Raw genomic sequence first — 144,179 nt, forward strand, 5'->3', positions numbered from 1 at the left:
GTTATAGTTGTTTAGATATTGCAGCTTTCTCAATAGCAAAAAATGTCAATTAATTCCCTTTTTTTAGTTAGGAACTGATATTTTCCCGAAACTTCTATTGGTGATTACTAAAGAATGGTAAAAAAGCTAGAAACAAACTTTTTTTTTCTGGTGAAAGGAGTGTAATCTTTTTTTTTTTTTTTGGTAGGGTCCATGTTTACAGCCACAGAACACATTATTCCGTGTGCCTTGAAAGATCAGTCAAAATACTTCATGGTAAATTAATTATTTGGATGTAAAACGCCTTTTTGGGTTGTAGTTGCTTAGATATTGCAGCTGTCACAAAAGCAAAAAATGTCAATTAATTCCCTTTTTTAGTTAGGAACTGATATTTTCCCGAAACTTCGACTGCTGATTACTAAAGAATGGAAAAAGAAGCATTTTTTTTTGTCCTGTGAAAGGAGTGTAATCTTTCTTTTAGTAGGCTCCATGTTTATAGCCACAGAACACATTATTCCGTGGGCCTTGAAAGATCAGTCAATATACTTCATGGTAAATTAATTATTTGGATGTAAAACCCCTTTTTGTGGAAAAAAAGAAAGACCAGTCAAAATACTTCATGGTAAATTAATTATTTGGATGTAAAAACCCTTTTTGTGTTATAGTTGTTTAGATATTGCAGCTTTCTCAATAGCAAAAAATGTCAGTTAATTCCCTTTTTTTAGTTAGGAACTGATATTTTCCCGAAACTTCTATTGGTGATTACTGAAGAATGGAAAAAGATAAAAATAAACTTTTTTTTTCTGGCGAAAGGAGCGTAATCTTTTTTTTGGTAGGCTCCATGTTTATAGCCACAGAACACATTATTCCGTGTGACTTGAAAGATCAGTCAAAATACTTCATGGTAAATTAATTATTTGGATATAAAAACCCTTTTTGGGTTATAGTTGTTTAGATATTGCAGCTGTCACAAAAGCAAAAAAATTCAATTAATTCCCTTTTTTAGTTAGGAACTGATATTTTCCCGAAACTTCTATTGGTGATTACTAAAGAATGGAAAAAGATGGAAACAAATTTTTTTTGTCCTGGTGAAAGGAGTGTAATCTTTCTTTTGGTAGGCTCCATGTTTATAGCCACAGAACACATTATTCCGTGTGCCTTGAAAGATCAGTCAAAATACTTCATGGTAAATTAATTATTTGGATGTAAAACCCCTTTTTGGGTTGTAGTTGTTTAGATTTTGCAGCTGTCACAAAAGCAAAAAAACCATTTAATTCCCTTTTTTAGTTAGGAACTGAGATTTTCCTGAAACTTCGACTGCCGATTCCTAAAGAATGGAAAAAGATAGAAACAAACTTTTTTTCTGGTGAAAGGAGTGTAATCCTTTTTTTTGGTAGGCTCCATGTTTATAACCACAGAACACATTATTCCAAGTGCCTTGAAAGATCAGTCAAAATATTTCATGGTAAATTAATTATTTGGATGTAAAACCTCTTTTTGGGTTATAGTTGTTTAGATATTGCAGCTGTCTCAAAAGCAAAAAATGTCAAATAATCCCCCCCCTCCTTTTTTTTTAGTTAGGAACTGATATTTTCCCGAAACTTCGACTGCTGATTACTAAAGAATGGAAAAAATTGAAAAAAAAACTTTTTTTCCTGTCTCAAACTTCTACCCATGACACACCAGCTCCGAATAAAGACAAAGAACATGCAGTAACAAACATAATAAAAACCAGCTGACATAAATGGTTTGATTAAATGTGTATTTCACAAACCCAAAAACATAGGACACATACAGGAACAATTTTCACATTTTATTTTTTTCTTAACATTATTGCTTTACAGTAAAATGCATTGGTTGGATATGTCCAGTATAGCAAGACAATACATTCATATAAGTTATACAATAATGTTTTTTTTAATAGTAACTAACTTTACATTAAATATATTTTTTTAATTTCTTATTCTTGACAACAACTCCCACATCACATTGAGCTCACAGTGCATCAGGTCGCATTCAATCAAAGAAAAAAAAAACACACGGCTCCTCCTTGGGGGTCATTTCACGTGTGCGTGATAGTTTTGTACACTTCTCCCGTTCCTGTGTCCTCTCCAGGAAAAAAAAAAAGCAAGCTCAAGTGGAGGACAAAATTCCAACCTGGCAACCGAGAGGAGGCGCAAACAGTAACGTGTATCTACAGACGTGGTCACTGCTTGACCCACAGAGAAGCATCTTAAGGGGGTCCGACTTTCTTTATCCTTAAGTGCTCTCATGCAGGTCCTCTTAAAGTGACAGAGTCCAAAAAAAAACAAACATGTAGGAACTTCCTGCATGTTCCGCTGGAGTGGAAACCCACCCCTTTCAATTAAAAAAAAAAACATCAACAGACTTCCTGCGAGGCCACTCTTCCAGAAAAGTCCATCCTTTGGCTCAGTTCAACAGCAATCCCCCCCAAAAAACAACCCCTGTGAGCTCACACAGTAGTACTAGACGGACAACATCGTCATGGCGGCCTGGTAAGGCCCTCGTGTCTCTCACGCACGCACGCGCACACACACACTACATTGAGATTGCATATACAAGTGCCTGCCGCCATTTGTGGCACAGGAATATATTCCCCCCCCCCCCCGACCACCCTGTACCTCGTCTCATTCTCGCATTTTTGCAACAATTACAGTGTAGCTGCCGATTTCTTTCCGATTTTTTTTTTGTGTGTAAAACTGGGCCGGGCAGTTGCCATGGAGATGCACCGGGACCGGGAGCAATCAGCCTTTTTTTTTGCTGTGCTTCAGAGGAAAGGAAGTCTAGGGGGGGGACTGCATTTGATGTCCCAGCATGCACTGCAGACAGACAGACAAGAGGCGGGTGTGCTCATGGTATGGTATTCACCAGTCCGTATCGACACAAGCGTGGGGGGGGGGACGCCCCCACACACACATACAAACACACCCACACCCACACGCAAGGAAGCACTAGTTGATTGAGAATGAGAGAATGGCTGTTAAAGTGCAGTATCTACATACAACTCAAAAAAATCAAGACCATAGCTCCTCCCCCCTTAGGAGCTGTCCCTGATCACTAACGGCTGTGTTTGGCGACCCCCGGTGGCCGGAGGGAGCAATAGCAGACAGTCATCATTGAGAGTTCCTTTTCAAGCGTCTCAACGTGGAAAATGAGCAACTGATCTGTTGTGCGTTGAGTTGAAACCAATCTCCTTCCGGTCCGAGAAACAAGCGTATCATGTAGAAAAGTTCCAGTGAAAGACTTTGGAAAAAATAAATAAATTAAAAAAAAAAGTGTACAGCTTAATTTTTTTTTTTTTTTACAAACAAAATGAAAAATGATTGAATGATTGAAGGTCAGAGAGCATCTACTTCCTGGTTAAGTCCATGCTGGAGCTGCCTTCCTCCATAAATAAAAAAACTGACACCCCCCGCCTCCCCCCCACCACAAAAAAAAAGTGTGCTTGTCTCTTTAGGTCCTGGAGTTCTTCGGTAAACCTTTTTTTGAGGATTCTTTCAACGTGTGATTTGTCCACACTTTTGTAATTTGTGACGTGAAAAAGTGATGACACAGCAACAATCACGGCGGGGAAGGTGGGGGGAGGGGCTTAAGACTCTGAAGGTCCCGCCCCCTCACAGCTAAAGGCATGCTTAATGGACAGACGATTGACAGATCAGAAACAGGCGATGCTCCATAAAATGAGCATTACTGGCAGAGTGCGATTCCATGACACGACTCAAGTGTGCCGCCCAGTGGATAAACTTGGGACTACACATTACAGGTGATTTAAAAAGAGATAGGTCCAAAAACAGGGGTGGACGAGGTGGGACTTTGTGGACTTTTTTGGTGTCCCCCTGCTGCTGCATGTTGGGTGTTACTCCTCAAAGCACATGGGCAGGTTGACAAACGTGAAGACGTTGTATTCGATCATGACCGAGAAGCAGAGGAAGATGGCGTACAGGACCAGCACGTAGACGCCCAGCTTCAGATCCAGTCGCCACTTATTCAGGTGAATCCCAAGGACCTGAGTGGGGCAGAAAAATACAACATTTTTGTTTTTTCATTTACATTTTTTAAAGTTTTTTGGAGGGGGTAAAGATGTCCCAGTTCATTTGGCAGTCCTCGAACTCACCATAGTTTAAACCCATCTAAATGTATTATTAGAGCCCTCTAGGCGTGAAATAACAGCCCTATAGTCACACTTACACTACCAAAAATAGTAAACATAAGAGAAAATAAGACATTTCAATGAGTCTTTTGAATGTCTTATATTTGTAGAAGGCATTTTAGGCTTAAAAATGCTAAATTTATAAATTTATAATATACATATTCTTTGACTAATAATTGGCTGCAGTCAACCAGGAATCAGCGATGTTAATATACACAACTTATGATCAAATCAAGTAGATTTGACAGAAAGTGAAATTACAATATATAATGTACATAATATGCATTACTACTGCAGTAATATCGTCATAATACAGTTAAACCGTACAGTAACACAGTATCCACGATTTTTACACTTCTGTTATGCTTTACTTCATTATATTTCGTGAAACGTTGAAACGTCCTAGTTCATTTGGCAGTCCTTGAACTCAACATAGTTTACACCAATCTAAATGTATGATTAGAGCCCTCTCTGTGTGAAATAACACCCCTATATTCACACTTACACTACCAAAAACAGTAAACATAAGAGAAAATAAGACATTTCAATGAGTCTTTTGAATGCCTTATATTTGTAGAAGGCATTTTAGGCTTGAAAATGCCTATATATATATATATATATATATATGTACAGTAACAGTATCCACAATTTTTACATGTCTGTCGTTATGCTTTACTTCATATATTTCGTGGGTCAAACATTGAGATGTCCCAGTTCATTTGGCAGTCCTAGAACTCACCATAGTTTACACCCATCTAAATGTATTATTAGAGCCCTCTCTGTGTGAAATAACACCCCTATAGTCACACTTACACTACCAAAAATAGTAAACATAAGAGAAAATAAGACATTTCAATGAGTCTTTTGAATGCCTTATATTTGTAGAAGGCATTTTAGGCTTGAAAATACTACATTTATAAGTTTATAATATACATATTCTTTGACTAATAATTGGCTGTCGTCAACCAGTGAATGGCTAAATGCTAAATACCGACCGTGAGAGCCACAGAGCCCAGCAGAAGCACCACCGAATACAAAAGTCCTCGACTGTTGATCATCACCTGCAACAGAAACAACAACAAAGCCGCCCATGTTATTCAAATAAACTACCCACACAGGGGTGGAAGGGATGAATAACAAACCTCTGATCCATAGTCGACACACGTGGTTTGGAGAGCCCAGGGGACCCCCAGTCCAACCAGAATGTCAAAGACGTTACTTCCAATTGTGTTGGACACGGCCATGTCTCCCAAACCTGGAACACAAGACACTTTTAAGTGCAAACAGCCCAGCATCCATGCGTCAGATTGCAATTGAATGCATCCCATAATCAGTTCACAGTTCCACATGTCCAAAAGGAGTAGGAAGAAGCAAAGCTTATTAAATCCTACCCCTCCATCTGGTACTTTTACAATCAGTAACTGTTATATTTGTTCACTTCCTGCTTTCCTATTTTAATTTTAATTTAAGGATGTCCATATTATGGTTCGAAAGAGGAGTGAGGGAAACCTTTTAAATTAACCTTTTAAAATTAAAATTTTAATTTTAAGTTTTTTAATTTAAAAAATTTAAAATAAAATTTTATTTTAAATTTAAAATAAAATTAAAAATTTAAATTTAAAATAAAATAATGCATTTTAATAATCCATTATGTCATTGACGGTCATATCACCTCGTACTTTGGTACGTGACTTAAAATTAAAATTATTAAAAAAATTAAAATGAAAAATTTTTTTGTAATTTTTTTTTATCTTATTTTATTTTAGCTGTTTGAAGATGAACTATATCAGCAAGTTGAAGTATTTGTGATTTTAGAAATAAGGAGTTAGTATGTTCTCTGTAGGTGGCATTATGAATTATCCTTACTGACCTTTTTTTGCAGTACATTTAGCGAGTGAAGATTGTTTTTATTATTATTAGCCCATATTTCTCACACAATAAATAACATACGGTAGAACCATTAGTAACAAGGTTTTGTGTGACCTAAGCAGAGATGTATTATTAAACAGGATGACCTTGGCGAGCCACAATCAGACTGGCTATGCAGTCTGGGACGCTGGTGCCCGCTGCCAGGAAGGTGATACCCATGATGACGTCAGGGATTCCCAGAGTGTAGCCAATTATAGTAACCTGCAAGAACACACACGGGGCTCTCTTCATCCTACTTCCTACATATTATACAGGGCTGGGTTCTATTCATTTATTACCATGTAAACCAAGTAAATGAAACACATTTACGACAATTACGACGTCTCGCTCACCATCCAGACCATCAGGTAGGAGAAGACGGCGATCCAGACAGTGGAGAGGATGAAGGAGAGCATGAAGCATCTCTCCCAGCGAGGTTTCCCACAGTTTGGGACGGTGAGGAATAATAAAAGCAGCAGAGGCCACGAAATCAACCACTTGAACGTGTTGCCGACTCCCTCTATCGAACACAAAACACACGTCTTCATTGCATGGACTTCTTCAGTGGAGAAAATGAGTAAAATGTCAATGTCATTATTATTTCTATTTTATTACATTATTATTACATTATTATTATATTTGCATTTCCAAGCAATCCAGCCGTGCCTAATTGGCCAACACGGGTCAACATACTGGGAATATGAAACGGCGAGATGCCATTTTCCTCCGCTTCGGTGGGTTTTTCCTCTGGCACGTTCCCGTTCTCGATGTCAGCCTTGCCGTCAATCACTTGTGTCTCCACGCCGTTGGCAGCCTGGACCAACTTCTGGCGCTTTCAGAAAAGAGACACTAAGCCACAGAGCAGGCGCTCGCCTCCAGATGCCCCGCCCCCACCGTGCGTACCTCTGTGATGATGAGACGGCTCGCCATGCGTAAGCGGGTCTTGGGTCCGAAGTGGTTGGTCACCATGACTCGCAGGCCCGCTTCGGGGAAGCGGAACTTGGAAGGGCTGGCGTTCATGATCTCGTCCACCATCACGACGGAGCCACGGCTGTAAGCCTTGGTGGGCTTCACTGGAGCGGCGAGTCCACACGGTACACAAATTAAAACAGTGATGGGCATTGAACTCACCACCTTTGAAAATCTCAGACAAAATTAATTTTCTTGAGGTATCTTTGTGTGTTTTTTTCAGAGAATTTAGGTCTGGGCTCAGGTTGGCTGGCCCATTCCATTAATTATATTCTAGCTACGTCATTATCTGTTGTTAGCTTGAGCTAATTGTCATTGGGTAGGGTTTATTTTTGCACTTAAAACAGCACATACTAACTTCTTCTATGTACGGTACAAAAATAAAACCTCTCATTCACCTTTCTATATTATTAGTGTGCATTATCCAAACCTCTTTAGCATAAAAGGCCGGCTGGTGTGGTGCACCGCGGAGCCTTGAACTCAATTTTACTTCCTGAAAATTGCTTCATGCAGCTTTGAAGTTTGTTGCCAGTCGGGAATATTACTGGACCGGCTTAAGATTGATTTTAAAGTTCATCTCTCAGCACACAGACCGTCTCCCTGGAAAGTTAGGATTCCCTGGAGAGGAAGTAAGCTTTAGTGTTTCGCCGAGAAAGACGAAATGCAGGGAGAATTTTGGAGAAATAAGTTATACAGCCAATTTAAAAAAAAAAAAAAAAAAAAGCCTGGATTTGAATCTATGCATGCATGACAGAGGAGGCGCATAAATTAAGTGTGTAAATAGGGTCGGGGTAAACACTGGTGAGGAAATTCATTACCACTTGAGAAGGGAGAGCATCTTTGGCCCTCATGAGAGCAGCAGCAGTAAAAGCAGAATGCAACACAAACAGCAGCAAACACTGTTGGCAAGCAAGAGCAGGTTTAGTAAGGCTAAACAGACAGGTTGAGTTACATCCATCCGAGGAGAAAGAGAAAGAGAGTTGAGATTAAATAAGTTTGAGACAAGAGATCGTTAGTATTGTTATCATGTGCAGTGGAACCTCTAAAGTTGAAAACTGGTTCACGAAGAATCTGTTCCAGGGTCAAACTATCACCATCATAAGCATGATGTTCCAGCAGGATGCCGCTTTGACAAGACATGATGTGTAGTTCATGTTTTGTTTATTACCATTTCATTCATTCATTTTCTACGGCTTATCCTCACGAGTCAGCTGTCTTCGGGGGAAAGAGGCGGGGTACACCCTGGACTGGTGGCCAGCCAATCACAAGGGCACATAAAGTATTCCCGTAAAGTGGGATTTCTTTTTCATAAATGTAGTAAGAGCATAGAAAACCTGGTTACGACCTTCTAAATATGGCTTTTAACACTATTAGAGCCCTCTAGACATAAAATAACAGCCCTATAGTCACCTCATATAGTAAACATTCATTCATTTTCTACCGCTTATCCTCATGAGGGTTGTGGGGGTGCTGGAGCCTATCCCAGCTGTCTTCTGGCAAAAGGCGGGCTACACCCTGGACTGGTGGCCAGCCAATCACAGGGCACATATAGACAAACAACCATTCACACTCACATTCATACCTATGGACAATTTGGAGTCGCCAATTAACCTAGCATGCACGAGGTGAACATGCGCACAAACCACTCGTCCACCGTGCAGCCCTTTATTACTGTTTATTTAACTGTATATTGAATGTAAGGACCAATTTTACACACTAAAAGTTTTTCTGTCTAATGTCTTAACTTCCAGGGTTCAATTCCACCCTCGGCCATCTCTGTGTGGAGTAGGTATGAATGTGAGTGTGAATGGTTGTTTGTCTATATGTGCCCTGTGATTGGCTGGCGACCAGTCCAGCATGTACCCCGCCTCTTGCCCGAAGACAGCTGGGATAGGCTCCAGCACCCTCCGTGACCCTCTTGAGGATAAGCGGTAGAAAATGAATGAATGTTTACTATATCAGGTGACTATTAAGGTGACTATAGGGGTGTTATTTCATGTCTAGAGGGCTCTAATAGTGTTAAAAGCCATATTTAGAAGGTCGTAACCAGGTTTTCTATGCTAGAAAATAAATGGATGTTTACTTAAGGGCCGTATGAGTGCCACACAGTCAGGAGATCGGGAAGACCTGGGTTCGAATCCCCATTTCTCGAGTGACTTGGTCACATACATAAATGGCCAGTCGACAATGTGCAGGAACAAAGATACGCGAGGTGTGATTGTTTCCAGCAGGCATTACTCTTTGGAACGAATATTGTTCCGAGAAGCCAAACCCGGTGACTACCTGGAACTACATTCGTCATCACCAAAACCCGGCTCGAACTGGACTTAGTGGATGATTGGGATGTGAAAAAAATCGGAACTATACCTTTAAGGGAACAACATTCACTTTTAGAGGTTCCACTGCAATTGAATTTGGATAAAAACAAAGCTTAGCTCAGGTTTGGAAATGTTAAGCTTCTTTTGAGAGGAGTGAAGATCAGATGAAGCAAATTGATCAGAAAGAATGCGACAGATTCCCAGTTGTTTTTTTTTCCACATCCTGTCTGGTTAACCTTACCTTTTGTCAACAAGGGAAGTGACGGGTCGTCATCCCAATAACTTCCATAAGTTGCTTTACCGTCCTCCATCTCGCTGCTGGCCGCCGCGTTCCCGTTGGCCACGTTCTTCTTGGAGCTTCCCATGAAGAACGCCTGCATGCTGGAGTTGAACCTGGTGAGGCGAACGAGACGACCAGGCCTGGGTCAGCACATTCATTTGTGTCGAGATGAAAGACTCCATCTTGTTTGAAATTAATGAGCGCCTATCACGCTGTATAGCGCGAGGTGGCCTACTTTCTATAAAACATGCGCCGAAATGTACGCGGAGCGTCAAATTGGCTTCCCTGTGTCAGAAGGTCAAATGAGACAGACAATGTTCCCATGTGACGGCCATTAGATGGGAAGAGTGTGAAATGGGAACAGCACAGAGGCTGCTCTGTTGTCGTCCCGCCAGACAAAACAGAGGGAAATGTTCTCCCAACGTTCTTGCATGCTTTGGTCTCGCATTGTAATTTCAGCTAAAGAGTAAAAAGAGTCACGCTTCAAGGCTCATTTCCATTTGAACTACTACTTCATAAAGCCATTCATCAAATATGTAAAATAATACGGATTTAGCAGGGTATGCTATGAAGGTTTTTCAGGAGATTAGGCTAAAATTCTCTAGCAAAACGCTAGAGGGCAGTATTTCTCAGTCAGCAACCATCATTTTTGTTGACTCGCTCTGCATAGATCAGAAAATCCACTATTCGGTTACAGCACCACATTAAGACAAAGGTGTCCAAACTGTGGTCTGGGGGCCATTTGTGAACCGTGCGTTGTCTTTTTTTGGCCCTGGGCACATTCAAAAAAAAGAAGAGGAAATAGGTAAAATAAAGAATTTTTTAAAAGCTTTTTAAAACTTTTTTTTACAAAATTAAAATCACAAAAATTATTGAAGTACACATGAGGTGTTCAGGCGCACTGTGTAACCCTTAGTTTTTCCAGACACCACATACTCTCCATGACAATTTGGGCACCCCACTTTAGGAGGCTGAGTTCTCAGGCGTGGCCACTTGAGTTTGGTCTGAAGCACTGGCATGGAAACAGGAGTTCAGAACATTGCAAATTATGTAAATTATTCATATAATGACAATAGCCCCTTAGTAACATTGTACAACCTATGTTTTGTTTTTAATTAGATATCATTAGCTTCCTTGTGCACTGTAAAAACAAAGCATGCAGTAGTTATTTAGGAAAAATTGCACCCAAAACATTCCCCACTATGGAAACAGGAGTTCAGAACATTGAGAGATTCCTCCCATCCCTTTTAAAACAGTTAAACAAGAATCAATTGGTCCAGTGTATTCCCCGTAGTTCATCAAGGAAATCTAACTAACATTAAGTTGAATTGTCCATGGAAAACAGGTTCGAGTCTGACAGACTATTAAAAATGTATCGGTTCCTCAAATTAAGAGTGCAAATTATGTAAATTATTCATATAATGACAATAGCCCCTTAGTAACATTGTATAACCTATGTTTTGCTTTTAATTAGATATTATTGAGCTTCCTTGTGCACTGTAAAAACAAAGCATGCGGTAGTTATTTTGGAGAAATTGCACCCAAAACAACAAACGGGTAAGCAGTGTCCCGCAGTAAGTTGCATCTTCCCTGTGGAATGAGGAAGGCGTGAGAAGTGATCCCGTTAAGCCGGTGCTCTTTACCAACCGCATGTGGAGAAAGATTAAGCTGCTGGTGGCAGCGAGAGAGCAGGCTGTTGCTGCTGCTGCTGAGGGTGCAACACAGATTAGCAGCTGGACGTCGACGGCCGCTCAAACACACACACACACACACACACACACACACAATGATGTGTTGCTTGTTGTGCAAGGACAAGACATCTCAGGCCTTGTGGGTAGGTTCTATGTTATGACATAAGATGATGTAAACATCGACTAAATATTATTATTATAATATTATTATTATATTAAATTATTAAAATTCTTATATTATAATAACTATAATAACTATTATAATTATTATTTTAAGAATTAAGAATTAAGAATTTTAAGAATTTTAAGAATTTTATATTATAATAATAATAATAATATGTAGTCGATGTTTACAATTATTATAATTATTATAATTATTATTTTAAGAATTAATATAATAATAATAATATAATAATAATAATAATATTTGGTCAATGTTTACAATTATTATAATTATTATTTTAAGAATTTTAAGAATTTAATATAATAATAATAATAATAATAATATTTAGTTGATGTTTACAATTATATTATTATATTATTATATTATTATATTATTATATTATTATATTATTATATTATTATATTATTATATTATTATATTATTATATTATTATATTATTATATTATTATATTATTATATTATTATATTATTATATTATTATAATTATTATGGGTTTGTTGTGCTGCCCCTAAACAGTTTGCACATATTCTCCAAAACCCACTTACTTCATGACCAGGATGTATCCTGCATACATGACCACCAGGACTAAACTCTCCCACCTGGAAAACAGACACAAATCCCACATCAAGTTATGTATCATCATTTTATGACCTGCGATTATGATATTAAATAGAGATGCTCAAACACATACATTGTGCAAATACACCATTTGTGCAAAATAAGACAAATACTACAATTAGAGTATCGGAAAAAATGCCACAACGCCGAGAGTGACTCCGAGTGATTCTTCCCGAAGTGTGTTATTAGGTTAGAAGTAGATAGTAGTTAATGGAATTCCCCCTTTGCATATCCAGCGCTTCACAAGCGTTGCAAATTGCATATTTACTTGGAAATAATTCCAGACCGCAGATAGCGTTTGATGATTTATCAGCACAAAAAGCCATAAATATGATCCGATCTCTCAATTTTATGCCAATATTGTCCGATAGCAAACATCCCCAAGGCTTCAGTCTTAGAGTCAGGATAATAAATATAGAAAAACATAATAAAGTATTATAGAAATAATGTTTAATCAATAGATACATTTGAAAAGGTTAGGTAAAATTTTGTAATTTGCAACAACAAACCCCGCCAAAATACAAAAATACTAAATTTACCATAAACAAATGCATATTTTGGACATGTAAAAAATACTCACCACACAATCTTCTCATCGTAGATGAACTGGAATATCCAAAAAATGGAAAAGAATATCAGAGGCTTTCATCAATCATACATCACCCAGTCATGATGTGTCCAACTTACTGCGATAAGAGCGATGACGGACAGGATGTAGTAGAAGGAATCTCGGAATACTGCCCACCAAGTCAGCATGACCACCTATAGGAATACACAGCGATAACATATTGTGTTAATAAGTTAATTTTTTTGTTAAAAAATTAAACAGAAAACACACTTCATACTAATTATACCAATTTATAAACACATAGTAATCCAGATAAAATGTCAAGCATAAAATACTGATTTTTTTTTTTCGCAAGCATTGAGATTTTGCAGTTTGGCGGACTTTGAACGCACCATAAATGTAAAAATTTGGCTATGAAAAACATTAGCTTCAACGTCAAAACTGTGAACACAAGCTAATATACTGCAAAGTTGGGTACTCGACCGCCCCCAGAAGTACACCAATTGTAAAAAAAATGATTAGTGACTAACACTCACGATTGCGAGTGCACCCGAACACCTCGTGGCATGAGGAGCAGAATGAAATGTAATATTTAGAGTCACAAAGAGTTGCAAAATGTTGGTCCGAAATCAAATGAGAACATCAATGTCAGGCTAGCAGGAGCGTTTGGAGGTGGGGGAGCGAGTCAAGTACCCCCCCCATCCATAAGTTCTGGTTTGTAACCAAATGTTATGGACTTTATACTTTTATGTTATGTATCTCCATTTCTACCACACACACACACCTGTCCAGCAAAGATCCCACAGACTCCGATGATGCAAAGGATGTTGAAGACGGCCGAGCCAACAATGGTACCCACCCCCACGTCGCCATGGGTGATGAAGACACCTGCACACACACACACAAGTAGGCGGCAAATGCGAATCAAGTCGTGACGGCGACCATCTGTGTACAAGTGTGTGCGTGTTTACCGATGACAGAGGCAAAAAGCTCGGGCGCCGAGCTGCCAGCTGCCATAAAGGTGGCGCCGGCGACATCTTCACTCAGGTGAAGTTTCTGCACAAAGACAAAAAACTGGTGTCACACAAAAAACACCAACATACAAAAAAAAAAAAAAAAACATCAAGTACCTCGCAGATCTTCTCCAATGACGTCACAAAGTACTCGTCACATGTTATGGCGAGGGCAAGGAACATGTAGAGGGCCTGCAGGACAGAGGCAGCAGAAATCATAGAAAATAACATACCGTATTTTCTGGACTATAAGTCGCACTGGAGTATAAGTCGCACAAGGCCAAAAATGCGTAATTAGGTAGAAAAAAAACATACATAAGTCGCTCCGGAGTATAAGTCGCACAAAGCCAAAAATGCATAATTAGGTAGAAAAAAAACATACATAAGTCGCTCCGGAGTATAAGTCACACAAAGCCAAAAATGCATAATTAGGTAGAAAAAAAACATACATAAGTCGCTCCGGAGTATAAGTCGCACAAACCCAAAAACACACAAGGCCAAAAATGCATAATTAGGTAGAAAAAAAACATACATAAGTCACACTGGAGTACAAGTCGCACAAGGCCAAAAATGCATAATTAGGTAGAAAAAAAACATACATGAGTCGCTCCAGAGTACAAGTCACAAAAAGCCAAAAATGCATATTTAGGTAGAAAAAAAACATACACAAGTCGCTCTCCGGAGTACAAGTCACACAAGGCCAAAAATGCATAATTAGGTCGGAAAAAACATACATAAGTCGCACAAGGCCAAAAATGCATAATTAGGTAGAAAAAAAACATACTACATAAGTCGCACCGGAGTATAAGTCGCACAAGGACAAAAAATGCATAATTAGGTAGAAAAAAAAAAACATACATAAGTCACTCCGGAGTATAAGTCGCACAAAACCAAAAATGCGTAATTAGGTAGAAAAAAACATACATAAGTCGCTCAGGAGTACAAGTCGCACAAAGCCAAAAATGCATAATTTGGTAGAAAAAAAACATACATAAGTCGCACAAGGCCAAAAATGCATAATTAGGTAGAAAAAAAAAACATACATAAGTCGCACTGGAGTATAAATCTCACAAGGCCAAAAATGCATAATTAGGTAGAAAACCCATACATAAGTCGCACCGGAGTATAAGTCGCACAAGGCCAAAAATGCATAATTAGGTAGAAAAAAAACATACTACATAAGTCGCACCAGGCCAAAAATGTCTAATTAGGTAGAAAAAAAACATACATAAGCCGCTCCAGAGTACAAGTCGCACAAAGCCAAAAATGCATAATTAGGTAGAAAAAAAAAACATACATAAGTCGCATTGGAGTATAAATCTCACAAGGCCAAAAATGCATAATTAGGTAGAAAAAAACATGCATAAGTCGCTCTGGAGTATAGTCCAGAATACATGGTAATTTAGTGGCGCTAATTTCATCAAATATTCCATAAATCTGCATTCTCCTCCTTTTGGCTGACATGCTGGTATTTCCCTGACCATGCATCCTCTTTTTTTTTTTAGCTTTAACTAAGGGACAGCAGGGAAGACAATTAACTTCTTAAAGGGACGGCATCCTCTTCAAGATCTGCATCAACGTGTGATTCCTTTAACAAAAGTGAACGCCCGAAGGGGGAGCTTGCACGCTCACGCTCCCATGGGGGGGTGGGGGGGTTGGAAGTAGGCGGTCTATTTTGGTAGCTGAGGTAAGATCTCTAAATTATAGATCAGGTGTGAGATGGGGGCCCGGCTGCTGCTGATGCTGATGCTGCTGCTGTGCTCTATGCTAACCACAGGGGGCAGCGCAAGCCAAGCAGTCCATCCAGAAGTCAACAAAGTCAGGGGGAGGAAAGTCAAAGAAAAAGAAGAATATGTTGCACTGCACCTCATCGGATTCATCATTTAAACATTCCTACACGCACGCTCGATCGGGACGATATAACATGATGGTTCCTATAAATATTAAAAAAGTCAAATCACTATGAAGAGAGGGATTACGTGCAAGGCTTTTTGTTTTGGGCGGGGGGGGGGGGGGGGGTCTGAGCAAGAATTTTGAACAGCAAGCCACACAAGCAAGGATTACGTCTGCTTTTATTTGGACTTTATCCGAGCCCATGGCTGCTTTCACGGAGTTAAGAGGGGTCATTACTCCTCCTGCTCCTGTTGTTAAGTGCTCAAGCATGCAGGAAGAGCGACCTGCTGGAGCAGGAGCACACTATATTACACTTCGGCTTCAAACCTGCTCTTTTATTGATCGGGGCAGTCTCGTCCGAGAAGGTCAAAACACAGATTGGCCCGGGATTCAACTTATGTCATACACTTTCTTGATATTTAACCTTTGCTTTGAATCACTCTGTTTCAATGATTACGACTTTGGTGGAAAATGACGTTCTGTTTTCCTACTTCCCAACTCATCTGTATCAAGTACAGTAGAAAAGCGTTCCAAAAGGGTGGCACGTGATCATGTTATGCACGTGATCATGTGGTCATGTGCTCCTCAAAAAGCCTGCCAGGCAAACTATTCAACAGTATTTGTCTCTTCTGGGTGATGTAACAGCAGGCAGTATCCGGCACTCGAACTTGCTGTCAATGAGCGTCGTGTTCTGGGTATTGCCCAGAAGCCTCCCACTGGTTGGACATGGTCAGATACCCGAGCCACCTCATCTGGCTCTTCTCAATGTGGAATCGTAATCGTAACTGCTTTCCACACATCATACTCTGGTTTGCCAGAAAAGAAGAAGATGTAGCAGGAGGGATCAGTGTTGCCAGCTTATCAATTTTGTCGCTATATTTAGCGAGTATTTAGACCCCTCTAGACCAACTAGCAATAAATCTAGTGAGTCTGACATGGAAAAACCACTCTTCTCAACGAGCAGCAGCAGCAGCAGCAGCAGCAGCAGCAGCAGCAGCAGGTCCCCCCCCCCCCCCGCCTCCCGGGAGGCATCCTGACCAGATACCCGAGCCACCTCATCTGGCTCCTCTCAATGTGGAATCGTAATCATAATTAACTCTGCTTTCCACATATCATACTCTGGTTTGCCAGAGAAGAAGAAGATGTAGCAGGAGGGATCGGTGTTGCCAGCTTATCAATTATGTTGCTATATTTAGCAAGTATTCAGACCCTTTTAGACCAACTAGCGATAAATCTAGTGAGTCTGACATGGAAGAACCGCTCTTCTCAACGAGCAGCAGCAGCAGCAGCAGCAGGTCCCCCCTCCGCCGACTGGGAGGCATCCTGACCAGATACCCGAGCCACCTCATCTGGCTCCTCTCAATGTGGAATTGTAATCATAACTCTGCTTTCACACATCATACTCTGGTTTGCCAAAGAAGAAGATGTAGCAGGAGGGATCAGTGTTGCCAGCTTATCAATTGTGTTGCTATATTTAGCAAGTATTCAGACCCTTTTAGACCAACTAGCGATAAATCTAGTGAGTCTGACATGGAAGAACCGCTCTTCTCAACGAGCAGCGGGTCCCCCCTCCTCCTCCGTCTCCCGGGAGGCATCCTGACCAGATACCCGAGCCACCTCATCTGGCTCCTGTCAATGTGGAATCGTAATCGTAACTCTGCTTTCACATATTATACTCTGGTTTGCCAGAGAAGAAGAAGATGTAGCAGGAAGGATCGGTGTTGCCAGCTTATCAATTTTGTCGCTATATTTAGCGAGTATTTAGACCCCTCTAGACCAACTAGCGATAAATCTAGTGAGTCTGACATGGAAGAACCGCTCTTCTCAACGAGCAGCGGGTCCCCCCACCTCCTCCGCCTCCCGGGAGGAATCCTGACCAGATACCCGAGCCACCTCATCTGGCTCCTCTCAATGTGGAATCGTAATCATAACTCTGCTTTCACACATCATACTCTGGTTTGCCAAAGAAGATGATGTAGCAGGAGGGATCGGTGTTGCTAGCTTATCAATTTTGTTGCTATATTTAGCAAGTATTCAGACCCCTCTAGACCAACTAGCAATAGAAAAAGCGATAGAACGATAGAAAAAAAGCGTAAGGGGAACAAAATCAAGTCTGACATCACGAGTGACGGACTCAAGTGTGTGTGTTTTAAGTTCCATGCCTTATTTCACACCGGTTGAGTGGACCATGTCTATGATGTCAACTGTGATAAAACTTTAAAGTCCTGTCCTAGTGTGACATCCAAATGTGGTACGTGACATAAATCATACATGAAGGTGCCCACAAAAGTGACTCATCTTCATTTTCAGGCAACTTCATGACTCAAGCTAACGATGCTGGAATTACTTCGTATTTTATGGTCAGTCATAATAGTGTATATTTTCATTAGTAGATTTGATTGATTTTTTTTTTTTTTTGCAAGTATATTGCGCTGCTGAGGGATTCGTGTCCAAAAGCAGTACTCTTACCGCCGCAATGTGTAGCAGGATGGCGCCGCTCTTCCGCTCGTTGTTGGTGAAAAGGTCATCGGGGAACTCGTGTATTGCTGAGGAGAGAGGAAATGTCATGGTCAACGCACGACATTGGCAGCGTGACAGCAAGGCACATGTCCGCCACCCATTCACCCGCCACCCCCACACCCCCGCGCTGCACCCCGAGCCACTTGTATGACATTGTGAAGGGTGTCAGAAGCCTGTTGGGTCAGCAGGCCTCTATGGCCTCAGTACCCATGACCATGATAACCATACTTTGTACAGTACTACAGTACAGTAGGTCCAGTACACGCTTGGGGTATTTTTGTTTTTATCCAAGTAGTATAGATAGTAGTAGTAGATAGTATAGATGTCACTCTCGGAAGAACTCAAGATGCATTCACGGTCAATCTGAACATCACAAAAAGGGTTTGGGTGTGTAAACAAAACAGGACGATAAAGAAAAAGTGGATATTATTATTGCTCACTTTGTAACTCTTAATTTGCTATGTTGATGTATGCTGGAAAATACCCTGAAAACGGGTACATTTACCTTAAATTACGGGATTATGTTTTACTACTATTGAAGAGACATGTGTGGTATCTGTTAGCTTGATTGACATATATCAGTTCATTTGGAGCTCTTAAAGCCAATATACATCATCCTGTCCTGTCATTTATCTCATTAAATACAGTAAAAATGCATATATTTCAGACAGTGATGCTAATATGATTAATCATGAATAGAAAAGTGTTTTTAATCATTTGACAGTCCTATAAATAATATTTATCAACTATAACCACAAACAATTAATTCAATTCAAACTTAAATATTGTTTTTCTTGATAATTTTGTTAAACCTATGATAGAAATAATAGCCAAATGATGGATGATGGATATATGGGATGCCAAAATTGACAGTATTGCCCTGCAGGCTGGACAAAACAGGTTTTAAAAAAAAAAAAAAAAAAAAAAAAAAGCATCTTTTGGTATGATGCAACAACATGTAATGACATGCAATGCAAACGTCCATAGAGGAACAAAGATGGTGGCTTGCAGTGGCACAAAGCTTCAACTGGAACATTTTAAAAAAGGAGAAAAGAAAAAATTAAAATTGATGCACATTTAAAAAAAAAAAAATCGCAAAAGCCAAAGAAAAAGCAAAACACATTAAATTAATTTTTAAATTACAACATATTAAATAAATATTAAATTAATCCTGTCTGTTTTATTAAAAAATATAAATAAAAAAACAAAAAAAACAACTTAAACTATATTAGGAAAGCAGGAAGTGAACAAATGTAACAGTTACTGATTGTAAAAGTACCAGATGGAGGGGTAGGATTTAATAAGCTTTGCTTCTTCCTACTCCAGTGTTTATGTAACAAACAGTTTTTTCCTTTATAAGTCGCTCTGGAGTATAAGTCGCAGGAACAGCCAACCTATGAAAAAAAGTGCAACTTATACTCCGGAAAACACGGTATATCACTATATTGACGGTTGCTATGGTACCCATTATGTCACTGTATGGTCATCACCTCGTACTTTGGTATGTGACAAAAAAATACATAAAAATACAAAATAATAAAAAAAAAACTTAAATTATATTAGAACGCAGGAAGTGAACAAATGTAACAGTTACTGATTGTAAAAGTACCAGATGGAGGGGTAGGATTTAATAAGCTTTGCTTCTTCCTACTCCTTTTGGACATGTGGAACTGAGAACTGATTATGTGATGCATTCAATTGTAATCTGATGCATGTTCAAATGAAATTAAACCATTACCATTAGATGTTCGCCTAGGCGGTTTCGACTCTCCAAGTGTTGTACTTTTCCAATTACGAGTCGTTCAACTTGAACGACATTTGACTTTAAAGGGTAATCATTTATTTCCAGCTCGAAGCCAAAGAGTCGGCACACAAAGCTCCCACGTTGAGAAGTCATCCATCATTTTAGTGGAAAAGTTGACAGAAGTGGGTCACGGTCTTGTGGGACTCCTACAACATCTGCGGAGGGACAAGCCCGGCTGGACACGGTCCAGGATGACCTAGATGTATTGTCCTGCAGCTAACCGCAGTATGCTTTATCGTTAGCATCACAACGACACAAACAGAGGGCTTTGTTTTGTGCAAATGTGTTGTGTTTTTGGGTGTGCTGGTCACATATGGACTCATGAAGTGGAACAGAACTCACCTGAGACTTCCCGCTGCATCTGTCCTGTGTGTATTTTATATTCAGCCTTATGTGTGTGTGTGTGCACACATGAATGAACCAGCGGCATTGAAGGCAACAGAAAGTCTGATTCATCATTAATGTCATTTTCTTGTCTCTGTACATATGGCAAAGCTCATTTTCAGTCTTTGGGCCGTTTCGGTGATGAGGTTTCTAACAAAAGAACCACGATCCATCATGGCTATGACTGCACAACAGCGGCAATCTGCAGCTCCAGAGGACACCAGTAAACTAAAGTGCCGTGCCGTGACTTCTTATATGCCTAATTTATCCCAAAGCGAAGTACGAGTACTGATAGGACGCAGCCTGGTATGGGAATAACATTTAAAAAAAACAGCTTGACGCCATTATAGCGGCAAACACAAAAGACTTAAGTAATGCGTTTGAACGCCACATGAATAAATAAGTTCGCTGTGCATTATCTTGGTGTGACTAATTAGTGCATGGCATTTGTATTTAATTTTGATTGTTCTGTGTGTAAAACTAGAATTATTCTCTATAAAATTATTTGGTTCTCCGGAATAATTTATGGGAAAAATTGTTTAAATTTTTGTAATTTAAATTTTTGGGAGTGGTTGTTTCTCATTTTGGTTATTCATTCATTTTTTGATGATGGCAGAGTGTGGAATCGAACTCGGGTCAACTAGCTGTGTGGCCTGCACGCTAACCACTTAACCACCATGCAGGACTTGAGACTTTCATTCATTCATTTTCTACCGCTTATCCTCATAAGGCCCGCGGGGGTTGCTGGAGCCAATCCCAGCTGTGTTCGAGTGAGAGGCGGGGTTTACACCCTGGACTGGTGGCCAGCCAATCACAGGGCACATATAGACAAACAACCATTCACACTCACATTCATACCTATGGACAATTTGGAGTCACCAATTAACCTAGCATGTTTTTGGAATGTGGGAGGAAACCGGAGAAAACATGCAAATTCCACACAGAGACGGCAGAGGGTGGAATTGAACTCGGGTGTCCTAGCTGTGAGGCCTGCGCGCAAACCACTTGTCCACCTTGCACTAAATATATACTGTAAAAACTACAGTGGAGAAGAAAACATGTCCAGGTAGGACTATTTTTTTGTATTAATATAATATAAATATTAAGTTAAAATATTATTATATATTAAAATAATGCCTTTATACATCACAATGTATTTGGAATACAATTAACAAAAACAAACATGACCAATTCCTGAATCGGAAAGGCTAGAATCTTAAAGGTACAGCCGACTACGTTTATTTACAGTATACTTCACCTAACTGTATATTTTTGTTCCTGAGCAAATCAATAATTCAACAACACAAGCATCGACGGTATGTTCTTTAGTTACAGTACACGTGCCCCCCACCACCGCCCCCCCACCACCGCCAAGTGCACACAAATAACTCCAGCTGAGTGGCCGTTTACGAAGTGCAACCACAGAGGTGTTTTCAGGTCAGCGGTGTCGACCTTTCCCGGTCCTCAACGACACCTGACCAGACAGCGTCCGCCTCGCTGGGAACACAAACATGACTCCGCCCGTCCTTTTTTTTTTTCTACTCAAGGACGGACGAATATGAGAGGACAGGGACTACTTCAAGTGACGCATCTGGAATGATGGCTTTAAATAGACGCGCTCACGCTTACGTTCGTGTTTGGACAGCAAAAGTCACTTTGCTAACAGCGGGGGACTCGCGGATACATATACTTAAGAATATTTAAGTACAGACAATTATTATTATTGCTTTATAAACAATAATACTAATCCCTCGTTTATCACAGTTCATTTGTTCCACACCCAACCTTGATAAGTGAATTCCCATGAAGTAGGATTCCTTATTCATATATATTTGTAGTTAGAGCATAGAAATTAAATTAAATTAAATTAAATTAAATTAAATTAAATTAAATTAAATTAAATTAAATTAAATTAAATTAAATTAAATTAAATTAAATTAAATTAAATTAAATTTAATTTAATTTAATTTAATTTAATTTAATTTAATTTAATTTAATTTAATTTAATTTAATTTAATTTAATTTAATTTAATTTAATTTTTATTTATTACATGTCTAGAGGGCTATAATATTGTTAGAAGTCATATTTAGAAGGTCATAACTAGGTTTTCTCTAATTGATTTAATTCAATTTAATTCATTTTAATTTATTTTAATTTAATTTAAGAATTCAATGGTGGGCCAAGTTTGTCTGCCTTCAAAATGCCAGAAATTAATTTAATTTAATTAATTTAATTGTCCTTTGGAACAGTAATAATCATCTCTAATTCATGTCTTAAATGGCTTATTTTCTTTTGTCTACTCCTATTGGGTAATGAGTATTAATGTAATGTAATTAAATTTAATTAAAAAAATAATTAAATTAAGTTAATTTAATAATAAATAAATACTCATTACCCAATAGGAGTAGACAAAAAAAAACATTTAAGACATAAATTAGAGATGATTATTACTGTTCCAAAGCTGCAATAAAACCCTGTTGTTCTGGCGATCAAGTCTGGTGCTTGTGTGTCCTACCGAACATGACAATAATATTCCTGACGTCTTTTGAATGGTTTATATGTATTTCTATTTTACATGATTTCAAACCGCAATGTGGTGCGGGACGACTGTAGTGTTTACATTTTTTAATTATTGCAATTATTTAGTGGTACAAATTCATATTCAAGCGCCACAGATAAAAACTGTTAGGAATAAATAATAAAAGTATGCTTTGGCAGAGTGTCTGACATTTGCTGACGGAGGGGGGTTCATACCAGAACCCGCCAACGTTGTATTTCTATAGCACCCAAGAGACTCTCTCTGCTGAATGACGAGCCCTCTGGGTCTTTATTGGCCAATTAGATAATTAGCCTGCTACAGCCTTCGTCGCTGTGTCGCAGCTTGTACGTTAAACACGGTCTTGTGAACAAAAAACGCCACGAGAGGCTTTATTGGGAATTGTCACACGTGGAACATGTGATGAAAACGGCGGCAATAGCGTGCAAACACACGCCATTATCCCTCTTGGTGGGTCAATACATTCACATGCTCATAAGCACATGTGGAACGGTGCTCACATGTCCATGTAAACACTTAAATGCATGCTGTTTCGCCTCGACACACACACACACACACACACACACACATCAACGTTCACCGTCTGATCGGTGATCAGGGGTTGAGTCATTGGAGCAGAACGTTCACGGTTGTGAAATGGCATTCAGCTGTGTAGCAAAAAAGGTAAATATAAATGTGCAATAAAACTAAAATATTCAAAAGGCGCTTGTTGTTTTCTAGGCTATTTATGATGAAAAGTCTGCCATCCTCATATTGTATTGTTGACATGACAAAGTAGGCCTAAACACGCCTAAACTCCACCCTTTGGAGTCCACAACTAGCAAACCGGTATTCCAATACTTCATCATATGTTCATGTTGTGGCGTTCCATCAAAAGCTTTGACTTCCAAAAATAGCTCTCATCCTGGTAAAAGATCAACATCTCACGCTTAAAAAAAGACACTAAAAACTCTAAAAGATGTAATACAAGAGGTCAAAGAAAGCTAACAATTTCAATTTCACTGATAGTTGGTCCTTGAATGCACCAGTTATTTAGTTTACTCGCTTTGATGGTCAAATTGGACTCAAAATTTGCAAATTATTAAAATATTATATGTCGGGATTGTGTCACAAGCACACAATGGCAATTGAAGAGAAACATGGGTGGGTTAGGGAGCCAAATGTAATACAACTACAGGTGCTTTTATTGCAAATGTTGATCCAAAACTAGGAGGACAATGTCAACATAATGCTGACTTGTCAAAAATACATTTTGAGGGGCGCCTCAAATACGCATATTTCCTCGTCATTTGTTAGCGGTCCCAGAATGTGCTTTAATTAAAATTAATTAAAAGTCATTAAAATTCCAGGGATGGGCATTTGACTACATAATAAATATACTAAATAAACTTTATACTAAAAAAAATTAAAGAAATTGAAAAAAACCCAAGAAATTAAAAATAATGCTTTAATTAAAATGAATTAAAAGCCATTAAAATTCCAGGGATGGGCATTTGACTATATAATAAATATACTAAATCAACTTTATACTAAAATAAATAAATAAATAAAAATCTAAAAAATTAAAAATAAATTTTATACTAAATAAAAATACTAAATACTTTTTTTTATGTTTTTTTATTCCCATGCCAACATTGTATTAAATAGAATAACACTGCATAGCACGGTGCAATAGTGGAGATCAATGTGACTATAACTCCACTTCCCACTCATGAAGTACAATTCTAAAGTCACACAAACACACACGCAAATCCAGACGACCTCGTTTTGGAAAATCTGTCCAAACTTTCCGAAGACTATACCAGTGCCTCCAGCATTGACATCGGTCATTCTGGCGCCCACGCATCCCTTCTCCAATTTTGTATGCATTGCATTTTGCAGACTGTCCTACATGCTCCGTGTCCTCACCAAGAGGGTTCACATGCGCATCGCATCGCACAGCCTGGAACAGCCAACATCATCATCTAAGTGCTGGGGTCTCCCAAAAAAATTCAAGGCTTTAATGAAAAGTTAATGTAACATGTCTAAGTGGGGGGGTTATCCAATACTTCTCTACAAGAGAGGAGAAATATGATCTCAGGGAAGAACTACATTTGAAACACTTATATGCTAGGACTACGTTAAAAAGCCATAGCATTTCAGTATGTGGAATCAAACTATGGAATGGATTGAGTAAGGAAATCAAACAATGCACAATGATGAGCCAATTCAAGAAAATACAAGCAGTTGATGTTTGCTAAATACAAGGATGAAGAGTCTTGAACTAGTCATGATTTTAATTAAAATTAAAATTATGTGATTGGCTGGCCACCAGTCCAGGGTGTACCCTGCCTCTCGCCCAAAAACAGCTGGGATAGACTCCAGCACCCCCCGCGACCCTCGTGAGGAAAAAGCAGTAGAAAATGAATTAAAATTAAAATTAAAATTAAAATTAAAATTAAAATTAAAATTAAAATTAAAATTAAAATTAAAATTAAAATTAAAATTAAAATTAAAATTAAAATTAAAATTAAAATTAAAATTAAAATTAAAATTAAAATTAAAATCCTGTGATTGGCTGGCAACCAGTCCAGGGTGTACCCCACCTCTCGCCCAGATAGCTGGGATAGACTCCAGCACCCTCCGCGATCCTTGTGAGGAAAAAGCGGTAGAAAATTAAAATTTATTTCAAAATAAAAATATAATATAATAATAAAAACATACATTAAATAATATTAGGAAAGCAGGAAGTGAACAAATTTAACAGTTACTGATTGTAAAAGTACCAGATGGAGGGGTAGGATTTAATAAGCTTTGCTTCTTCCTACTCCTTTTGGACATGTGGAACTGTGAACTGATTATGTGATGCATTCAATTGTAATCTGATGCATGTTCAAATGAAATTAAACCATTACCATACTGTAATACTAACTGCTTCATGACAGCCAACTGATATTGCATGGACTTTGTGGATTACCACTTTGTGGCTGTCATTACTAGTGAGAGGATGATTGCATTAATTACTGGCACGCTAGGGTTTGACATTTGGATGATTTATTCCCATTATGGTCCATATCCACACCGCCTGAAAAAGGAGTTTGTGATTGATTGTGATGCTTGTTGCACAACAAACTAGTATACCAGAGGAATATATTGCATTCCAGCAGGAACATGGCCCGCCTCGCCGATAAAAAGGCACTTAAGATGAATAGCGAATAAACAGCATCAGCACCTTGGTGAGGCCTTTACCGCTCCCACAAATAACGGCCGGGGAAAGGGAAGGGAAGTCGAGTGTAATCTATGCAGCGCGGTTAAATGGAGCTTGCGAGGCTGCGCTCGCTCAGCATATAAACAAACGCCCACAGTGATCCTTCTCATCCCATCTCGACGTGTTCCATTTGCACCTAGCTTTATTGGCAGTACCGGCCCACTGTGGATTCTACACAGGTGATTACATGTTTAGTTGGGGTCCACTGGGATATGTTGGATTTATATTTGCTTGGAGCACAAAAAAAAATGATACCCACTTAGTGTGGATGCAGTGTGGAGTCGTTTTCTTCTTCCCTGGTATTACTCGAGTTGATGTTACTTTGTAGGCTGGCGCTCAGGCCTCAGAGCGAGGAGACCCGAGTTCAATTTCACTCTCGACTATCTCTGTGTGGAGTTTGCACGTTCTCCCCGTGAATGCGTGGGTTTTCTCCGGGTACTCCGGTTTCCTCCCACATTCCAAAAAAAACATGCTAGGTTAATTAGCGACTCCAAATTATCCATAGGTATGAATGTGAGTGTGAATGGTTGTTTGTCTATATGTGCCCTGTGATTGGCTGTCCAGGGTGGACCCCGAAGACAGCTGGGATAGGCTCCAGCACCACCGCGACGATAAGCGGTAGAAAATGAATGAATGAATGCATCGTTTCAAAACCCGTTTCCAGCCATTTAACATCATTAGAGCCCTCTAGACATTAAATAACACCCCTATAGTCACATTTACAGAGAAATAAGCAACTGAAGCTGTCAATTTCCATTATTTTGATTCATAAGTGATGAAAATGTAAATTTTAATGTATAAAAGGTGTACCCCGCCTCTTGCCTGAGGACAGCTGGGATAGGCTCCAGCACCCCCCGCGAGGATAAGCGGTAGAAAATGAATGTTACTTTGATATTCATATTCATAAGACACTTTATTGAACCTGATATATTGCCAACTAAGTCAAATGATAAGAAAGCTGATATTTTTAATTTTGGCCAAAACATATATACTTAGTTTTTTTTTTACTATAGGTTCCAAAGATGATTAAAATTGATAAAATCATTAACATTTCAGTATTTCCTCGTTACCTTTTGACTTGATTTCTACTCTGTGCTAGGGGCCAACTAAAACCAAGCTGTGTACCACAAATGGCCCCCGGGCCGCACTTTGGACACCCTTGATTTCTAGCAGGGGTGGGCAAATATTTTGACTCGTGGGCCGTATTGAGTTAACAAAATTGTCCGGGTGGGCCAGAATATATATTTAACACACACACACACACACACTATTTTATGCTTAAAATTTACCTTTAATTATTCGACTAATTTTTTCTGGAAAAGTGTTACTAATATTCGATCAGCTGTATGTTCTCATGTCCCTTTTTTCAGGACCACATCAAACTATGTAATTTAATTTTACAGTTTTGTTTTTTTTTTTTACTAAATAAGACATCTGACTTGCCAGTCATGTTGCCAGTTTGTATGTTAAAAGTTGAAATACTTAGAAAGCAACTGGCGGGCCAGATTCAAACGCTTGGTGGGCCACATGTGGCCCCTGGGCTGTAGTTTGCCCACCCCTGATTTAGAGTTACATGTTAGGTCGTCGTGGTGCGAGTACTTTACACAGGTTACGTCGTCGTGGTGCGAGTACTTTACACAGGTTACGTCGTCGTGGTGCGAGTACTTTACACAGGTTACGTCGTCGTGGTGCGAGTACTTTACACAGGTTACGTCGTCATGGTGCGAGTACTTTACACAGGTTACGTCGTCGTGGTGCGAGTACTTTGCACATGTTACGTCGTCGTGGTGCGAGTACTTTGCACATGTTACGTCGTCGTGGTGCGAGTACTTTGCACATGTTACGTCGTCGTGGTGCGAGTACTTTACACAGGTTACGTCGTCGTGGTGCGATTACTTTATACCTGTTATGTTGTCGTGGTGCGAGTACTTTATACATGTTTTGTCGTTGTGGTGCGAGTACTTTATACCTGTTATGTTATGTACCGGCAACTGGCGGGCCGGATTCAAACGCTTGGTGGACCGCATGTGGCCCCCGAACCGTAGTTTGCCCACCCTTGGTCTAGGGTCTAACCAGAAATAAAAGCAGCTATGTGTGTTTCTTCATAATTCATAGCACCGTGTATGACTTTTTTACTAGACGCTTATGTAAAATTGAGCCCTTTTAAAAGAAATATTCCACACCAAGGTGGCTTTTAACGGTGTGGAACCCACAAAGAACATAAAAGAGAAGTGTGTGTGTGTGGGGGGGGGGACGGGGGGGGGGTTAAAAAAGGGATGTAAAAAGACGTGACTTGTTGGAATTGTGTTACAAAGTGTGAAGAACGATCACAGTGGTGCTGTGGAACGATGAGCGCCGTTCCTGGGGCCCACATCTGGTCAGAACAAAGCGTTTTTTCCAATCCAATGCGTGTGTCCGCGACGGGATTATTCACGAGATGATACGAGTCATATGATGATTGGGGGTGGGGGGGGGGGGGTATAAGGAGGAAAAAAGGCGGAATGTAAAGTTCAGTCTGGTGCATTCGTAGGAGACTTTTGAAGTGGGGGGGTAATCTTTAAGGATTAGGCTTCTCTTGAAGAAAACTTCCAGGATTTTAATCCAGTCATTCATTCAATCAGCCCCTACTGTTACACGGCAACGAAGTAGTACGTTTATGGGGAGATTAAAAAAAAAAGGGTAGGTTTTGTTTAATAGTGGGTTACAACTCCGCTAATATCAGTAATTCCACAGGGGGGGGGAGCCGCCTGTTGTGACCAGAAATGAAGTAATAGCCCGTTTTTGGCGCCGCCGGGGCCGTTTGTGATGACACTTGAAATGACATCCAAATTGTCTGAGCCCCGCCGTCCTCCGTACTCAAACAAAACAAATCCAACAATCGAGTTGCGCCCCATTTGGTGAAATAATTACTTGTTGTTGACTTGATGGAGTCTGGAAGGAGGAACCCCCACCCCCCCTAACCCCCCCACAGGCCGCAATGAATCACCGGGATGGCTTCGAAAATAGCATTTAATTTCCACGCGACCCGGCGAGACAAAAAGGAGCGCTCTCCTTTTCAGTGCAGTCATTTGCATGTACAACACGATCCATTGCACATGCTCCAGTCAATGGGTAGCTATACCCCCCCCACAGCCCACCACCCCCACCCCCAATAAGTCATCACTTTAATCAATTTGTGACCCTTTTGGTGTTTATTGCCTTGTTAAAGATGTGCAGGGAATCACAAATGGACCCGATAATATCGTTGCGGGTTAAATGGCGTAATAGTCGCATTTGCATATGCAAAAAAAAAATGCTACCTTGGTTTTCAATATTAGTTCCAAAACATCTGGCGATAAACATCCAAGAACCGATTTCCAATTTCTCTCATCTGAATGAATGCAAATCCGATTAATCTGTTCCGGACACCCAAACATAAACAAAGAACATAAAACAAAATCGTAGAGGGAACAAGGCAGGATACGAACACACATGGGGGTTGGCAACGAGTTAGCATGATGTAATGGCGTAATAGTCGCATTTGCATATGCAAAAAAATGTTACCTTGGTTTTCAATATTAGTCATCATCGGAATGAATGCAAATCCGATTAATCTGTTCCGGACACCCAAATATAAATAAACACATCGTAGAGGGAACAAGGCAGGATACGAACACACATGGGGATTGGCAACGAGTTAGCATGATGTAATGGCGTAATAGTCTCATTTGCATATGCAAAAAAATGCTACCTAGGTTTTTGATATTAGTTCCAAAACATCTGACGATAAACATCCAAAAAACGATTTCCAATTTATCTCATCGGAATGAATGCAAATCTGATTAATCTGTTCCGGACACCCATATATAAATAAACACATCGTAGAGGGAACAAGGCAGGATATGAACACACATGGGGGTTGGCAACGAGTTAACATGATGTAATGGCGTAATAGTCGCATTTGCATATGCAAAAAAATGCTACCTTGGTTTTCAAAATTAGTTCCAAAACATCTGGCGATAAACATCCAAAAAACGATGCACTTTCTCTTATTGGAATGAACGCAAATCCGATTAATCTGTTCCGGACACCGAAACATAAATAAACACAAAGGGAACAAGGCAGGATACGGGTTCTGCGGGTACACCGGTTTCCTCCGACATTCCAAAAACATGCTAGGTTAATTAGCGACTCCAAATTGTCCATAGGTATGAATGTGAGTGTGAATGGTTGTTTGTCTATATGTGCCCTGTGATTGGCTTGGCCACCAGTCCAGGGTGTACCCCGCCTCTTGCCCGAAGACAGCTGGGATAGGCTCCAGCACCCCCCCCCCCCCCCCCCCCGCGACCCTCGTGAGGAAAAGCGGTAGAAAATGAATGTAAACAATACAGTGACATTGAAACAATAAGTGTAAACAAGTGCATGTTGTGTGGGGGCGTGTGGGGTCATCATACCTGGTGCTGAACAGTTTTTGGGCTCGGTATCATTTTCAGATGCTGTCGCCATTAGCCGCCTGCCCCAGCGCTCCAGGCTGGGGTCTTCCACTATCATCCCATGGCCTGCAAGGCAACACACAAACAGCATTGTTTATAAAATGACTGCTTTAATAAATATTTACATTAACAACACACCTGAGATAATACATAGGAAACCTCATTCATACAATTTTTTTTTTTTTTTTTTTTTAAATCCCATCGGAAATGAAGCTGCTTTGCCCTTATGCCTCCAAAATGAGGACAGGCAATAAAAAAATAAAAATAAAATAAAAAATAATAAAATCATACCAGCCAGTCCAGACGTGTTTGCCAACTCACTTTTATTTTGATCTAATTTGTTGCTGCACAAATGACAGACAGCTTCAGGCCAGATGAGAAAACGGTTTGCTCGGTTGCAAAAATGATGAGTGGATGTTGGTGACGCGAGGCCCTAATTACCGTTGCACAAGAGCGTGCAATATTGCAGACCACCCCGCCCGACTTTGCTTGTGAGGCCATGAAGAATGCTCGAAAAAAGACTTTCCTTAAGTCCGCTCACATGGCTTTTCTATAATCGTCTTTTTGGAGCATGTGAAGGCCCTCTGTGACCGTTGCCGTTCATTTTAAAAGACAACATTTTGGATTCATTGTGGTTTCATGAAAACAAAACAATAATCATAATGACAATCGTATTCATGTATGGACAATTAAAAAAAATCATGCAGAAGGAAGGGAAAAAAGGTCACAGGTCACTTATGGTAAACACCAGCAGTGGTTGAAGCCAAGCAAACAGCAGCGGCCACGTGGTTGTACCCAAGCAGAACTAAGATCAATGTAATTTTCCTCGGATGGACAACAAGCCTCCTGCAGGCCTTCCTTCCAGCTCATCCACATGTAATGTGTGTGGAATTGAAATTTCATTGAGTCATTTTTTATCATATACGACTGTTCAGTCTGACATTAGTAATGCATATAAGTGCTTTCTTGCAGTAGTTTGTATACATATTAGTATATTTACATATATATTTCCTAGTGAGTTTTACTGCGAGTTGGTTGAAAGCGTGTTATTGTGTGTAGCTGCTCTATACGAGTCTACAACTCAATGCAAAGCGTCGAAAATTAGCATAATAGGTCCCATTTAAGCATAAAATGACTAAATTAAGTAAAACACAAATATAAAGGTATTCAAAACACTCAGAAACGTAATGTATGTAGACGATTTCTGTGCAGGTTATTGTGTGTAGCTGCTCTATACGAGTCTACAACTCAATACAAAGTGTTGCAAATTAGCATAATAGGTCCATTTTAAGCATAAAAATGACTAAATTAAAGTAAAACACAAATATAAGGTATTCAGAAGACTCATTCTGAGACGTGATGATATGTAGATGATTTCTGTGCAGGTTATTGTGTGTAGCTGCTCCATACAAGTCTACAACTCAATACAAAAGCACAGAAAATTTGCATAATACGTCCCCTTTAATTTTGTCATTTTTATGCTTAAAGTAAAGCACAAATATAAGGTATTCAGAAGAATCATTCTGAGACGTGATGATATGTAGACGATTTCTGTGCAGGTTATTGTGTGTAGCTGCTCTATACGAGTCTACAACTCAATTCAAAGCGACAAAAATTACCATAGTAGGTCCCCTTTAACCATAAAAATTAAGTAAAACACAAATATAAGGGATTCAAAAGACTCATTCTGAGACACGATGATATGTAGACGATTTCTGTGCAGGTTATTGTGTGTAGCTGCTCTATACGAGTCTAGTAATGAGTAGTAGTGCATATCTAAAAGTGCTTTCTTGCAGTAGTTTGTATAGATATATGTATATATTAGTATATTTACATATATATTTCCTAGTGAGTTTTACTGCGAGTTGGTTGAAAGTTCATTTCTGTGCAGGATATTGTGTGTAGCTGCTCTATACGAGTCTACAACTCAATACAAAGCGTTGCAAATTAGCATAATAGGTCCCCTTTAAGCATAAAAATGGCTAAATTAAGTAAAACAAATATAAAGGTATTCAAAACACTCAGACGTGATGGTATGTAGACGATTTCTGTGCCGGTTATTGTGTGTAGCTGCTTTATACGAGTCTACAACTCAATTCAAAGCGCCAAAAATTAGCATAATAGGTCCCCTTTAATTTAGTAATTTTTATGCTTAAAGTAAAACACAAATATAAAGGTATTCAGAAGAATCATTCTGAGACGTGATATGTAGACGATTTCTGTGCAGGTTATTGTGTGTAGCTGCTCTATACGAGTATACAACTCAATACAAAGTGTTGCAAATTAGCGTAATAGAACCCTTTTAAGCATAAAAATAACTAAATTAAAGTAAAACACAAATATAAGGCATTCAGAAGACTCATTCTGAGATGTGATGATATGTAGTATTTCACACTGGTCACTAGGTGTGATGACACAAGCACCAGACTCAATAAAAACGCAAATGTGAACCCTCAAAATGCCACTTCCTGTCTACGGAACAACACCAATCAGGATGTCGACAAAAAAAAACACAATATTCTGTCTCATACATGCGAGTTGCTTATGCGGAAACAACATTACTCGTGTTTGGCTGGGGGTCAAAGCACCAATGGTCGCCGTGCATGGCTTTCTTCTTTCACACCGCAGAGGGCTTCAGAGACGGTGCTCGCACACAAAACACAACAGTAACAACAGAGTGCGGCCGCGTGGGTGTGTGTGGTCTACTGGTGAGGACATCCTCCAGTCCTGTTCAATGAGCCCAGCAGGGGGACACACCAAGGACAAACATCCATCAGTCCTGCTGGGCTACCACCGCATATTCTCTCCATCAATAGTCTGACAAAAATAAAAGACACGAGGAGACAAACGCTGCAAATGTAAGCTGCCTTGATTTTTTTTTTTTTTTAAACACCTGTCCATCCATCCATCCATCCATCCATCCATCCATCCACATCAGCATGCAAGGCAGCATGTCACGCCGCGGCCCGCTTTACGGCGGTATATGACCCAGGAGGTGCATCAAATCCCATCCATCTGGACCATTCAGCAAATCAACACAGCACTACTAGAAATCAGACGGGTGCAAACAGGTTTTTTTTCCCGCGACATGACACATGCTTGTTGCCCCCCCCCCACTCCCCCCACTCCCCCACTCCCCCCTCCTCCTCTCTTTTGTGATGCTCCGAAAGATCTATTCAATTAGACAGATCTGATTATGGTGGGTCTCGTGGCTTCAGAGGGGATTTCGGGCGTTCTCACATACGTGGCTGCCGTGCGGCTGCAGTTGAGCCGTTCACGAGGCTTCTGTGCAATAGTCCCGACATGGCGATGACCGCGTGGGTCAGGCAAACTTGATTAAGGCAAGCCATTAGCCACTTGTGTGTGTGGGTGTGTGTTTATATAGAGCCTATTAGATAGCAACAAAAGCCACCTTTTGGAAATAGATTTGCTCTCACGTATGATATTCCAGAATAATCATTTAAGCCTCTTGTTGTTTCAACGTAATTAATAAAACTCCTAATGGAGCCTGTTGGATATCTACGGTACCGGGAGGCAAAGTGGGTGTGGACTACGCCAAGGATACATTTAAGTACTCACACTACGACAACGCAACTTGTATAAAGTACTCACACCACGACGACGCAACTTGTATAAAGTACTCACACCACGACAACATAACATGTATAAAGTACTCGCACCACGACGACGTAACTTGTATAAAGTACTCGCACCACGACGACGTAACTTGTATAAAGTACTCGCACCACCACGACGTAACTTGTATAAAGTACTCACACTATGACAGCTTGTATAAAGTACTCCCACCACGACAACGTAACATGTATAAAGTACTCCCACCACGACAGCGCAACATGTATAAAGCACTCACACCACGACAGCGCAACATGTATAAAGTACTCACCCCACGACAACATAACTTGTATAAAGTACTCACACCACGACAACATAACATGTATAAAGTACTCACACTACGATGACGTAACATGTATAAAGTACTCTCACTACGATGACGTAACATGTATAAAGTACTCTCACTATGATGACGTAACATGTATAAAGTACTCACACTACGACAACGTAACATGTATAAAGTACTCGCACTACAACAACGTAACATGTATAAAGTACTCGCACTACAACAACGTAACATGTATAAAGTACTCGCACTACAATAACATAACATGTATAAAGTACTCGCACTACGACAACGTAACTTGTACAAAGTACTCGCACCACGACAAAACTTGTATAAAGTACTCGCACTACGACAACATAACATGTATAAAGTACTCACACCATGACCACGTAACATGTATAAAGTACTCACACTACAACGACCTAACATGTATAAAGTACTCGCACCACGACAACGTAACATGTAGAAAGTACTCACACCACAACAACGTAACATGTATAAAGTAATCGCAGTACAACAACATAACATGTATAAAGTACTCGCACTACAACAACATAACATATATAAAATACTTGCACTACAACTACACAACTTGTATAAAGTACTCGCACCATGACAACTTGTATAAAGTACTCGCACTACAACAACGCTACTTGTATAAAGTACTCGCACTATGACAATGTAACATGTATAAAGTACTCTCACTACGACAACGCAACATGTAACTCTAAATCAGGGGTGGGCAAACTACAGCCCAGGGGCCACATGTGGCCCACCAAGCGTTTGAATCCGGCCCTCCAGTTGCTTTCTAAGTATTTCACCTTTTAACATACAAACTGGCATGTCCAGGGTGTACCCCGCCTCTCACCTGAAGACAGCTGGGATAGGCTCCAGCACTCCCGCCCCCCCGCAACCCTTGTGAGGATAAGTGGTAGAAAATGAATGAATGAAATTCCATTTTTTCCATTACAAGTATTCAGCATCACAAGTATTTCCTATTTGTAGGAGCCCGCCACAAATAAAGTTGGACCGCCACAGAAGAATTTGGCATCCACACTGATTGAGAGTTAAATCCAGCAGCGCTATCCAGCGAGCCAAAAGCCAGAGGCTGTCCTGCACAAATCTTAAGTCATCGCAACGCGAGGCTAAAACAGGCAACGCCACAGATACATTACAGTTTTGAGCGTCGCCCTCTGCTGGATTCTTAGCTGTAGCACTTTTGTTTTTTTCCCCCCTGCAGATAGTAGCATAAAGGTACTTTCTATTGAAGTTAAATTGAATAAAAATTTATTATTTTAATTTTTGTCATTTTTGGCATTTTTTTGGCAGCTTAAGCAAACGACACCATCGACGGTTGACCTCTGAACCCGGCGGTTTGCCTGCTACTCTTTCAGCAACAAAAAATGTCCAAGGTTGGTGGTCGGATTACATAACTGCGTGTGAGGCGTTTGGGATGCTCTGCGTGTCAGTGTTTGCACAGGCCTAAAGGGAAGAGTTTTAACATGGGTGGGGAGGGCAGGAAGGGGGTGGGATTGGGGAGGGGGGGGCATGTTTGGAGAGTGTGCCTGCTTGCTTCCCTGCCCGTCTGCATGCATGCATGCATGCATGCGTGGATGCGTGGTTGGGAAATCTCACGCACCACACATGACCACCGCTCATCCTGTGCTCTCCGGACATCTGCGTGGATATTTGTCACTCCACGGCTCGTGTTTTTTTTATCCTAATCATTCAAACACGCTGATGACTGAGGTGTGTGTATGTGTGTGTGTGTGTGTGTGTGTGTGTGTGACACGACAATACAAAACCACAAAGTGGATCGTGCTGCAAAATCGACGAACGGATTCGGGTGTGCGCATGTACAGCGTGCGTGCGTGCGCCGTGATTACGCGCCTGTGCTCCTCTCCAAATTAAAATGTGCAGCTGCCACACTGCGGCAATAGGGAGCAACATTCTAAAACGCTACCCCCCCACCGACACCCCCCCAATAATAATAAAAAAAAATACTAAAATCATGATTTTTTTTAAAAAAGAGCACGCCAGAGAAAATGCAGCAGTGTTGCGTTCACGTACCCATGGCGATACATCCCCGTGCCGTTGCTACTGATAGACAAGATTGTGGTTGTGCGTGATTATACTGCAGATATCCGTGTATGTGTGTTTGTGTGTGTGTTCACGCACTCACCTGTTTTAGTCAACAGCGCCGACATGGTCCACGCCACGAAGAGGGCACTGCAGATGAAGCACACCTGGACAAAAAGCATCTCCCTCCTCTTGCGAACTTTGAAGATTTTCGCCATGATGCTCTTCTTGGACGCGTTCACGGTGTCGTCCTGTTCCATGTTGATTCCACTTTTATCTTCGTGTTATTATTATTGTTATTATGTTGGATTATTTTTGCCGTCCTTGAGAGCTGAAGAAACCGGCGCCCTGTTTGTCTGTTTTTTTTTTGGTCTTTTAAACGCAACACAACCGGGTCGTGGTCTTCATGTCAATGCGTAATCACTGAAGGGAAATAGTACTATAAATCAATGCAGCCATGGAAGAACATCCAGTAGGTTCCAGCTCCCATCCAACACGCATGTTGTCCCGTCAAGAGAAATGGGAGGGGAGGGAGAGTGTGTGTGTGTGGTGGTGGTGGGGGGGGGAGAAAAAGCCGCTGTCATCCGCTGCTAGATCCTCTCTCCTTGTTGTAGTTTGGCGGTTTGCCTCCAAAGGCGCCAATGTCCCGTCATCAAAGCTGCGTGGGGAGCAAGTCCACGCACCTGCGCCTGATCAGTGTCTTCGCTCCGCGGGTGTGCGTGGAGGTTAATTGTCACATTCAGGCGGAAGTCGTGCAGCAGCGGCGGCGGCAGCAGGAACGTCCTCCCCCACTACCGCCCCACCCCCCTCCCCCTCCACATGGATTCCTGCAGGAAAGAGAGAGGAGCTTTTACCCTGCGACCTTCACCCCCCCGCCCCCATCAATGAGACAGTAGGCTCATCCAACGTGCAAAAAAAAAAAAAAAACATTCTCCACACTCATTGATCACGTAATTTGCATCACGTGATCAAAACAGGATCATGTTTTTTTTCTGATTGATATACAGGAAATAACACGCAAATGATCAAATTATGGAAGTCATGACTTCAGAATGGAATGGACAGCAGACCGCCATCGATGAATGGCTTCTATGGTCATGTGTTGCTGGGCAAAGTTCACCTTAAACCACTGGGATATTAAAAAATAAATAAATGACACAAACATATCAATAAGAACGGTGGTCGAGTGGTTAGCGCACAGACCTCACAGCTAGAACACCAGGGTTCAATTCCACCCTCGGCCATCTCTGTGTGGAGTTTGCATGTTCTCCCCGTGCATGCGTGGGTTTTTTTCCGGGTACTCCGGTTTCCTCCCACATTCCAAAAACATGCTAGGTTAATTAGCGACTCCAAATTGTCCATAGGTATGAATGTGAGTGTGAATGGTTGTTTGTCTATATGTGCCCTGTGATTGGCTGGCCACCAGTCCAGGGTGTACCCCGCCTGTCGGCAGAAGACAGCTGGGATAGGCTCCAGCACCCCCCGCTACCCTCGTGAGGAAAAGCGGTACTCAATAAATTCATAAAAAACAAAATGGTGCCTTCAAGTTACCAATTAAAAAAAGTGACGTTCTGTTGGATTATGTACATTTGTTTTGTGCCTTTTTTAGTTACAATCACTCATTCATTCATTCATTCATTTTCTACCGCTTATCCTCACGAGGGTCTCGGGGGTGCTGGAGCCTATCCCAGCTGTCTTCTGCCAAGAAACGGGGTATACACCCTGGACTGGTGGCCAGCCAATCACAGGGCACATATAGACAAACAACCATTCACACTCACATTCATACCTATGGACAATTTGGAGTCGCTAATTAACCTAGCATGTTTTTGGACCGGAGTACCCGGAGAAAAAACATGCAAACTCCACACAGAGATGGCCGAGGGTGGGATTGAACTCGGGTGTCCTAGCTGTGAAGTCTGCAAGCTAACCACTCGAACACCGTTCAGCCGCAATATATAAATTAACAGTATATTAAATTAACAGGTAATTTGGGGGGGGGGGGGGGGGGCTCAACTTGGAGAATGGTCATTTCCAAACTTGAAGGTTGCGGGTTCGATCATGTGGAAGTATCCTTGGGCAAGATTACTCCTGGTGTTGCGTCATCAGTAGGTAAATGTAAACAGTGTCAAAGCGTTTTGAGCGCTATACAAGTTAAATTTAACATTTTTGCCATTTGCTGATGGTCCCTTAAGATTAATTTCCTACCTATTCTCCTGTTTAGGGGTCACAGGGAGCTGGAGCCTATCCCAGCTGATTTAGCGAGAGAGTGGGGTACACCTTAGACTGTTTACTTGTTCATCAGAGATCTGAAATCACATAAAAAAACATAATTTTGGTGTTTTTTTTCCTATAATATCAGTATTTTCTAGGGTTTTAAAGGCAGGACATTATTTAAAATGTCCTTTGGGATCTTTAAGGCTGGGTTGCAAATGACGGTCTACGTGCAAAAATGGCCAACGTGTGTCTTTCGTACATTTTTTTGCAGTCAGATTAGGGCAAAATACGTCATATCTGCAGACTCCTATGATTGTCAAGCACCCCCCCGTACGTAATTAGTGGTAGGTTCTCCACTCTAAAAAACACGACTTTTATACAGTTGAAATAACTGAACTCTAATTAAATATATTTTTAAACTACCGCAGCTTTTATTTCCGACGACTAGCCTGGCATGGATAACAGTGGTCCGCCTTATGAAACCCAAGCCAATAATTCCCAGGTCATGAGTTCGCCGATATCTTATAACTAATAAATGAACTTCAAGTCACCTGCCATCCATATTTTGATTTCCAGGTTCAAGATAGCGAGGTCAGAAACAGGCGGTAATTTCTTCTTCCAGTGGCGTTGAGGTGCAGCCTCGGGCAAGGGCAACCATTCCTTGGGTCCTTGTAAGGACGCCTTGCAATATCTGAGAAGACAGTAAAGAAAAACATTAAGTTGCCTGAGAACAAAATAAAATTGGGCATTAAAACAACGATAAAAAGTATTAGCTTACGATATGTCCAAGAAATCAACAATGTCGGTTGTCGGTCTCCGTACCCAGCTTCGACTTTAGTCGTATCTTGTAGTAGTAGTAGCAGTCAAGGCACTCTATCGGGGTACCCGGGGGACGGACGGTTGGAGGTTAAAGTGTCCATGGAGCCTACGAGTTTTGGGTATGGGTATCATTTGGTAATGGTAATGGTTTTATTTCATTTGAACATGCATCAGATTACAATTGAATGCATCACATAATCAGTTCACAGTTCCACATGTCCAAAAGGAGTAGCAAAGCTTATTAAATCCTACCCCTGCATCTGGTACTTTTACTATCAGTAACTGTTACATTTGTTCACTTCCTGCTTTCCTAATATAATTTATGTTTTTATTATTATATTATATAATTTTATTTTGAAATTAATTTTAATTTAAAAAATTTAATTTTAAGTTTAATTAAAAAAATTAATTTTAAGTTTAATTAAAAAAAATAATTTTAAGTTTAATTTAAAAAAATTAATTTTAAGTTTAATTTAAAAAAATAATTTTAAGTTTATTTAAAAATGTTAATTTTAATTTAAAAATGTTAATTTTAATTTTAATTTTAAAATCCTACCCCTCCATCTGGTACTTTTACTATCAGTAACTGTTACATTTGTTCACTTCCTGCTTTCTTAATATAATTTATGTTTTTATTATTATATTATATATTTTTTATTTTGAAATAGATTTTAATTTAAAAAAAATTATTTTAATTAAAAAAATTAATTTAAATTTTACTTTTAATTCAAAAATTTTAATTTTAATTTTAATTTTAAAATCCTACCCCTCCATCTGGTACTTTTACTATCAGTAACTGTTACATTTGTTCACTTCCTGCTTTCCTAATATAATTTATGTTTTTATTATTATATTATATATTTTTTATTTTGAAATTGATTTTAATTTAAAAATTTTAATTTTACTTTAATTTAAAAATTTTAATTTTAATTTAAAAATTTTAATTTTAATTTTAATTTTAATTTTAATTTTAATTTTAATTTTAATTTTAATTTTAATTTTAATTTTAATTTTAATTTTAATTTTAATTTTAATTTTAATTTTAATTTTAATTTTAAAATCCTACCCCTCCATCTGGTACTTTTACAATCAGTAACTGTTACATTTGCCTTTGTTCAATATTGAAATGTTTCCTGCCACCTCATGTCGTATATTTGTAATCTGAGGCGTCCCAGAAATGTATTTTCCTTAACCCTTTCAATGATTACACCGTCTATTTGTATTTGCTGGTACGTGTCCTTCCTGTTGCTGATTTTAGTTTTACTTAGGTTCAATTGGAAACTCTACAAGACTAAGTAAAGAGTGTCGGGACTGATGTACTTCAAGTCAGACATCCTGTCGATGGACGACAGCCAGCTTGATTTAATGTAAGTCTCCACCGATAGATTAGATATTCTCATAGTTCTCTAAGCTAATAGCTTCCTCGTTATACAGCGGACATTAAAGAGTATCAAGCCTGCCATAAATCTATGCGGCAAAAAGCATTAAAATCATTTACAAGCTCCAAAAGTGGAAAGCATCATCCCTCCGAATTGAATGAGGTTACCTTAAAGTGAGGTTACGTATTTGCCTAGATATGTTAAGCTAACCTTTTACAACATTTTTTAGAGGACTTGGCAAGCTGCCGCCGTGGACGGAGGTCACCTTAACTGCCAAGATAAGAAAATCTGTCTCGCCCTTGTAGGCAATCGCCGCCGTCAAGGCTGAAACAGCATGACAACATCGCCACCTCCACGGCGGCTGCACACTTAAGCAAAAAGACAGCAGCGTGGAAGGTAAAAAAAAAGGCCTTGCGCTGCAGTGCCATCTCCGGCAGACGAAAAGGTTATGTAAGATCGGGACTGTATCAGGCAGACCTCCAAGAAGGAAAAAAAAAAATAAAAAATCACGCATCATCTCCAAGAAGCATGCGAAACATTCTGTGAAGGCTGCTACTAAGCATGGCTTTTTGGATGTCTCAGCAAGTTTTGCCTTTATCCTTCTTGCCTGTGCACACACACACACACACACACACACACATATAAACGTCCATCAACATGTGTGACTCCATCCATGCCAGGGGATTAAGTCCCTTCCGGGGCCCTTGCCCACACAGCAGGCAGGCAATTGGGGAGCAGTGCCAGGTTCCTGCTTACAGAGATTTACCCCCGACTTTACACTCGCTGCCTTGGTCAAACATACACAGGCGGCCTCCTCTAACTTCAAACAGCACCTTGTCATTGGACACTAATTCGCTTCTTTCTGACTGCCTCGGTGGGGGTGGGTGGGTGTTTCAATGTGGGTTGATGCAAGCAAGGAGTAGTAAGTCGGTGTGTGAATGTGTTGTTTGGTATTAATGCCAAGCGTGAGTCATGTTTTCGCACCGCACGTCCAACTAATGGCTTGATGTCAACGGTGTTAAACAAAAGAGTTTTACACAACAATTGCCACTTGACTCTGACGTTGCTCATTTCTGAGTCCGACTGCAGCCATTCATCGGTTTTGTACTGCGGTCAAGCCTTTAAAAGGTGGTATTATATTCATATATAAAGATATTTTGCAGACATTTATTTACCCATTAAGCAAATAAAGTACTTATTTTAGCTCATACATCAAACACTTATATGCTAGGACTTCACTGGCTAAATGTACTGCAAAAAAAGGTCAGTAAGGATAATTCATAATGCCGCCTACAGAGAACATACTAATTCCTTATTTCTAAAATCACAAATACTTCAACTTGCTGATATAGTTCATCTTCAAACAGCTAAAATAATGCATAAAAAAAAATAAAATAAATAATAAATAAAATTTAAAAAAATGAATACAAAATAAAAAATAAAATAAAGCATAAGGCTAGAAATAACCAATTACCTAAAAATGTCATCCAATACTTCTCTACAAGAGAGGAGAAATATGATCTCAGGGAAGAACTACATTTGAAACACTTATATGCTAGGACTACGTTAAAAAGCCATAGCATTTCAGTATGTGGAATCAAACTATGGAATGGATTGAGTAAGGAAATCAAACAATGCATAACGATGAGCCAATTCAAGAAACAATACAAGCAGTTGATGTTTGCTAAATACAAGGATGAAGAGTCTTGAACCAGTCATGATGTGCTATATATATCACTATATTGACACTTACTATGGTACCCATTATGTCATTGGATGCTCATATCACCTTGTACTTTGGTACGGGACAAAAAATTAAAAATGTATTTTTTTAAATAAAAAAATAATTAAAAATTAAAAAAGAAAAAAATAATAAATACAAAAAAATATAAAAATTAAAAATAAATAAAAAAAAAAACAAAATGAAAAAAACCCCAAAAAGATATTAGGAAAGCAGGAAGTGAACAAATTTAACAGTTTTTTGATTGTAAAAGTACCAGATGGAGGGGTAGGATTTAATAAGCTTTGCTTCTTCATTAGGAATTTTTTTTGTAGTGTTCTGTCTATCAACTTTCATGAAATAATAAAATAAAATGCTTTCCAGTCTGCCAGTCCAGTCGGCAACATTTGGGCAACATAATTCTCCAAAATAAATTCTGGTGGAAAAGAAAAATCCATTATTTATCCCTAAAATACTGCTGGAATATTTTGGTCAGGGGGTGGTGCAAAGACCAGAATTATGATATTATTTTCAAATGCAAATGCTAATAATGCTTCACTGTAAAGCATCTTTGAGTATTTTCAAAAGCGCTATACAAATAAAATGCATTATTATTATTAATAGGTGTGGTGTTCAGTAATCTGTGGGCAAATTGTGCAAAAGAGGCATCTGTAGACGTGATGATGATTGGGCGTATGCTCGATATATAAAAAGGAAGTATGCCACCTTCCATTGCGCAGTGCTGGCATACTATTCAATACTTTCCTAATGAAGCTAGCAGACAGATGGAGATCCCTTTTTTTCTACCCAACCTGCCTACTTTTTACCCAAGCCCTCTTTGGCCAATGGCTGGTGCTAAGAGAAGAGTACAAGCTTTGCCGTCTCTGGAGAACTGCAGATTTTGCTCCTTGGAAAGGCTTCTCAGTTAACAGCAGAAAATAAAATAAAATATTCATCAGCAGCGTTGAGCATTCTGTGCTTGTCCCGCTGCTTTATTTGTATGCCTGCTCAGGTATGAAGCGTAAACGGGGGAAGAGAGAAGCAACCCCACTGACTATTCCGGAGGCGTATCCTGGACTGGCCTTGGCACAAACTTAGGTCTTCCTATATCAGAGCAAAAAAAAGATCTACATACGTCCATGTAATATCGTAGATGATCAGTAAGCAAACCAAAGCAAAGCATTCATTCATTTTCTACCGCTTTTTCCTCACGAGGGTCGCGTGGGGTGCTGGAGCCTATCCCAGCTGTCTTTGGGGAGGGAGGCGGGGTACACCCTGGACTGGTCGCCAGCCAATCACAGGGCACATATAGACAAACAACCATTCACACTCACATATACCTATGGACAATTTGGAGTCGCCAATTAACCTAGCATGTTTTTGGAATGTGGGAGGAAACCGGAATACCCTTATTAAATCCTACCCCTCCATCTGGTACTTTTACGATCTAAAAACTGTTAAATTTGTTCACTTCCTGCTTTCCCAATATCTTTTGGGTTTTTTTTTCATTTTGTTTTTTTTTTATTTATTTTATTATTTTTTGTATTTATTAATTTTTTTCTTTTTTAAATCTTATATATATATTTTTTTTCTTTTTAAATTTTTTGTGGGAGGAAACCGGAATACCCGGAGAAAACCCACACATGCACGGGGAGAACATGCAAACTCCACACAGAGATGGCCGAGGGTGGAATTGAACCCTGGTTTCCTAGCTGTGAGGTCTGCACACTAACCACTAGACCACCGTGCCCAATGCAAAGCATAATAATAATAATTAAGAATCCAAATAAAGTAGAAAGCGTTGGCCTGATTACGGCTGTCAGAGTGACTGTGCAAAAATGTAGGGCTCTTCCTTTGTGATGCTGCTATCGCGACCGCTTGCGACTACATCAAAAAAGTTGTCTCTACATGGGAAAGAGACTCCTTTTGTAGTGAGCTGCACATGAATAACGTGATTATTCTGAAAGCAGACTACAAAAGGATGAGCGGTGCAAAGAACAGGAGGTCGCGGGGGAACAAGTCGGCCATTCATTCTAGGAAGATAGCATGGAGATAGCAGGATAGACTGTGAAATCTATATTCATACAGTCAGCAGACATGTGAGGACAAGTCATTTTACGTCATTCATTTCGGAGGCGGGCGCTACACGCAAGTGAAGCCAATGAGTGTGGTGGTTTGAGAACCGTGCACTCCTCCATGTTAGCGTAGGAGTTGTTAATGTCATAATGTTACTATTACTCACTCGCAGGCAGCTTGTAATGAGTCTTTATTTTTATACTTTGGTAAATGGATGAAACATGTTTTCCAAACGGCGCTGGTAATATTTTGAAAGGGTCTTGTGATCTTTAATGGCAAGTTTGTGACGGTGTCTTTGTGTTCTTCATAAATGCTGAACCATGACACAAATAAAAGCTGCTGCTGTTTCTCCGTGTAGGATGTTTCAAAAGGAAGTCCATTTTGTGAAATAAACAGAGCTGAGACTAACCTATTACATACCAAATATCAGGATTAGTGGATTTATTTCTTGATAAAAACACATTGCATTTACCCTAAAGTCATAATTATACCCGCCACCCTAGTGAGGATAAGTGGCATATGAAAATGCTACATGGAATTATTCAAAATTTTAATCAGATTGATCACTCTTTCAGTTAATCAATTAATTAATCACCATTAGCAACTATGTCTGAAATAATAATAATCATAACCATAACAATAATAATAATTATTATTAATATACAATTATTTTATATAAATATATTATCATTACATTCATTTTTTACCATTTTTTTTCTCACAAGGGTCGCGAGAGGTGCTGGAGCCTATCCCAGCTGTCTTCGGGCGAGAGGCAGGGTACACCCTGGACTGGTGGCCAGCCAATCAAAGGGCACATATAGACAAACAACCATTCACACTCACATTCATACCTATGGACAATTTGGAGTCGCCAATTAACCTAGCATGTTTTTGGAATGTGGGAGGAAACCGGAGTACCCGGAGAAAACCCACGCATGCACGGGGAGAACATGCATTATATTATAATATTAATATTATAAAATAATATTAATATTATTATATTATAATAATTACAATTATAATAATTATTATGCTGTAATAATATTAATAACAATAACAATAATAATCATAATTGTTATTATGCTGTAATAATTAAAAAGTAAATGACTGTATACAGATATATATTTGAATCAATTAACAGCTCAGGCCTCACAGCTAGGAGCTAGTTCAATTCCACCCTCAGCCATCTCTGTTTGCATGTTCTCGCCGTGCATGCGTGGGTTTTCTCCGGGTACTCCGGTTTCCTCCCACATTCCAAAAACATGCTAGGTTAATTGGCGACTCCAAATTGTCCATAGGTATGAATGTGAGTGTGAATGGTTGTTTGTCTATATGTGCCCTGTGATTGGCTGGCCACCAGAAAGACGTAGAAGGCTCACACCCGGACACAACACACAGCACCATCTTGTGTAGCACAACTTGGCAGCAGTGTATATAGGCATATATAAGTAGTTTACAGCTGTACAGTAGGGCATTTTAATGCCTTAATTTCAGAAACCATCATTAAAAACGTCAAATGTCGCAAACAAACAAGGTTGTACTACACAAGACACACACACATATCTCTTAATTAACTCCCAGGTCACTTAAAACTGGACTCAGAACACGTGAAAAGTCATAAAAAGATGAAATAACAGAAGAATAAGACAACAAACAGCTACTTTTATATTGGAACCTCCCCGTGGCTCCCAGAACCCTTTTAAAACAGCGAAAAGAATCAATGACTCCCTTAGTTTTCATATTGATGGCCGAGGCAGTCAAGTGGTTGCATGGGACCAAAGGAGGGGCCAATATTGGTTGCCGTGTCTCCCCTCAATTATATTTTTATCATATTCATTTTCACGGTGGTGGCTTTCCTTTTCTTTGGCACACTGCCATTCAAGAGACATAAGTGAACTATATAATGCTATTCTTCCTGAGCTAATAGTGATTCAGTGGCCTCTTGACTGGCTTGTATGGATTCACACTCGTTTGTTTGGGCTCCTCTCATTCTCACACGGACATCATTCAGTGGCGATGATTCATCGCTACCGCCATGCCACAGTGGTCTGCAGGGGTAAACATACAAAGCTAATCCTTAATGTGTTTTGAATTAATCATCGACCGGGGTCTCCTCGCATCTCTCAAGGTTGCGTCAGTTGTCACATCACATACGTCGGCGGCTGAGTGATGTGCTGAGCGCGAGGAGGAGCATACCACGGCCCAGGTTGCGTTGTGCTGACCGTCTGGAAGCGGGCGGTGACCTCAGCAAAGTGCTTTCGGACAAACCAGCTGCTCAGGTTTGTTATGCACAGAGAGGAGAAGAATGTACTGTTTGTTCTGAAGCCAAGCAGTCTCATATGACCCGTCCTGAAAAATATCCACCACTCACACACACACTCATGATCGTGCACATGGCTCTGCCAGAGCGGCCGGCCAGCATGATGCTCTGCGATGAGTGGGCCAAAAGCATTGTTGTGACAAAAAAAAAAAAAAGGCGCCGTCACAGCTGCGGTATTGTGGACAATCTGGCGAGTGGCGCCATGAAATTGTGCTTGTGAGCTTTCCCGCTTTGTGGACGGGTGTGCGGAGCAGGTTGTGTAAAAGGATGGGCTAAAAACAGCCCTTTTTTTTGTACGTCTAAAGTGGCGACGTGTAGAAGTGGATCCTTAAAGGACTGCAGTACCACGGAGCCTCGGGAGGGACTGAGGAATGTGAAAAGTATGAAAATTGGATTCGTAATTTAATACTTAAATTGCACATTTTGGAGTGACCTTTTATTTTGGCCAGCCTAAGACAATTGGATGAATTATGAGTTTGGTGTTTCTTTTTTTTTTCCTTAGAAAATTCAGATTTATATATCTAATCTCGGGTGGTCGAGTGGTTAGCGCTCAGACCTCACAGGTAGGAAATTAATCTTAAGGGACCATCAGTAAATGGCAAAAATTGTAAATTTCACTTGTATAGTGCTCAAAGCGTTTTGACACTGTTTACATTTACCTACTGATGACGCAACATCAGGAGCCAATTGGGGGTTCGAACCCACAACCTTCAAGATGGGACACGACCACTCTCCCAGCTGAGCCACGATACCCCCAAATTACCTGTTAATTTATATATTGGGGCTGCACGGCGAATGAGTGGTTAGCGCGCAGACCTCACAGCTAGGACACCAGGGTTCAATTCCACCCTTGGCCATCTCTGTGTGGAGTTTGCATGTTCTCCCCGTGCATGCGTGGGTTTTCTCCCGGTACTCCGGTTTCCTCCCACATTCCAAAAACATGCTAGGTTAATTGGCGACTCCAAATTGGCCATAGGTATGAATGTGAGTGTGAATGGTTGTTTGTCTATATGTGCCCTGTGATTGGCTGGCCACCAGTCCAGGGTGTACCCTGCCTCTCGCCTGAAGACAGCTGGGATAGGCTCCAGCACCCCACGCGACCCTCGTGAGGAAAAGCGGTACAAAATGAATGAATATCTCATCTCACTCATCAGTCTGTAAAACTTGAGTCAAGCAGCCAATGAGTCATGAAAGTGAATCTTCGTAAAGTAATGCTTTTGATTGGATATCAATGCACGTCTTTTATTCGTATTCTGTCATTTGGTCATGTCCTTCCTTTTTTTTTATTGTGATGTTTTGTTTGAGATAAACACGATAATATCCCATTGTGCGGCTAAACTATATCGTTTTGTGGATTAGTGTGCTGGAGCATAAAAGAGGAATAACCAAACATGAGAACTTTCAGCACGATTAACATTTGGGCAGATTTACAAGCCAGAGTCCTATTTTTAGAGAGATATGTGGGATTTCTTTTTTTTTGTGTGTGCCTTATGTTATGTTAGAATATTTTGCGACTTCACAGAAATGCATCCACTTTCACATGATTACACTGATGTTAGAGGAATAAAGTGGTCTGCTTAGCAAAGAGAAAAGGGATTATATTTCAGCCATCCTACACACAAATGAATGCCAAGTCTCTGTCGAGGTCCTTCTTTCTTATGGAGTGTACTAAAAGGATAACATTTAAGGCAAAGGTGCAGAGATACTGTACAAATATGTGATTTCTATGACAGGTTGTGTGGTATGAGAGCAGATCTTGAGTCGGCCTCTAGGGGGCAGAAGATCCACAGAGCCCCCAAAGGCCTGCTTGCTGGGCTTAGCTGCTTGTTACATTAAAACAGGGGCTTCTGTGACAGAGTCAGCATTATGAAAGCTAAGAGGATTAGCTGATGGACATTTCTGGCGTTGCTGGTCAATTATCAAAATGAAAAGCAGTGACTGGGCAAAGGGCTGGCATGCTTTGTGGCACTGAAGCGCTGCTCTTTTTTTTTTTTTTTTTTCCCTCCTCGTGCTCAGCCCCTCACAGGTGGAGTGGGTGAAATAAATAAATATATGAAGTCATAATTGGTGCATTTCTGCGCACATGGAAGTTTTTTTTTGTCTGTGCGAGCCACGGATTAAAACAGAGCATTTAAATTTTAATGTGTCTAAAGTGCAAAACTGTATGTTATGCAACTGTGTAAAAACACGCTAGCACGACAGCCAGTCATCCGTGCTCAAGTCTAACTCCTCCAACCATGTGCATGATCAGCCCCCACCAACACACACACAAACACACACACACACTCCTTAACACTGCTCACTTTCCTTGTCCTATTTGTGTGTGAGAGAGAAGACTCACTTGTCCTCACACTCTGAGCACGTGCAAGGTTGGAGAGAAATGGTGGCAATAAAGAGAAGGAGGGGGGGGGTATTTTGGCATGTGTAAAAGTGGCATTCCACATCTGCCTTGTGTTACAGATCTATCCTGGGAATTCGCACGGTGCTGCAAACTTAATCAACCGAGTCAATGTACCACCACGGCTGCAGCTGACGCATCCGGTCCCGCTGTGGACGCCCCGCCATCGCCCTTCCGTCCTCACGCCACCCTCTTATCGCCCATCTTTCTAATACACTGCTACTATCCAGCGTGCCCAAAATAGATAAGGAAAACAAGCTGAAATCTGTTTGGCTGCGGCGGCCCTAAAATGATAAAAGAAACGGGTAATCCAAGCTCATGGCATGGCAAGGCCAAGGTCTTTTCAATCCCACTTATCACTTCAGGGACAATGTCATATCAGCACAGTGTGATACATGAACCTGCTGCATGAGCACGCTTGATACAGTAAGGCAGGGAGTGCAAGAAACAGCTGGAAATGTTGATCTGCTTTTACTGCAGCTGACATAGGACGCAGCATTGTAGTATTTCCAACTAACGGAAATGAGGGTGGAAGTCAGTAGTGGGCACCGGTGACGACATACTGTATATAATTCAGCAGTAGGATTAAGGCATACAGATACTCACTTGAATTAAATTTGACAGAGGTCGGAGCAGCCGCAGGGTAGTTGTGACAGTCTGATGTGCAACAGCGAAGTATTTGCTGCTATGCTCCACCCACCACCTGAAATTAAAAAAAAAAAAAAGAAAAACAATCAACATTGCAGTTTAATCATGTCCATGTGTCCAAGAAATATTTATTTGCAGTACCTGATTGGCAGTTACTTCTTATCAGTTGGAAGAAAAGCGGTAAGAAAACTGGTAACAACCCTAGTTGTGTATAAAGCATATCAAACCTTTGTTGTGGTTTATTACAAGGAAACGTGTCATGTTTGTGATATCAAAGACAACCCCAGGCGGTCAGATATGGAAAAAGAATTGTATATTTAATGTGAAAATAACATGGAGCAGTATCTCTCGTCACATACATGATCAGTCCGGGTATAAACAACAACAACAAAACAGCTGCTCCAAGCAGTAGAGAATGTTACCTGGAGAAAATATATAAAAAAAAAAAAGTGAAACTGTACAATGGATGCAGTAGGGACACAGCTGGAGGTACCCAAGGGCCAGAGGGAGCTCAAGTGTGGGACGGTCATCTCCTCTGGGTAAAGTCCTCATAAAAGATGTTCTCTGTGGTGTCTGCTGCTGCTGCTATACTACAGCGTATTGCTGATACAGCAGCTCCCGGATCTTAAAGTAGTCGTCGCACAGGCAGCCTTCCAAACCAATGCGTCCCGCCTCCGTCTGGACCCAGAGCACAGAGAATACAGGGGTGATTATTTCATTAAGATTCTTTTAAGACCTTATAATCACTGTGGGTGGCACAAAAAGTAAAGAAATGCTATGAAATATACACATGAAAAAGCTTGAGATGTTTTCTCACTTTGACTTGCACTGACGTCAACTTCCTCCAAGTGTCTCTGTGAGTTCATTTTCTGGGTTGTGTCTATTTTAAGTTCTTGTCAATTATACATTTTCTTGTTGATGTCCTGGTTTGCTCATACGCTTCCTTTTATTTGAGTTGTTAAGTTCTACTCGTGGTTCTTTTTTTTTTTCTCTCTCCCTGAGGTGGGACTCTTCGTAAGCCTGTCCTACTTTGGCAAGCTGTGTGTGTGTTTTCTTTGGGTTTAATGTTATGTCGCATTTTGTTAACAGCGACTATTATTTTTTTACCCTTGAACCACTGTCGTCTTTGATTTTTATCAGTAACAACATGGGCTTATCGTCAAGAGCATTGCTGCTGAAAAGATGACATTTTTAAACCTCATTCAGCTCCAAACTGGAAATATGGCAATCAATATTGACACTGGAATATGCAATCAATGGCAAAAGCATTCATGTGTCAAATTCGTGATTCAGCCCCTTGCACATGGCTGTATTACTGACATTTGCTTGACTTTGTGGATTATTTCAAGTAGTTTTGCTAATTTATACCATGCAAAGTGGTGGTTAGAATTAACATGCAGGAGCAGCATGAGATAAAAATAAATGACATCTTTGTTAAATACTGGAATGTACATGCAAGTGTGTGGTACACTTCAATATAAGATACTTAGTGTTTTTTCCTCTGACATTTACTTACAACAACAAAATAATATGGTCAGCTACTCACCCTGCGGACAGCCACCAGGTTGTTGCAGACCAGCACCCCTCCCACAAACTCTGCTTGGATGCCTTCTCTGAGCAAGACCTGCTTGAAGTCGGACAGGCGAGGCTCGTTGATGAACACTGACTGATGTCCTGGCATCTGGACGGAGTACAGCAGAGCATGGGGGGTGTTGGACACTAACTCCAAGGACAAGTTGGATTGGTTTCATGTCCTTGTGAAAATATTAATACTTTATACTTAACATTAATTACACACATCTCTAGTCAATACTCCTTATTTATACTATGTAGACCCTGAGGTTGAGGTTGAATTGTCCCTTTAATTGAGTTTTTACGCCAACATTACACTGATGTCGCATAAGAAATGAATGACATCACATTTGGTTCAATGTGCTTTTACCTGAGTAAGTACAGGTTAGTATTTTTAATGACATTGGATATATGTTTGATATCAATGTGGGTGTCATGAGAGTTCTCCGTCAGGAAAACTAGCATAAATACATAAATAATTACAATAAATGAAAATGAAGTTGATCATTTTGCTGGCCTTATATTGCCATGTGCATGTGTGTCTGATTTACTCGTTTCTTGCCATCAAACAGGCAGGAAGTGTTCACTCTGCATTGGTTCGGCACCTAGATGCCTAGATAGAGTAAGACCTCTGGGGGGGGGGGTGGGACTGCTAGCATAGACATAGCAAATGAGTGGTGCCTCATGAGGAGCAATGCAAGGTAATGTAGAAATTAGGGGAAAAAAATACTATAAAGCCATATGCCATAGCCCCCGTATGGGAATATTGATGAACAAGGTGAGCCCACCAACACAAATGAGCCAGTGTGCTGAACTTATTTAGAAGTGGCAGCAATATAAAAGGCAACAAAAGGGCTTTGTTTTTTTGTGACTCTGTTAAAATATGACTGGACATTTTTATTTATCATTGTACTTTTCATGTTTTCGTCTCACACACTGTGTGTGACATGACTAAATACCAAATACCATATACAAAATACCACATTGCAATTTATAGCACGCTATGAGATAGCACTGTTTGTATGGGATTTTGTCTTTAGTCATGAAAATGAGACCTTTTTGCAGGCAGACCTTAAAAAGTCATATGGTGCTTGGAGTTCCTCCTCAGGTCAAGGTAATTGCATAAAAGTGACATGAACTGAAATGAGGTCAGCCAGTCTGAGGGGCAAAGTAGATTCTGCTAAAGGCATAACCAACTTCCCAATGATGCTACTGATATATGCATGCAAAAAAAAACACCTTTGATCTATAAATCAAGAAAATAAGCCTAGATTTTTTTTCTCACCTCATATGTGGGCAGGGGCTCTAGTGTGGGAATGACATCACTCTCCTCAGAAGGTTCCTTCTCGTCCTCTCCAAACAGGTTCTTCATGGCCCGCTGAGCTGCAACCGCTACAGAACTGTGGTCGACATCAAGCTCTGGAGCGGTGTCCATGGCCAGCTCGCCGTCCTCTAGTTCCTCTTTCACCCCTTCCTCCAGCAGCACACCCGTGTCCACCTTCACCACGCGCATGTCCAGCACACCGTCGATCCACGCCAACTCTGTATCTTTGGCCTTGCAGAACTGCAGGGAGCTCACCAGGGAGTCTTTCAACCGCACCTTCAACACAGAAAATAAACGTTTTTTGTAATAAGTTATTAGAATTCATAGTATTTAAAAAAAATATTTCCATGTCAGAAAGTACTTCCAGTTATGCATCAAATGTTTGTGTACTTAAATTCTGTGTTTATGTTACATTTTACTGACTAATTAGTAAATTATGATTTATGCTGCAGCACATACAGGCAGCAATTGAATAACTTGCGCCCTCTGCTGGTTACTCCCATGTAGTAAAAACCATTAGGCTTCCCAAAGCTTCAGACTAACAATGATACAAATGTTCAATCAATGAACTCGGACATCAATTGTTAAATAATAATAATTACAATTTCATTATCATGCCCGCTCCCAGTTGGAAAACATGACAAGCTGTGTAAGGTGTCAGTTTTTAAAGGTTTGAACCTGTCTATTTGAATTAAAAGCAAATTGCTGGGAATTAACAGGAATAAAATTAACTTCTAATCCTAATGTATTGGTTGGTATAATGTATTGGTTCCACGCATACTACAAATTACTTGGGAATGCACACTGCATTCATCATAAATTGTCCAACCTGCCCAACGTCTTATCTTATGAATGAAAAGGCTGACCTGGTAGATGTGAGTCTCACTGGTGGCGTCCACAGTCTCTTGCAGTTTAGGTGTGTACACTTTAATGTCCTTGCTAAAAGCTTTGCAGGACTCAGCCAGGTCCAGACTGGCTTCAGGGGGTCCGTGAACAATCACCAGCTGCCTGGGCTTCATCTGATTTATGATCTTCTTGATGGAATCACCGTCGGAGCGACCTTCATAGTCTATGTATGTTATTCGGGCTCTACAGGAGACGAGAATCATTTGGCAAAGTGATTTAGTTCTCCTATGTGAATCTAAAAATAGCCACTATTCACTGATCACTGACCTGATTTCAAGATTTTCAATGCTAGAAACACATTTAGTGGGAACGACGGAGAGGTCCTGATCCATGGGCTCATTGCCGTTGGTCAACCCCGATTCCAGTTTGCTTTTCTCCTCCTCTGTAGCTTGCAGTTCAGGAACGAGAAAATCTTCAATCCTGAAATCAAACTGACCGTTTGCACGCAGTAGCTACATTTATCTGGCAGTTTCGGCATTGCCGTCTCTATTATTTGGGATACCTGATGATCTCGCCATACTCGTCCCATTTGATTCTTTCTTCGTGCGCCGGGAACATTGGGTAGGACTTTTTGGCTTGTTTGAAGAAACTGCCTTTGCGGTTCCCCTCGCCTTTCATCATCAAGTCGTGGTGTTTGGTTTTCACTACGGTTGGTTGATCCAGGTCGTCGTCCATGTCGCTCTCGTCGCTGGAGTCCACATCGACCCTGCAATGGTGAAGGTATACCTTGTTGCTAACAGATTTTCCTAGTCACTACTTAATTACACATCCTTATTAGTTTCAATTGAATTGACCATGAACTACAGTGGTACTTTGTTCTATAATTGCATATAAATGAATGAAACACATTGTGTCATTGGAAACAGTCACAACAAGAATCATGTCTTCCAAGAAGGTAAAAGTAACCTTAATCAATGAAAGAAGAACAGTAACAGTTCCACTGCATTTTTGACTTTTCAGTTCACTCTTGACTTACTCTTTTGCTTGTTCAAGTTTTTTCGCCGCTTCTTTCTTTATTTTGTCATTTTCAAGGTATTCTTCCAGTTCTTTGCCTTCGAGCTTCACTCTCTTTCTCACCTGTCGTGATGACACAAGGGGGACGCACACAGAACACGTTTCATCAGTTTGGTCTGAGCATGTGATATGATACTATGTATCCACTGCACCGTACCTACTTGGTTTAACACGGTTTAATTCTCTACTGATTGCTATTTGTAGTGTCTGTTTGGAAGTGTGCCAAGCTGATAGAATATGGGGGACTACAGCATCACTGTAACATTTTACTATACATGGCCAGAAAATGTAAATATGAAGACATTCGCTACTGTTAGATTACCCTGAGTTATACTCCCAAGTCTTGCGGCTGTCCATTCGGGACGCCCTCAATCTCTTCTTGAATGAAATTGTTACTGTTTTGTGATGTAATATTTTGAGAAAAGCTACTATTATGTGGTTCAAAGTAGCAATACAAACTCCTGGGGAAAATCTGAATCTGTAATAACATTTCTGGCTTTCCTTCTCACCTCCAGATCCAGCATCTTCTCTCCCGGGTGGTCAATGAGGTAGCGAGACAGTGTCCCAGGTGTGGTGCGATAAGTCAGTATGACGGAGTGTTTGCTGTCTTGGCACCACTTGATGAAGAGCTCTCGAGAAAATCCAGACTCAAGGTCCGGCTGGCTACAGAGCACCACCTTCGGGTTGGGCACACGAGCCAGGTCTGCTAGGCTGTGGCACAGGGTCAAGTGTCGGAACTGGAAGGGATTGTTTCTCTTGTCCTCAAAACACCTCATGAGCTTGTCGCTCATCCACTCCACCTGCGGACAACGTGTGGAAATGAGTGAAATGTACTATTGCAGGGAAGTAAAATGAAAATATCAGTGAACGATACCTGGGACTTTGAGAACTCCACAACATTGTAGCTGACATTGTTAAGTAGGGCAAGCGGGTAAGCTCCAAGCCCGGCGTCTTTTGTCCTCCAAATCTGGTCCAGGAGCTGAGCCAGCTCCAACACCCGCCCAGCTGTATCCACGGCGATAAGCACATTACCATCCCCACGGAGCGTCTCCATTACATTGGCTTTGCAGAGAGGTAATAAAAAGGACAGGGATGAGAAACACATTTTTCACATTACTGTGTACTTTTCTACATATTGGCCACTTCCCCACAAACTACAACCACAATAGTAAACATTTTGATCAATAAATTAGTACATTTCTTGACAGTACGTCTTGATAGAGCTCTTGTACTGAAACGGTATGTATTATAGAAGAGAATACACAACAATAGATACTCATAAAGATAACTTACTGAGTAGCTGTTCATCTCTTTGCTTGCGGCGTGGTTGCACGTATGCAGCATTGAAGGAGTCGGTGATAAGCAAGGAAGGACGACTGATGCTCTCCATGGTGCATCCATTCAGGTGGCTAGAACAGAAAAACAACCACAAACACTATGGCAGCCACACCATCATTTTTACATTTAATTTTTTTGCATGTATGGGTTCTCACATTTCTCTCTTGTGATTGAAGTCCACAGCATAAACAATCTCCTCCTCCCCATCCTTCACGATCTTCCAAATAGTCCCGCCAATCATGTGACCAGCTGGGAGTGGTGTAATCGAGAGACCATGTCCCTTACCTAGAAATTACACAAAAATGGTGTGATTTATACAGTCCATCCCTACATATACCTTTATGCTGATTTTTAAAATATATACATATTTGTTTTAATTTGTGGATAAACACACCTTTTTGCACTTTGTTTCCAAAAAATATTTTTTTTTCCACTGATAATCATGCAGAGCATGAAGCATATAATAACATTAAGTGTAAGATGGCGGCACCGTGTGGTTAAAGCAGCACAGTGTTATCCATACATTTATTTGCGGCGGCCAACCACAAAGATTTAACACTTTAACACTGTTCTTTTTCCACACCCTTAACCCTTCAGACACTGGAAATTAGAAAAATCATCAGTATGACCCGAAGTTTGTGATGGGAGTACATTCTGTTGTTAAATAAGGTTCACAATGAGATAATGTCACACATTAGTAATGACACAAACCAAACAGGAACATTTTGCCCGTTCACACAGAAAACAGAGTTGTGCATCATTGCCAATTAAACAAATGAAACATTTGCGAGGATCTCAGAACATGGCCCTACAATCTACTGAATATAAACACAAGTGATGGACAATGTTTTGTTAACAAAAAGCAAATTCAAACTCACCTTTCAGATTGACAATCTGTGAATACTTTAGCTGCTGAATTTTATCAAAAGCGCTGTCCACATCATCCAGGGTGAACAGAGTGAAATCTTCACTGTTGTTTCGTGACTACATGAGAAAAGGAACAGTTACCGAAGAGTTATGCTGTACAGTTATTACTGTACTTGCACCCATGGCCATTTCTTACCTGATAAAGATCATACATAAACATCTGGCCCATCTTATAAACTGGTATTGTTGCATATATGGTACAATTTAGACCCAGTTTTCCCACAGCATATGGCAAAGCTCCCAAGTGAATGGGATCAGGATGGGAAAGGAGCACAGCATCAATCTGGTGAACATGCCTGCAGGAGCAAAAATAAACATTACATTCACGTCTTCGCGTTAACTGATGTAATAATAAATACAAGTTGGAATATTGCAGTCACCGCTTTATGGCATCAATAATGTCCATTGAGAAGTTTTCATCCCAGCCACAATCCAAAAGGAAGCGGAATTCATCCACCTGGAGAAGGTAGCAGAGGGCAGACTCCTCCTGAACCCCTGACAAAGCTGTCAGCTTGATAATGGACGTCATTGCTGCTCATTCGCTGGTCTGAAAGAACGTTTGGATTACAAACTGTCCGACAAAACAAAACAACACGAGCTAGCTTAGCATCATTATGGCTCAAGTTAACTACCCGGCAAGTCTATTAGCTAATGCTCAAGCTTTTGGATACAATTAATCACTTAATGATGATAAACGTACCATTCCTTTGTATATTGTAGAATTGCGCGTTCAAACAAAAATAGTTTTTTGTGTAATTTCAATATTTAAACAGTTTGGCTAGCGTCGTATAACCGCGACAGACAGCCATGTTTGCCGCTGCATCATGTGTCAAAGGGCATTAGGAGGTACCAAGTTGGTATCAACCAAGAACTCAAATTCAAAACAATGGCAAATTGTTTCAGTAACATTTATTTATTTTACCATTACAAAAGTAAACATATACTAATTATTTGAAATGTATAGTTTCTTGAGTATACGTACAATTCGTACATTTTATGTATGTATGTGTATTAACTCCCCCCATTCTTCTTGGCACAGATGGTAGAGTCAAATGTCCTCTATCCGTTGAGTGTATAGCAAAGGCCACAGCTTGCTGCAAGCTTTAAGGTAAAACATTTAATAGGAAACGTGTGTTTTATCTATGGCTACGAACGTATTTTGAAAGAACATCTGCTGTGATTATTTTACCTTCTTTATAGTTAAACTAAAAAAAGTATATCCCGTACTGCTAATATAAACTAGCTAGGCTAGACGACTAGCTAGTGCGGTGGCTGTAGTATTGGTTGTAAATAAACAGATTTAATGGTCTATATAATTGGCGGTGCTTATTAAACCTTCGCAATTGTGTTAGAGTTCATTCTATTTGCACAAGTTATGAGGACGATAGTGTAATTTTGTTGGTGTCATTTTTAAAAGATAACGGAACGTCACTCAGTGTGCACTAGCTAAAATGGGCACATTTCTTGTCCCCTGGCTTGCAACATGCTAGTCACGTGATCAAGAGGCATAACAATTGTTTATCTCATTACAGCAATCATGGTCAACTTTGTAGCGTTTGCCCGTGAGCACTGGGTGAACATATTGGTGCCCATGGGTTTTGTCATCGGATGGTACTTGGACAAACAACAGGACCAGAAGCTGACAGCTTTCCGGAACAAAAGCGCTTTATACAGCAGGTACAGTATGAGTCCATCCTGATGATATGTTACGGTGTTGTGGAGCTAGTATCGAATATATTCATTCATATATTCATTTATTCCTCCTCTTGACAGGGAGCTGAAGCCTGGCGAGGAGGTCACTTGGAAGTAGACTCCCCAACCAACCCTGGTGTGCGTCTTCTGTGTCTGTAGTGTGAATGGATAATGGGTGCCCCTCAGATGAGACTATTTAATTATTCTCACATCATACATCTTTGAGTTGTATCAACCAACAATAAATGTACTTCACCACCAAAGATAAGGTTTGATTTTTATAAAACAGGAAACAGTAAATTGTTCTGTATGGGTATCTGCACAAAAGAGGTCAGTTAATATTTTGTATACAGGTCAATTTGAAGGTTGAGTGAAACTAACATATGACCTTGAAGTTATAAGTGGTTGAATTAACGCTACTGAGGTCTTGCAGTCTGAATAATCCCCTTCTCAAAAAGCAGCTCTGTCAAAGAAATCTGGTGGTGGAAAGAAGCACAATGTAAATTAGACTCGTATACAACAGTTAACGATTAAAAAAAAAAACACACCTTGTCCCGTGAAGCATCACATGGGAGATGTCCTACACTCACAAATTTGGGATAAGAATGGATCAGAAACTCTACGGCATCTGTGTGCTGCAAGGGAACAAACTTGAAGGACACTTGAAACAACAAAATCCACTTTTCGTATGCTCATATCGTATACCTCGAGTTTCATTTCTAAACTTTTCATCTCCTCTTTGTGATAAACTCTGCAGTTTTCCGTTGTGTAGTAAAGATGGACAGCATCGCCATCGCTGCACAACCTGAAGGAAAATAAATGTTAGGAATTAAAAGTCACTATTTTTTTTTTATGCCATGTGACATTATGAAATTATACCTGGCACACCCCGCACGAATGAGTCGAATCCGGGTCTGGCTTGTGAAATGTGTACCTGCATCGATGACTCTCCCATGCTCCCACCTGGCAGGTGCCCCATGCACACTGCAGGTAAGTTCCTCTGTTGGAGGGAGGCATGTGCGTTAGTTAAACAGCTGAAAAAAAAACTGCTTTACTCTGGACTAAAGTAGTCGCTGTCGGGTACCTGCGGTGAGCTTTGGAGGCAGGCAGTCGTGCAGGAAGTCTCTGGCTTTGAGATCCACGGCCGCATCGACTGGAGCAAAACTTTTCAGCTTGCTTATCAGGGTATCAATCTTGGAGAAGAATTTGGTCCTCCGTGGATCGTGCTATATGAGAGCATTATGAGGCCGTAAGAAAAAACAAACAAAAACATAGAATGTTGATACTTGTTGAAGAGGCACATACCTTGTCGGAATTTTGCACCCCCATATATGAAAGGTAATCCAAGGGTAAACCTTGTCTGAACTCCACATCCTCTTCCATGGCTACCTCAAGCGCAGCCGGGACGAGCTGCAAAATGATCATCAAAACAACGGCACTTACATACAGTAGCTTCTATATAGTCCTTTATATTCTTTGGTTCAGAAAAATACGTTTTTTAATTATGTTGAATTATTTAAAAAGAGCTGGAAATTGCTGGAAATCACAACTTTTTTGGGCCCCATGGTGGTTTATTTAGCGGTCACACGCAATAAAAAAATGCACAGACAGTGAGTCGGCATCATGTAGCGCCAGTTGGTGCCAGTTTGCGCCAATGCAATCTGCTGTGCCGCCTAGTGTCACCAATAAGGTGCCTAGTGGTGTGCATGGGCTCAAACTGCCTCCCAACTGGCTTTTGGCGGCCCGTAATGGCGGCAAGAAAATTTCAAAATGTTTAAAATCTTCGTCACGTGTCCACCAAGAGGAACCAAATGTCGACCGGAACCACTGGAATGTAATGGCGTTGCCCCAATGATGCTAGGAGTCCACTGGGCCGGTGCCAGTTCGCAACATTGCAATTTGCTGTGGCGCCGAGTGTCACCAATAAGGTGCCTAGTGGTGTGCATGGGCTCAAACTGCCTCCCAACTGGCTTTTGGCGGCCCGTAATGGCGGCAAGAAAATTTCAAAATGTTTAAAATCTTCGTCACGTGTCCACCAAGAGGAACCAAATGACAGTGAGTCGGCATCATGTAGCACCAGTTGGTGCCAGTTGGCGCCAATGCAATCTGCTGCGCCGCCTAGTGTCACCAATAAGGCGCCTAGTGGTGTGCATGGGCTCAAACTGCCTCCCAACTGGCACGTGGTGGCCCGGAATGGCGGCAAGAAAATTTCTAAATGTTTAAAATCTTCGTCACGTGTCCACCAAGAGGAACCAAATGAAGTGAGTCGGCATCATGTAGCGCCAGTTGGTGCCAGTTCGCGCCAATGCAATCTGCTGTGCCGCCTAGTGTCACCAATAAGGTGCCTAGTGGCGTGCGGTGGCTCAAGCTGCCTCCCAACTGGCTGTGGTGGCCCGTAATGGCGGCAAGAAAATTTCAAAATGTAAAAAAAATGTTGCCGAATTTTTGCCAAATTGACGGCAACATGCAGAGCGAACATTAAATTCGGCGCCACTACGCGCCAATCACATAATTTTGTATATGTGAATTCGCAATGGAATCCTTTGTTGATATGCAGCTCTTTCTACCTTGCATGTCTTGGTTGCGTAAGTTACCTTCTGCAGTAAATCTCCCCAGCTGTTCTTCTGGTAGGAAGAAACAGTGACGTGCAGGGAGTGTGCGTCTGACAGGCAGTTGCCCTGGTGGATGAATCCTCGAGGAAAGTAGAGCAGATCTCCCGCCTCCAGGACCACTTCCAGAATGGGCTTCCCGATCTCTGCCTGGTCAAAGTTAGCTGGAAAAGCAAACACAAAAACAGTCAAGTATTTGAAATACTGTTGGAAAGGATTTGTTATCATTTTTGTGTTTTGCACTTACGGCTTGAAAGCACAGGCAAGACCTCATCGTCTGACCTGAAAAAATATGATATTTTTTTAATAAGTCAAATATGTGGACTTTGCATGGGTTTTCTCAGGGTACTCCGAAAAACTTTCTGAAAACATGCTAGGTTAATTGGCAACTCTAAATTGTCCATAGGTATGAATGTGAGTGGGGATGGTTGTTTGTCTATACCAGGGGTCTCAAACATGTGGCCCGCGGGCCAAATGTGGCCCGCAGGACATGAGTTTGAGGCCCCCGCCTTGATATGAAAATTTAATGTTAGTGCGGCCCGCGCAAGTTTGATATGGATGCTGTATGGTATCATGTACCCAGAAAAAATTATTACGTTTGATTAATGTTCATGTTAAAGGTTAAATAACTGTTAATAGTTATCCTCCCTATCCGTGTGGAAGTGGTAAGTTTTTGGCTATTTAAGTTTAAAGGAAATAACTTGAAGGCTACCGTTTAGGTCGCTAGCTCTCTAGTTTGCGAGTTAGCATGTGTCTCAAGACCCTGCAGTTGCGTAATATGTTGTAAATAAAAAAAGTATAAATGTGACTATAGTCGTGTTTTGTCATGTCTACAGGGCTCTAATAATGCTTTGTTCATTTTAATATGAAAAAAAATAATTTGTCTACCCACCAACTATTTGTGGTTTCTTAAGTTTTTATTATTTGCCGTTTTATTATTATTATTATTATATTTATTTATTACTGATTGATTGATTTTCTTTATTCTTGATTTGTTTATTTATTTTCCATCTTATTTTGTGCAGAAAAATTAAAATTAAGATATTTGAGAACAGTTGAATGTTTTATCAGAGCTTTTATTGTAGAAAATCGGAACCAAAGCACTGAAAAAGTTTGTATATTTTTCTGTTTTTCATAAATGTGTTTTTTTTTTTTGGAAAACCTGATGCGGCCCAGCCTTGCCCAGACCCTAGCTCCAGTGGCCCCCAGGCAAATTGAGTTTGAGACCCCTGGTCTATACTGTATGTGCCCTGTATTTGCATATCTCACCTTGGGTTGTACACCCTCCAGTGCTTCTTTCCCTCCAGCTGAATCACAAACGCCTCAATGTCATCATAATGTGGAGCGAATCCTTGCGTTCCGGGCGGCGTCAGGTACCTGGATTCCGTAAAAAAACATGACTCCAATGCAAACCGCCATCAAATTGAGAAAAACTCCTACTCACACATTGGCTCCTGCCATGCTGCCAAAATATTCCTGCAGGATGGACAGCACATTCCAGACGGGGGAGGAGAAAGCCTGAGGATTCAGCATACGGAGGGAACAGCCATTCTGGAACACCCAAGTAAAGCCACAACTGTCAGAAGTGAATTTCAGCAAAGTAGGAATATTTAAAACCTGTTTGTGACTTTGTAATACGTTTTTTTTTACATTAGAGCCCTCTAGACATGAGCTAACACCCCTATAGTCACCTTATACTTGTATTACCCAATATCACAGACATAATAAAAGTAAATAAAACATATATAAGACTTATACTTGAGTGTGTGTTGCTATCAATGTGTTCCCAAGGGGAGATGAGTGAGTGGCGGACAGGAAGAAATGTCAGGGTTCAGTTTCAGCTTGCCATGGGTTCCAACCCCAACAGTAGCCTGTTTTTATATTATGGATTTGTATTATTGTGCTTATAATTCAATAAAGCTGTTCTGGTGATCAAGTCTGGTGCTTGTGTGTCTCCCAAAACATTACAACAGGGGTCTCAAACTCAATTTACCTGGGGGCCACTGGAGCTAGGGTCTGAGCAAGGCTGGGCCGCATCACGTTTAAAAAAAAAAAAAAAAACGCATTTATGAAAAACTGAAAAATATACAAACTTTTTCAGTGCTTTGGTTCCGATTTTCTGCAATAAAAGCTCTGATAAAACATTCCACTGTTCTCAAATATCTTAATTTTTATTTTTCTGCACAAAATAAGATGAAAAATAAATAAACAAATCAAAAATAAAGAAAATCAATCAATCAGTAATAAATAAATATAATAATAATAATAATAAAACGGCAAATAATAAAAACTTAAGAAACCACATTTAGTTGGTCGGTAGACAAATTATTTTTTTCAGATTAAAATGAACAAAGCATTATTAGAGCCCTGTAGACATGACAAAACACGACTATAGTCACATTTATACTTTTTTATTTACAACATATTGCGCAACTGCAGGGTCTTGAGACACATACTAACTCGCAAACTAGAGAGCTAGCGACCTAAACGGTAGCCTTCAAGTTATTTCCTTTAAACTTAAATAGCCATAAACTTACCACTTCCACACGGATATGGAGGATAACTATTAACAGTTATTTAACCTTTAACATGAACATTAATCAAACGTAATAATTTTTTCTGGGTACATGATACCATACAGCATCTATATCAAACTTGCGCGGGCCGCACTAACATTAAACTTTCATATCAAGGCGGGGGCCTCAAACTAGTGTCCTGCGGGCCACATTTGGCCTGCGGGCCGCGTGTTTGAGACCCCTGCATTACAGTATCATAACTGATTGAATACCACGTCAATGGCTTTGAATGCTTCATATTTGTATTTTTGTTCATTTAGCCATTCTTGTCTTTGAAAATATTTAATTTACGTAAAAATTGTGCAACATTTGCTTTAATACGGATATGTAATAGCTCATATTCAACCATGAAACAGCATAACTGATTAATATGTTCTTGAAATACCAGTAATAGGGTAAAACCACAAAATTCTAAGCAAAGTCAAAATGGACTGTTAAAAAGAAACACTATGACTGCACATATAATTCATCAAAGAACATGAGAATTGTTATGACCGCAATGATGCTAACGATACACATCTTTCAAAAAAATTGGCACTAATGACGATGATGGCGATGTAACCGATGTCATAACCATAATGCTTAAATGACATATATCTGATGGGTATGTGACATGCACGATGCGAATAAAGCTAGTTGTAGAGAGTACTTTATACCAGAAAACTGAAGACACGACTGAAATGATTCGGTACCAGAGAAGACCCGGAAGACCACAGGTATGCAAGGATAATTGCTGGTCCCAAGTTATTATTGGACTGAGTGGTGTTTTGACACTATTCCTCTTTTGATCTTAGGTAATCAACCTAACCTGACAAATAAATTCATTCTCTACGATCAGTCAAAGTCCAAAAGATCTTCGCGGTTCATAACCACGGATCATTAATTGGAAAGGGGAAGACACAAACAGCCTTAAAATTCCTAACTAGCACTGCTGTCACAAACTGAAAACCATAAAAAATGGAGGACAGAATAACAGAACTTCGAAAGCAAAGGTCTACCGCCAAAAGTTGCCTGGTAAAAAAAGCTTCCCTGATCGCTAAAAAGGCAGGCGGAATGAGCGAACAAGAATTACGAGAGGAATTCACTAAACTCAACCACTACCATAACAGATTTCTTGACCTTAGCGAAGACTACAAAATAGAACTTGGTGTATTCCAAACGTCGGATGACAAACAAGTCGCTCTTCAGGAGTATTTGGATAAGGACTCCAAAGAACTTTATGCAAAGTTTTCCGAAGCTGAGCAGATTATCCAGTTTAACCTATGGACAAAATTCTGTAATCTCGCATCGATAATCCAAAATGCTGAAATGAGTTGTGACGAGATTGAACACGTGTCCACTGACACCAATCCAGGTTACTTTAAAGCACTCCTGGGCATCCTTGAGAAACGAATCAAAGAAATAGTTTGGGCTCGGTCGATTTGGGAACAGTGGATACCAGCCGATCAATTGCAGGACTTCAATCGCAGGATCCGGAAAATTAAAAGCACAAAACAAAGAATGGAGTTTAAAGCGGTGCGGGTGATTGCCCCACAGATAAGAACTCTAACTAGAGGAAACTTAATGCAGCCACCAGCAACCCAATCAGGAAAGATGAACGCTACCGGTCTTCCCATCTTCAACGGCGGCAGCAGAGACTTTTACCGATGGAAACAAGACTGGGAATCTCTGCAAAGGCAAGGAAACCCATCCGGTTCGTCTGAAGCGGTGAAAGCACAGCTAATAGAGAGCATCGATGAAAAGATCATAAAAGATCTAAGTCTAAGGTCCTACAGTACGGACAAAGACATATTCAGAGCTTTGGAGAGCAAGTACGGCAATAAGTCAGCCATTAATCTTGATCTTCTGAAAAAACTGCAGGACTTACCTCCCGTCGAGGGAAACGATCCAAGACAAATCTCTGAACTTCTTACAAACATCGAAAAAGCTTTAATAGATTTAGCGGAAAATTCACTTACCATACGAACAGTGGAAAGTAAGTTACCCAAACCCATCCAAGAGGCTTGGCTCGTTTTTAAAGATGACCCGGAAAACAATGTCTCAACAGTCAACCACTTCAGCAAATTATTAGCATTTTTGAAATCTCCAGAAAGCATCCTCGACAGAACGGAACAATGGAATATTCATTACTCGGAGAAACCAGAAGACTCCGATGTCTGCGGGAAATTCGAAGGACTTGGACTACAAGAGAAAAGGGCGCCTGTGACCAAGTCAGGAGCTTGTGAATTGTGTCTAAGGTGCCATGATGGTGAAGAACCGTGCAATAACACGTACCTATGCGACAACAACGTCTGCATGAGAGATCACCATTACCTTCCAAGTCCGATAAAGGAAAAGGACCATGAACAAAAAACTGATGAAACCGGAATACTGTTGAAACACTTGTCCAATTTTCCACTTGAAGATGTAGAAGAAATCAAGAAAGCCCTTATGTGCTTGTCCAAATACTCACCCGCAGATGTAGACATCATCAAGAAGGCTCTTAAAACCAAACCAAGGCATGAAGACACCTCAAGGATGGGTGAACATGCAGCCACCAATGTCAACACTGAAGACAAACCAGCCGATTGTATGGCTCAAGGAGAAAACCCATCCTCTGACATAGTCCAAGAAGTGGTTGAAAAACAAGACCATCTTGAAAAAGATGCCCATGATATGCTGACCTCTCAAGAAGCTGAAGAACGCAGCTCCAACGATGGTCAAGAAAGACATGACCAAACCTCTCAAGATGTCGAAGAGACTATAAATACAGAAAACTTCTCCCCTGAACCGCAGCTTGGATCAGACCAAAGTGAGAAGGAAAAGTCTGACCTTGAAGATGAAGACAACAAAGCCGTAGAGGGAGTTTAACAGCTTGCGTCCAGTTAATGTCCATTCTAGATTTGATCAAAGTTACTTAAGATTTGTCAGATCAAAACACGCTGACTGCTTATGACGTGTGGTCGTCTTGTCTAATTTGGACCTACTAGGTAATTACTAATAAAATTAGCAATCAAGAAGTGGGCGATGTGATTTTTTTTTTCCTGTGAGGCCCAGAATTCCGTACGGTTAAACCCAAACAGATTCATATCTAGGCCCAAATTCAAATTAAATAGATTTGAATCTTTTCATGAAATGGATCACAAGTTCTAGAAGTAGAATTCAAAGAAACATTAGCATAGTAAAATTTTTTGCCATTTACATTAGCACACAATTACAGTTGTTATGCTTGGGTTAGCATGCCAACATTAGCATAGTAAAATTTTTATCCATTTACAATAGCAGACACTGGAGTTGTCATGCTAGGTTTAGAATGCCAACATTAGCATTAGCAACATTTTTAGCCATTTACATTAGCAGACAAACAAAGCCGTAGAGGGAGTTGAACAGCTTGCGTCCAGTTAATGTCCATTCTTACATTTGATCAAAGTTACTTAAGATTTGTCAGATCAAATCTCGCTGACTCCTTATGACGTATAGTCGTCTTGTCTAATTTGGACCTACTAGGTAATTACTAATAAAATTAGCAATCAAAAAGTGGGAGATGTGTTTTTTTTCCCCGTGAGGCCCAAAATTCCTTGCAATATGAAATATATATGAACATTTTTCATATATATTTTTCTATATATATGAAAAAGGAACCAGAAATCCGGTGTCTTCCACCACTAACAAGACTGGTCATCTGGTTTAGCTTAGCTTAGCCTTCTGGCTGTCCAACCCATATACAGGCCAGTGTTCTCCACATAGCTAGTACCCAAATAAACAGATAGACTATGATGTACTAGATAGATGGACTAGATCAGGGGTCTCAAACTCAATTTACTTGGGGGCCACTGGAGCTAGGGTCTGGGCGAGACTGGGCCACATCACGTTTTCCAAAAAAAAAAACGCATTTATGAAAAACAGAAAAATATACAAACTTTTTCAGTGCTTTGGTTCCGATTTTCTACAATAAAAGCTCTGATAAAACATTCCACTGTTCTCAAATATCGTAATTTTATTTTTCTGCACAAAATAAGATGAAAAATAAACAAATCAAGAATAAAGAAAATTAATCAATCAGTAATAAAGATAATAATAATAATAATAAAACGGCAAGTAATAAAAACTTAAGAAACCACATATAGTTGGTGGGTAGACAAATTATTTTTTCAGATTAAAATGAACAAAGCATTATTAGAGCCCTGTAGACATGACAAAACACGACTATAGTCACATTTATACTTTTTTTATTTACAACATATTGCGCAACTGCAGGGTCTTGAGACACATGCTAACTCGCAAACTAGAGAGCTAGCGACCTAAACGGTAGCCTCCAAGTTATTTCCTTTAAACTTAAATAGACAAAAACTTACCACTTCCACACGGATAGGGAGGATAACTATTAACAGTTATTTAACCTTTAACATGAACATTAATCAAACGTAATAATTTTTTCTGGGTACATGATACCATACAGCATCCATATCAAACTTGCGCGGGCCGCACTAACATTAAACTTTCATATCAAGACGGGGGCCTCAAACTAGTGTCCTGCGGGCCACATGTTTGAGACCCCTTGACTAGCAGTGAAATTGTCAACGAAATGTCGTTGCCTGGCTCCCGTATAATACCAGAGACAAAAGATAAATAATAAATAATAATGTGGAGAATAAATAGATGACATCAAATATGAACTATATTACCAATGTATAACCTATTTACCATACCTCATAGAAGTCCCACACAGTGAATGGCAAAGCTCTCCCAGGAGGATTGTGTGTTTCCCTCTTGCCGTCAGTGTAGCTTGTGACATCCAGATTTACTCCATACTGAACATCCTCCTTTATTAAAAAAAAACAAAAAAAAACAGAAAAATCAGTCCTGCAAAAATATGGAAGAAGGAAGATCCTTACCTGTCTAAGAATACGATCAAACTCTTGTGTTGAGAATAATCCCTTGTAGTAATCAGTATTTTTACGCTGGACAACAACGGGTTTCTTTTCCCATGTTTCCCTTAGAGAAGAAAAAAGTAACATTATTTTGATGTTAATTTGATGTTATTGTGTCTTGTAACAAATCCTGTACCTGAAGAAAGCCTTGGCGGGAATGGGGTCGATCAGCCACTGGAAGAGCTTGCTGGCACGGTCCCTGCTGTTGTTTATTTTTGCCAGCTCATCCAGTAACACATTTAAGGCCTGCCCTCCTGCTTTTACGCTCCCTTTCGCGGGCAATGGCTTCGCCTGCAGCGGCTTCGCCTGCAGCGGCTTCGCCTGCAGCGGCTTCGCCTGCAGCGGCTTCGCCTGCAACACCTTCAGACTTAACCACACAGTTCACTAACATTTAACTAATTCTATGACTACTCACATCAACGTTACTCCGTGTTGTTTTTTCCTCTGCTCCATGACTTCTGGCTCGCTTCCGTACTTTCTTCTTTTTCACCTTCAACGCAGGATCAGCGGCGTTAACATTAGCATGTGCAACCCCATTCTCCTTTTTCTTTTTCTCTGAGGACACCTAGAAAAGACAAGGAGGAACAAGAGGAAGCTTAGAACTATGTAAAACGGGGGTGTCCGTACTTTCCACTGAGGGCCACGTATGGAAAAATCACACTAAACTAGCATTAAAAAACATGTTCAGGTGAGAAATACGCGTTGCAATTTTACAAGCATAAACTAGTTACAGAAAAAAAATGCAATGGACCGTAAATAGCCCCCAGGTCGCACTTTGGACACCCCTGATGTAAAGAAATGCACATTCCCGGATGCAAGTCAATACAGTAGGATAATACTGCCTACATTACATTACTATAATGGGCAAGCATTGGATTGAGAAGCACTAGTGTTTTGTTTATTGTCCGTGCTGAAACAAGCACTGAAAGGCACTTAGCAGATAACTAGCAGTGGAGTATGAGCTACAAACAGCTACAAGTATACCATTAAATATACACATTACATAATTTATGTGTATTTTACCTGTATTGAACGTTTCTTAGCGGGGGGTGGCGAGTCTTCTGATAGTTTCAAATATTGATAAAAGGCAAAAGCCGACATGTGTTTTCGCTCCATGTTTTTTTACAATGACGTCATTAAACTGCGACTCCGTCTTCTTCGGGAAATATGTAAAAAAAAACTCTGTAGCGCCCCTACTGGTTTGTCGGCTCAACTGTGTAAAAAAAATAAATAAACATAAGGTAAACTGACCTTACTGACCCCCAATTATTCACATTGGGGCCTTCCAGGACTGTAAATAGGATCAATATTGCCAACTAGAGCGTACCATTACGTAGATAAAAAAAAACACTTCACTGCTCAAATAAAATGTTTCTCCTCAGCTGGTGATACAATTACACCCGTCTCCAGGAGCGCCGTGGTGGAAGGGTAAATTGCTGGAACACCTACTGTATAGGTTGGATCAATACACACAATGTGTTGGCCAAGTGATGCAAATTAATCTTGTGTGTCATCGCCTACGTCAATGTATAGGTCACGGTTATGCATTTGCAACAAGTGTTACATTAAATTACATCGCATATTTACGCTTGCACAAGTCGGGAATAGGGAGAAGCATAGCTTATTTAACAGTTTATTTATTTCCTGTATATAACATGACTGTTTTTCTGTGTTGGTTTAGTGAATAAAGGGCGTTTCTGTCATGACTTATATCCATAAACTCATTAAATGCATTTGCTAAACGTAGTTTGTTCAAGTTGGCTTTTCCTATGAATTTTTTATTCACCTCATAAAACGTGATGTAAAATGCTGCAATGTGGAGTTTCACCACAAGAGGATGCTGTAAATTCACATTTGTTGCTTTGTCTGTTATCGTAGTACAAATTGTTTTGTGTGTTTTTAAACAGTTTTTTGTTGCTTTATTGCAACCCTTTAATAAGTCATATGTGCTCTATTTGCTATATGTCATTTACTGATATATTTATATATTTATTTTACTTTTATTATATTCATATTATATTATATTAATACATATTAATATTTATTATAATATTAATAATAATATTAACAATAATATAATTATAAATATTATATTATAATATATTATATATATTATATATTATTATTATATTATATATTATTATAACATAATAAATAATAATTATTAATAATATTATATATTATTTATATTAATATTTATTATATTAATATTTAATATATTCTAATATTATATATTATTATTATATATTATTATAAAAAATATACATCGTAATTAATAATAATAATATTAATATTTATTATTAACATTAACATTTATTATATTAATATTATTTCAATATTTAATATATTCTAATATATTGTGTTATATTAATATTAATATTATATTAATATTTACTGTCATTTATTGTACATCAATTAATATGTACTGTGTGTTTTTAATGTATTTTTTTAAATTATTTTTTAATGACTTTTATGATAAAAAAAAGTTTCTAAACTAGAAAATTCCAGGTTTCAGATTATTATATTAATATTATATTAATATTTAATATATTATAATATTTTGTGTTATATTAATATTAATATTCTTTTAATATTTACTGTCATTTATTGTACATCAATTAATATGTACTGTGTGTTTTTAATGTATTTTTTAAATTAATTTTTTAAAATGACTTTTATGATTTTAAAAAAAGTTTCTAAACTAGCAAATTCCAGGTTTCAGATATGTGAGCCAGTCTTTTTTTGGGGGGGGGGGCGAAAAAAGTGTAGCCATAACCACACAAGAGGGAAAAGATTTCACAATAAAAGAGCAATTTCAGGAAGAACACAACCCAGAAAAGACATATACACACACAGAGTTTACACAATAGCGTACACCGCATCGCTTGTTTGTGTGCTCTGACGCAACCTTTTGTCCAAATGTGTTGTGTTTACTGACATTTTAGCCAAGCATGCTAACTTGATGCAACTAAACTGAAGCATAATGAAAACAAAACTCCAGACTAATTCTTAGCTTAAACCTGCAACTGCGATGCAAACAAAGCCTTTCACTGTGTGAAGCTGCTGAAGGAATTGGATAAATCCCAGCTCACATAATCCAGAAGATTTTAAACCCACTGGTATTTTTTTTTTTGGACAAAAAAGTAGCTATGGACACAAATACGCAATGTTTGCAAGCATTAATGCACCGTGTGTTTGGTTTGTTTGCAAGTAGTTTGCAGGCTGGGGGGAAGGGGGACGGGGGGTGTGGGGTGCAGGGGGGGTACTTTTTAACAGGGCCACGCTGTTTGCAGCCTGGTGGTACACCCAGAGGAAATCTCAAGTTGCTGCCAGCCACTAAAAGTAAACACATCTGTAGGCACCCAGCGGCCACCCTCTGCTTGCACTCAATCCTTTATTTATGTTCTGTGAAAAAAACACTTGCTATAAAAGTCATGCTAAATTGATTCTGGTCATTGTGGCGCCTGAAAAACCACCACACCAGCTCGGATGGCAGGGGGTGTCCAAAGTACGGCCCGGGGGCTACTTCCAGGCCACGGTTTATTTTTTATTGGCTTGAAAATGGTATAAAATTACACAAATATGTCCCCACCCACAAAAAAAATGGTGTGTTCAAGGAGTGTATGTCGCCGCTCGCACAAAGTCAGCTGGGATAGGCTCCAGCATACCCCCACTCGAGTGAGGATAAGCGGCATAGAAATTGGATGGATGGATGTTATTGTTACTTTGTATTCTTGCCTTTGCAGCACATATTGGGGATTTGTTCAAAAATATTTCTGTTTTATTGTGATTGTGAATATTATATATTATATTATATTTATTGTGAATCATGATCAACACATTAAAGGCAAAATCATTCAAGGAACTTGAATCATTTAGCCTAAAAGTTTCACATTTAAAGTATTGTCAATTTACTTTAGTAAAGTATTGGCAATTGACTTTAGTAAAGTATTGGCAACTTACTTTAGTAAATTAAATTAAATTAAATTAAATTAAATTAAATTAAATTAAATTAAATTAAATTAAATTAAATTAAATTAAATTAAATTAAATTAAATTAAATTAAATAATAAAAAAATAATGAAAAAAATTAATTAAATTAACTTACTTTAATAAAGTATTGCCAACTTACTTTAGTAAAGTATTGACAACTTAAATTAGTAAAGTATTGGCAACTTAAATTAGTAAAGTATTGCCAACTTACTTTAATAAAGTATTGCCAACTTACTTTAGTAAAGCATTGGTAACTTAAATTAGTAAGGTAAACTTACAACTTACTTTAGTAAAGTATTGCCAACTAAAATAAAATAAATTTTAATTAAAATAAATTAAATTAACTTACTTTAGTAAAGTATTGGCAACTGACTTTAGTAAAGTATTAGCAACTTACTTCATTAAAGTATTGCCAAATTTAGTAAAGTATTGCCAACTTACTTTAATAAAGTATTGGCAACTTAAATTAAATTAACTTAAATGAACTTAAATTAATAAAGTATTGGCAACTTAAATTAAATTAACTTGAATTAATGAAGTATTGGCAACTTAAATTAAATTAACTTAAATTAATAAAGTATTGGCAACTTTAATTTGTAAAATATGGCAACTTACTTTAGTAAAGTATTGGCAACTTAATTTTGTAAAGCATGAGTAACTTACTTTAGTAAAGTATTGGCAACTTAAATTAGTAAAGTATTGCCAACTTACTGTAATAAAGTATTGCCAACTCACTTTAGTAAAGTATTGCCAACTTAAATTAAATTAAATTAAATTAACTTACTTGAATAAAGTATTGTCAGCTTGCTTTATTAAAGTAATGGCAATTTTTTTTAGTAAAGTAATGGCAACTTAAATTAGTAAAGTATTGGCAACTGACTTTATTAAAGTATTGTCAACTTACTTAGTAAAAATGAGCATTAGCAGCAGTTTGAGTGTTTTTGCTTTTGTTGTAGTCATTGTTTCCAAGTTGTATTGCATGGTTGTAATGGTTCCAATGTAATGGCGGTTATTCCACTACAATCGTAGAGAGTCGTGTGCTTTTCCTGCCATGTGGTTGTTACGCCAACCTTTATTCATATAAAAGCCCAAATACCTCCGCCTTTACACATGTGCGGTTATTTTTGTGTGCACGCGGCGGCCGCAATGTGGTCAGCATGTGTTTGGCTCCCCTCCATGCCGAGATCATCCGCAGTCGAGTCAGGAAAACCACAGCAGACCTACTGCCTAAGCTTCTTCATCGCCCTGTGGCATCCCGCCTCTATGCTAATTGTACCTGATGTTCTACTTCTCTCTTGGGTCAGTGAGAGCAGGAGGGGGGGTCTGGTGGGGGGGTCATGAGGCCAGGAATTAGAGCAGGGGTGGGCAAATATTTGGACTCGAGGGCCGCATTGAGTTAACAAAATTGTCTGGGGGGCCAGAACATATATTTAACACACACACACTATTTTATGCTTATCATTTTCCTTGAATTATTTGTCTAATTTTATCTGTAAAAGTGTTATCCTATATCAGTTGTATGTTCTCATGTCCCTTTTTTAGGAGCACTTTAAACATCACACCACATCAAACTATGTCATTTAATTTTACAGTTTTTTTGTTTATTTTTTACTAAATCAGACATCCGACTTGCAAGTCATGTTGCCAGTTTGTATGTTAAAAGTTGAAGTTACTTAGAAAGCAACTGGCGGGCCGGATTCAAACGCTTGGTGGGCCAAATGTGGCCCCCGGGCCGTAGTTTGCCCACCCCTGAATTAGAGCATCAAGAGGACTAAGCTTATGGATTTCCATCACCGTGACCTTGGCGCTTTAAATCGCTTAAATTAAATTAAAATAAATTAGAAAAGTATTGGCAACTTACTTTAAGCTGGAATGGCAGGAACGGATCAATTTAAAGTATTAGAAACTAATAAGTTTGTAAAGTATTGGCAACTTACTTTAGTAAAGTATTGGCAACTTACTCACAAAAGTATGTTGCCAATACTTTACAAATTAAATTAAATTAAAATAAATTAAAATAAATTAAAATAAATTAAAATAAATTAAAATGAATTAAAATGAATTAAAATAAATTAAAATAGAAAGTATTGGCAACTTACTTTAATAAAGTATTGCCAACTTACTTTAGTAAAGTATTGGTAACTTACTTTAAGCTGGAACGGCAGGAACGGATCAATTTGGTGTCCGCCCATGCGGCGAGTGAAAGTTAACACAACACGCCCATTACTTCTCATCAAGGGCGACACTTACAAACAAACAAACCACAAGCGCAGCCACGCCCACCTCTTAAAGAATAACACCAAAAGGATAATGAATGCATTTTTATATCGATTTCTTCAGCGTGATGTCAACAACCAAAGCGATGCAGTACGGCAAAGAATACAACACAAAACACCAGCAAGGAAGTGAGTTCCCTTTTTTTTTTCTTTCTCAGTCCGACGTGTTTTTCAAAGCGAAAAAAAAAACCAAAACACACAAATAAATACTGTACAACCATATATGTATATCAAGATTTCATGCTTTTGTCAGCATTAACACTTCATAGGTCCATCTTCATTGTACAACACCCTTTCCCTTCACACTGTGGTACTTATATATATACATACATATACTTTATAGTACATATACCTTAAATAAAGTGCCTTCCATTCCATCGCTTATGAAGAAAAGGGACATTTGGAGCCAACATCCGGTTGATTAGATAGAAAGGACTGCTTCTCATTGCCACAAGTTATGCTGGGTATGCTTCCCAGCATACCTTGCGGGTATACATTGGAAAGAGCTGGTAAAGTTAACATTGTTGTTCATTACTCCCCCGAGTATAATAGCTGTGTTGGCGCCGTGATTGTAGTTAGTGATGTTTTCTTTTAAGCTAAAGTGCTACTGAGCATCTTTTTTTAGGGGTTCAAGATGGCCCCCGTGTATCAAATATAAATATAACTTTGATGTTTATTAATGAAGTTTGATGTCAAGGAGTGGTGGTAAAAAAATATGGGCCTTGAGTCTGGAGGATTGCGGACGGAAAGCTGTGTCGCTGGTGCAGAACCGGAGAACTGTCGGGCATGGAGAGTAGCGGCGAGTGTATTAAATGTTACCCAAACGACATCGGCCGAGGTGTGGATGTCTACCCGGCGACCATCTTTGATTGGCATGCATCTCACGGCTTCTCCCCAATTGAGGGTTGACAGGTATGCCATCCATTCATACATTTTCCTCCACTTATCCGGGTCCGGGTCGTGGGGGCAGCAGTCTCAGTAGGGAAGCCCAGACTTCCCGGCCCCTGGCTGCCTCCTCCAGCTCCACCGGGAGGACACCAAGGCGTTCCCAGGCCAGCTGTGAGACATAATCCCTCCTAGCATGTCCTAGGTCTGCTCCGGGGCCTTTTCCCGGCTTGGCATGCCCGGAACACCTCACCAGGGAGGCGTCCGGGAGGCATCCGGACTAGATCCCCGAGCCACATCAACTGACTCCTCTCGTTGTGAAGGAGAAGCGGCTCTACTCTGAGCCCCTCCCGGATGGATGGCTGAGCTCCTCAGCTGGGTGAGTTCAGCTACCCCTACGGAGGAAACTCATTTCAGCCACCTGGGTTCGCGATCTCATTCCTTCGGTCAAGACCCAAAGCTCAGGGTGGGAAATTGAGAGCTTTGCCTTCCAGCCCAGCTCTCTTTTCACCACGACGGTCCGGTATGGCGACCGCATTATTGCCGAGGATGCGCCGATCCGTCTGTCGACTTCGTGAACAAGACCCCGAGATACTTAAACTCCTCCACCTGGGGCAGGACCTCATTCTCAACCCACCCGGAGGGAGCACTCCACCCTTTTCCGACTGAGCTCTCTTTTCACCACGACGGTCCGGTACGGCGACCGCATTACTGCCGAGGCTGTGCCGATCCGTCTGTCGACCTCGTGAACAAGACCCCGAGATACTTAAACTCCTCCACCTGGGGCAGGACCTTATTCCCAACCCGGAGGGAGCGCTCCACCCTTTTCCGACTGAGCTCTCTTTTCACCACGACGGTCCGGTACGGCGACCGCATTACTGCCGAGGCTGCGCCGATCCGTCTGTCGACCTTGTGAACAAGACCCCGAGATACTTAAATTCCTCCACATGGGGCAGGACCTCATTCCTAACCCGGAGGGAGCACTCCACCCTTTTCCGACTGAGCTCTCTTTTCACCACGACGGTCCGGTACAGCGACCGCATTACTGCCGAAGCTGTGCCGATCCGTCTGTCGACCTCGTGAACAAGACCCCAAGATACTTAAACTCCTCCACATGGGGCAAGACCTCATTCCCAACCCACCCGGAGGGAGCACTCCACCCTTTTCCGACTGAGAACCATGGGCCTCTGATTTGGAGGTACCGAGTCTCATCCCAGATGCTTCACACTCAGATGCAAAACCGTCCCAGTTAAATGCTGAAGGCCATAAGAACCACATCATCTGCAAATAGCAGAGATGGGATTCTAAGGCCCCCCGAACCGGACTCCGTCAACACCTTAGCTGCGCCTAGAATTTCTGTCCATGACAGGTATGCGCCGTGGGTGAGTAAGAACATCCTTTTTTTCGAATCGCCACGAGTCAGCATCATCTGAATCTCTGCACACGGGGTCATATCGGCGAGGTTTTTTTTTCCAGTCCCCTTTGTGAGTCCCCCTGAGAATGTGTTCGAAACACATTGACTGACCATAGAACCTTGTTGTACTACATTTGCACCATAGAGACTAAAAGGATCACTGATCGTCAACTCTTTGGCATACCTGTCAACATTTGCATTCGAAAAGAAGGGAAATATTCCAAAAAATTAGAAAAAAATCTTTTTTTTAGTACGGGAAAGTATTAAAATGGGAAGTGTCCCCAGTTGACAGGTATGCTTGTTTTCTCCTGGTAATCAAACAACATGGCTGCCTGAATGCTATTTTAGCCATTCACACAATCACAACCTTTAGCTTATCGTTCTGGACCTGATTCCAAATCATTCATTCATTCATTCATTTTCTACCGCTTATCCTCACAAGGGTTGCGGGGGGTGCTGGAGCCTATCCCAGCTGTCTTCGGGGCGAGAGGCGGGGTACACCCAGGACTGGTCGCCAGCCAATCACAGGGCACATATAGACAAACAACCATTCACACTCACATTCATACCTATGGACAATTTGGAGTCGCTAATTAACCTAGCATGTTTTTGGAATGTGGGAGGAAACCGGAGTACCCGGAGAAAACCCACGTATGCACGGGGAGAACATGCAAACTCCACACAGAGATGGCCGAGGGTGGAATTGAACCCTGGTCTCCTAGCTGTGAGGTCTGCGCGCTAACCACTCGACCGCCGTGCCGCCAGATTCCAAATCATTTCATTCATAATTTTTTTTTTGTCACTGGAGTAGGTTTGTGCCATTGGGTCCATTCAGGTGCGCCTGATGTGAGGACATAGGGGAAGGTTTTCTCTTGGTAATGCATGAAAAATGGCTGCCGCATGCTTTAGACACATAGTACATGATTTCTAAAATGGCCGCGGTCCGTCAGTACTCTCTGGCCTCCTCCAGTTCGTTCATGAACACGTCCTCGTGGGGGTTCTGTGGACAGCTCAGGCCGTTATTGGGCGGTCGTACGGCGTGGAAGCGGCTCCAGTCCCCCCTGCACAGGATCCACGGCAGCACGTCCACTTTGAAGTGCAGCTCGGGTGAGAACTCGGTGCTGATCAGGTTGGGCATGCCGGCGCCTTTCCCCCGCGTGATGAGCCGGCCGCGGTCGTCGTAGCAACAGTGCTGCGCCGCCAGCGTGGACGAGTCGCCGGAGAGCGCCGAGCGGATGCAGCCGCGGGCCGACGGTTTGTAGATGTCGAGGCGCTCCTTTGGGCCGCTGGCGTCACGCCATCGGAAGGTACGTCCGTGAGTGTCGTCGTAGACGCTGACCACCGTGTACGCCACCTCCGACGGGAAGGAACAAGGGCAGCTGGGTAGCTCCAGGAACACCTGATGGAGGTATCGCTGCAGGAAATCGCTCTTGCAGTTGAGCCACTTTTCACAGCTGTCCACATCTGGAGGGAGGATGACATCATCAGCGTCACACTTGGTGGTCTGTTGAACACGTGCGCCTCAAACCACACCAACAGCTCGCTGCCTTAGACAATTATTTGTATGCAGTGGATCCCCACACATTCGCAAATTCGCTGATTTTGGGTAAGATCATACAATTCTTCAAAAATAGGATGTTTTTTTACCATAAAGTATGGAGGTCACATTGACAAAATAAGGGATTTTGTGAATAAAGTTGACAATTTTGTACAAAAAAAGGCATAAATTCACAAAAAAGTCATACATTTATGAAAAAAAATCATAATATTACAAGAATAAAATGTAAATTCATGAGAAAAAGATCGTAAATTTACAAGAATAAAATCATGAATTTACAAGAAAAATATAATAAATTTCCAACCCTCCCAAAAAATAATAAATTCACAAAAAAAGAAAAAAAGTGAAAATTTAGAACGTTATTGTCCTGAATTTACAAACAAAGAAGTCGTAAATGCACACAAAAAAGTCAAACATTTATGAGAAAAAAGTCATAATATTACAAGAATAAAATGTAAATTTATGAGAAAAAGATTGTAAATTTACAAGAATAAAATCATGAATTCACAAGAAAAATATAGTAAACTTCCAACCACCCCCCAAAAATCATAAATTCACATAAAAAGAAAAAAAAGTACAAATTTAGAACTTTATTCTCTTGAATTTACAAACAAAGAAGTCGTAAATTCACACAAAAAAGTCAAAAATTTATGAGAAAAATGTCCTAATATTACAAGAATACATTTTAAATTTATGAGAAAAAGGTTGTACATTTACAAGAATGAAATCATAAATTCACCAAAAAGTTGTGAATTTATGTTAAAAAAAGTTCAAAGTAATTTACAAGAATAAAGTCATAAATTTACAACAAAAATATAGTAAATTTCTGACCCCAAAATAATCATAAATTCACAAAAAATTATGAATTTATGCAAAAAAATGTGTACATTTAGGACTTTATTCGCTTCAATTTACAAAAAAAGTTGTGAATTCACAACAAAAAAGTAAAACATTTATGAGAAAATGTCACAATATTACTAATATTAAATGAGATTATATTAAAATATATATATATATATATATATATATATATATATATATATATATATATATATATATATATATATATATATATATATATATATATATATATATATATATATATATATATATTAGATTAAATTATAATACATTTAATATGAAATTAAAGTAGCACATTTTCTTGGAAAAAACGTGTAAATGTACAATTGTGTTTCCGTAAATTTACCAAAAAAGTACTCATACTCAAGTACTCAATATTCACAGTTGTACATTTCTGTGAAAAAAGTGAAAAAAGTCTTAATTTTACGGGCCATCGTGTCAGAGGGAAATTTTTTATTGATAAAGCATTCGATCACCAACAGATTAGCATGTCTGGAACCTTCTCACTTCCGCCTTCCTTACCCCGCCCCTACATATGCCGAGGCCCTTTTCATAGCTGTCTCAGGCAATGCCTGTAACATTAATTTACGAGTTTATCCTATTATTTGAATATTCATTATATACAGTACCCACATATACGTACTGTAAGTTGGCTGAAGTAGGTTAAGTCTTAGATATAACTCACCCGTTCCGAACGGTTCAGTGCCGTTCTCCATGTCAAAAGGAAACGGCTCAGCCACCGTGTTGACTTCCCCTGTCAAGAGAAAAGCAGCGTTGAAGCGTTTGCATCTCGGTCATCCGGTGTGGTGATCTCACCGGGACAAGGCTCCAGGTCACACTTTGTGGCTTCGGTCAGAGTGCACGAGTAGCCGCAAGACTTGGTCCTCTTCCTCTCGCCGGGTCCGCATGTGACTGAGCAGGGAGACCAGGCGGTCCACTCATCGGTGTCCTTCTCTGCGGGAATCAGTGAGACACACACACTCTCAGACAAAACGGTAGCCGTGCCGCTCCATTTGTAGTTTGATCTACAATATAATTTCCACGCTGACATGCAGCGCATACGAGAGAAGACATGAAGCGTGGACGGGGTTTACACAAACAGCCGCCGGCCAGTTTAAAAACAAGCGTCTTCAAAGGATTTATAGGGATCGTGAACTCGGAGAAGTTAGAATTTTGTGTTGCAATTGAACTCAGCGTGCACTTCAACATTGTAACCCGGGAATATGCGCTCAGACTTTCCAGGCTGTCTCATTCCATATAAGTGACCATTTTCCTCTTGATCTAACCTTAGCCAAATTCTTTTTAAGAGGCCTGCAGTGAAATTAGAGAGAGACGCTGCGTTGCGGCCGTCCACGTCTGCGCCACGTTTTCTTGTGGCGTTAATAACACTGAAAACAAGCCACTCTTGATTAAAGGCAAAAAGTGGGTGCAGAAATACCAGCTTGGGTGTAGCACGCACCCAATTTTGAGTACGCGGGCGTTGCCAGCTCGCCATGCGGCCATACGGGAATGAGGTCTCAGGAGCGTCTTAATTACAGAAGAAGCTATGGCAGACATCCTTGATTTATGTGCTCTAAGTCCTTAGAAGTGACCACTTAATGGGCATTGTTGCCTCTCGGGCTGGCACGTCTCCACGCGCAGCACTCGAACACATCGTCTTGTATGTCGTCACACCGAGGAAGATGTTTACAGCGAAAACATGTTTTCGAGTACCTGCTCCCACATGATGCCAACAACAACAATTTCCAAACTTTCTATTTGTGAGCTTTGCTCTCCGCAGATGGAGGCGGCCGGCGGCCAAGCCCATCAAACATGTTCTGTTTTTTAAGTGTATACACCTTTTTACTGACACCACATTTTCAGGCATGATGGGAGTGGTGCTGAACCCAGAACCCCCCCCCCTCGTTGGAAATTCTTGAACCGGCTCAAAAGGCTGAGCCGCAGAGGGCAGCGAGGACCGCTCAAATGCAGGGGGAGTCCATGGGGACCCGGGGGAAGGATGAAAGGGCCATCGGAATGGCCCCTGTCAGTCTGCGTTCCCAATGCGCCCTCTAATTGTCCACAAGCAGAGAGGGCTGTTTTGTCTCGAGGGGGGAACAGTGGCGGCCTCACGCTGCCATTAGCGAGAGCATCGAACCCATCTTCAAAAGGCCGCCGGCCTGTGCGGCTATCACGACCAGTGTCGACTTCAAAGTTCCCATAGCCCGCAATGTTTGGACGGTCGAGCGCTTGTCCTGCCTCGCACGCTGCCATTGTTTGCCTCTGTGGGACTGTTTGTCATGCAGCCTTCCCAAATCCCTTTGTTGTTGTCCATCGCTTGCCCCCGCGTCCAAATCCCACCTCCAAAATGTCCCCCCCTTGTACTGTTTGACTTGGATGAAGTCTTATCAAGAAAGAGTACTACTTACCGTAGTAGGTCTGGATTGGATCCCAGCCTTCGTTCCAGTGACTGTCCCAATCCCCGCCCACTCCGCTGAGTAAAGACTCCTCGCTGCCGTAATCCAGCGAATAATCTTCCTCCTCTTCTTCACCGGTTTCCTCCACGGTTGATCGGCTGCTGCTGTCTTCGCTTGAATCGGTGTAGCTCCAAAAAAGCGGCCAGAAAAGCTTCTTTCCTCCGAGCCAATCTACCGAGGACGAAGGGGAGGTGGAGGAGGCTGGTAGCCACTCATTGTCCTTGGCCAGGTCCATCTCCACCTCCATCTGGGGGTCATCCACAACCTCAATTGTGACCTGCATAGACAAGAAGACAGGAATATATAATGGTGTCATTGTGGCCTGGAAGCTGGATGTCAGTGTTTTGTTCAGGTAGCATAGCTACTGATGTCTCGGTGGTTAAAAATTTGGACACGTTTTGTCATGTTTTGGGTTTAGTTTAACCATACACCAGGGCCCCGTTCCCTCGATTCACCATGGCAACGAGTGATAAGAAAAGATCGTCATATTTCAGTCCTCTGGAACTGGGTATATTAATGCGGTCATACGGCGAATTTGAAAGCGTTTTTAAAAAGAAAAGCAACATTGAAAGCGTTTTTAAAAAGAAAAGCAACACGGCTGCAGCAGCGAAAGAACGCGAGTCGGCGTGGGAGAAGATTACTGCTCGAGTCAATGCGTAAGTTTAAATTTATTATATACATTTATGGGCGGCACAGTGGTCTAGGGGTTAGCGCACAGACCTCACAGCTAGGAGACCAGGGTTCAATTCCACCCTCGGGCATCTCTGTGTGGAGTTTGCATGTTCTCCCCGTGCATGCGTGGGTTTTCTCCGGGTACTCCGGTTTCCTCCCACATTCCAAAAACATGCTAGGTTAATTGGCGACTCCAAATTGTCCATAGGTATGAATGTGAGTGTGAATGGTTGTTTGTCTATGTGTGCCCTGTGATTGGCTGGCGACCAGTCTAGGTTGTACCCCGCCTTACGCCCGAAGACAGCTGGGATAGGCTCCAGCACCCCTCGTGAGGAAAAGCGGTAGAAAATGAATGAATGGTGTTACAGCTACAATTTAAGTCACTTAGATGTAATCCCACCGGCGAAAAAAGAACGTGGAAGCAGCTGAAGATGAAATATAAAAACATTGTTCAAACAGGTAAGCCCTCAGCATAACAGTCAGGGTGCCTCTTTTTAATCATGTTTACCACTAAATATAATTCAGCGGCTGTTTCAGTGTGCATTATCTCCAACATAATATTGTTTTCACACACATAAATGTCCTCGCCTGTATACAGTTAAATCAGACATATGAAAAGCAACATCTAACTTCTACTCAGCCAACAGAAAGCGGGCATCTGCCCGCAAAACTGGCAGAGGACCACCCCCACCACGTCTGACCGAGGCAGAGGAGCCGTGGACGTCCACGGTTGGTGATGTTTTGAATGTCCTGACGGATGAGATTATGGATGTAAGTGATGGATGGTGAAGTGAAGCGGTACCGTTCGAAAAGAAAATTATCTGGAAATGATAGCGTGTCCAATCTCGGCCTGTGGATAACTTCCCTACGAATGCGGAGCTCTCTTCTGAGTAGTAGTGCCTCTTCGTCTACAGGGTCTTCTACAAACGGACATGCCATGGTTCAAAAAACAATGCGACACACCTTGAAGAAAAACGACCAAACTGGCTTTAAACACACGCGACAATGAATGAATCACACCGTGTGTAGCGTAAGAGGGCGGAGACAGAAAGAAACTCGAGGTTCATTGAAGAAAACCCGGTCCCGACCAGGTTATGTTCACAGAGTCTGTTGCCATAGTAACACCGAGGTTAAGTTACCTCTCTCTGTGAAACAGGCTGGAGTTACTCTTCTGTCTCTGGTTTGACTTACCTCCCTTTGTGAAATGGAAAACTCAGAGTTTCCCCTCATTTCAGGGTTAACATACTCAGAGTTTTCACTAAACCTGCTTCGTGAAACGGGGCCCAGGATGCAAGGTCATGTCATAAAGCTCACACATAAAAATGCAAAGTATCCAAAAGGAAACAAGGAAAATTAATTCATTAATTTTCTACCGCTTATCCTCACGAGGGTCGCGGGGGTGCTGGAGCCTATCCCAGCTGTCTTCGAGCGAGAGGCGGGGTACACCCTGGACTGGTGGCCAGCCAATCACAGGGCACATATAGACAAACAACCATTCACACTCACATTCATACCTATGGACAATTTGGAGTCGCTAATTAACCTAGCATGTTTTTGGAATGTGGGAGGAAACCGGAGTACCCAAAGAAAACCCATGCTGGAGCCTATCCCAGCTGTCTTCGAACGAGAGGCGGGGTACACCCTGGACTGGTGGCCAGCCAATCACAGGGCACATATAGACAAACAACCATTCACACTCACATTCATACCTATGGACAATTTGGAGTCGCTAATTAACCTAGCATGTTTTTGGAACGTGGGAAGAAACCGGAGTACCCAAAGAAAACCCACGCTGGAGCCTATCCCAGCTGTCAGTTAATTTAGACAATGAGCTGTCCATGGTGTTTCATCTGAACGTCATGAAGAAAGCTAAAGCCCATCAGTGACGTTGTCCCACTTCAGTGCGTGAAGCATCTGAGATCCTCCTGTGATGACGATATCGGCAGGCATCCCCACTCACCGGATGTGAACAAGCCAGTCAGACGTGAGCATTTAGGGAGCCAAATAATCCTCTCAAGGAGAGAATGTGAGCATTTCTTCCAGGCAACTACTTCTCATTACGTCTATGAGTCATCTTGAAATGCTGCTGTGCTTCAGCGGACGTCGGGAGAAAGAAGGAACATTTTGGGTATTTTATTTTTTTTGCAGTTCACACTGAAATGTGATCATTTGGGATTTCTTCATGTTTTTTCATTCATTCATTTTTGCGGGGGGTGCTGGAGCCTATCCCAAGTGTTTTCTTAACCTTTCCTTACCTTACATATGAATCCACTGTGTGATATGGTTGTGATTACAGCTAACTTTAATGTCCACTTTAATTCATTCATTCATTCATTCATTTTCTACCGCTTTTCCTCACAAGGGGTGCTGGAGCCAATCCCAGCTGTCTTCGGGCGAGAGGCGGGGTACACCCTGGACTGGTGGCCAGCCAATCACAGGGCAAATATAGACAAACAACCATTCACACTCACATTCATACCTATGGACAATTTGGAGTCGCTAATTAACCTAGCATGTTTTTGGAATGTGGGAGGAAACCGGAGTACCCAAAGAAAACCCACGCTGGAGCCTATCCCAGTTGTCTTTGGGCGAGAGGCGGGGTACACCCTGGACTGGTCACCAGCCAATCACAGCGCACATATAGACAAACAACCATTCACACTCACATTCATACCTATGGACAATTTGGAGTCGCTAATTAACCTAGCATGTTTTTGGAATGTGGGAGGAAACCGGAGTACCCGGAGAAAACCCACGCATGCACTGGGAGAACATGCAAACTCCACACAGAAATGGCCAAGGGTGGAATTGAACCCGGGTCTACTTCGTGGAATAAGAAAAAAAATACATTTCAAGGAAAAAATGAGCATCGTAACACAGGCCTGCACAGTGATGTCTTGTCAAATGCACCGTACATTATGAGACAAGTTCACAGAGCATGAAGATTGAATATATAATGAGCATTTCCCTTAAACACGAATACTTATAGTACTTTTTTCATACTCATATCCTGCAAAAAACAGCATCCGGCTCATACATATGGACAATTTGGAATCGCCAATTAACCTAGCATGTTTTTGGAATGTGGGAGGAAACCGGAGTACCCGGAGAAAACCCATGCATGCACGGGGAGAACAAAATTCTAATGCTGGAAAGGTCATATCATTTTGAATATGACCAAAAAATTGGAGGATTTTGCAGCAGTCTTGACTTTTCTAGACTCTTGGGTCAGTGGTGTCCAAACTGCGGCCTTTTTTATTGGCCTGCAGTGCATTATAAAAATAAAATTTAACAACAAAATCAGCAGTAATTATACAATAATAACATCAAAATATCAATAATACCCCCCCCTTTTCAGCACTCACCTGTATATTGGGGTTTTGTGAGTTCACATCACCATTCGCCAGGTCTGGAAAGTTCTTCAAATCCAGGATAAAGGGTTTAGTCTCTTCCTCGGGTTCCGGCTGAGGAAGAACTCCCACAGAGTGGTGCTGAGGGTGGGACCACCGTCTCTGGTGGCTGTGGGGTTCTGGAATGCTTTGCACCTGGTTCTGCCTTTCCAAGTCGTCTGGGTCGTACTGGATCCCAACGCTCTGAACTGGGTGGCCGTGACCCTGATGGCAAACAGTACAAATCTTCACATTAATTTAAAACTGGGGATTTATTATTTGTGTTTAACATCTGCTGATATTTAGCTCATGTTTGGGATGACTCAACTGTAAAAAGTCCACCACGGCAGAATATTAAAATGGCAAAACAAATTGAAGAAAATTTGAAAAATGTCTCGCACTTTTGCAGATTGCTCAGTCGAGCCTCTGAGGCATCCGTCCCACCAGCCAAGTGACCAACCGGCATTTGTGTAGTTTTTTTTTTTTTCCCACAACAGTCATTGCATCCAGGCCTTGGACAAAGGGGGGCCTGTGCCAGAAAGATCCTTTTTAGCTTTAATGAGAGGGCCTGGGAGGCGTGAGACCCCTGTGTCATTCATGTGTGTGTATGCCTGAAGCTAGGGTCACGACGACCACCACTTATTTTAACCTTACAGCAAGAACGGCATGACAATAATAATAATTGATGGGAATAACAACAATTTTGTTTATCAACATGTCTGTGTCATTGTGAACACATCAACTGTCAATCATATGAGAGGATTGGAATTCAAAGATTGTACCAGTTTGTGGCCTACATACATATGCCAGTGGTAGCTGGGGAGGGGGTTGGGGGGGTGGGTTAGAGAGGAAATGTCTGCATTAATGACCAAACGGGTGATGATTTACAGTTATGGCATTTAGAACAGCACGTTCTTTCTACTCAGTGCCTGTGATTGCCCCATAAAGTAGTTATGCGGAGGGTCAAATGCAACCAAGTGAAACACAACAAGCTCGTTTAGAAAAGAAAGCATGTCAAGCATGATGACTGACACATGATGGGAAGCCGGTCCCCCTCTGAAAATGTACGCATCAAGAGGTGGTGATGATAATGTTTGGTGGTACCGGAATTGAAAAATCATTAATTCATTCATTTTCTACCGCTTTTTCCTCATGAGGGTCGCGGGGGTATCTGGAGCCTATCCCAGCTGTCTTCGGGCAAGAGGCGGGGTACACCCTGGACTGGTCGCCAGCCAATCACAGGGCACATATAGACAAACAACCATTCACACTCACATTCATACCAATGGCCAATTAGCCTAGCATGTTTTTGGAATGTGGGAGGAAACCGGATTACCCGGAGAAAACCCACGCATGCATGGGGAGAACATGCAAACTCCACACAGAGATGGCCCGTGGGTGGAATTGAACCCTGGTCTCCTAGCTGTGAGGTCTGCGTGCTTAACCACTAGATCGCCGTGTCGCCCCCCATTGAAAAATCAGTGAAGAAAAAAGACATAAACATGTAAAATTGCTGGCTTTCTAACACTGCTACATGTATGCTGTATAGTTTACCTGTATTATCAAGTATTTACAAATTATTTTAATTGAAAAATTATAAAACATTTAATTTAATAAAATTTAAAAAAATCATAAATTTGCATGCATTTGAATTACAAATCTGCTGTACCCTAATTTCATTTTCAAAACAATACAATGATGAAAATGAGGGGAACTAGAATGGAACCTTGAGGGACACCCTAGGACAGGGTAATTGCGGAAACAACATTTAAAAAAATGCTAATGTCAGCGAATGACACATTCCTTTCCCATTGTAACACAGCAGCGACAATTCTCCATCAACCAATCAGCTGACAGCAGTGTGTTTAGATGCACATTTACACAAGCGTATGTACAAATAAAAGCCTCCTCTCACACAAACACTCGGTACTGTTTGAAGGTGAGTAAATAACCCCCCCCCCCCGGCAACTATTTCTTGTCCCACTATCCACTCATAGATGGTCTAACACCGAAACAGACGCTACGACTAAGTAGTCACATGGACGTCTATATGCTTTTACATCCTCCTCATCTCATCCTGCAACACATCTGGATCCTGTGTTCTTTCGTTGCATATCCTCCTCTCTTCCTCCCCCCCTCGCCTTCTCTGATCCTCCGAAGAGGGGCTCTTCTGATCAAAGGCCGACGGCATGTGGTGTGTTTAACGGGAACGCTGTATGGATGCAGTCGAGGACGTGTGTCTGGCCTCAAGACGTCCTCTCCACTCACATAAGCGCTGTTGAGAGCGTTGAGGCTTTGGGTAAAGTTCATAGAAGATGACACAGGTAAGAGGCCCGTAAGGGTTGGGTCCTGATTTATGGGCATGCACATATCAAAGACTTGGCTGTTTCCAAACCATTACAGAAGAACAATAAACAACCCCCCCCCGATCACCCATCTTCTGCAAATGGGCACACAAATGCATGGCAGGATCGGGGTGAGGGTGTTGAGAAAGAGCCCGCCTCCTCTTGTGTTCCCCAAAACAGGAAATTCCACATTAACACAAAAAAAAGCCAATGTAAACAATCACATGAATGACACTTGACCCCGTGCTGCAGCGCAAGAATCAAGGATCGCCTTATTCCGGTTACATAAGCATATTGTTACTGTGCTTCCCTCCTTTTCTTCCTCTGGTAATCTCTCCGTCCAAAATTTAGGAATACACACCCAGTAGGTCACAGTGAAGGTAGAGTCATCCACTGCAGCCTTTTGTTTGTTCTCCTCCACCCGTCCCTCCTTTGTGTGCTTGCACATCAGTCAAACAGATGAGGAGAGTAAAAGGGGACCCAACGGAGCATCCATGGGAGGCCACACAAGAAGGACGTCAACTGAACCCTGACACAAACACCCTTTGATCCAAATATGTCCATGTGCAACCGAGAGGGACAGATGTATTTATGTAAATCATATTCCAACAAGAGAGATGAAGCAACACTCTTGTGGCAAAAGTAAATAGATCCAATTGTATATATACTGTACATACTCTACTACTACTCTGGTATCATTATTTTTATTGCTATTATTAAATGAGTGAAGTGTAAATCACTCACTATCAAGGTGTTCCTCAAGGCTCCGTTTTAGGTCCCCTCATTTTCACCATCATTGTATTGTTGATACGAATGTGGGTACAGTGAATACATGCACATTCGCGATTCAGCATTCACGTCCCCGCAGAATTGCAGATCTTTGGTCAAAAACATTTTTTGACCAAATAATAATTTTTCAAATAATAAAAAATAATAATAGTTAATCAAAATAATGTTTTGACCAAAAATAGGACATTTTTCCCACATGAAAACACTTCTTAATAACAATAAGTCAGAAAGAATTTAGACATGCATGATAAACAGTTCAGTAACGGTGTTCAATTGTTCAACTACTTTAAAAACCACAAATCACTCACTATCCCAAGGTGTTCCTCAAGGTTCCGTTTTAGGTCCCCTCATTTTCACCATCATTGTATTGTTGTTACAAAAGTGGGTACAATGGATACATGCATGTAATTCAGCATTCATGTCCCAGCAGATTTTTGGTCAAAAATATTTTTTGGCCATAAATAGGATATTTTTTCCCACATTAAAACACTTCTCAATCACAATAAGTCAGAAAGAATTTAGACATGCGTGATAAACAGTTCAGTAACGGTGTTCAATTGTTCAACTACTTTTCAAATCACTCACTATCCCAAGGTGTTCCTCAAGGTTCCATTTTAGGTCCCCTCATTTTAGGTCCCCCCCACATTTCATACATGACAACAGCATCACTGTTGCTAACAGTGAGATCAAATTATGTACTGATATCTATGTCAACAATCTGGATATCGCTGTTCCCCACTACACAGGAAGCTAAACAGCTAGTCAATGAGAGTCGAGGAACAGACTGCCCCCAAGTGTTTTGGCAGAGAATTGCAAGTCACAAGCTCAGCGGTTGGCCTTTAGCTAAAGTTAAATCTGAATTATTGTATATACCTATTGATTTTTAGTCCCTTTTTGGTAATGGACAATTATCCAAATGTGACGAAAATGATGTCACCACTCCCAGACCCCTACATAACACCCACCGCAGGTAGATCGTAGACCTGTGGGAGACACTACCGATGAATGGGCACTGCATGGCATGGTGGTATAGTGGTTTGCACGTCAGTCAGGAGAGTTTGAGTCTCAAATAATTCTTTTTGCTAATGGACAATTATCCAAATGTGACAAAAATGATGTCACCACTCCCAGACCCCTCCATAACACCCACCGCAGGTAGATCGCAGGCCTGTGGGAGACACTACTGATGAATGGGCACTGCATGGCATGGTGGTATAGTGGTTTGCACGTCAGTCAGGAGAGTTTCAGTCTCAAATAATTCATTTAGCAGGGGAAAAGGTGAATCGAGTACAAAATAACAAATGGGAGTAGAAATATTTGTTAAATGGGGATAAAAGAATTAAACATATTTTTAAAAATGGCGACCGAAATGATTATGATATGTGGGAACAAAACATCAACATTAAATAGATATTTACATAATATATTGAAATTTGCCGATTATAAACCATAATACATAGCAGAATACCATAATACTATAATTCAATAAAAGTGTTATCGTTATTTTGAAGATTAAATTCGGATAAGCTATGATAGCAAACCGTGGTTAGCTAATTAGCTGCTAATAGGAGGACTTAGAAGTTGACTTCTATTGTTTCAAATAACTTGAAAGGCGTGAAATAACGTGAAAAACGTACCTTGTGAGCAGCATTTCTGTGCCTGCTTGGAAATCCTGTCCCCAAACTAAAAAGAAGTATGGAGAACATCACCAGCTGCATCTGAAGCCTCCTCGACACCTCCTGACGCATCTTCCTGCTGGAGAAGCTTTCAAAACTTCAAATAAAAAAAGTGACTTGAAAACCTCTTTTGTCGATATTAGTGCCGTTTGTGGATGAAATGGACTCCGTTTGTTGAGTGGAGATGAATGGAGTTTCAGGGCAGGGTTCGTGAAGAGTGTGGTACTTTACGGAGATGCGCTGGTATCCATATGTGGCCAGCTGTGTGTCCTTGTGGCGGCTCCAGCTCAACGCCTCTCTTCCCCATAAAAACCACACTTGGCAGCTGCTTTAAGTAGCAGGAAGAAGCGGGGGTAACCCCACGCAGAAATCTCCCCGTCCGCACCGGCGACCGCTTATTCGACTACTTTAAAACCCGTGAGTCACTCCGTCGTGGGTGGGTGTGTTTTCTTCCAATGCACGGACATCTGGAGATGATAGCTTGCCGCTCGTTTTCACAAAGTGTCTGATGCGTGAATCCATCAAACACTTCAAGTTCATCCGCTGCCTCGGTGAATGTGCGCGCCGCCCAGCCATCCGGTGTCGGTAAATGCGCCTTTTTACGCACGCATGTTAGACGGTCGGAGCTGTGGGAGTTGGGGGTGGGATGCTCATTGCTAACAGCTGTGTGTGTGTGTGTGTGTGTGTGTGTGTGTGTGTGTGTGTGTGTGTGTGTGTGGAGGGGGGGTACTGGGGTCCCTAAGGAGGTTTAGGGTCACCAGTGGACACATACACAATCATACAAACGGAAAAGCCCTGCTAATAGCCTATTGGGTGTTTCCCATATCATCATTTGAAATGAATTCAACCCTCTCATCTGAACACACAAATTAAGGGAAATAGCTGTAAAGTCAATCCGGATCACTTTCTGTTCACATTACACAGGTTAAGTGAATCAAATTCAGATCCCCTCCGCTTCGGGTCTGATTGGGCTTTTATACAATGACACAAGTTAAAGTAAATAGAATTCACTTTCTGTTTGATTAGGACTCAATACAACACCAATACAAGGTTCTGTTCACATTGGATAGGTTAAGTGAATCAAATTCAGATCCAATCCACTTCTGGTCTGATTGGGCTTTTATACAATAACACAAGTTAAAGTAAATATAATTCACTTTCTATTTGATTAGGACTCAATACAATACAAGGTTCTGTTCACATTGGATAGGTTAAGTGAATCCAATTCAGATCCAGTCCACTTCTGGTCTGATTGGGCTTTTATACAATAACACAAGTTAAAGTAAATAGAATTCACTTTCTGTTTGATTAGGACTCAATACAATACCAATACAAGATTCTGTTCACATTGGACACGTTAAGTGTTTTAAATTCAGATCCAATCCGCTTCGGGTCTGATTGGGCTTTTATACAATGTCACAAGTTAAAGTAAATAGAATTCACTTTCTGTTTGATTAGGACTCAATACAATACCAATACAAGATTCTCTTCACATTGGACACGTTAAGTGAATTAAATTCAGATCCAATCCGCTTCGGGTCTGATTGGGCTTTTATACAATGTCACAAGTTAAAGTAAATAGAATTCACTTTCTGTTTGATTAGGACTCAATACAATACCAATACAAGATTCTGTTCACATTGGACAGGTTAAGTGAATCAAATTCAGATCCAATCCGCTTCGGGTCTGATTGGGCTTTTATACAATAACACAAGTTAAAGTAAATAGAATTCACTTCCTGTTTGATTAGGACTCAATACAATACCAATGCAAGGTTCTGTTCACATTTGGACAGGTTAAGTGAATCAAATTCAGATCCAGTCCACTTCTGGTCTGATTGGGCTTTTATACAATAACACAAGTTAAAGTAAATAGAATTCACTTTCTGTTCACATTGACCACATTGTCTTAAATTGAGATCTGGTCTCATTGGCTGTTAATACAATATCAAGGTTATGTCAATAAGGATTCATTTCTGTTCACAATGTACAGATTAGGAGAATCAAACTGAGATCTGGTTACAGTTCAGGTCTGGGGTACAGTCAATCCGGATCACCTTGTTCACACTGCAGAGCTTAAGTGAATCAAATTGAGATCTGGTTCATTTCAGGTCTAAATGGGCCTCAATCAATATATTAACAAAGTATGGTAAAAATCCATTTGGATTACATTCTGTTATCAAATTGAGATCTGGTTCATTTCAGGTTTGGTTTAAAATGCTTTGGTCTAAATAGAAATTCAAAGTAAACTCAGTCGGGTTCTGTTCACAATGCACAGATTAAACAACTCAAATTGAAATCATGATAAAACCATTTTGGATCACTTTGTTCACATTGTACAGGTAAAATGAATCAAACTGAGCTCCAGATGTTTCCCTGTTTGGAAGGTTCACATGCAAACATTAAAGTGAACCAGTTATTCTGCTTTTATATTCATATCGGACCTGATCTTGTTCTGCGTGTGAAAACACCCTTAATGAAACATTTTCATACAACAAAACATTTAGTAAAAGTGCTTCTAAATGTACTTTTTGGTGACACCAGAAAGTATTCTAGAATTTGATACAAAGAAAGCGTTTTAATCTGTTTAGAACAGCTGGAGCAACACGTACACATCATGGCTTTACAATCTGCAGTCTGAGAACACTTTAAAAGTGAACGGAAGTACAGTGGCATATGTAACCGATAAGTTCAGGTAACACGTAGGATAAGTGGAAAAACATCACAATGAAGCGGTTGTGTGTATTTTATCAGTAAGGTCATTTGTGTATTTGAGGGGAAACTTAACGTTTGAGCTGCAATGGCAGATTCCAGTAACATTCTTGGTACATGACTTGAAGGAAATGCATTACAGAGTGGTTATTCATGCCATTTTGCGGGTGACCAATCACGATATCACAATGAGACCAGTTGATTTACAGTCGAATAAGGACGCATTGCGGTAGTTGAAAAATCGAAACCTGTGTGACGAGCGACCGGAATGCTGACACTGGCAGATGAAGCCCTGCCTGCTAACTAGCTTGAGTGAACTCCAATTCTTATTAATAAATTAATGAGACATTAAAAAAAACACTAACAAACACACAAAAGCAGAATGTTCCACAAGTATTTTTTTTTTTTTTAACAGTGCAGCGAAAGCGATTTGGAATGCCATCCTAAAAAAAAAAAACAAAAAAAAAAATCACATTTGGTGGCGTATGGAAAAAAAACTGCATATTTCAGTGACTACATCATCTGTGCATTTACAATGCCTGTCAGTAGTGTGATGCACTGAAGTTACTATAAGACATATGAAACAAAGAATTAAAATTTTGCACGTCCAACCGGGAATGCGTGCAAAGCTGCCGTTGGGATAACCGTTCCATTATGCACACACACACACACACAGAGACAGTTTAAATAATAAATACAACTGTATATCGGATACGCCGTATCGTCATACATACAGTTCAAACGTACAAGACGGAAGCACGAGAAAATCGAGAGGACGATGGAGGGCAGGTGTAAACAGTAAATAAGGCTGCAAAATATCTCTAGAAAAGAAGCGGTAAAAAATATCCTGTAAGTCTTTCTCCCCCGATCCCGCCCCACACAACTCGGGGCTAATCTTTTTGGAACTTTACAATTGAAGAGAAAAAGTAGAAAATAGATCTATACATATATTTTTGCTTTGGTCAGGGGTAGTAATATTCTACACTGTTCAAGTACAAGTGATTCTCCAGGTGAGGGTAGTGTGGTAAATATATACGGATAACACGCGTAATGTTACTCCTGTGGGCGCTTATCTGTGAAAAATATTATTTACATATATCTGTTTTGACTTTTATGTAAGTGCACAACTAATGTCTTATGGCGTATTGGCTCTAGATTTTTATTTTATTTATTTATTTTTTGCTGCGACTATTGCACGGATAACATGTACAGTTGATGTGCTCACGGGAATAAAAAAGCTTAGGTCTGGTCGGAAAAGAAAGCGTCTAAACGTAAAAAATACAGGCACAAAAAGACGCATATTGTTGGTCTTCACCTCCTATCGGTGAGCGGGGTCGATTCCCAGAATGTTTTCAAGGTGAAGGTCACTGAGGTTTGAAGTGTGATATTTAAAAGAGGTATGGAGGAGTGGTGTGGTCTGTTACTAAGAGTATGCGGATGGATTTGGGAAGGGGCGGGGAATGGACATTTACACTCAAGGGCTTCAGTCCTGAAGTTGGCTTTCCTCAGATGTCCACCTGATGGAGGGAGGAGACTGCCTGGAGTACTTAAGCTGCAAAAGGTCGCCCACTTCATTCATGGCCTCTAATACCTGGCGAGACATCACAGGGAATGTTATCATTCCGACTGCAAGAGTCAGTAAAAAAATGCATGCTGATAAAAAAAAAAAAAAACGCCACATGGACGGTAAAATGACAAGAATAAACAAGAGCGAAGTGACAACCCTTAATCGCATTTGAGCATAAAAGCAAAAAGGTGACTAGAACAGAAAAACTCCTGCACTTCTTTCCACAGTGAATGCATCACAGCATTGCAACACCGCAAAGCACCTGGAAACAATTTTACCTTCCCCCTGACCTTTTTTCCCCCCACCGATTCCATGGCTCAAGGAACAGTGAGGGCTGGGTTTTCCAAAAAGGGAAAAAAGCGGCTCCTGGAAGTCCTCTACAAAGGCTTTCTGATGCCCTTTAAATGGACTTTTACAAATGGTGTTGACATGCTCTGCAGTGAGATGAATGAAGTGCCTTTGGAGAGACACAGCATCTCGTATAAAAGCCTCACTGTAATACCGACAGACAGCTTCCAAGCGCTATTAAAATATAAGGGCAAACTGGGAGTCCTTATTATTATTCAACACGCTCACTCCGACACACAGACGTCCATCAGCGTGAAGCAGGGAGATTTAGTTGATTAAAAACAACATTTCACTGTGTTGTAAGAAACTGCAGATGATAATAATAATAATAATAATAATAACGAAAGGCATTTGGATTTGAAGCCTGCTGCTGACAGTGGCTGACTTCGGTGAAGGACTTACTGTGTCGAGCATTTCCCGGGTGTGAGCAGCCGAAATGCAGAAACGTGCTCGGGATTCGATGATGGGAGTTGCCGGGAAGCCGACGACGACTGTGCCGATGTTTCGCCTCAACATCTCTCGACCAAACGCCCTAAAAAAAAAAAGCAACAACAATAGGGCATTAAGATCAGTTCAGCATCTCTTATCACTATCATAATTTCATATAATCATTTATTAAATATATCAAACCTCAGTTATCAATTGCATTTTCAATTAAACATAAACAATTATGGGTGTACCAACAAAACATGTTGTCAAAGCATCTTCCTGCTGGAAAATGTTGAGTGAATTGATGTGCGACATAGTTGTCAAAGCATCTTCCTGCTGGAAAGTATTGAGTGAAAATACTGAGTGAATTGATGTGCGACATGGCCCTCTGCTGGATTCATAACTCCAGCACCCTTTCCCCCTCCTGTAGATAGTGCCATCAAACCATTTTCTATTTAACATGTTGTCAGAACATCTTCCTGCTGGAAAATGTTGACTGAATTAACTCGGGACAGAACCCTCTGGTGGATAGTTCCAGCACCCTTTTCCTCTCATCCTATAGATAGTGCCATCAAACAATTTTCTACGTAACATGTTGTCAAAACATCTTCCTGCTGGAAAATGTTGAGTGAATTGATGTGCGACATAGTCTTCTGCTGGATTCATAACTCCAGCACCCTTGCCCCCCTCCTGTAAATAGTGCCATCAAACCATTTTCTATTTAACATGTTGTCAGAACATCTTCTTGCTGGAAAATGTTGACTGAATTAACTCGGGACAGAACCCTCTGGTGGATAGTTCCAGCACCCTTTTCCTCTCCTCCTGCAGATAGTGCCATCAAAAATGTTCTATGTGACATGTTGTCAAAACCTCTTCCTGCTGGAAAATGTTGAGTGAATTGATGTGCGACATAGCCTTCTGCTGGATTCATAACTCCAGCACCCTTGCCCCCCTCCTGTAGATAGTGCCATCAAACCATTTTCTATTTAACATGTTGTCAGAACATCTTCCTGCTGGAAAATGTTGACTGAATTAACTCGGGACAGAACCCTCTGGTGGATAGTTCCAGCACCCTTTTCCTCTCCTCCTATAGATAGTGCCATCAAACAATTTTCTACGTAACATGTTGTCAAAACATCTTCCTGCTGGAAAATGTTGAGTGAATTGATGTGCGACATAGCCTTCTGCTGGATTCATAACTCCAGCACCCTTGCCCCCCTCCTGTGGATAGTGCCATCAAACCATTTTCTATTTAACATGTTGTCAGAACATCTTCCTGCTGGAAAATGTTGACTGAATTAACTCGGGACAGAACCCTCTGGTGGATAGTTCCAGCACCCTTTTCCTCTCCTCCTGTAGATAGTGCCATCAAAAATTTTCCATGTGACATGTTGTCAAAACCTCTTCCTGCTGGAAAATGTTGACTGAATTAACTCGGGACGAAACCCTGGGGTGGAAAAACATTACAATTTAAAGAGAAGCACACATAGGTAGAGATCTACCGGGCAAACCCCAAATAATGATTAGAATTTACCACAAAAATTTATTTATGCGATGGATCACATCCTTAAAACTGAAAGAGCAAAACAATTTAAGCACCAGCTGATGCAGCTCCAACTACCTTGGAATCCAAGCATGCATCGGAACACATACACAACTATACCATTAAAATGAAATCACGCACCCAATTTTAGCAGGCATGTACAGCATCACGGGTACGACTGGCGAGTCCTTGTTGCCATAGATGATGACGCCCATTTCACGAAGTTTCCTGCGGAAATAGGTGGTGTTCTCTGATAGCTGCTGGAGGCGGTCTGCACCTGGAAAACACAAGACATCAAACACGGTCAGATTTATCATCTCATCTAATCTAACGGAGCAATCAAAGTGCAACTTTTGGCTGTTGATGACTAGCGGAAGTCATTTTTTAGTCAGCCTTCAAATGTATCTGACAATCACAAACCAGCCCGAGTGTCGTCCGTCTCACAGCCACTTGCCTTTGAAGACAGCCAGGATTCATTAAGTCTGAGGTCAGTGGGGGTGAAACTAAACAGGCATCAATCCTCTCATGTCTGCCTGATGAACAACTGTGTGGATTCACCCAGTATCCTGGGCCGGTGCCTCCTGAGATAGCATCTTAGCCAAACAAATAACCATGTGCTACAACGTGCCAGCAGCAACATACATCTGACTGCTGATGGGAAAAAAAAACACGCATAACACAACTTCAAAGCACCAGGAGAAACAACCAAGTCTCAAATTATACTTTTTTTTTAACCAACTAAAGAATACATCATTGTACACTGAACTCAAAGAACTACTGGTAAAAAAAATTGTGTTTAGCATTCTTTCCATATCAGAGCTTCAAGCTTTGCTGTCTTATGTTCCATTCTTAGATATGATTGAACGTTGTCCGTTTTGATGCAAAGGAAACGTTAGCAGGAATCTACCACAACGACCTTGCATCCTTCATTTGTACTTTTAGTTTTCATTTTGATTAATTTCATTTGTCATTTTTACTTTTTATGTTCAAAGATTTGAAACAGGTGACAGGGCTGCAATCAATCAAGCTGTCATTGATATTCTTCCATGAGGAAAACTAGAGCTGAGGTGTGTTCACGGTTCATCTCATCTGGGTAGCATCAGACCTGATCTTGTCACGTAAATGCAGAGTTCGGTTCTACACCGGGGAAAAGTTGTTCAGGTGTTCAAATTAGCGATAATATTAATGCAAATAGAGCTTTGGTGTTGGAATAGTATCTGAAACGGCAAATTCGGGTGGAAAAAATGTAAATCGGTGCATCTCTAGTTGAGGGTGGTACAATGTTTGGAGCAAAGCGCAACAAATTTTTGGTGAATTTTTGCGTTGTGGTGTGACCAACAAGATCCACCTGATGGGAGAAAAACCTCGAGTGGCTTTGTTGTCTGTTCAGTTATTCTGAGGTGTTTCCATTGGGGTACTGCAAATGTGACGTAATCAGTACCTTAAAAAAATCAATCAATAAGAGAGAGAGAAAGAAACCCCACATTTAGTGTTTTGTTTATGTCTGTAGATGTAATAAAATGTGTTCGAACTCCCCTGATCACCAGGCCCAAATGCACCATGCTGCTGCGAGCCCAGCTTTGAAGGCCCACATGAGGAAAAACGCACATGTGCAAACTATAAATAAGTCCAAGGTAGTATAGTAGCACATCACAGCATTACATCAGTTTCAAATGTTATTGCCAAGAACTGTGCACTTCCCACTTTTACAGTATAAAATCACACAAAGCTAAACAATGTGTTATGATTCTCTTGCGCTATAATAGTTAGTGGTTTCTTTATTTATAGTCATTTGTATGTAACATATTGTGAAAATATAACAAATATGAATGAAGAAACTGGGCCAATCCGACATTCACATCAAGTGGTTTGTAATGATGGCAGTGATACATGATGGTAATCCTGACATCTAGTGGTCAAACGCAACATTACATTTGAATTGCGAAACTGACTCCAAAGGGCCTCAGAAACTTGGGTTGTTTTACATTACTTATTATTATTATTTACGTCTCCAGTCACTTTAAAGCAGTTTAACACCTACCTCTTGTGGTCCCATCCTCTCCCATGATGATCTTCATCGAGGTGATGATTTGCTGGGCCACAGGGGGGGGCATCGAGGTGGCGTAAAGGGCGCTGTGGGAGTGCTGCCGCAGATAATCGATGAGCTCCTGACAGGGAAAGGACCAACACATAACAGTTGACATTTTTTTTTCCTTCCCTGTTATTTTTTTTGCAGATAACTGCCCCTCCCCCTCTCAAAAAAAGTATGTATGGGTGCAGGGTTAGTTGACTAACCTTTTTGCCTCCGATGTAACCCCCGGCACTGCCAAAGCTCTTGGTGAACGTTCCCATCATGACGTCCACATCTGTGGGATCGAGGCCAAAGTAGTCCACCACTCCTTTACCGTGAGGCCCCAGAGCCCCAATACTGTGGGCCTCATCCAGGTACACGTACGCCTTGTAACGCTTCTTCAGGGCGATCACCTCTGGCAGGCGCACGATCGAACCCTCCATACTTCAGGGCGAGAAAGTGATAGTGAAAATTAAAATTTATTTTAAAATGTATTTTTAGGATATTACAAATACAGAAATCTTTGTTGTTGTTGTGTTTATATGCAAAGGCATGGTCGATTTTAGCCGTTTCCCTTAGAATACCTGGGAGAAGTCAGACTCCATTAATGTTGCATTAGTGCAAGGGCATTGATTAAGCCGGGTTGGCTGTTTTTGAGCACTATATTGATCCTCAATATTGATTACTTTTACAGTAAATACACTCCAAGGACAGTTGGAACAAGTCCAAGCTGCTTTAGATTGTATATTTTGATAAAATTCCAATTTGCTAAAAATGTTAACATATTTCTCAATATTTTATATTCAGATTCTGACCTGTTAGCACTGTTTTTTTTATAGGTGTATACATAAAGCGTCATAAATAGAGGGTGGGACAGTAGATCCCAGCCATGGCAAAATTGTGAAGACAGCGCCCTCTGCTGGATTAACAACTGTAGCACCCTCATTACAGATTGCACCATTAAACCACTTTCTATTATTCATTCATTCATTCATTTTCTACCGCTTATCCTCACGAGGGTCGCAGGGGGTGCTGGAGCCTATCCAAGCGGGGTACACCCTGGACTGGTGGCCAGCCAATCACAGGGCACATATAGACAAACAACCATTCACACTCACATTCATACCTATGGACAATTTGGAGTCGCTAATTAACCTAGCATGTTTTTGGAATGTGGGAGGAAACCGGAGTACCCGGAGAAAACCCACGCATGCACGGGGAGAACATGCAAACTCCACACAGAGATGGCCGAGGGTGGAATTGAACCCTGGTCTCCTAGCTGTAAGGTCTGTGCGCTAACCACACAACCGCCGTGCCGCCTAGATCCGGTCTCATTGGCTGTTACTACAATATCAATATGGATTCCTTTCTGTTCACATTGTACAGATTAGGAGAATCAAATTAAGATCTGGTTCACTTGGAAGTTTGATTAGGACTCAATACAATACCAATACAAGATTCTGTTCACATTGGACAGGTTAAGTGAATCAAATTCAGATCCAGTCCACTTCTGGTCTGATTGGGCTTTTATACAATAACACAAGTTAAAGTAAATAGAATTCACTTTCTGTTCACATTGCACCACATTGTCTTAAATTGAGATCCAGTCTCATTGGGTGTTAATATAATATCAAGGTTATGTCAATAAGGATTCCTTTCTGTTCACATTGTACAGATTAGGAGAATCAAATTAAGATCTGGTTCACTTTGAAGTTTGATTAGGACTCAATACAATACCAATACAAGGTTCTGTTCACATTGGACAGGTTAAGTGAATCAAATTAACATCTCATTTATTTCAGGTCTGGTTGGGCCTTAATCAATTAAATGGCAACATAATATATGATGATATGATATATAAGTTAAGTGAACAAAATTGAGATCCAATCCACTTCAGATCTGATTTGGCCTTAATACAATAACAAACCATCTGCTCACATATTTCTAGTAATCTCTCCATCTAGGTTTACACAAGATAATCAAGCATACCTGTAAATGCCCTCCACAATAATAAGAATTTTTCTCCAGGGCCGATGGGTCCTTGGCTGCCCGTGTACGATGGCGTCTCGGAGGAGTTTTTCCAGGCTTTGCATGTCTACAGTGAAAGAGAGTTGTTATGCATGCTGGCTGTTCTTTAAGTCCCGACTCTCTCAACAGTTATGGACGTGATTATTAAGCGTCACCTACTGTTATGCTTGAAGACTCGAATTGTAGAGCCAGAAAGACGGGCACCCAGCACCAGCGATGCATGATTCAGCTCGTCACTTAAGATAAGACAACCCTGTAAGAAAATGAATGCAAAAAATTACTATATTTAAAAGTAAATATATATTTAACCAACAAGTAGAAATACACTTCCTTTTATACTGTGATACATTCATGTCTACTGTGTTCTGTTACCATTACATATCAGTGTGAAGTGTTAACAGGTTTGAATACCAGGGACAGAATACATGTCTAACATTGCTGAAATAGTTTGCTTCGTTAAACTGGGCATAAATACAGTTGTGTTGAAGACATGCATGTCTTAACAGCTACAAACACCGTCAACACTACAAAGCACGAAAAACAAGACTTTCATTGGCAGCCTGCAACAAGTTTAAGCTGGATGCCACACCCCAGGGAGTATAAGAACATAAAATCATGGAAAGAATGATTAAACCTTGGGTTTCTTGTTCGTTTTAATGCCTGGCACAAGGAAAGATACATTTATTTGGACAAATACAATAATGACAACAAAAATAGATTGAATACGTTGAAGAAATACAATGCTGTAGCTATTGATGCAGGGTTTTGGTTATCAAAAAAATAATAATAATACACATGGAAAGTGCTAGATATCAGCTCTTAAATTAAACTAGCTATTTTGGTTATCATTATGATTCATTCATTCATTTTCTACCACTTATCCTCACAAGGGTCGCGGGGGTGCTGGAGCCTATCCCAGCTGTCTTCGGGCGAGAGGCGGAGTACACCCTGGACTGGTGGCCAGCCAATCACAGGGCACATTTAGACAAACAACCATTCACACTCACATTCATACCTATGGATAATTTGGAGTCGCTAATTAACCTAGCATGTTTTTGGAATGTGGGAGGAAACCGGAGTACCCAAAGAAAACCCACGCTGGAGCCTATCCCAGCTGTCTTCGAGCGAGAGGCGGGGTACACCCTGGACTGGTGGCCAGCCAATCAGAGGGCACATATAGACAAACAACCATTCACACTCACATTCATACCTATGGACAATTTGGAGTCGCCAATTAACCTAGCATGTTTTTGGAATGTGGGAGGGAACCGGAGTACCCGGAGAAAACCCACGCATGCACGGGGAGAACATGCAAACTCCACAATGAGATGGCGGAGGGTGGAATTGAACCCTAGTCTTATCATTATGATGATCGAATCATTTTTTCCATCGCTGTATATACGCTACAGCTGCAGGTCATGTGACAAAAGGTAGAAAAACATTAAATTAATAGTTATTATTATCACATTTACAATTTTGGGGTCTAAATTGAAAGTCAGAGCACTATATAAATATTTCTAGCAGGTGTTTTCCTTCGTGAACTCCTAAATTACGTAACATTAGCTGTCCCACAACACAAGCTAGCACTAAGAAAAGGAGAGGAAGTAATCCAAAAATGCAGCAACTTGATAAGTAAAGAATGTACGAGGCTCTTTGTCAATGACTACGTATGGCTCCTTTCACAAAATGTTCACCCTTCTACCAACTCTGGTCTCCATTTCCTGTTCAAACACTGCAAAACAGCATGTAAGTCCTGATATGATTGACTTTGCGGCAGCAATTTATCCAACAAAAGCAGCACAATGTTTTCAAACCTTTTGTCCTGGGAAGCCTTGGAACGGTGTGACCCGTTCAAGGTTGGCCGTGCATTTATAACCAAGAACAGGAAGGTACACTTTTGTCAGAACTCTATCTTAAAATTACAGTAAAGGCACAATGCGGTTCACCAGGAGGAATATCACACCCGGTGGAGAACAAAAGAATAAAGGGAAGAGAATGAAATTCCATACCTTTCCGGTCAGAGCAGGAATGTTCATGGAATTAGTAGCAAAGCCCATTCCGAAAGCCATAGCAGACTCCACGCCAAGGAACCTGGCTATTAACTGCTCCATCTCTTCATGGATGTCCAGGTTTCCTAGAAAGGACAAAATATTAATGTGGTGAAAGAGCTGAGTCCTGAACAATAAATAACATGTTCCAGCTGTATGCTAGCATAATATACATATTTATTTTTGTTGTTCTTATTTAGTTGCAATGAGACGATATCTATCCCCTCATATAGTGTCACAGTATGAGCTGCTACTTTTTTCTCATGTTGTGAATCCTGCGGCTAATTCATCGACGTCATTCCCATGATGCTTAGAGGCCAGCTTCAGGAAATACTAACGTGGATGCTAACATCACGTTTTAAATTCTTATGCAGCGATCATGTTTTAATCTGACAAAGCCTAAGTAGGTTTGATCAAGTTTAGAAATACTACAGCTTCTGCTTGGACTGCCTGGACCGCCAACTGTCCACTATCACCAACGGGTTTCGAAAGACTGTGTGACCGTCGAGAGAGACTGACAAGGTGTGTGATGAAGGAATTATGAGGCTGTTCAACTGTGAATAAGAGGACGACTTTAGTGGTTTAGGTTAGGTTAGGATGAAGACGACGATGAATATGCAATGTTTTGCACTGTTTGAATTTTTTTTTATTATTATTTATTAATTATTATTCTGTGTCCTAAATGTACCCATGTTACAATGTGGACACATCACAAATAAAACTTGCCGCTATCTGCTCACCCTCACTTACATTCACATTATAATGATCTGCCCCTGAGCTGAATGGGGTGTTGTTACAACTCCGTCCAGTAGATGGCATTGGAAGACCAACAACTTGAACAAGGGTCATCAAACAGAAAGTCAGTCTTATTCTAAAAAAGTTAACGGCACAACACTAACAGGTAAGTCAACACACAACAATGAACTAGCATTCTATGTGGGTGACAATTAACTATGTTTACATGCAGTCAGTATTTGGGTTAAGATATTAATATTAATATTGTGCGGGCCCTTTAAGGCGGGCCCTTTAAGGCGGGCCCTTTAAGGCGGGCCCCTTAAGGCGGGCCCCTTAAGGCGGGCCCCTTAAGGCTGGCCCCTTACGGCTGGCCCTTTAAGGCTGGCCCTTTAAGGCTGGCCCTTTAAGGCTGGCCCCTTAAGGCTGGCCCCTTAAGGCTGGCCTTTTAAGGATGGCCTTTTAAGGCGGGCCCTTTAAGGCTGGCCCTTTAAGGCTGGCCCTTTATGCACAAAATGAAACCAACAGCTTTAAGTTAATAATTTTGTGTTCTGTTGTCATTTCTGTTGTCAAAGATCATTTCTGACAAAAAAAACAAAAAGAGCTTTGTCTAGCTGTCTACACACAGTTGTGTACCAGTTGTATGTCACGGCCAATTATGCAAATTAGAAGATGCACCAGCTTAAAAATAAAAGCCTCAACACCTTAGCAGTGTACTCATTTATCAGCAATACGATACCAAAAGTAAAATATCCGTGTCTGATTCTCTTACCCAATTCACAGCGAGTGCTGCCCACTCCCACGCCATACTTGTGTGTGACCTCAACGGCAGCATCAGCACAAGGGCCAGTGTTCTCCGCAAAGCCCAGATAATTGTACGAGCCCATGTTGATGACGTCCTTCACCACTTTGCCCGTGTGCCTGAAAGGAGACAAGAACAATGAGATTCAGGGGCGGAGGACAACAGCCTCTGGTCGAGGTAAAATAATTAACTTCAGTATGTGGGGGTCGTTGCTGTGCAAACATTTCCTGCTCAGCACTGTCCTTTAAATGCCCCCGTCACCCAGCAGCGTGGTGTTACGCAAGAGTTTATCTCAAGGAAACTCAGGTTAAGCACAGAAGAGCAATAAGACATATTTGACACATTCCAATCTGGCTAAATATAAGGTGGATACAGTGAACACACCCTGATAAAAAACACAATAAATCAATTCCAAATTTGGGGGAATGTATTTTTCAATGTGTTCCTTGTTACCGATAATTCTAAACACAGTACAGTGAATCATGGTGGAATCTTACTTTTATTACTAAACACCTTTGTATATGGTTCAATTTAATATAGGTTACTAGCTATACTATTTATACAATACTATTTTTTTCTGAAAGCCATGTTGTGTTATTGTGTAAATACAATAAATAAAATATGATTATTTCCTTTCAAGCACAAGGTGTGTTTTATTTTTTTATTTATATTAATTTTTAATTATTTATTTTACACTCTACACTTTTAGGTGATTTTTTTTTAAATTATTTTTACACTACACGACTAAGTAATTTTTACTTATTTTTTCTTTTTTACACTACACCTTTAAGTCATTTTATTTATTTTTTTTGTACACTAAAGTTATAAGTCACTTTTTTCCCCATTTGTGTACTTTTAATGTGTAATTTAATGTGTAATTTTGTGTAATTTCTTTGAAGTCAAACCAAGCAATGTTATCTTTTGAAATATTAATACATATAATTACATGTCCAAAGTGCATTTTAGAAACATTTATTAAGGCATTTTTTCAAGAAAACGAGGAAGAGCATAATTGATTCTAAACACAGTACAGTGAATCATAGTGGAATCTTACTTTTATTACTAAACACCTTTGTATATGGTTCAATTTAATATATGTTACTAGCTAATTTATACAATACTATTTTTTTTCTGAAAGCCATGTCGTGTTATTGTGTAAATACAAAAAATACTAAAGATTATTGTGTTTACATAACACAAGCACAAGGTGTGTGTTTTTTAAGGTCCTTTTAAAAAATATATTTATTTTACACTCTACACTTTTAGGTGATTTTTTAAATTATTTTTACACAACACTTTTTTTCACACTTTTTTTTTCAAACCAAGCAATCATATCTTGAAATATGAATACATATAATTACATGTTCAAAGTGCATTTTAGAAGAATTTATTAAGGCATTTTTTCAACAAAACGAGGAAGAACATAATTGATTATTCAGATAATGCATAAATTAAAATTAAATACCAAAATTGCACCAAATAGGACCACAATGTCTCATTTCTGACACACTTTTGGGTCTTGACCACCAGTTGAGAACCACTGCTTTAAATGTATACATTTGTTACTTGTCATTGAATAACATGGGAACGTGTCTCTATAGTTTTTTGTTGCCATGATTTACTACAGTAACCTTACATATGAATCCACTGTGTGATATGGTTGTGATTACAGCTAACTTTAATGTCCACTTTAATTCATTCATTCATTCATTCATTTTCTACTGGTGGCCAGCCAATCACAGGGCACATATAGACAAACAACCATTCACACTCACATTCATACCTATGGACAATTTGGAGTGGCTAATTAACCTAGCATGTTTTTGGAATGTGGGAGGAAACCGGAGTACCCGGAGAAAACCCGGGGAGAACATGCAAACTCCACACAGAGATGGTCCACTTTAATATTTAACTTTAATATTTAATACTTTAATATTGAATATTTAACTCTAATATTTACTTACTGAAAGGTCCAGTTGTAGTCAGGGGAAACCCGCTCCACCAGATCCATCTTTGCCCCAGGAACACTACAGATGGGACGGTTCCAGTTGTCTCTGATGCGCATGTATAGGTTCCGGGTGTAAAAGTTCTCAAAGTCTTGATACAACGGGACAAAGTCCTATAAAGGAAATATTAATTAGGTATTAATTAGGGTGTGCAATGGTGACAGAATGGACCGCAGATGGTGGCGGAATCAAATAAAATCTCATTAATTTGAATCACATTTTTAGTGATGTCTTTACTCATGAACCGTCACAAACACGGAAACTATTCCTGAAACATTTAGCGGGAACACAAAGATCTGCGGGACTCGCTTTGCTTCTCCGGAGTTTAAATATTTACAAACCTTCTGCTCCTCTCGCTCGCGAGCCATGCTGCACTTCCCAATGTTCCAGTGGCGGAGGAAGTCCCGGAGGTAGCCAAATATGGTGAGGATGCCGTAGCCCACGTAGGTAAGCACAGCCACGAGTAGAGGAGTCTGCTCAAACGATTCCACAAAGGGCCTCTTGTACAGGCTTGAGTTGTTGTGTGCGCCATGTTGGTTCTGGGGGACAAAACAGGCATTATCATTTATAACTGAAAATGGAAAACAACAATGATGTTTTGGTGTCTCGTTTGCACGACGACGGAGCTATGGAATGATACTGTAATTGAGAATTTTGTGGAATTTGCAAAATCATGTCAGTCTCAATTAGTTTGTTGTGCAAAGCAGGGGTCCCCAACAACCCCGCCGGGGCCGAATAATTTAAAAACTATATCAAACTTTGTGTAAATGCATATCAATTTACATAATACAAGCTATTATTTTCGAGTGGTTAGCACGCAGACCTCACAGCTAGGAGACCAGGGTTCAATTCCACACTTGGCCATCTCTGTGTGGAGTTTGCATGTTCTCCCCGTGCATGCGTGGGTTTTCTCCGGGTACTCCGGTTTCCTCCCACATTCCAAAAAAACATGCTAGGTTAATTGGCGACTCCAAATTGTCCATAGGTATGAATGTGAGTGTGAATGGTTGTTTGTCTATATGTGCCCTGTGATTGGCTGGCGACCAGTCCAGGGTGTACCCCGCCTCTCGCCCCCAAGACAGCTGGGATAGGCTCCAGCACCCCCTGCGACCCTTGTGAGGAAAAAGCGGTAGAAAATGAATGAATGAATAATATCCAATTAAAAATCCCACATTTTTTGCATGTTGCTGTTGAGCGATGATCCATTCTAACTGGTTTGACGGTCCTTGAATGCACCATAGTGCTTGTGCGAACTTTCTCCCATGCTGCACTACATTATTCTGCTCAATTTGACACTTCAGTTTAAAAATGCCCGATTATGTCACAGTCAAAGCAGCACTTTGAATCCTCAAAAAAACGACACAACAAACTATTCATATTAAGTGGAACACAGCTTTGTACGACGACTTAGTACTCCCAAAACCTAGAACCAACCTGGCTATGAGTCCACTCCTTACAAAAATGTACCCTGCAGCTTAGCAGCACCTCTCATGTGATCAGTCATGCCTCTCGCCAATAAATACCTCAGAGGCAGGAAACGCCGCACAGTGTAAGCATCTAAAGCCACTTGGACGTGACATTCCCTCCGATGAAAGACGCAGGAAAAGCTTTTTGGCATACTGATGTCCTGCAAGATGTAAGACACTTAGAAGCACCCATCAAATACATTTCGTTAAGCCTGTGCGCCATTCTGACAAAACAAAAGGCCTTCCTGTTTTCTCTTCCATGTGATACGTTTTCTTATGCCACCAAACAAGATCATAAACATGTTTTTGATGTCACATTTTGCAGCTTAACTCAAAAAATGCACCAAGGCTGATGCAATATTAAAAACTTGATGCCCTTATTTTACTTTTAGCAGGACTAAGTAAGCATAAATGGTAATGGTTTAATTTCATTTGAACATGCATCAGATTACAATTGAATGCATCCCATAATCATCAAATAGAAGACATGAAAAGATGGTTGTAACATTTTTCCTGTCATGCGGCTAACTAAGACTAAGCTAAGTTCTCCGTATGATGAGGTGCAGTTCTACAGGACTGCAAATGACAATAAGAAAAACATATTGTATGAAAACATAATGTATTCCTGTCTGACAGTAGAGTGAATAGAAAACTGAGCTTCTACTATCGAGGCATACTTGGAGGCGGATCTAAAACTTTGACTTATGAATGTACATAACCACGGATATCCCCTATTTTACTGTGGAATGTAAGCCCTTTGATTCCAAAATACTATCACAATTCAGTCATCCTATTGTGCAAAAACTACAAATGCAACACTAACACATGGAAAGCATGCATGTTCAGTCAGCCAACCACCACAAAACTGCATTTTCTATTCCACTGTGGAAGGGACCACACCCATGACAGCATAGAGACATTCCTCTCCTGTTTAAGTGTCATGTGGAAGCAGGCCCGCTCTGCTCTGCTCTCCTTGGAGACACACACCAGGAACACAGGCCCGGGGTTGTCATCTTCTTCTCATTAGCCAAGGTAAACAGAGACCGGTCTGACTTCATAAGACACTCACAGGCAAAAACAACAAGGTGTTAAATTACACTCAGCTTTCCCTACAACCCTGGCCCATCAGGTGGCATGGGGGCCATTGTTACTACACAATTAAAAAGACTGAACTGTGCTTGGCGACACTTTAATTCAACAAAAATGCTCACCAGGAACAGTTTTAACAAGCTTTAATATTAGCAACAACTATTATAAAGCCATCGGACGACTATGCATGGTATGGTTTAGTCCATTTGGACAAGAAATGCAAACATGCATGGACAAACAGGACAATATAATAAAATAATTTATAATTAATTAATAAAATAAGAGTTAAATTAGCGCCATGCATTGTGTAAATGCAACCACATTATATAACAAATACCATACCATATTCAAACGCTGACAATAGATAATGGGATGCACGTACTTCCGGTCTTTGGACTACAAGTGCGCTAGCTAAACTCGACTAATCAATTGAATATAACATTAGATTAAACATTACGATGTAAATGTTGGCAATGGCAAGTGAATCTAGGCAAAGACACAATATAATTTATGTATCTTGTTTATTTTACGTGGAACTAGTTGACAAGAAGACGCATTTGAAGACCATTATATGGGTGGGTTTGTTGACATGTATGTATGAAGGCAAACATGAGCTTTAATGTCTACAACGAGAGAAAATGTTGATAAAAATGAATGCGTCATCTTGTCAAATGGAGTTTTCAATTAGTATTAGTATTATAATAATTTTTTATTTCTACATATTTGACGGTGCCCAACAGTCAGTCAGGTGACGTATGTCTGACGCAGCAACCGCTCATATGGTTTAAGTCCAAATAAACTAATACAGCAAAAAAAAAAGCTATCTGGAGATTTAAAAATTGTGTAAAAGATGTACGGGAGAAATTTAGTTCACAAATTTGAAACGGTTCCGGGACCATCCTCTGGTTGACGTGCGGGCGGGCCTCACCTTCTCCCCGGGGCGACGGTACTTCTGCGGCTGTTGAAACAGGCAGTGGTTCTTCACGAAGCCATTTTTGCTCGTTTTTTGGCCACTCGATGTACGGCGACAGACGTCTCCGTTGAGCAGTTTGTTCGCGGAGCTTTCCGTCATCGCTGTAGGGATCGCTGTGGCAGGGAAGTATCACAAATTCAAGTAGCCCAAGTTGGGTGCGGATAATCGGGAAGTCATGTATGAACTCCGAGAAACCGTCGATTCTACGCCCACTGCGCTGAGTCTGCATGAGAACGCCGGAAATACACGCCCCCTGACGAGCTGTCATTGGCTAATGCAGGTGGTCATTCACAAAGATCGTATATTCAAGTTAGAGTGAGTTCTTCTCGCAAATTATACACCAAACCCACGGAAGAAGATATTAATATATATCTCGAGTGGGGATTTTTATATCTTTGTCAAATGTCACCAGTCACCAAATTATGTCGCCCTAAAACCCTTCCCATGGAAATAACTCATAATAACCTTTGGTCAGGCGTCAACCTAATACCATGTCTGTGACGCAACTTCTCACCTGAGTAGGTGTGCTGCATCATTAGTGGTCAAGGTTATATCTGAAGTGAGTCACCGGAAGGATTTGATATGTGTGGAGTGGTGTAACTGGCACTGCATGGAATATTAGTTGTTTATTACCTGTACTTTTACTTAAGTATACTTTAAGGTTTTGCATCTTGCTACATTTTAAGTGTTATTACAGTTTTATTTCCTAAAATACTAACTTAAACAATCCAGTTTATGCTTCTAGCTTTCCTCTTTATATTTGTTTATATTCATTTTGTTCCAGTGACGCTGTGCAGGTATTAAATGTCCCCGAAGTTGCACATCCTTGCGCCTAGATGGCACTATTGAGCCACATAAAGGTAGCCTCTTAATTTACCTGCAGGGTTTCTGTTGCTTGCAAGCACTGATGTGCAGCCCAGTGTTTTAAAGTGTGACATCCATGATTAAGACATTGACGATAACATCAAATGATTTGATTCTTTAATCAATTTCTGAGTTTTTTTCCTTTTTTTTGTTTCATCCCAAGGTTGTAACCTTGGGTGTGGAGTAATGAAACATCAGCTCTTAAAGCTCTTGCCAATGAGCAGAGAAGCACTTAAGCTCCTGTCCATTCCAAAGCAGATAAAGGCGATAAGAAAGCAGCTTTAATAGGATCACCGCAAGGGTTACAAGCAAAGAGGATGATCAGTACTCATGGATGCAGCCACTGCATGTATACTGTGTATGTTGGCCTGGAGGCCATTCTGATAAAACTGTAAAATATACAAATATATTCAGTTTATTAACATTGAATCCTATATCGTGAAAATTCATTGATTGTGGTTAGGTTTGTAATGAGGGAAGACTAAATGCGGTATCTATTAAATATTCATTTGACGCTTTTAAGGTTCAGGGTCATGGGAACTCCTGAAATCAAATTTACTGATGCGCACCGGTTTATCGATTTGAACCTGAACTTCAAAGCACACTCCACAGCTCTTTCCCCAGAATAAAGACGCCGGCTAAGGCGTCCATCACTTCCTGTCACTGCAAATCCCACAGCGGTTGACGTGCACTCCCACTAACAGTTGGTCGGGCCCCTGTCGCCGCCGACGCCATTCGGCCGCGAGGCTTCATTCTGACTGACACCACCATTAGGAATGGTTACGCCTGTCTAAGTCTTCCTGGCATAATAGATTATCCACCCAAGAAAGATGCGGCGAGGCAGATGAGGTCGCATATAGAGTGGCAGACAGACTATTTTCCAGTGAGCAGTCGACTCTAACTCTCCGCGGCTGGAATAATGAGTGAATCCTGGCCTGAATATGCATGGGTGAGGAACTAATGGTGAAGAAGGGATGGCGGATGCTCAGGTGCATGTGTTGCATGTCAGTAAGATGGATTTCACCCACACGCTTTGCGGTCTGGTTCATTATATTCACACAATGAAATGCAGACAGTGTATATAAACATAATCATATATTCATTCCGCAAAATATAGTGGTGGGGAAAAAAAAAAGCTTCACATGCCACCTGAGCATCCCATTGTAGCCGAGGTGCAGCACAATATGTGCAACATTTACACAGAAGGACACACAAAAGCAAATGTTGGAAAGCCATTATCCACACTTTCAAGGATGCTTTACAGTAAGTTTGTCTGGAAGCATGACGCCTTCTTAGTGCAAAGCAGTCAGCCAATAGGAAGCCAATATATGTGCTCTGCACGCACTCCTCCCAAAGTGGTCTGATGTAGTTTCACCACGCTTGAATGAATTTGTTCACCAGGTTTCACAATAGATCAACCCTGCAGTGAGCACATTTTTGACTTCTCACACGAGAAGGCAAAAGTATGGACGAGAATATGGTGGTGTTAAGGTAGACTTTTTTTTGCTCACTTTTTGTAAACATTGCACACATACAGATTTCAGTCCTGTGGGAGCAGATTTGTTTAATATGGGTTGGATATTTACAATGCTTATTTCACACATTCGGTAAAACAGCAATACAACCCATAATGCAAATGCAGTGCATCCATATCATCGATGGCACCAAACAGATGGAGTGACTGCAAGGTTAATTGTTGCTTTTTATCTGAAGCCAGTCCACAAAGAAGTGAAAAATATCTGTATGAATGTCATATTTTTGGCGGCTTTTGTTCAAACGTGAAGCATAGTATTTGACTCAGCATTTTTCAATTTGCTAAGGGAATGGCTGTTTCAAACTACAGTGCGTAATTTGTATAATTTGCTATTGGAAATGCTGGAAATTACATTTTCTTAAAGTAATGCAACTTAAGATGACCATTCTAATATATGCACATTATGTGACACAATGAAAGCTCTGATGCTCCCATGCGTCCTGTACTGCTCACCCATACGACGACCACACGCTATTTGGAATTTATTGTACTGCTGTACAAGATTCAAAAAGATGCTTTGTGTTTGTGTCATCCTGATACACACACCCGTCAAGAAATACTGCACCAACACATACAGAGGCCTCTTAAATTGTACACAATTTAAAGTAAAGTGAAATTGAACTAAAATCTACACATTTCCATGGCATTGGCTGCACTGTATATCTGGTCATTAGCGGATTTCACTCATATCTCATACGTGTAACATTTTAATTAAGGTTAGAAATGAGACAGATGATAAATATGAGTAAATGGTTGCTTATCTATATGTACCCTGCGATTGGCTGCCAACCAGTCCAGGATGTACCCCATCTCTCGCCAAAAGGTCAACTGGGATAGGCTCCGGCATACCTCTGTGATCCTTGTGAGGATAAGCGGCATGGAACATGGATGGATGAGATAGATGAATAAGGTTGTTGGGGCAAACAAAGACATTAAAAGTGTAAAGCTCACAATTTCTCACACTGGCTAACATAAAAGGAAAAAGATCCCTATAGACATTTGAGTGGAACGTAACACCTGAGGATTCCGCACGTTGAAGTGTAGACAACCTCCCCCGTCTTCCAGCGAGCCACAAGGTGGCCTCACTCCTTCCGGCGCTTCTTGTCGTGGTAGTCGTCCTTGGAGCGGCTGCTGGTGGATGGTCTCTTTGAGCCGCCGTGCTGCTTGGCCTCCTCCAAGAATTTATCCAGACCGAAGGGATCCACCTCGAACTGGACAGGCCCATCTCGCCTCTGCCCGTGGTCAGCACCAGAGAACTCTTTGTCAGGAACAAATCTGAAAACAAGACGAGCAAAGGGAAATCAGACTTGTGTACTCTTGCCGGGACATTATTCTGGTCATGCATGATTTGAACAACATAAACAGTGATTCCCATGCATGTGTCATGGCTGGTTATGCAAATTAGTCGATGTAGTCTACCCTGCAATTGCAACCAGCCACCACTGATAGATTGCAGTGCTGTGAGTAACACTTCAGTCAGCGCAATTTTGTCGTTTTCTTCAGGTTTTTCCAAGAAAATTTCAAGTCCACAATACAATCAAGTTTTTATTCCCCTCTAAGCCAGTTTCTGCCTTTCTTCGGCTTATCATCACATTAAACCATACTCAGCTAACCTCATCCGATAAAGCTCTTCCTTCAAATAAATGAAAATAAAGTTTCCTTATTTATGCAAGATTCAGATTACGTGCTGTACAGTTCCATATTAGCTTCAGTGGGACATAAATGAAACGCCATTTCTATGTATTCATTTAAATGGAAGCATAGCAGTACGGTCAAGATTATATTAGCGATATGTAAGGTTGGGGACTAATTAGGATTGATAGTAAACATTTTGACTATCCTGAATGTCGTCAATGAAAAAAATAATCATCCAGCAAAAAATGTTATCATGACAGGCCTAAACACAGCAGTGCATGATAATACTAGCAGAACACAAGTGTTTCAAAGTACCGGTTGTTGCGCATGAGTGTGTCAAAGTCATCGGCGTAGGCGTCCTTGTCGATGCTCTTGCTGGGCCTGTAGATGTTTGATGCCATGTCTCTGCCACTGCGGAAAGGCTGGTCGTAGACATTGTACGTCTCGTCCTCACCCCCGGCAAAGCCACTATCCATTCCCTGAGACGAGAAAGGTAGGCGGCTTTAAAGGAAGACTTGAAAATGTAATACAGCTAATTCTTGAAGGCAGAGCATTGATATCTAAAAAGGCAGACATGGTACACTCACTTTACTCTGATTGAATAGTCGCTGGTCATACTGGGCCTCATTGGTGGTGCGAGGGTTGGGCATTCCCAGAGCGATGAGCTCGCTAATGTCTCGGTCCTGGTCTCTCTGCAACTTGGACCTGAAAGAAACAGTTGTGGGTCTCAACACAACCATCCCAGCTGACTTGGTGTCAAGTTTGCTCTGCACCTCTTATCAGGAGCGGCTCTGGAAATGTTCCTGTCGTGTTGTCTCTCTTTCCTTCGGTCATGGCGGATCTCGTCACGCTCCCTGGCCTCACCGTCATCACCACCTGACGGGTGAGGAGGAGAAAATGATGAGAGAAACATTGATTGTAAGTATAAAGGGATTATGAAAAAATAAACACCCTGTCTCACTGTGCATGTATATTTGTTGATATACAGTACATGTCTCACCTTTGTCGCCGTGGCTTTTAATTCCTGCTCTGCGATCACGAGCCATTTGGGCCAACTCCCTGAGTTTCTCCTCTTTCTTTTCTTTCTCCTTCTGGGCCATCTTCTTTTCCACTTGGGCCCTCATCTCCACCGCCTCTCTGGCCTAAAGACGCAAATCACATGTATGTATTTTATACTCTGATTTAAAAAAAAAAAATACTTGTGGGAGAAACAGATAAATAACCAGGATTTAATTCTTTCTCCACAAATGGGGAGGAGCACCTTTCTATCAGCGATGTAGAGCGCCTCAGCGAGCTTGGCAAAGTTTTCATTGATGTGAACCGTTTGCAGTCCCCTTCCATCAGCGGCCAAACGCTTGTCAAGAGGGATGGTGTAACCCTGAAAGACAAGAATCATTAGTCTAAAAGAGGCAGGGGGGGGCCGATATAAATAATACTGATATGAGAGGTCAAATAAACGATTAAAAGAGGATTTCAATTACCTTTGCATTCTTCCAGTTGGAAATGCAAGGGGGAATCTTCCACTCCTGCTGTTCCTTCACGGTCATCTATAACAAAATGTGCGCGAGTTAATAGGACCAGACGACGATATAAATCCATATGTTTGTCAATGTAGAAGTACAATAAACTAATTTGTCAACGCATTAGTACCTTTCTGCTTGGAGAATGCATAACTGGTGCCGGCGGTGAAGGAGGTCCACGAGGAATTTTCTTGTTGATTCTGAATGCATAAAATATAGTTTAGTCTTAAATGTTGCCTCCGCAAAAAAAAAAACAACTAAAAATACAATATCCATGCATGATTTAAACATCTTGTTAAAATAAATAAAAATATGGTTATCGTGTTTAGGACATGCTAACTTACTTGAAACGTGGTGGCTCCATCGGGTCTTTCTGCATTTCCACCATGCGGATGACTCTCTGTTTGGCCCCGGAGTTGAACGCCACACCTTGCTGGGAGGGAGTGTATCTGGTGGAGAGACGTGTATATATGAGTTTACCTCATGTGAAATTATTTTTCACGTTTTTATAATTTTATTCTCTCCAAAAATAGTCTGTTTGTCCCACCACAAAAAACATCTCATGCACCCTCAGTGGGTGACAGAATAGCATTAAATCTACCGTATAAATATACAACCTAATGATGTGATATCAATGCAAGTTTGTTTAGCCCTGGCTGCACTAGCTTCTTACAGCCAACTTGAAAAAAATTGGGCTCAAACAGGTTTGTATACACTATGATCAAGCAGTATGGAAGCACAGTTGCAACATACTGCAGTCCTTAACTATTTACAATTTCTGACTAATGTTTGTGGGAAAATTATTTTATTATTTTATTATTTTTATTTTATTTAAATTATTTTTCCCACACAAAGTTCCCAAATGACTTTGCTATGACAGAAATACATAAAATTGCCTAGCAGATACCTGATGTACTGTGCTGGGGCCAGTTTGTCTGCTGCTCTCACAGGCATGGCTGCAGCAATCTTTTGTGACACCTGCTTGCTCAGGGCAGCACGAGTCTTTTCAGTCAGCTACAAAAGACACATTAGAAAGTGAAATCAGTGGTCCGGACCTTTGGAAAAAAAAACTGTATCATGGGCATAGTTTGGTCATTTTGTGCACACACAATACATTAAGATGACCAAAATCACATAAATAATAAGGTACAATCTTACCTCCTGTATGGCTTCCTCATCAGGCTTCTGTAGTTCTGGTGTGTCCTCATTCATAACTTCTTTAGGAAGTAGATCTGTATACTTACTGAAGACCACCTGGCAAAATTAAAAGGCAGAAAAATAATTAATGCTGATATTTGTGAATATACATCCAAAGCATTTATAAGTGCATATTTGTGAGTGTTTTAGTTTGCAATTAGACTCCATACCTTGTCCTTGCTCTGTCCTTGTCTTGCAATGGCATCATATTTCACCTTCCCTTCAGCATCCACCTGCATGGTCAGCGCATTGGAGGTTTTTTTCTGCCTGCCCATCTCCAGAGGAAACTGTGCCACATGAATCTCAGGAAAAGCGCCTCCATCTCCAAAGTCCTGTGGATGTGCAATATTTTACAGATTTTATTCAGAAGTAAGCAACATTTGAAGTAAATCCAGCCAAGTACTGTAGTTATTTGCATGGCCCTACCTCCTGGACACGAGGTACAAATCCAGTTCTGTGTCCATAAGGCGGTGGTTCTCTCCGGGACGCAACCAAAGCGGTGGAGTAGGACCTCTGGGCACGAAGTCTATCCTCCGCCTCAAGCTGGTCTTGTGAGAGCTGGGTGGGCGCCGGTAAAAAGCTGGACAAAAAAACATCAATTTTATCCTCGGAAATAAGTACACATGCTAATCAAACTAGCAAGCCTTCGTCGTGGTGGCGTTTCTAATTGAAACATTGAACAAGTAAACTGCTAGTTTGTCGTAAACGTGAAGGCCTGGTGCTATGCTAGTTTAGCTTGTTAGCCTAGCTCCACATAATAGTACATAATTACGGCTAATGCTGGTTAGCTGTAATGGCGCCGTCATATCTTCCGCGAATCCCTTGTCCGACACAACGCAGTTTTAACAACTTGTATTGAAAATATCCTCAATTAACTACACAAAGAACGTTGCTACGGCGCTTACCTCGTTAGCGACATTTTTTCCTCCTTTCCAACGCACTTCCGCTTTCTTCTTCTTTGAAAGGTAATGTCAGCTTTCACTGTTGCTTGGCGGTTGTCAAATAACGTTTCGTGCGCATTACCGCCACCTTTTGAGCTGGAGTGGGAATAGATATTATGTTCACTGATATTATTAATTATTGACTAGGCCGTTCACTTCAATGTAATAATAATAATAATAATAATAATAATAATAATAATAATAATAATAATAATAATAATAATAATAATAATAATAATAATAATAATAATAATAATAATAATAATAATAATAATAATAATAATAATAATAATAATAATAATAACAATAATAACAACAATAATAATAATTTAAAAAATAATAAAAATAATAAAAATAATATGCAACACGAGCAAAAAAACAACTTGTGGTATAACGGTCCCTTTTTCCCTTTTCGTTGTTCACTGATATTATTCATTATTGACTAGGCTGTTCACTTCAATTTAATAATAATAATGAAAATAATAATAATAATAATAATAATAATGAAATATGATTATAATAATAATAACAATAATAACAACAACAGCAATAATAATAATAATAATAATAATAATAACAATACTACTACTACTACTACTACTACTACTAATAATAATAATAATAATACGCAACACGAGCAAAAAAAAAACAACTTACTGGCTCTCTTTGAAATCTTTGGATTTTCTATTGCTCTGGTATCAATAATATTAATATTTGGATTGATCCAATGGGCTCCATATAGTCTTGAGTTCCTGACTGCCATCAAGTCCATCACTGCCTTCATTAATACATATTTTGCACTGCCTAAATTACGTTGCCCTCCCCTTGTCTCTTCCCACTGACGCCCACTTAAGAGGCATTAAGCAGTCTAATACTATTTGACTTGCATGACTGATGGAGGGTGTTTCCCATTTAAATTCATTAACCACCTCCGGGAATACAGCAGACCTTCCTACTGCCATGTTTAGCGTGTGATGAAGGGCTGTGTTTAAAATCATCCCATTCTTATGTCATCAAGTAATGAATCAATTAGAGCTAACTAGTATTGGCCCAGGCAGCACGGTGGAGCACGTTCATGTCGCACTGCAGTCTTTCTACCTGATGCAATGATCACAAATGGAATTCCGATACTTCCCTGTCAAATCTGTTTATACACTGTATTTGCCATTTATTTAGAATGCATGGGAAAATATCCTTTATAATATGACCTCCAAAAAGTACGAGTATCACCTTGCACATTGATTAACATTGAAAAGTGATCAAAGCCAGGGTCTGCACTATCTGCTTGCTTCCAGACCCTGGCTGCTGGTCATGAACCGCACTCTGCCAGCACCAGGATGGAGTCCAGAGTCAGACAGAGCCAAACAAGAAGACGAGAGCACGGGAACAGTGTTTTCTTTACAAAATAAACTGCAAAGAGAGTCTGTATGTGACATTGTACATGTGTTTTTCTGATAAATAAATACAAACAAACTTAAATATCAGTCAATAACAATACAATGGAACACAAAGTGCCGTTTTAAATGGAAGTTTTATTCATTCATTCATTCATTTTCTACCGCTTATCCTCACGAAGGTCGTGGGGGGTGCTGTCTATCTCCTACATAGACATAGTCTTATCTATGTCTTCGAGCGAGAGGCGGGGTACACCCTGGACTGGTGGCACAGGGCACATTTAGACAAACAACCATTCACACTCACATTCATACCTATGGACAATTTGGAGTCGCCAATTAACCTAGCATGTTTTTGGAATGTGGGAGGAAACCGGAGTACCCGGAGAAAACCCACGCATGGATGGGGAGAACATGCAAACTCCAGGCCGAAGGTGGAATTGAACCCTGGTCTCCTAGCTGTGAGGTCTGCGTGCTAACCACTCTAACGCCGTGCCGCCCTATGGAAGTTTTATTATTAAGGTAAACAAAAAAAAACTACATGGCCCTATGTGAAAAAGTGATTGCCCCCTAATACTAATACTGAAACGGGTTGGACCACCCTGAGCCGCAACAACTGCAATCAAGCATTTGTGAAAACTTGCAATGAGTCTCTTACAGCGCTGTGGAGGAATTTTGGCCCATTTCAGCTAGAGATCATCAACAGATGATTAGGCAGCAGAATTCATGGTTCCATTTATCACCGCAAGTCTCCTCAAGCAGCAAAACAGCCCCAGACCATCACACTACCACCACCATATTTTACTGTTGTATGATGAAATATGATAAAGTTAAACCTTTGTCTCGCCAGGTAAAAGTACAAGCTAATCCTGCAGCCACAAGATAAAACAAGATTTAAAAAAACGGACGAGCAGTTAACGCGCAGGCCTCACAGCTAGGAGACCTGAGTTCGATTCCACCCTTGTTCTCCGGGTTTTCTCCGAGTACTCCGGTTTCCTCCCACATTCCAAAAACATGCTAGGTTAATTAGCAGTTCAGGGTGTACCCCGCCTCTTGCCCGAAGACAGCTGGGATAGGCTCCAGCATATATATATTATTATATATAATATTTAAATGGTCTGCACGGCGGAAGAGTGGTTAGCACGCAGGCCTCACAGCTAAGAGACCTGAGTTCAATTCCACCCTCAGCCATCTCTGTGTGGAGTTTGCATGTTCTCCGGGTTTTCTCCGGGTACTCCGGTTTCCTCCCACATTCCAAAAACATGCTAGGTTAACTGGCGACACCAAATTGTCCATAGGTATGAATGTGAGTGTGAATGGTTGTTTGTCTGAGGATAAGCGGTAGAAAATGAATGAATGAATGAATGAATAAATTATGCTGTTTTGTGGTTGATTAAGGCCTATTATTTGTAAAAAAAAAAAATATATATATATATATATATATATAGGCTCCACTGCTTCATATCATTTAAAATGACTAAATACCGTTCCCAAGATTGATGCCATTGATAGATGGCTATATTATGTAAAGAAATACCCATTAACAGAAAATGCATTGTGCTGTTCGGGTCAGGCGTTGACCACTAGATAGCAGCACCACTCCAGGGTGGCGTCTAAGGACTTGGACATGCATCATTTCAATCCACGCTCATGTGCTTTCAGAAAATACCTGCTCATATTTGCATCAGCACCAAATCCAATTTGCATGAAAAAGACACCACATGGTCAGGACGATGCCGTGTAGCTTTGTATACATGTTGTATGCTTCCTTGGTGCTTGAGTGCGACCGTGTGTGTGTGTGTGTGTTGCCAGAGAAAGCATTAGCAGTCTACGCCTGAGAGAGCCAGCATTGGCCGGTCAGGGCCGCTTTGCATCAGCAAGCGCGCTGTCTGAGGTATTATTTTCACCTCTGGGCATTGGACTTTTTCCAACTTGAATGCATTCAAGGTGCCTCTAGAAAAATCACTGGCCTGCCAATTTAGGCTGGAGTGATTAATTAATTGACTTAAAATTGCTTCCATATAAGAGCCGAGCTAAATCAACTGCTTTCAGCACACATAAGCTTCTCTTTGATGCAATTGCTCAGCCTGCATGCGCTTAGATAAACCTCATTTTCAGGCTGCTTTCATCATATTGCAGCGCTTACATGCCGCTGTGACCTTGACAGGGAGGAAGAGGACATGGAAGGCAACGCCAGCAGCAAGGGAAAGCGGCATGACGGCGCAACACCTCCTAATCTCCAGAGGATGTCGTCCGATGAGGAGGTCTGATAAGCGAGCGGTGCAGATACCAATCGCTCCAAATTTGAGCCCCTTGCAAGTAAAGCGGTGACGGATTTGTACCCGAGTTTGAACGTCTGCGGTGCAACCTCATTTTCTGCTCCGTTTGATGTTCAATAAATGTAAAGCAATTTAGTTGGTGAAGTCGATACGGTACATGGGGGGCTCACGGGGGTGAAAAGTGTTTGTACAAAGCGTGTCACTTGTGTCGTACACAGACACCAGCGCAGCAAAAAAAAAAAAACATCTTAAGATGTGTCTATTTACAGATCTGATTGGCAGCGCCGCTCACCTCGCATTTTATCTGAGATCTGAGGACATCTTGAGATAGAAGTGTGTATGCGAGGAGACTAATCCGATCTCACACACACACACACACACACACAAACACACAAATAGCTGTACGCAGATATTTCTGATAGAGCTGCAATTGCGACAGCACCCTCCAACCACAGATTGACTGTTTTTTTTAGGGGGTTAGGTGGGCTACATCACGCCCTCCCGTGCTTGGTGCTTCATGCATAAGAGTTACTTGAAGCATCCTTCCACAAAATGTCTCCATTTAGAGCACATGTAAAAGTTTCAAGGTGACCTTTTATGCTTTTCTGACCTATAAACGTAGTTAGAATGTTGTATTATCGTGTTAAATCATGCTAAAGGCCACAATTAGTGGCCACATTCGGTTACCGATGCTGTAAAAAAAAATGCTAAAATGCTAATGCTACTTACCATTGAGCTACTTTTTTTTTAGAAACTTCGGACTGTCCAGTCTCTACTTCCGGATCGGAATTTGGAGTCGCTAATTAATCTAGCATGTTTTTGGAATGTGGGGAAAAAAAACGGAGTGGAATTGAACTTGGGTCTCCTTGCTGCGAGGCCTGTGTGCTAACCACTAGAGCACTGTGCAGCCCCAGTACAATTCATTCATTCATTCATTTTCTACCGCTTTTCCTCACGAGGCTCGCGGGGGTGCTGGAGCCTACCCCAAATGTCTTCGGGCAAGAGGCGGGGTACACCCTGGACTGGTCGCCAGCCAATCACAGGGCACATATAGACAAACAACCATTCCCACTATCATTCATACCTATGGACAATTTGGAGTCGCTAATTAACCTAGCATGTTTTTGGAATGTGGGAGGAAATCGGAGTACCCGGAGAAAACCCACGCATGCACGGGGAGAACATGCAAACTCCACACAGAGATGCCCGAGGATGGAATTGAACCCTGGTCTCCTAGCTGTGAGGTCACTAGTGCGACCAACTACAGCGGCGTGGGCGTGCCTGGAGGCGGGCCATGGGTGGAATACATTAAAACAGACTGTTTATTGTGGGAACCACGAAATTTTGAAAAATACAGCTGAATAGGTGCAGATTCTGGAAGAACTAGAAAGCTTTGTGTGCTGGTTATTGTGTGTAACTGCTCTATAGGAGTCCACAATTCAATACAAAGGGCCGAAAAATATGTCCAGCCACGCCATACAGCAAAACGGAAATAATCTGTTCAGGTTCTAACTATTTTTTTCGGGCGCTAGTTATTGTTGCATTTGTGAGTCCATGCCTGCCACTCATTGGTTGTGTAATTAATTTGTTGGTTCAGCTTCATCTCCAAACTCTTCAACTAAGATTTTAAAAAAAATTCTGAGACAGCTCACTCTGGAATCCAATCTGAAGGGCCGGAGAACTGAAAGGTGTTCCTATTGTCCCTGAAGTAGCCGAAACTGGCAAAGCCAAATGAAACTGTCACAGCCGTCCCATTACATTTCTCTTTGTGAATGATCTCTACTGTATATGATACATACAAAAGTAAATGGTAATATGGATTATTTCTGCATGCAGATACAGTAGCTCATGCACTTACCAATCAGAGTCCAGGTAATAGGAAAGTGGGAAAGATCACAGTGCATGCATTTCATCATGCAGGCCTCAACTGTGAATAAGCCATGCATGACAGAAAAATACAAGGCATGAAATTAGCTAGTCCTCTGTGATCCGTCTCAATAGACATCACTTGCTCCCTTCTGTATATTTTACAACATTTCCATTACAAATGAGGTGGCAGAAAAATGCAGATTAGATTTCATATTAGGGGTCAGCACCGCTGAGCTGTGGAAAAGTCATATCAAATGTGGTAACATCATCTGTGACTACATTAGAGAAATATTTGAATAATGTCTGATGCATTTTAAATGACTTTTCACACACAACAAGGCTGGGAGTATCACTTTAGTAAACATAGAATGGTTACATACAGGATATGACATCATAGGATTTTCCTTTATGGATGTCAGGATGTATTTATTTATTTATTTATTGAATAACAAAATACTCGGGATGTCCGATAATTATTACCAATATCAGTATCAAAATGTGATTTTTTTTCCCAATCATGAAAAATAATATTTAAGTCCAGGCTGCACGGAGGTCGAGTGGTTAGCGTGCAGACTTCACAGCTAGGAGACCGGTACTCTGGTTTCCTCCCACATTCCAAAAACATGCTAGGTTAATAGGCGACTCCAAATTGTCCATAGGTAATGTGAGTGTGAATGGTTGTTTGTCTATATGTGCCCTGTGATTGGCTGGCCACCAGTCCAGGGTGTACCCCGCCTCTTGCCCGAAGACAGCTGGGATAAGCTCCAGCATATATATTATTATATATATAATATTTAAATGGTCTGCACGGTGGTCGAGTGGTTAGCACGCAGGCCTCACAGCTAAGAGACCTGAGTTCAATTCCACCCTCTGTCATCTCTGTGTGGAGTTTGCATGTTCTACGGGTTTTCTCCGAGTACTCCAGTTTCCTCCCACATTCCAAAAACATGCTAGGTTAATTGGCGACTCCAAATTGTCCATAGGTATGAATGTGAGTGTGAATGGTTGTTTGTCTATATGTGCCCTGTGATTGGCTGGCGACCATCCAGGGTGGGATAAGACAGCTGGGATAGGCTCCAGCACCTCGGTAGAAAATGAATGCATGAATGAATGAATGACTTTGCCACTTCACCACTATGCCACAAGGACCAGCATGGATAAACCTCCAAACTCTGAGTATAAGACAACTCATCTTTTTCCGTCTTATCACGTCAAAACAGCCTTCAAAGATGAGGATCATTTTCCAGACCGTAGCTTTCACGACAACGGCGCACAACCACTTTACGTTCCCAATGGATGTATCCTCGCCCTTGTAGCGTTCAGAGAAATCATGTCAATGGAAATGCCTGTGGGAGAAAGAAGCCACCTGACATTGACTCAATTGACCTAGCTACCCTGTTGGCTTCAAGTGTTTTTGGCTGAGTGAACAGTGTTTCAAGGTTATGGCAGGAGACGCAGTGGAATGTAATGGCAGCCTGTAATGAGTATTTTCCTTTGGGATGGACGGTGACTTTGTGGATGGCAGGTGATTTTTAGGCCTCAGGCGGGAGAGGAAGGATTATAGACCCTTCTGCCATAACCGAGGAATGGATTAGATTGATACATTGGTTTGTCTTATCAAAGTCGACTATCCATCTTTTATTAGTGTGTTTAAAAATCTAATCCATTTTTGTTTGTTTATCAATTTCTCTTAGTCATGTTTTTATTACGATGTCTTTTTGTTGATGGAATTTCTTTTTCAGGCTCGCAAGAGATGTGTGCTGTGTGTGTCAGTGGAGGGCCGAGCACGTGTTTGACACCCCTGCACTAAAGGCTGGCAGGCTGCGTTTACATAATCCAATCCAATAATCCAATAATGTAATTCCAATAACAATGCAGTTATGATAATATATTAACTTTTGTCCTTAAGGATCACCGAAGTTCATTCATTCATTCATTTTCTACCGCTTATCCTCACGAGGGTCACGGGGGTGCTGGAGCCTATCCCAGCTGTCTTCGGGCAAGAGGCGGGGTACACCCTGGACTGGTGGCCAGCCAATCGCAGGGCACATATAGACAAACAACCATTCACACTCACATTCATACCTATGGACAATTTGGAGTCGCTAATTAACCTAGCATGTTTTTGGAATGTGGGAGGAAGCCGGAATAGAACCGGAGTGGAATCGAACTCGGGTCTCCTCTCTGCGAGGCCTGTGTGCTAACCACTAGAGCACTGTGCAGCCCAAGTACAATTCATTCATTCATTCATTTTCTACCGCTTATCCTCATGAGGGTTACAGGGGTGCTGGAGCCTATCCCAGCTGTCTTTGGGCGAGAGGCGGGGTACATCCTGGACTGGTGGCCAGCCAATCACAGGGCACATATAGACAAACAACCATTCACACTCACATTCATACCTATGGACAATTTGGAGTCGCTAATTAACCTATCATGTTTTTGGAATGTGGCAAAAAAAATCGAGTAGAACTGAGTGGAATCGAACTCTGTGAGGCCTGTGTGCTAACCACTAGAGCACTGTGCAGCCCAAGTACAATTCAATCATTCATTCATTCATTTTCTACCGCTTTTTCCTCAAGAGGGTCGCGGGGGTGCTGGAGCCTATCCCAGCTAGGTCATTATAGGTCATTAAAAAAAAAATTCAATTGTGATTTTTCAAGGTCATTCATTGATGACTGATTAGTCATTTGTCAGAGCGACTGTACTCTCCAACACCTAATATTTCAGTATGATGCTGCGCATTAGTTCTTCCCTTTCTCCTACTTAACTAATGACGGATGAGTGCTCTGATTTCCTCCTTTTCTTCCCAGTCTCCCCAAAAGACCTTAGTAATCTCTCAGACACGCCACTTGATCTAACCTCAAATAAAATCTTATCAAGTAATGTCGCTGCTCATTTCCACTTTTTCCTTCTACATTATCTTTCCCAAACACCTTCCAGTGTGACATTAATTACAGCAATGAACATCGCAATGCCACTTACTGCTTCAACAGAGCCTGATGAAGTGTTTTATTACTTATTAAGGCCAGAATGCCGGGGATGATTACATTTAGTCTGCAATGTTTATTGTCACTATATGTGTCACACGGGTAGAAGAGTGACTGTCTCGTATCTCAAACTGTGTGTTGCTGAGGTTAATAATTATATCAAGTCGAAAGCCGCACTTTCAACGATTTTTGGTTGAAATAATATTGTGTTGAGATTTCGGTGGTCGGTTGGTGGTCGTCCGCCTTGCAGCCCCTCCTTTATCAGATGATTTTTCAAAACATTTGTAGTGTGAATGGTTGTTTGTCTATATGTGCCCTGTGATTGGCCGGCCACCAGTCCAGGTTGTAGCCTGCCTCTGGCCCTGAAGACAGCTGGGATAGGCTCCAGCATATATTGTTATATATAATATTTCAATGGTCTGCACGGCGGTTGAATGGTTAGCACGCAGGCCTCACAGCTAAGAGACCTGAGTTCAATTCCACCCTCAGCCATCTCTGTGTGGAGTTTTTCTCCGGGTAAGGTTAATTGGCGACTCCAAATTGTCCATAGGTATGAATGTGAGTGTGAATGGTTGTTTGTCTATATGTGCCCTGTGATTGGCTGGCCACCAGTCCAGGGTGTACCCCGCCTCTTGCCTGAACACAGCTGGGATAGGCTCCAGCACCCCAGTGACCCTTGTGAGGATAAGCGGTAGAAAATGAATGAATGGAATGAATGATGAATTGTACTGGGGCTGCACATTGCCCTAGTGGTTAGCACACAGGCCTCCCGAGACCCGAGTTCGATTCCACTCCGGTTCTATTCCGGTTTCCTCCCACATTCCAAAAACATGCTAGGTTAATTGGCGACTCCAAATTGTCCATAGGTATGAATGTGAGTGTGAATGGTTGTTTGTCTATATGTGCCCTGTGATTGGTTGGCGACCAGTCCAGGGTGTATGAAAAAAATGCGACTTCTATTCCGTAAAATACGGTATACCCTTGGGACATTCAACCTGAGAGGTTCCACTCCAGTTTTCAACAGCAAACCTTTGCTGTAAGGTGTTTTATACAACATTCATGGTCTGTAAGGTCAAAATGCACCAAAGCAATGCGTTCGGTGGAGTCTTGAATTTAATAATTAAGTCAGGGAAGAGTCCAAAAAATGTTTCTGACAGAGGAATGACTGACTACACAAAAGAAAAAGGAGGAAAAAGAGGGGAATTAGGAGGCGTTTGTCTCATAACAAAAGCAGTTATCTTCTGGCGTGACATGCATTTTACAGCGTTTTTACTTGTTCTGTTTTCATTCAGTCCGTCAATCAACTTTATTTATACACCACTATACAACAGCTATAAAATGTCTCCACTGGGGGGGCAACTGGACAAAGGAAAAATGGACAGTGAACATGCTTGTTGAATGTGAAGAGGTAGGTAGATTGGGAGCCAAAATCGAGAAGGCTCAGTCCCATCGGAATGTCTTGTTTTGCTTGAACAGGGATCGATCGATTGGTCGAACAAAACAAAACAAAAAACTGCCACTCAAACAGCAAAAGAAGAATAACTCTATATACAGTATGTACCCACAGTGAGGTCAAATACTTTATTATCGCATTTGGGTTTAATATAAAATGAAATATCATGAAAATTATGGTAATGGTTAAGGTAATGGTTTTATTTCATTTGAACATGCATCAGATTACAATTGAATGCATCACATAATCAGTTCACAGTTCCACATGTCAGAAAAGGAGTAGGAAGAAGCAAAGCTTATTAAATCCTACCCCTCCATCTGGTACTTTTACAATCAGTAACTGTTACATTTGTTCACTTCCTGCTTTCCATAATACAGTTTTTTTTTTAAATAATGTACCGAAGTAGGAGGTGATATGACCATCCAATGCCATAATGGGTACCATAGTAAGTGTCAATATAGTGATATATATAGCACATCATGACTGGTTCAAGACTCTTCATCCTTGTATTTAGCAAACATCAACTGCTTGTATTGTTTCTTGAATTGGCTCATCGTTGTGCATTGTTTGATTTCCTTACTCAATCCATTCCATAGTTTGATTCCACATACTGAAATGCTATGGCTTTTTAACGTAGTCCGAGCATAGAAGTGTTTCAAATGTAGTTCTTCCCTGAGATCATATTTCTCCTCTCTTGTAGAGAAGTATTGGATGACATTTTAGATAATCGGTTATTTTTAGCCTTATGCATTATTTTAGCTGTTTGAAGATGAACTATATCAGCAAGTTGAAGTATTTGTGATTTTAGAAATAAGGAGTTAGTATGTTCTCTGTAGGTGGCATTATGAATTATCCTTACTGACCTTTTTTGCAGTACATTTAGCGAGTGAAGATTGCTTTTATAGTTTTTAGCCCATATTTCCACACAATTAGTAAGATATGGTAGAACCAGAGAGCAATAAAGAGTGTGGAGTGATTTCTGATTGAGAACAAATTTTGCTTTGTTCAATACTGAAATATTTCTGGCCGCCTTATGTTGTATATTTGTAATATGAGGTTTCCATCTCTTATTTTCATTTATTGTTATCCCCAGAAATGTATTTTCGTTCACCCTTTCAATGTCCACACTGTCTATTTGTATTTGCTGGTGCGTGTCCTTTCTGCTGTTAGCAAACAGCATGATTTTAGTTTTACTTAGGTTCAAGGACAATCTACCATTTCTTCTCTGACCTTTCTAATGATTTCGTCTGTACTCCCTCCAGAACAAAAAGCAGCGGTATCATACGCAAATAATACCAGCTTTAAGTCTTTCGTTACTTTGGAGATATCATTGATGTACAAGTTGAACAGTTTTGGCCCCAGTATTGACCCCTGGGGAACTCCGCACGTAATATATGAACTATTATGGAGACAAATCTAGTTGTTCAATGTCCAAATCCACATTTCTTATTCCACGCTGCAAATACATGAAGTGATTACGGAAGTTCACCGAGGCTTGTTGGATGCCCCCAAAGCTCTGATGTCGTTAAAACACAGCACACTGTACTTTGTAATTCTTACAAAAGAGCCCAACTTGCATCAGTGGGAAAAATGAAGGTTACTTTCATCCGCTGTAGTCGTACCGTCTGTGTTCCTGTTTACATTAAATCTAAATTTCCCTGCAGTCTCTCGCAGCTCAGCATTGCAGAAACTAAAGGCCGACTGATCAATGCCATCTTAATTCTAGAGAGAGGATTATGATAGAGGCATTAGCGTTCATTGATTAGAGCTGCGAGAGGCTGCTGCAGTATGAATGGAAAGTCGATAGGAACCTGACAAAGTCTGTAGACCCCCCCTGGAAGGCACAGTGGGAATTGAAATGTCAAGAACACGCTTCATTTGAGCTGAAATGCTAACTTTATGCTGAGCCTGAGACGCCTCTGATGGTGTAGCGGTACACTTTGTTTAATTCCATGCAGCCATTGTGTGGCTATGAATGTGAATGGTTGTTTGTTTTTATTTATAAAACTTTATTACTTTATAGCTCAGCGGATCTTCAGTGGATGTCGGCGTACTTGTTATTCAGCATTGGTCACAATCTTTAATTTTTATTTTCATATTTTCAAAAATAGGCCTTCTTTCCTGCATAAAAGCAGCCTAACTTATAATGTATACATATTTAATAATACATTTAAAATGTACAGCATACATGTACATGTACATTCGAGTACAAGGCAGAGAGACAAAAAGGTCAGGAGAAACAAAAAAAAAAAATAGAAGTACAGTGATGGTCAACAGGAGTGCAGACCAGGGGAACAAGGCAGGAGTCTGCTGCAGGACAGAACAGAGACAACAGGGGGCAGCAAACCAAAACAAGTGCAGACATGACATTTTCATCACAAAAGTCAAACGTAATTAGCGTTAATAAAGACCACAACTTTACATATTTATGCTTCATGAGTTTTCTGTTATGTTGGGTGGCCCTTGTGCCAGGTGTTGAGGACCCCAGAACGGAGGTCAAGGCAAAAGTATAAAAAAGTATTTAATAATAAACAAAGGGCGGTCACAGAGGAGGAAAAACAAAGTCCAACAAAAGACACCAGTGACAGAAGATCACTGGGAAGCTAAACGTACAACCAAAAGAGTATAAAGTACCAAATACGGTTTTACAAAGTTGCTCAACTACTTACAGACAGTAGGCAGCAAAAATATGAGTACAAGGCAGAGAGACAAAACTGTCTTGAGCAAAAAACAACAAACAATGGAAGTGGAGTGATATAAGAAGGCCTAATGGCTGATGGGCAACAGGTGTGCAGACCAGGGGAGCAAGGCAGGAGTCCGCTGCAGGGCAGAACAGAGACAACAGGGGGCAGCAAACCAAAACAAGTGCAGACATGACATTTTCATCACAAAAGTCAAACGTATATATGCTGTGCTGCGTTCTGAATTAGTATTGCCAAAAAATTGGCATAAAATTTTGGAAGTTAAATTTAAGCTATTTATGCTATTGACTTTAGAGTGCACATTTTTTCATAATTTTCCAAAAAAACTCCCTTATTATACTGTATACTGTAGTTATGCACAGTTGTGTTTTTTTTATAGTTTTACTATTTTATCACCATACCATGCAACGCCGTGACTATTTATCTATTTCTACCACTTATCCTATTCAAGGTCGCTAGGAGCTGGAGCCTATCCCGGACAACTTTGAGCAAAAGGCAGACTACACCAAATTGCCTCATGAAAACCACGATTTTGTGCAATTTTTTTCCCCTAGGTATTTGTTTGCCCTTCCCATCAACTTCAATTATGAACAGCAAACTTTTGCTGAAATATGTTTTTGCGACCACAATGGACTCATCCACTTCGAAAATAAAGCTACACTGTCAATTTGTCATACCATGTTTTCAACAAACGATAGCAATAATTACAGCAAATCTGCATACATAATCTATAATTATTATCTCTTCAGCACGATAGCACACATCTCTTCCATGTAATGTAGTCTGTCTAATAAGCGATAACAGACAGTAATGCAACAATCAGCAATCAGCAGTCATTACGCAGACAATGAAGAGAGAAAAATGGAGCCAAGCATCTTTATCGCTGGGCAGCAGATTTCTCATCCCCACCCTCTGCTGCCAGTCATCCAAAGTATAATTAAGTCCGCAGAATTGCCCTCAATGTTCCGTCACAGAATCCACACCAGTGGAGATTATTTGCAATTTTTTTTTTTGTCGTATTAATCTGTGTGCAGTGTAGGTGTAATGTATGATGTAACCCTATGATCAGGAAAAGGGGTCAAAGCAGGGGTCACCAACACGGCACCCTCAAAAAAACTAACTCAAATAGCGCCACTATTGTACTCATTCATTCATTTTCTACTGCAGGGGGTGTTGGAGCCTATCCCAGCTGTCTTTCTGTGAGAGGCGGGGCCAATCAAGGGCACATATAGACAAACAACCATTCACACTCACATTCATACCTATGGACAATTTGGAGTCACCAATTAACCTAGCATGTTTTTGGAATGTGGGAGGAAACCGGAGTACCCGGAGAAAACCCACGCATGCACGGGGAGAACATGCAAACTCCACACAGAGATGGCCGAGGGTGGGATTGAACTTGGGTCTCCTAGCTGTGAGGTCTGCGCGCTAACCACTCGACCGCCGTGCAGCATTTTATACATTAAAATGAAATTTTCGTGACTTATAAATCAAAATAATGGAAATTGACAGCTTCAGTTGCTTATTTCTCTGTAAATGTGACTATAGGGGTGTTATTTAATGTCTAGAGGGCTCTAATAATGTTAAATGGCTGTAAACAGGTTTTGAAACGATTCATTCATTTTCTACTGCTTATCCTCGCGATGGTCGCGGAGGGTGCTGGAGCCTATCCCAGCTGTCTTCGGGCGAGATGCGGGGTACACCCTGGACTGGTAGCCAGCCAATCACAGGGCACATATAGACAAACAACCATTCACACTCACATTCATACCTATGGCCAATTTGGAGTCGCTAATTAACCTAGCATGTTTTTGGAATGTGGGAGGAGAAAAGCCCCGGAGAAAACCCAGGCATGCACGAGGAGAACATGCAAACTCCACACAGAGATGTCCGAGGCCTGCGCGCTAACCACTCGACCACCGTGCAGCCCCACTATTGTACTCATAATAAGCCTAATATTCCTTCCCAATAAATTCTCACGGTGTTGTGGCAGGACTTGTCATTGTTTCAGAGTACTGCTAGAAAGTAGTCCACTTCAAACATAAAACAATACTTCACTTTTTCCATAGGACTATGGAAGTCCTATAGGACTTCTCCCGGGAATCCGTTGCACTCACACACTCAGGTTCACTCATTCATTTGATTCCCACAGAAGTCTAATGTACAAGAGGCTGACAGAGCCGAGTGGGTTGGTGGGCTGGAGGGATTTACAGTATGCATAAAAAAGAAAAAGAAGAAAAAAGAAAGAGGGATAGAGCTTAGGGCATCGGTAGGTGTGTTACATCATGGAATTGTAAAAAAGATTGGGTCAGGAGGGAATTTTTATCCCCCGGGATTGTATTTAAAAGCTGTCTTTACACATCATAAAAACATCCATGAAGGGGTTACATTTCAGAACTCTTCTCATGCCACAAGCTGGTAGAACATTGAACTTGAAGTATATGTATGTACTTGCTATGTATGGGATGCCATGATGTTACTGGTACTGGAAGTACCCTGCATATTTCGGTTGATTGTCGTCATGGCTTACGGGCCTACCTATTCGAGTTTGCATGATCCACCTCCATTATGAATAAATCAACATATTGCTTCTTGTTTAGTGTACTTATTGGACATTCAAGTTGAGCAAACACGTAATGTCAAATTCTTTATTCATGTCATTGCAGATGAACATCTTGTGTTCTCTCTCTCTCTTCCTCATCTCCGTCTCTTTCCATGCTTCCTCCTGAGAACTGGTACATCCCACATTATTTCCCATAAGCTTCCGCTAATTGTGTTGATTGCAGTCGCTACATGTTGTGGTAACAGGTAGGGTGCACTCATGCTCTTACAAGCTAATGGCAGTGTAGGAAATGGTAATGGTAATGGTTTTATTTCATTTGAACATGCATCAGATTACAATTGAATGCATCCCATAATCAGTTCACAGTTCCACATGTCCAAAAGGAGTAGGAAGAAGCAAAGCTTATTAAATCCTAGCCCTCCATCTGGTACTTTTACAATCAGTAACTGTTACATTTGTTCACTTCCTGCTTTCCAAAAAAAAAAAAAAAAAAAAAAAAAAAAAATATATATATATATATATATATATATATATATATATATATATATATATATATATATATATATATATATATATATATATATATATATATATATATATATATATATATATATATATATATATATATATATATATATATATAAGGCTCTGGATCAGAACATGACTCCTACCAACAGGTAGGGTGCACTCGTGCTCTTACAAGCCATTGGCAGCGTAGGAAATGGTAATGGTAATGGTAATGGTAATGGTAATGGTTTTATTTCATTTGAACATGCATCAGATTACAATTGAATGCATCACATAATCAGTTCACAGTTCCACATGTCCAAAAAGAGTAGGAAGAAGCAAATCTAATTAAATCCTACCCCTCCATTTGGTACTTTTACAATCAGTAACATTTGTTCACTTCCTGCTTTCCATAATATGTTTTTTTTTTTAAATAATGTACCTCGTACCGAAGTACGAGGTGATATGACCATCCAATGACATAATGGGTACCATAGTAAGTGTCAATATAGTGATATATATAGTAACTGTTACATTTGTTCACTTCCTGCTTTCCGAATATTTATATATTTATATATATATATATATATATATATATATATATATATATATATATATATATATATATATATATATATATATATATATATATATATATATATATATATATATATATATATATATATATATATATTATTTTATTTATTTATTTGTTTTTTTTTAAAAAGGGTCTGGATCAGAACATGACTCCTACTCTTGAAAAAAAAGAGCCCACACCGGAACTAAATAGAATTGAAATTTGAAATAACACACACCTGTGGCCTGAGGGGAAAGTAGTAGTCGCTCTCGTTGCCATGGTGAATCGGTGACTCTGTGATTGATAGGCGGGGTCTATTAAAAGGAAGCCGTGTATGCTCAATGATCCGGGATTGGTTTCAGCTGGCTTCATTAATCAGCGTCCATTCACCCTGGCTTTGGGCTTTGTGCAACCAATTAAACTTATACGCTCTTGTGGGTTGGCTGAGCTCATCTTAGGCTGTGTTACCCAGGATGCAGCGCGACGTGACGTCACCGCGAAAAAAAAACATTGGGTGAACCATGGACCAAACGACGATGTCAAGCAGGATATATTGTAAGTTGGTTCGCTTATTGTTTTCAAAGTAAATCAGTGATTTATCACTATGTTTTTTTTTGTATGAGAAAAGTAAGGGAGTGTATTATTTTGTGAAAATAACCGGAAGTGCGTTGCTCACTTCGGCTAGCTTAAATATTGCCGAATTCGGTCCGAACGAAATTGTAAAGGGTTGTTATTTGGACAAATAAATGGCACACTCGGGATCTAAACGGCCACTTTCTCGCCTGATTAAAAAAAACTCATTAAAGTGATGTATTTAAAGAGTTTAGAGCTGAAGTGAAATCAGTTTCAGCCTGTCGATTTCGGCTTGGGTAGGAGCGCAATGCATTGTGGGTTATCATGTAGTACACTGTAATGTAAACGCTTTGCATACTGTCTAATGGATTAATATGCAGTATGGAGTGTGGATAGTATAGGTATGGAAGTACTCTGTAGTAGTAAGTATGCGGTTTCAAACACAGCCCTAATTTCCTGCAATAAGCCGCAAGGCAAAGCAGGAAATACAAAATAAGGGCATCAAAACAAGAAGTGAGGCATAAAAAGGCCAGCTAAATTAAATTTAACATAAATAATACAATGTGATTGGTATAGATCCGTATCGGAACCTTGATCGAAGCATCCGTGATACCAATATATGCAAAGCACCGCCTCATTTATTTTTTCCCTAAATGAATAATTCTGGCAGCGTGCGTGAATTACGGCAAATGAAAGAAAGAATTCTTGAAAAACCCAATGTCACAGCAAATTGGCTAATTACTGTTCAGAAAGCCGGCATTTCCATCGGGAGTCAAATCAAGGTAACGTCACAAACAGCTTTACACAAGTTCAATGTGACCTCAGTGAATGTCAGGCATTACTGTCGAACTTGGGGGAAACAAAAGCATAACTAATGTCACATCTTCCCTCCTCTCCTCTCTGCAACTTTCAGTATTTCCCTTGATCACATTCACACATGACTCTTTCATATTCTTTTCATTTCCTTTATCTTGCTCGCTTCATTTGCCTTTTTTTTTTTTTTTTACATCCCATCCCACTTTAATTTCCTTTCAGCGGTGGCATCCTATACAGAAATATAGTGCACCCCTTTATTCTCCCGCAGCAAGACGTAAGCCGAACGAGTTGAGTTGTAAGCGATAATGTGCGTTTTGGCATGAAATATGAATCAAAGAGAGATTTACACAAATTTAATAAAGGCTTCTTCAAGTTGGCAACATTTAGGATTCTGATGTTTACACAAGAGGATATTAAACTGGAGATAAATCATCCCAGCAACACTTCACCAGCGTTTTGGAGTTATATTTGGGCACCTAATGAGGCAGGTTGCAGTTTTTCTTCTAGTTCTTCTCAATTGATAAGACACTGGACTGCACAGAGCCCCCAATTGATGGCATACGTCTCAAAAACCAGGATTCATAATGAAGTCTAAATGGGTCACAGCAGAACCGCACACTAAAAAAGATGATAAAAAGTGAGATGGGATTAAAAAAAAACAAACAAAAAAAACAATTCAATTGCTCCTACTCTTGTATTTTTGATTGAGGATTTTTATGGTTTATTCTACTTCATTAGATTTTGTCCATAGTCGGCTAATATTCAATTTTCTTTAAGAGCACAGCTAATGGCAATCTCGACAGATAAAAAGATCTAATTTGTGACTTTTTCCACCTCAAAGAAACAGGCTACAACACTCAGCTAAGCAAATGGTAGGTGTGCAACAACAGTACCGTAATTGATTTAGTTAAGCAAGACAAACAAAACTAAGACACGGTCGCTGTCGGCACACAGAAAAGGAACAACATGGCTTCAAAACCAAAACCTTCACTAAGCAGCCTCAGTTCTTGCCTTGAAATTCGCAGCCTTGTTATAAAATAAAGTTGCCGTAACCCGTTTGGAATGATATTCAGTGATGTTCAATAATGATCCAATGGTGTTGGTTGTTGTCGTTTGATATGTAAGGAGCTGCTGACCCAAGTTGCACTTACTTCTTTGAAGTCATTATCCTTTTCAACATGCTTCTTAGCGTTTAGAGCTAGCGCTCACCTCAGCTCCTTTGAATTGTGTCACTGAAGAGGGTGATTTTATTAATGTGTGGTAAGTGTAGGTCTTCCGTTAAACACGCACACATTATTTTCAATTCTTTATTAGCATGATTTGGGCTGTTTTTGGATCAAAATAGGCTATTCATAACAAAAATGTGTCCATTCATCCATCCATCTGCCTGTTCAACCACCTGTCCATTCATCCACCAGTCTATGCGTCCGTCCATTCATCCGTCCGTCCATCCATCCATCCATCCATCCATCCATCTTCTACAGTTTATCTGCAGTCAGGTCCCAGGGTCAGCAGCTGAAACAGTGCAGCCCAGACTTCCCTCTTACCAGTCGTCCGTCCATCCATCCATCCATCCATCCATCCATCCATCCATCCATCCATCCATCCACCTATCTATCCATCCATTCATCCATCCACCTATCTATCCATCCATCCATCCATCCACCTGTCCATCCAGCCACCCATCCAGTCATCCGTCCATCCATCCATTCATCCATCCATCCACCTGTCCATCCATCCACCCATCCAGTCGTCCGTCCAGTCATCCATCCATCCATCCATCCATCCGTCCATCAATCCATCTATCCATCCATCCACCTCTCTATCCATCCACCTATCCATCCATCCGGCCATCTGCCCGTCCATCCATCCATCCATCCATCTATTTTCTACAGTTTATCTGTAGTCAGGTCACAGGGTCAACAGCCTAAACAGTGCAGCCCAGACTTCCCTCTTACCAGTCATCCAGCCATCCGTCCGTCCATCCATCCATCCACTTCTCTATCCATCCATCCACCTGTCCATCTATCCATCCACCTGTCCATCCATCCACCCATCCAGTCGTCCGTCCGTCCGTCCATCCATCCATCCATCCACCTGTCCATCCATCCACCCATCCAGTCGTCCGTCCAGTCATCCATCCATCCGTCCATCCATCCACCTCTCTATCCATCCATTCATCCATCCATCCATCCATCCATCCACCCATCCAGTCGTCCGTCCATCCATCCGGCCATCTGCCCGTCCATCCATCCATCCATCCATCCATCCATCCATCCATCTATTTTCTACAGTTTATCTGCAGTCAGGTCACAGGGTCAGCAGCCTAAACAGTGCAGCCCAGACTTCCCTCTTACCTGTCGTCCGTCCATCCATCCACCTGTCCATCTGCCCGCCCATCTGTTCATCCGTCCATTCATCCATCCAACCTTCAATTCATCCACCTGTCCATTCATCCATCTGTCCATTTGTCTGTCCGTCCATTCGTCCCTTCATCCATCCATCCATCCATCCACCTGTCCATTCATTCACTCGTCCATCCATCCATCTTCAACAGTTTATCTGCAGTCGGGTCCCAGGGTCAGCAGCCCGAACAGTGCAACCCAGACTTCCCTCTTACCAGTCAGATGTGCCCTGATCACCTCCCCACAGTGGCGTCCGAGAAGACCAGACACCCAAGCCACCTCAACTGGCTCTTCGCAGTACAAAGGAGCACCGGTTCTATTCTGAGTTTCTCTCAGATGACAATGCTTCTTACCTTGTGTCTAAGGGAGGACCCAGCCATCCTATGGAGAAAACTCATTTCTTGTCCTTTTGCTCTGACCATAGATGAGTGTAGGAATGTAGATCAACCAATAAATTGAGAGCTTTGTCTTTCGGCTCGCTCTTCACCACAACGGACCGATGCAGACTCCCAACCTTGAGATGGCATTTCACCCTTTTCCATATTGTCATTAATTTGCACAACCATAGTCAGTGACTGATTATATGTACACTATTTACACTCAGTCTTTCTGTCTATTTGCATACTTGTGGTCTCAGTTGGTCATTTTGACGTCAAACATCACATTTACTTTCCTGCTTTCAATTTGGGAAAGCAGGGAACCCTGGGTTCTTCTCTGCAAGCACTGTTTGGCATGGTGCAGGAAAAACAGTTGCGTCCTTTGTCTGTGAAGTAGAAACCAAGAGAACATTAAACACGACCGTTAAAAATAAAACAAAAACAAAAACAGAGGAGCGTGAAAACATACGACAGTGCACAGTAGGGCCGCATCACCACTTTCTAGCTGTCATATGTTTCACTGGAGGACATCTGGTTCCTCTGTTCCTGAAAGATAAATGTAGCATGCTAAAAACAAGTGAACATCACCGTATCATCATAACACTTCAGAAGTGGCACCAGCCACTCCCAAACACGGTCACTGAGCTCACTGTTGGCACGGAAGAGCGCTTTCCAAGCTTCCCATTCTGCTGTCCAGGAACACGTCGGCTGGTTACAAGCTGTGATGAAGGACGATGGGCCCGCCGTCACTCTGCCTGCGGCATTCCTTCAGGGCAGATGTGAGCTGGACCGTGACTCACAGGATGAACTCTTCATCTGAATGACATCTGTCACAGATACACAAAAATAACTAACTGATAAATAATAGAGATGTATTGGGCATTTTTCCATGTGGACTTTCATAATTGGAGTAATAACAAAAGTCTAAAGTAGATAATATTATTTCAGAAATCATTCTTTTATGCTTCGTTAGTAATGTTTTTAATCAAGCATTAATATTCGTCACATGATTGTTTACTGAAGCACTCATTCCGGCTTCATATCATAAGTTGTTACTGTAATTATAGCAGGTAAGCAGTGAGGATTATGTAGGAGAACGCCTTCTCTAGCCTGTTAGCCTCGAGCGCTAGCCCGACCAGGCTAACGGCTATACTGTGACTTTGATTCCATCTGCTCATCAATAATCCCGATACATTTTATACTTTAATGATGATGTTTAATAAGTATGAGGAATATTTAAGACTTGGATTGTCACAAGTGGACAATGGCAATTAAAGTCACTTTTATTGCAAATGTTGACCCAAGATTGTCAAGCTAGCCTGAGAATTTAGAAGAAACATTTTTATGGGTGTAGCAATTACTCGCGACCATTTCGCTATTCACTGCTGGTCCTGCAGGGTAAGAGGGATCTATTGTAAGAAATTAGAAACACCAAACTCACTCTTAATCAATTTTAACTAATTGAAAATGTTTTACTTATCGTTGTTTTGCCTTTAAAATGTAAGGGGGGAATCGAACTCTGGTCTCCTAGGTGTGTGGCCATCCTTCCGTCCATTCGTCTGTCCGTTCGTCCATCCATCCACCCATCCGTCCGTCCATTCATCCATCCAACAATCCATCCATTCATCCAGTCATTCACCTGTCCATCCGCCCGTCCATCCTTCCATCCATTTGTCCGTCCATCCATCCATTCATCCACCTGTCCATCCTTCCATCCATTTGTTCGTCCAATCGTCCATCCAACCATCCTTCCATCCAGCCATTCATCCACCTGTCCATCCATCCACCTATCCAGTCATCCGACCGTCCATCCATCCATCCACCTGTCCATTCGCCCATCCATCTATTTGTCCATCCAACCATCCATCCATCCATCCGTCCATCCACCTGTCCATTCATCCACCAATCCATCCGTCCATCCATCCATCAATCCGTCCATCCACCTGTCCATCCATCCATCCATCCATCCACCTGTCCATTCCTCCAACCATCCAGTCGTCCATCCATCCATCCATCCACCTGTCCATCCATCCATCCATCCACCTGTCCATCCATCCATCCATCCATCCATCTGTCCATTCATCCATCCATCCATCCATCCATCTATCCATCCACCTGTCCATTCATCCACCCGTCCATTCATCCACCCGTCCAGTCGTCCATCCATCCATCCATCCATCCAGTTTAGCTATGTGGCCTGCACGCTAACCACTCATCCACCATGCAGCATCCTGTGTATTTGGTTAAAAAAACCTCTCCTTTTCTAACTAATACACAAGTAATCCCTGCAACCAGTCCAGGGTGTACTGGTCAGCTGGGATAGGCTCCAGCATACCCCTGCGACCCTAGTGAGTATAAGCGACATAGAAACGGCTGAGTATAAAAGTTTAGTAATAGCAGCCCTTGAGAGAAATACATAAGCATTTATCCTGCAAGGGAAGAAGGCCCGTGGTTGTTTGCTCTGTAATTAAAGACAGCACATTTCCTGCAGCGAGCTTTCTCTCGCCGCTTTCTCTCCGTTCTTCCTCTTCTCTTGTTGGCAGCGCTGCTCACAATAATCTGTGGCCTTAATGAACGCATGCACACATGCACATACATGAGCACACACACACACACACACACATATATTCGCTGTGAAATCCCTTTAGCTGGAAAGCATGACGTCTTAGCAGTGCATGGCTATATATAGAATTCATCCTCGTTGGCTTTCAGGCCCCCTCATCTATTTCCCCCTCTTCTTCTTCTTCTTCTGTATTAACCGCACCAGTGGGTTTCTTTTCCTAAAGTGCTTTCAATGCCGGACAGCCCGTTCTGTCCTTGAAAAGGTTACGCGCATGTTTCATTGTTCCACATTTTGTCTCTCCCCTCCTGAGAGAAGATAGCGAGCGAGATGCCGCGAGAGAGGCGGTCCCCCTTATTGAGAATGATTAAAAGCAGCGGGTTGTCACGCCCCGCTGGTGCTGATGACACGACAGAATTACAGCGTCTTTAAAGACAGGCGGAAAGAGGGAGAAAACAGCGGACGGAGGAAATAGCCGTCCGAAAATCGACTAATTGATGGCGAGATGGGCCTGAAATCTCTCTCGTGTCTTGCTGTCTGCCCTCGCCACATCAATCGCCTCATTATACACGGAGTGACCTCATTATTTTCACGAGAAACAGGCCTTTCCCTGTATGACCCCTCAGCCTCGATATGTAAGGCCCCCAGGATCCCATTAAAACGATGCTGTGTTTGAAGACCACTAAGAGACTGACACTGCACCACTTGATTCACGGTAGTTAAAGTACCAACTGTTGTCGTGTGCAGACTCTCAGCTGCTTGGAGTGATGCTGTTAAAGTTAATGTTATATGATGAGCTCGCTCTATCGCCATCTGGACAGCGCAGACATCAGGAAGGTTTGAACAGCGCCACCGCCGATGCGCAGCCACTTCTATTTGGAGAGGACTACACGAGGCCTCCACACAGCTATAGGAGACCCGGGTTCGATTACCCGCTCGGGCATCTCTGTGTGGAGTTTGCATGTTCTCCCCGTGCATGCGTGAGTTTTCTCCGGGTACTCCGGTTTCCTCCCACATTCCAAAAACATGCTAGGTTAATTGGCGACTCCAAATTGTCCATAGGTATGAATGTGAGTGTGAATGGTTGTTTGTCTAAATGTGCGCTGTGATTGGCTGGCCACCAGTCCAGGGTTTACCCCGAAGACAGCTGGGATAGGCTCCAGCATGCGACCATCGTGAGGATAAGTGGTATAGAAAATTGATGAATGAATACACGAGTCCTCCTCACATATCTTTAATGCCCTTTAAGTTAAATCAATTTGTATTAACCAGCTCTCATGTTTTGTTTTTGTTTAAAAACATGCCCCAAAAATTCAGAAAATTTGAGTAATAAGGCCTTCTAAAAAATGAGAAATCCTGCACACACATTTTTAATAACTTCTCTGAATTTGTTTGTATTTTTAATGCAATTTCCATTCATTCATTCATTCATTTTCAACTGCTTATCCTCAACTGGAGCCTATACCAGCTGTCTTCGGGCGACAGGCGGGGCACACTCAAGACTGGTGGCAGGCCAATCACAAGGCACATATAGACAAACAACCATTCACACTCACATTCATACCTATGGACAATTTGGAGTCGCCAATTAACCTAGCATGTTTTTGGAATGTGGGAGGAAACCGGAGTACCCGGAGAAAACCCACGCATGCACGGGGAGAACATGCAAACTCCACACAGAGATGGCCGAGAGTGGGACTGAACTCGGGTGTGGCCTGCGTGCTAACCACTCGTCCGCTGTGCAGCCCTTTGATGCAATTTTCTCATTGGAAATAAAGAAATATAAATAATCCGATCAAACTGTTGCTGTACTGTATTGCCAAATTATTTACTAACATTTTAGTAACATATTCCCAACTGTTATACAAAATTAAAAAAATCTAATATATTTCAATATATCAATATATATATTGAAAAATTCATTAAATGAGACGCCCATAAAAATGACAAGTAGGAAACGAGGAGTCGGTTGTTATTGTTATTGTTCTATTGGCTGAGAATAGGTGCTGCAAATAAAACAAACCAGAAAGTGTGTGAAATTAATCCTTCAGTGCTCATGGCATGACATGCATGTTTTTGAAAATGTCTTGTGACATTATTGGAGGCGAATGTAGCCGTGTTTGAATTTGCACACTTCTGTACTTACACTAATCTAGACCGCGTACTTACTCGTTCCTGAAATCCATTACTTGTCGCCAGGGAATGGCATTCACAATCACAATCATAGGTGATTTGTGTACTTTGCATCCTGCTAGTTTTTAAATGCTACCTCCCTG

General features: G+C 40.8%; 9 protein-coding genes across 12 annotated transcripts; 3 read left to right on the forward strand and 6 right to left on the reverse strand.

The window, feature by feature from the left end:
- Window positions 1-1,779: 1,779 nt before the first annotated feature.
- On the reverse strand, window positions 1,780-37,375 carry slc24a4b (solute carrier family 24 member 4b). Of its 3 annotated transcripts, none has more exons than XM_058078980.1 (17): window positions 36,679-37,375; window positions 30,539-30,643; window positions 18,062-18,138; window positions 13,817-13,891; window positions 13,658-13,742; window positions 13,471-13,574; window positions 12,806-12,880; window positions 12,699-12,724; window positions 12,046-12,099; window positions 9,647-9,738; window positions 6,962-7,131; window positions 6,752-6,884; window positions 6,412-6,578; window positions 6,166-6,280; window positions 5,293-5,405; window positions 5,146-5,211; window positions 1,780-4,006 (listed from the first exon to the last, which is right to left on the reverse strand). In XM_058078980.1, exons 1-17 carry the CDS (start codon window positions 36,833-36,835, stop codon window positions 3,857-3,859), a joined length of 1,764 nt encoding a protein of 587 aa, XP_057934963.1. In that variant the 5' UTR covers window positions 36,836-37,375; the 3' UTR covers window positions 1,780-3,856. The 3 variants fall into 3 exon arrangements, with proteins under 3 accessions (XP_057934963.1, XP_057934962.1, XP_057934964.1); XM_058078979.1 differs by having other exon boundaries at window positions 6,752-6,890; XM_058078981.1 differs by having other exon boundaries at window positions 6,752-6,890; window positions 9,587-9,738.
- Window positions 37,376-50,448: 13,073 nt separating this feature from the next.
- cpsf2 (cleavage and polyadenylation specific factor 2) lies at window positions 50,449-58,060 on the reverse strand. The gene is made up of 15 exons (XM_058073451.1): window positions 57,934-58,060; window positions 57,614-57,780; window positions 57,370-57,529; window positions 57,185-57,290; window positions 56,462-56,591; window positions 56,262-56,377; window positions 55,843-56,030; window positions 55,478-55,768; window positions 54,931-55,031; window positions 54,457-54,660; window positions 54,222-54,374; window positions 53,915-54,137; window positions 53,010-53,324; window positions 51,699-51,833; window positions 50,449-50,830 (listed from the first exon to the last, which is right to left on the reverse strand). The coding sequence occupies exons 2-15, from the start codon at window positions 57,760-57,762 to the stop codon at window positions 50,738-50,740; spliced, it is 2,364 nt and encodes a 787-aa protein (XP_057929434.1). The 5' UTR covers window positions 57,763-57,780; window positions 57,934-58,060; the 3' UTR covers window positions 50,449-50,737.
- Window positions 58,061-58,185: 125 nt separating this feature from the next.
- LOC131141680 (NADH dehydrogenase [ubiquinone] 1 beta subcomplex subunit 1-like) lies at window positions 58,186-60,195 on the forward strand. The gene is made up of 3 exons (XM_058091613.1): window positions 58,186-58,341; window positions 58,766-58,910; window positions 59,007-60,195. The coding sequence occupies exons 2-3, from the start codon at window positions 58,771-58,773 to the stop codon at window positions 59,041-59,043; spliced, it is 177 nt and encodes a 58-aa protein (XP_057947596.1). The 5' UTR covers window positions 58,186-58,341; window positions 58,766-58,770; the 3' UTR covers window positions 59,044-60,195.
- On the reverse strand, window positions 58,439-70,182 carry riox1 (ribosomal oxygenase 1). Its single transcript, XM_058091612.1, has 15 exons — window positions 70,044-70,182; window positions 69,436-69,585; window positions 69,157-69,371; window positions 68,985-69,084; window positions 68,799-68,912; window positions 62,979-63,085; window positions 62,804-62,911; window positions 61,782-61,816; window positions 61,520-61,698; window positions 60,231-60,335; window positions 60,010-60,151; window positions 59,805-59,925; window positions 59,631-59,730; window positions 59,474-59,560; window positions 58,439-59,401 (listed from the first exon to the last, which is right to left on the reverse strand). The coding sequence occupies exons 1-15, from the start codon at window positions 70,134-70,136 to the stop codon at window positions 59,342-59,344; spliced, it is 1,716 nt and encodes a 571-aa protein (XP_057947595.1). The 5' UTR covers window positions 70,137-70,182; the 3' UTR covers window positions 58,439-59,341.
- Window positions 64,739-67,224, forward strand: LOC131141648 (uncharacterized). Its single transcript, XM_058091611.1, has 2 exons — window positions 64,739-64,826; window positions 64,905-67,224. The coding sequence occupies exon 2, from the start codon at window positions 65,068-65,070 to the stop codon at window positions 66,958-66,960; it is 1,893 nt and encodes a 630-aa protein (XP_057947594.1). The 5' UTR covers window positions 64,739-64,826; window positions 64,905-65,067; the 3' UTR covers window positions 66,961-67,224.
- A 5,171-nt stretch (window positions 70,183-75,353) lies between the features above and the next one.
- Window positions 75,354-91,931, reverse strand: ism2b (isthmin 2b). Its single transcript, XM_058073100.1, has 6 exons — window positions 91,296-91,931; window positions 86,501-86,749; window positions 82,416-82,740; window positions 80,824-80,961; window positions 80,693-80,761; window positions 75,354-79,052 (listed from the first exon to the last, which is right to left on the reverse strand). Exons 1-6 carry the CDS (start codon window positions 91,404-91,406, stop codon window positions 78,535-78,537), a joined length of 1,410 nt encoding a protein of 469 aa, XP_057929083.1. The 5' UTR covers window positions 91,407-91,931; the 3' UTR covers window positions 75,354-78,534.
- Window positions 91,932-93,891: 1,960 nt separating this feature from the next.
- Window positions 93,892-111,374, reverse strand: sptlc2b (serine palmitoyltransferase, long chain base subunit 2b). Its single transcript, XM_058087208.1, has 12 exons — window positions 111,103-111,374; window positions 107,961-108,158; window positions 107,578-107,732; window positions 105,584-105,732; window positions 104,041-104,165; window positions 102,191-102,284; window positions 101,993-102,098; window positions 100,228-100,447; window positions 99,974-100,100; window positions 98,074-98,209; window positions 96,363-96,492; window positions 93,892-95,636 (listed from the first exon to the last, which is right to left on the reverse strand). The coding sequence occupies exons 1-12, from the start codon at window positions 111,244-111,246 to the stop codon at window positions 95,529-95,531; spliced, it is 1,692 nt and encodes a 563-aa protein (XP_057943191.1). The 5' UTR covers window positions 111,247-111,374; the 3' UTR covers window positions 93,892-95,528.
- A 2,640-nt stretch (window positions 111,375-114,014) lies between these two features.
- Window positions 114,015-118,904, reverse strand: snw1 (SNW domain containing 1). 2 transcript variants are annotated; one of them, XR_009129594.1, is made up of 15 exons: window positions 118,803-118,904; window positions 118,324-118,477; window positions 118,068-118,229; window positions 117,859-117,954; window positions 117,608-117,714; window positions 117,045-117,149; window positions 116,831-116,900; window positions 116,662-116,727; window positions 116,442-116,558; window positions 116,181-116,322; window positions 115,954-116,056; window positions 115,768-115,885; window positions 115,496-115,659; window positions 114,563-114,820; window positions 114,015-114,404 (listed from the first exon to the last, which is right to left on the reverse strand). XR_009129594.1 is itself a non-coding variant. In XM_058070718.1 (14 exons), exons 1-14 carry the CDS (start codon window positions 118,814-118,816, stop codon window positions 114,628-114,630), a joined length of 1,611 nt encoding a protein of 536 aa, XP_057926701.1. In that variant the 5' UTR covers window positions 118,817-118,904; the 3' UTR covers window positions 114,470-114,627. The 2 variants fall into 2 exon arrangements, 1 of the variants encoding a protein (XP_057926701.1); XM_058070718.1 differs by lacking the exon at window positions 114,015-114,404 and having other exon boundaries at window positions 114,470-114,820.
- Window positions 118,905-135,506: 16,602 nt separating this feature from the next.
- Window positions 135,507-139,757, forward strand: LOC131098172 (uncharacterized). The gene is made up of 2 exons (XM_058045938.1): window positions 135,507-135,727; window positions 137,980-139,757. The coding sequence occupies exons 1-2, from the start codon at window positions 135,507-135,509 to the stop codon at window positions 139,289-139,291; spliced, it is 1,533 nt and encodes a 510-aa protein (XP_057901921.1). The 3' UTR covers window positions 139,292-139,757.
- Window positions 139,758-144,179: the final 4,422 nt, after the last annotated feature.

This window comes from Doryrhamphus excisus, chromosome 1 (assembly GCF_030265055.1).
Source record: "Doryrhamphus excisus isolate RoL2022-K1 chromosome 1, RoL_Dexc_1.0, whole genome shotgun sequence".
Lineage (NCBI taxonomy): Eukaryota > Metazoa > Chordata > Actinopteri > Syngnathiformes > Syngnathidae > Doryrhamphus > Doryrhamphus excisus.

Bases quoted from the DNA above. Each gene is read 5' to 3' on its own strand.
- slc24a4b (XM_058078981.1), bottom strand. From the start codon at position 36,835: ATGGAACAGGACGACACCGTGAACGCGTCCAAGAAGAGCATCATGGCG. The intron at 13,892-18,061 runs GTAAGAGTACTG...TCTGTCCTGCAG, and splicing joins TCCTGCTACACATTGCGGCG to GCCCTCTACATGTTCCTTGC. The intron at 6,281-6,411 runs GTGAGCGAGACG...GTGTTCTTGCAG, and splicing joins CCTACCTGATGGTCTGGATG to GTTACTATAATTGGCTACAC.
- cpsf2 (XM_058073451.1), bottom strand. From the start codon at position 57,762: ATGACGTCCATTATCAAGCTGACAGCTTTGTCAGGGGTTCAGGAGGAG. The intron at 55,032-55,477 runs GTGAGAAGGAAA...TCATCACGACAG, and splicing joins AGAAGATGCTGGATCTGGAG to GTGAGAAAGAGAGTGAAGCT. The intron at 54,375-54,456 runs GTATCCCAAATA...GTTTGATTTCAG, and splicing joins GAGTATGGCGAGATCATCAG to GATTGAAGATTTTCTCGTTC.
- LOC131141680 (XM_058091613.1), top strand. From the start codon at position 58,771: ATGGTCAACTTTGTAGCGTTTGCCCGTGAGCACTGGGTGAACATATTG. The intron at 58,911-59,006 runs GTACAGTATGAG...TCCTCTTGACAG, and splicing joins AAAAGCGCTTTATACAGCAG to GGAGCTGAAGCCTGGCGAGG.
- LOC131141648 (XM_058091611.1), top strand. From the start codon at position 65,068: ATGGAGGACAGAATAACAGAACTTCGAAAGCAAAGGTCTACCGCCAAA.
- riox1 (XM_058091612.1), bottom strand. From the start codon at position 70,136: ATGGAGCGAAAACACATGTCGGCTTTTGCCTTTTATCAATATTTGAAA. The intron at 63,086-68,798 runs GTATGGTAAATA...TGGGTGTTCCAG, and splicing joins CTGTGTGGGACTTCTATGAG to AATGGCTGTTCCCTCCGTAT. The intron at 59,402-59,473 runs GTGTGTTTTTTT...TTCCACCACCAG, and splicing joins GTGATGCTTCACGGGACAAG to ATTTCTTTGACAGAGCTGCT.
- ism2b (XM_058073100.1), bottom strand. From the start codon at position 91,406: ATGCGTCAGGAGGTGTCGAGGAGGCTTCAGATGCAGCTGGTGATGTTC. The intron at 80,962-82,415 runs GTAAGTAGTACT...TGATTCCCGCAG, and splicing joins TCCAATCCAGACCTACTACG to AGAAGGACACCGATGAGTGG. The intron at 80,762-80,823 runs GTGAGATCACCA...TTCTCTTGACAG, and splicing joins TGACCTGGAGCCTTGTCCCG to GGGAAGTCAACACGGTGGCT.
- sptlc2b (XM_058087208.1), bottom strand. From the start codon at position 111,246: ATGACGGAAAGCTCCGCGAACAAACTGCTCAACGGAGACGTCTGTCGC. The intron at 108,159-111,102 runs GTGAGGCCCGCC...TTTGTCCCCCAG, and splicing joins ACCGTCGCCCCGGGGAGAAG to AACCAACATGGCGCACACAA. The intron at 100,448-101,992 runs GTATGCTTGATT...CTCGCCCTGAAG, and splicing joins ATTGTGGAGGGCATTTACAG to TATGGAGGGTTCGATCGTGC.
- snw1 (XM_058070718.1), bottom strand. The intron at 116,057-116,180 runs GTGAGACATGTA...CTCACCCGTCAG, and splicing joins TAAAAGCCACGGCGACAAAG to GTGGTGATGACGGTGAGGCC. The intron at 115,886-115,953 runs GTGCAGAGCAAA...TGTTTCTTTCAG, and splicing joins AGAGCCGCTCCTGATAAGAG to GTCCAAGTTGCAGAGAGACC.
- LOC131098172 (XM_058045938.1), top strand. From the start codon at position 135,507: ATGCTCAATGATCCGGGATTGGTTTCAGCTGGCTTCATTAATCAGCGT. The intron at 135,728-137,979 runs GTAAGTTGGTTC...TTCATCCACCAG, and splicing joins GATGTCAAGCAGGATATATT to TCTATGCGTCCGTCCATTCA.